Consider the following 127,251-nt stretch of genomic DNA (forward strand, 5'->3'; position numbering starts at 1 on the left):
GGTTGGAAGCTTGATGTAACAATGAATTGAAGTTTAGAATCAAATAAATTAATGCATTAAACAATGGGTTTTGTTGTCACACCTTAACTGGATTTGGTTATGACATTTGTTAGTGTTTTATCTAGACCTGGCAAAACGGGTGGGTGGGTGGGCTGGGTACGGGTCGGGTCAAATGGGTACGGGTCTTTATACGGGTCCAAAATATTGGACCCGTGCCCTACCCTTTACGGGTACGGGTGGACCCGTTTTTTCTCTCTCCAAATTTTAGTTTTTGCAGGTTCACCCCAAATAGTTTTCAATTATGACAGTTACACCCCCAAAATTCCTGCAATTTTAATTTTTTACATTTACACCCCCTAAATCAACTACTCTAAATTCAATTCAATTTAGAATATAAACAAATAGGAACATGTTGGCATAGAAATATTTCACGCTAAGTCTTTTTCAATGTTTCAAGTATTGTGTAGATATATGATACTATATTATATATATATATATATATAATGAATAAGAACACTAAGATCAGACATATATATATTCACTTAAAGAATGTATGGTGGATGACCATTCGCATCCGTTTGTTTGTTATAAAAGTGAGCATTTATTTATCAAACTCATTAAAGTATTAAATATATGCTTCAGTTATGAGCCAAGTGTATATTTTAGATAAATATTATGGCCTCCTTCAACAGAGATAATATAGATAAATAAATTAATCCAATATCTTGTACATATTATTTGTTTCTTACTTTGTTACTTTAGTTTATTATACATTATCAACACGAAACTCTAACAAGGGAAACATTTTATATTTCATTTCTCTAATTCTCATGGTTTATATATATATATTATTATTTTCATCAGAGCTGTTAAAACAAAAAAAAAAAAAAAAAAAAAACAAATGAAACAAGAGACGAAAATGTACCCAACAAGCCAAAATCTATGGCATGAAATAAAAGCCAATATCCCAGCATATGTATATACAACATTACCAAAATTCACAAACAACACTCGGATTAAGAAAGAATGAACAAAATCCAGAAATAACATGATTAGACAATAACAACAATTAAAAACTCTAAATCTTCTCTCTTATTTCAAGCATTATTGAAAAAAAGTGTCATATCCATTCACCATATTTCAGAACATATCAACATGGAATCACACACAAGTTCACAAGTATTAAACAGAATCTAATCCACCCATAACCTTACACTAAATAAACACTTAGAAAAAAATACGGAGAAAATCAAGAAATACACAAATAAGAAAACTTGAAGATAACACAACCCATTTGTATATTAATCCTTAACAATCCAAGAACTTTAAAATCCCAAATATTTCAAAAAATAAAAAGGAAAAAGACAAAACCCATATGGCTAAAGCGATAATACATTGCGAAGAGAGAAATGCATAAAAAATTAAAAAGTAAAGTTGTTAATTCCTTGTAGCACTCGAATTGTTTACCAGCGTCAGAGAGAGGAGATGAGCTGACAAGGATGAGCTGACTGATGAAGTGATGAGACTTGAGAGATTGAGAGGCGAAGACTTGAGTTGCTGAGAGTTGAGAGATTAATTGTTTATATACCAGTGTCGGACAGAGGAGATGAGCCGACAAGGAAGTTGACTAATGAAGTGATGAGAGATTGAGAGGCTGAGACTTGAGTTGCTGAGATGCGGCCGCGATTTAGTAACTGAGAGTGAGAGATGAGAGGCGTGCGTGATAAAAATTAAAATTAGGGATTTATTTCAGATTTGGAAAAATGGGTACCCGCGGGTTCACCCGTATAACCCGTCAGTTATACGGGCTAGACCTGGTACAGGTCTAAAAAAATTGGGAATAATATTTTGAACCCATACTCTATATTTTTTACCCGGATACGAGTCGACCTGCAGGTTTAAACCCGTTTTGCCAGGTCTAGTTTTATCTGATTACAACCAAAACAAAATGTTAGACAAAACGTTGTTCTCAAAAGTCCAGACAACCATTACAAACAAAAAGTGGTTTCCTTTTAATTGTAACTTAGGAACACAGACCGATTATTGTTTTAGTGTTTTTAATATTGTTAGAATTTAGGGAAGGTCACGCTGAGTGAAGGGCAGGGGAAACGAAATTGCCATTGGTTATCTCTATTTAATTCATCATGCTTACTCTATAAATAGTTAAAACTAGGTTGTTTAAGGATGAAGAAACCAGTGAAGCACAAGATACAGAGCAGGATTCATGTAAAATCAACTGCTAGGGTTCCAAAAATGAAGGAGAAGAAGCCAGAGGTCAAATCAATTGAGATCAGTGGTCAAGCGGCATACGTCGCAATGCAATGTAATTCATCAGTTTTCTTGTTTGTCAAAGGGTGGTATATATTATACAGAGCAGTGTAATTGAAGAAATTAAGTTGCCGTTTTAAAGTAGAGTGACATGTATAGCATTATATTCATCAGAAAATGATAGCATTCAAGTAAGCACAGTTTCTGGAGCAGATTGTTCTTACATCACACAAAAAACTTGAATAGTTAGCTAAAAATCAAATGGTAATTAACATTACATACCTGTGAGCTAAGAGCTCATTGATTTGATATCCTGAATCAGCTTTTCCAAGTTGATACAAGAGGACCCGCCTTCCTTAATACTATCACAAGCCAACCTTGAAAGTTTATCAGATGATGCCATGAACTGGTCTCTCCTATTATCCATCAGTTCTCTAACTAATTTCTCAACCATCGATCTATCACAAATGTCCTTCATATCAAATCCAATTTTCCAAACATCACTTACACACCTACTGTTAACCTGTTGGTCAGCTATTTTTGGCCAACAAATCATAGGCACTCCAGCAACAATACTCTCTAACGTCGAGTTCCATCCACTGTGGGTTAAAAACCCACCAATAGCTGGGTGCAACAAGACGTGCTCTTGGGGAGCCCAACTAACTATTAACCCTCTTTCCTTGGTCTCCCTTTCCAGCTTCATCAGCAAATGACCAAAACTGGCATCTCCAACAATCAGGTCGGATGTTAAGACCCATAAGAAAGATTTTCCACAGTTAATTAAGCCATGCCAGAACTCCAAGATTTGTTCCCGAGTGAGTTCTATCACACTCCCAAAACTAACATATAATACAGATTTTGACGGTTGAGAATCAAGCCACTTCAAACATTTTTTGTCCTCTTTCCACAAATTACCGTTGGATGAAGTTGAAGATGAGGAGTTGTCATTGATACGTGACTTCAAAGCATGTAGGGGACCAATGGGATAAATTTTGTTGAAAAAAGAACCCAGTCTAGTTATCATAGGAGCTTCAATTTCATTGAAGGTGTTAAGTATAAGACCGGAAGCTCGAGTAAACGCAGAAGTTTCTTTAACAAAGAACTGCAAAACAGGGTCATCGGCCTTTTCGAATCTACAAATCCCTGGAAGATCTCTTCGGCGAAGAACATTTTCTAGCCCAGGAATGCATGAAATGGGCTTCTCAAGGTTTTCATCTGCAATTAATTGAAGAAAATTAAGATTTTCAGTTAACTTATATAGTAGGATTCCCAAATGGTATCAGGGTAGACTAGTCGAGCTTTAATTTTGGCAAAAAAATTAGCCCTCACCTGGAAATGGAACTTCCCCTTCTTCAATAAGCTTGGAAAGATGAAGGTAAGTCCACACGCAATGAGCACTGAAAGTTCGAAAAGTAATAGTAGGAATTTCAAACTCTTCTGCAACATCAATGGCAAAACACATAATACCATCTGCGATTATGCAGGTGGGGAGTTGGAACGGCCCCTTCTCCTCTTTAAATGAAATTAACAACTCACGGAAGGCCGGCTTGGACACAGCCCTAGTGGAGCAAAACAAATCTATAAAGTATAGACCGAAACGTGGGTGATCGGGCGTTAGACCATCAGGGATAGACCTGAACTGAAATTTAGGGAAGCGATTATAGAAGGAGGATATGTCAATGTTGTGTAGTAGACGATCATGATTGTGATCTGAGTTTACGAAGGTGACTTGAAAACCCTCATGGCTAAGAAGCTCGGCTAGATTCAGCATGGGCTTGATGTGGCCCTGGGCTGGGAACGGCAAGAAGAGCACGTGAGGAACGTGTGTTTGCTCCATTGTTGCGACGGTTGTGAGGAGCTTTTCGGGGAGTGGAAACTGTGTTTCAGGGACAAGAAAATGGTTGAATGGCAACGAGAGATTTTTAAATTTTCTGTTAAAGAAAAACAGTACGGAATAAAAAATAAGGCACGTTGGAAGCTCGATGCAATCATGATGGAACTTCACGTGAAGTAAAGATCTGCAATTTGCGATTAAATTAACACTATCAATTAGTTTTTTATTTTCCCTTCCAGAACTTTTGACCAACGAGAAAATAACGTAAGTTCATCAATTTCCAATTCTATAATTAATTTATGATCACTAAATTCAAAAAGGAGTATTATTGTTCAAAAGACACTTAATATGATAGTATGGTGATTAAGAATGTTTCTTTTTATTGGCTTTATGGATACAAACTACCTTAAAGATTATTTACCATATTTATGATTTACTTAAAATATTAGGTTTGTAGAATGTTTAATTCAGTATGCGTAAACTGGTCTAAACTCATAATTTAAAAAAAAAAAAAAATTAGAAAGATTATAAGTCATTTGGCATTTGGGACCGGGTCTAAAAACCTGACCCAAAAACCCAGTCCTAGCAAGCTTGGTCCCAAAATCAGACCAAGCCTAAGGAGGAGGGCTCGCTCCCTCCACTGGGCCCTCCTCCAAGGCCCGGACCCAAACCCTTTTGGTTTTTTTTTAGCCCCCTAGATAATTATTAAAACCCCCTATAAATTTTGAAATAAACAAAAATTGTAAAGGTTTAAAAAAATTTTACAAAATTAAAAGGGTAAAGTTTAAGAGGGTTGAAAGATGAAATGAAAAAGAAGAGGAAGAGTTTAGTTGACTCGATTTCAGAAGAGAGGTGTGACGTAGAACTTCTAGCAAATGCATTCTTCGATAGGGCTAAGCATTAGAAGCCCAAACTCACGGCCCAAAAGTCCTAAATGGGCATGTCAACTTTAAACAACCATAACTTTTGATCTAGGAGGAATTACAAGGCTTGTAAGATATCAACGGAAAGCTCGTTTTAAGCTAGACCTATTGGGTTATTTTCGAGGCCGAAATCCATTGTTTCGGCGTGTTTCGAGGCCGTTTAAGTTTTCTATGCGTATTTCCCATTTTATTTAGAGTCCTTTCTTATTTTATAATTAGTCAACAGTTAAGATTTTTTTTTTTAATTAATTTGGATTTTATTTCCTTGTTTAATTGGGAGTCATGGTTGGTTGTCACCATCATATATAAACATATTATTTGTTTCTTTTGAGGATATATAATGATTTTTAATATTTCCTTCAAATTTTACGAATTAAGTTTTTGTGATTGAGACTTGTTTATCAACCTCCTAAAGGTATAGTCCAGTGCTAGTCTTGTTTCTACGCTAACTCACTATGTCAAAGGGAGGAGAAAATGGAGAAGAAAACAGAGATAAAGAGAAAAAATAAGAAAAAAATAAGGGTTTTATTGAAAAGTATGATAAAAAGTCAAAATTATCCTTTAAAACTGAGGGGCTCGAGCTCGAGCTTGAGTTGCACAAGTAATGGAGCTTGAACTGAAACAGAGTAGGATTATTAGTGGATTAGTCAGGATGTTATAATTAAAAATTTTGAAAAGAAAAGATAAATAATTCTTTCATTATGCTTTCAATTACAAGTAATCCAGCTAACATTACTCTCTTTCTTGAATCATCAATCATGTATGTTATGCCTAGAAAAGTAGGGCTGACGCAAAGCCCAGTCAGCATAAATGATCAGAGTCTAGGCAGATCCTACAGCCGTTCAGGCGCGGCCATGTAGCATGCTGGCGTGAGCAGCATGTTCCTGCCAGTGCAGTGAGTGCACGCTAGACTAACGAGAGGCTGGAGGCCATCCACTTGTCCAATCCCTGCATAAACCGAGGAAATCATGCCAGTAGGTAAAAAACGGGACGCAAAGAAGGATTTGCACGGTACCTGACCCCTTTTTATGGATTCAGTAATCATTACCTCAATGTATCCCACTATAAATAAAGAGTTTCTCTCCCGTTTGTGGGATTCGCTCATTTTTACTCTTGATTAGCTATCTTCTCTCTGTAATAGCTTACTCTCTCTCTCTCTCATCTGTATTCTAAATACTCTATAAGTCAGCTCACTAAGTCATGACCTGATCCTTCAAATAGAAATACAATATCAGTAGACGTAGGATTCGCTTGTTTAAGCATCCGAACCACTTTAAACATTGTTTTTCCACCATTTATATTCTCAATCCCTCATTCACGTGTCTTCTGGGCCAGCTTAGCATTTCACACGTGCATTTAGTTGGTGTCAAAATCACGCATCAACAGTTTGGCACTAGAAGGAGGGCTTGATTTAGTATTCGTCCTTCATCAGGAGAATCTTTGACTAACAAGTCCTACAACAGCTAATGGCTCGTCGATTCAAATCTGAGCGAACCAATCATGGTGTTGAGGAGATCCCTTAGGTACAAGAGGACACTTCTCCTGAGGTGCCCTCAGTTCCACAAAATGTCGCGGAGGATATCCCTTCAAGCTCACAACTTGACCCTGTCGTCATGAGCTACTTGGAGAGTTTTAACAATACTCTCCAAACGATTAACCAAAGGTTAGACCGTTTGGACCAAGGCAAGCCACCCGAATCAAATAGGGCGATGCAACCACCAAAAATGCCTACAAGTCGCGCGAAAGCATGAAAAAGGGCGATAGCCCGTACCGCGCGCACTACAATGCTTCAAAAGAAGGGTAAGCAAGCAATGAACAGCGGGCCTAAGGCCTCCAAAGGGCTGGTAAACACCGACCACATCCCAAGTAGAATACCCATGGCGTTAAGGCTCAGTGACAGGTCTCATCCCAAGCCATCCCATGCCACGTCGCATGAGCACTCCCATAAAAGTGCTAGACGGGGCGATTCTCATCACCGCCAAAATAACAATCCCGATCATCATCATGCGAGAGGTTCTCACACTTCGCGGGGTGGTTTGTACCACCGCAGAGGTCGTGAAAATTCCCACACCATTCATCACCATCACACCACTCTAGCCAGCATGTGTTAAGGGCAGTTGGAACTGTCGGCCGAGGCAAAAAGGAATTCGACCTCCGGACTTTCCTCAACCGCAATCATGAGGGTCGAACTCACATGGGGGAAAGCAGTCCCCAGATAACTTCGCTGCCTCATATTGAGGAGCTACAACGAGCTCTAGATAAGCTAAAAGCTCAGCAAAATGAGCAAAGGTAGGTCGCAGCAGCGTCTCCCTTTTCTCCGACGGTATTAGCCGCCCCTATCTCATCAAGATTTAGAATGCCCGATATGCAGGCGTTCAATAGAAATTCTTATCCGCAAGATCACTTATATGAATTCAACGACCTGATAGAGCTTCACCAGGTTTCAGACTTAGCGAAGTACCGTTGTTTGGTAGTAACCCTAACCCCTCATGCCAAACGGTGGTTCAGGTCGCTCCTAGCGGGATTCATCAACTCATGACCTCAGATGACCACGACGTTCCTGAGACACTTCCAAGCAAATCGAAAGTTCTCAATGCCTTTAAGCTACCTTAGCAACATAAGGCAAGAGAGGGATGAATCCCTCCAGTCTTACATCGACAGATTCCACAGAAAGCTTAATAAGGTAGCTCACACTCCCGAAGAGTCTGTTCGGACTCTCATCATAGTGGGAGTTCGCCCACAGACCGACCTCTGGAAAGAGCTACAGGCTGAGGATGATGTTTCCCTCACCTACTTCTACAACCTTGCGAAAAAGTACCTCCGTATTAAAAACTCTATGGCGGCGCTCCAGCGCCACGACCCCGGCACTTCAGGTAGTGCGCCTGGTCGAGGGGAAAGTATGAGAGTTGATCGCAGATGGGCTAATGACGATCAACGAAAAGGAAAGAAACCAAGGTTCGAGCCCAAAAAGTCTTATGCTTCAGTTCCTCGTCGCGATCGCAACAGGAATCAGTATACACCTTTGAATGCATCTGAATAGGCTATTCTTGACAAGTCAAAAGAAGCCGGCCTGCTCGGAGAACCTGAGCCCGTGAAAAATCCCCCATCAGCCAGAAATAATAAAAATACTATCACTTTCATCAGGATAATAGGCATCACACCGATGAGTGCTAAGCTCTCAAATAGGCAATCGAAGACCTCATCAAACAGGGGCATTTCAAAGAGCATATTGATGACTCCACTCCCATGCGGGAGAAAAATCAAAGGGAACCAGGAAAGAAGCGTCGTGATAGCAAGGGTATCTGCAACGTCAAAGTAATCTTTGGAAGACTACACCTCGTGGGGAACTCGCGAGGTGCCCAAGAAAGATATGCTCGCGCAACCCATCACGACCCCATCAGTGTGATGAACACGACGCGGCGACCACCAAAGATTCGCAAAGAGGAGGAAATTACCTTCTCCGAAAAGGACGCAGTTTGATTACATCATCCCCATGATGACGCTCTTGTGATCACACCCCTAATAGGGCGCTTCGACGTCCACAGAATATTGGTAGGCAACAGAAGTGTTGTGAACATTCTATTCCAGACAGCTTTCGAAAGAATGAATTTGGACGAGGCCGACCTAAAGCCTGCCTCGATCCCCCTATACGGTTTTACAGGGGATCACTTGATCCCCAAAGGAACGATCTCGCTTCCAGTCACGCTGGGTGACTTTGACGAGGTGACCAAAGTAATTGAATTCTTAGTAGTGGATTGCCCATCCGCTTTCAACGGCATCCTGAGGCGACCTCTACTGAGAAACTTCAAGGCAGTCACTTCGATATACCATCTCAAGATGAAGTTCCCCACCCCAACGGGGACAGGGAAGTAAACGGATCTCAGTGCATATCTCACAACTGTTATGTAAGGGCAGTACAGATGGCATGCAAAAGGAAAGGCATCTCGCGCGGCATTCCCAGACAGGCAATGGCGATCAGCCGGGTCGAACCACAGCCTAGCCTAGTCGAGAATAATATGGATCCTCGTATTCAGGAATGTCCTTCTAGTGGACCAGTTGAGGATCTATCTGAGGTGTTGGTCGACCAGAGCGAGCCGAGTAGAGTGTTGAGGATTGGGAACAATCTCAACCCTCAGCTCGCCACCAAATTGACCAGCTTCCTCAGAGAGAATATTGATGTGTTCGCATGGTCGTATGCAGATATGGTCGGGATCAGCCCGAATATTGTTTGCCATGCCCTGAACATCGACAGTGAAGCCAAGCCAGTCCGCCAGAAAAGAAGAGCGATGGATCCGGAGGGATATGCTGCCTTGAAACTTGAGGTAGATAATCTCTTTCAGAATGGATCCATCCGAGAAGCGTTCTATCTGAACTGGGTTACTAACCCGGTTCTAGTGAAGAAACCCAACGGCAAGTGGCGGACCTGTGTCGACTTCATCGACCTCAACAAGACATGCCTGAAAGATAGTTTTCCCCTACCCAGGATCGACCAACTCGTGGATGCTACCTCTGAGCACAAGTTGTTGAGTTTTATGGACACGTACTCGGGATACAATCAAATTCTGATGTACGCACCGGACGAAGAGCATACCTCCTTTGTTACAGATCGAGGGCTATATTGCTACAAGGTTATGCCCTTCGGCCTCAAGAATGCTGGCGCGACTTACCAGCGGCTGGTTAACTAGATATTCTCTGAGTAGATTAGGAAGTCGATGGAGGTCTATGTAGATAATATGCTGGTCAATTCGCATGTCGCTTCAGATCATATAGCGCATCTCGCTGAGATCTGAGATGTTCGACATCCTCCAGAAATACAGAATGAAACTAAACCCTCTCAAGTGCTCATTCAGATTGTCCTCAAGAAAATTTCTGGGATACATGGTTAACCAGAGGGGAATAGAGATCAACCCCGAGAAAATCCAAGCTCTTCTCGATCTGAAAAGCCTGACCAACAAGAAGCAAGTTATGAGCCTCAATGGGCAAATAGCGGCACTCAGTCACTTCATATCGAGAGCAGCAGATCGTTGTTTGCCATTCTTTAATGTACTAAGGTCCAATAAGAAGTTTGAATGGACTCTCGAGTGCGAACAGGCTTTCCAGAGTATTAAAGAACACCTTGGAAAGCCACATCTTCTGTCCAAACCTCTCCTGCAAGGGATTCTCCTCCTGTATATGTCCGTCTCTCAGTTCGCGGTCAGTGCAGTCTTGGTTTGGGAAGAGAACAGGGTCCAATGGCCAGTGTATTATGCGAGCAAGCGTCTGTTGGATGTCGAGATGCGGTATCCAGAAATGGAATGATTAGCCTATGCCCTATTGATCGCTTCCAGAAAGTTACGACCTTACTTCCATGCCTATATGATCCATGTGATGACCAATTACCTACTCAGGCAGGTCTTCCAGAAACCAGAGGCATTGTGTAAATTGCATAAATAGGCCATGGAATTAAGTCAGTTTGATCTAAAGTACAGACCGAAAGCAACCATCAAAGGGCAGGCCATTGCCGACTTCATATCAGAATTCTTATATCATCCGACGAATGAGTCGGAGCAACAGTCCAGCGAAGTCATTCAGAAAATTACCCAAAACCTATCGACCTGGAGCCTCTACGTTGATGGATCATCGAACAGAAAGAGAGTCGGGGCAAGTCTTCTCCTTTTAAGTCCTGGAGGGACTCGCATTCATGGCATTCTCCGGTTCAGTTTTAAGGCGACCAATAATGAGGCCGAGTATGAAGCTTTGCTCGCTGGACTGCGGTTGGATAGAGAAATGGGTTCAATTGCGATCCGCATCCACAACGACTCCATGCTGGTCGTTAACCAGATTTTAGGGGAGTACCGAGCCAAAGAAGAAAACATGATCAGTTTAGCGTCCCTCTCCTCCGATGTGTAACCAGCGAAGAGGCAGATTACATCATGAGGGAGATACATGAACGGATCTGTCGTAATCACACCGTCGCGCGATCTCTCTCGAACAAAGTTATTCGTCAAGGGTACTACTGGCCCCTAATCTAAGAAGATACCTACAACTTTGTTAAAAGGTGTGACAAATGCTAGCGGTTCACGAGCATAACGCGAGCTCCTTTTCACCAGCTGATAACCATGACCAGCCCCTGGCCATTCTCCATATGAGGAATCGACCTCATTGGTCCCATGCCAATTGGTAAAAAGGGAGTCAAGTATGCCATGGTTGCGATTGATTACTTCACCAAGTGGGTCGAAGCAGAACCGTTAACCGCAATCATGACCAAAAAGCTCAAGGACTTTGTCTTCAAGAACATTGTGTGCCGCCATGGGATTCCTCATACTCTTATCTCAGACAATGGTAAATAGTTCGACAACGAAGAGTTCAAGCAATTTTGTGACGAGTTGGGTATTCATAAAAAATTTGCCTCAGTCGCAAGACCGTAAGCAAATGGCCAAGTTGAAGCTGTTAACAAAACCATTAAGCACACTCTTAAGGCCAAACTTGACGCTGCCAAGGGGAATTGGGCCGACGACCTCCTCGAAGTCCTATGGGCATACAAGACAACTCCGAAAACCTCTACCTTAGAAACCCTTTTTTCGCTAGCATATGGCCGCGAAGCGATGATCCCTGTAGAGGTAAGAACCTGTTCAGTTCAGAGGGACCTGTACAACAAAACCAATAATGAAGCGCTTATACGTGCAAGTCTGGATCTAGTTGAAGAACATCGCAACAAGGCTCAGCTAAGAATAGAAACCTATCAGCAACGCGCGAAAAGGTTTTTCGACTCTAAAGTCAGAAGAAGAGACTTCCAGGTCGATGACCTTGTTTTGAAAGAAGTTCTTCTCGGCACTAGAGAATCAAGTGCGGGAGTTTTAGGACCGAACTGGGAAGGCCCATACCGTATCGCCAAAGTAATAAGACCTCGGACTTACCATCTCAAAAGGCTAAATGGTTCTGAAGTACCCCGAGCTTAGAATGTTGAGCATCTCCGATCATATTATCAGTAATTCCAAACTAAATTATTTCTTTGTAAAGGTCGGTCTTAATTTTTTCAATCTTTGTAATAGCAAGTGTATAATTCTGTTCATTTGTAACCATTCTCCCATGTATACAATTCTGTTCGTATAAACTTGTACCAATATTATTATAAACAGTTAGAATGCGATCTCATATGTAAAGAATGCGAAAATTGTAAATACTCATGAAAGATTATGAAAAGCAATATCTTTATTTATGAAAAGGGAAAGTGCATAAGCATAAAGGGAGAAAACAAGAGAAGCAGATCACTGATCCTCATCCCTAGGTTGGTCGCCGGCCACCTGATCGGACGCGGCCTCCTCTGGAATGAACTAAGGTTGTTCCTCTTCCAGGTCAGGTCCCCGAGCCGCTTTCTCAGCTTCGGCCTACACCATGAAAGCAAGCTCGTTCCGGTACTCGTCAGGGAGGTCGGATAGATCCATCTCAAAATTCCTCGAAAGAAGGGCAAAGATAGACTGAATCATCCCTGCAGCCTTATTCTCGATCTCCGCCTCTTGCTGCTGCATCTCCGCAGTTAGCGAAGTGAAGCGGCCTCGAGCGTTGACCGCTGCTTCTCAATATTCTCCCACAGCTCGCCTCTTTCCCTCTCTGCTCGCATGGTCGCTCAGAGGTAGTTTGCAGCGCTTGGTCTTTCTCGCCAGCCTCCCTGGTAAGTCTGGCCACAGTCCTCTGGAGGTCCTTTACCTCCTCGCTGCACTTCTCCAGCTCGGACTTCTGAAAGTCCATCGCACGAAGTGTAGCATCCCTTTCGGACAAATGCTGCTCCACCTGAACATGGATGAGTCCCAATCTGCTCGCGCGGCCTCTAGCTCCCGCTTAAGCCGCGCATTCTCTTCCCTCATCTCCATCAATCCCTCAACAGCCCCCAGCTGGACCTTCTACAAGGACAGGTGCATGGAGAGTAGGGCCTACATAGCGAACAGAATAAAGTTATTTATATCGCATAAGTAAATGTCCTCGCCAAGGGCAGCTCGTTTACCTAGCTCAGGTAGTGGAAAGACGTGGTCATCAGGTCCATGGTACCAAACGCCACGAACTGCTCAAAAGCCTTCGCAAGCCTGCATTCGAGCAATGCAAAGACCACTAGCTGGGCCTCCCGAGTGGCTTTTTTCCTGACCTTTTCCTAGGGATTGCGGTCGCCTATTGTCTTACCTGCTGACCCCTGGGAGCGATGGAGATGTCGGTCGCGCCCCTAGCTGGGCCTCCCGAGCGGAATGCTTGGTAAGGCTGTGACTTCTCGGGCTAGACGCCTAAACCCTCCGGTTCGAACTCTCACTCTTCGGTCCGAATCTGCCTCCTCTTTTTAGGCCTCTAGGCCATGGTTTTCTACTTAGGGCGAGCAGCGCCCTTAGGTCAGGCCGGATTGGCTGCTGATGTGCCTCCGCTGGAAAGACCGTTGGGAGACACTCCAGCTAGTTTGATGGTACCCTTTCGGGGGAAGAAAAATTGCCTTGGTCATGGTGACTTGGACACTCTGGGAGGTATGGTCGCTGCATGTGAACATCGTTAGTAAAATAGTTCATTGCACGCGAAGTCAAAAAAGATAGGGTCAAGAAACTTACTTGGTATGGTCTCTAGGGTCGCTTTTGAATTGAAGAAACCGTATTTCTACAAATTCGCGATTGTCACGAGCAGCCTCGCGTCGCAAGTTACTTCGGGCAAAAAACTGAAGGTTGTGATTCTGTCCGGGTCCGCGAATAGCTCTAAACTGATCATTTTGTTAACTACCAGAAAAATAAACAGCTCGTTAGCAAAGGACACAAATCAAGTCAATAAATTCGAAAGGAAAAAGAACCTACTCGGCTCCTGGAAGCGGTAAATGCAGTCGTGACGAAAGAAAAAGAACTTAGTCTCATACGGTCCTACATTACTCGGGTAACTGTGTATCCCCGCTTCTATGGTAGTTCACTTGGACAAGTAGTAGGAATCCTTGTCTTTGCTCTTTTTCAAAATATATGAGCAACCGAGCTCTACCGCGATTAGCTTGCCCAGTCCGTTCTCATGGCACGCGATGTACATGGCAATGGCAATCATGTATGCGTTCTGTGTGAGCTACATTGACGCGATCGCGAAATGATCGAGGATCGACTTGACAAACGGGTGGAAAGGGATCAACCCCCCACCCTTGAAAATGTCCTCGAAGATCGCAGCCAACCCTCGTGATGGATATCAAGCTGTGTGTGTCCTATCGCGGAAGACCTCCACTCTGATAGCATACTGGTCTACCACCCTTTCAAGCTCTTCCTCAGTAAGTACTGAGAAGATCTCTTAAGTGGGACCCGTAGGAGCATCCTGCATGGGAAAATTGGTCCCTTCCTTGGCTCTGGTCGTTGGGGGGTTCATTCTTCTGCGGTCTATAAAAGCGACAAGTAGGGAACCATTCAGTCCTCGTACATTGTCTCGTATGATGACATGGAAGAGAAAATAAATATTTCCTCCCTAAACCCTAGAAAAACACTAACAGAATGCTTAAAGGGCCACCATCAATGGACATGACCCAACGGAGGATATTTCATCTCCGATGAGCTACCGGCGACGACTGTTGAAAGAAAAATCAAACCAAAAATAGGAGAAGGGAATCGTTTTTACCTCTTGAAATGAGAAAGATTGACTCTTCTTCTCCGAATATCATACAAACACCCCTCTAGAAGACAAAGAACCAAAATTCGCGAAAATTTCTTTCTCTCTCTGAGAACGAATGTATTGTGACTTTGCATGAAGAGAGCTAGGGTTCATATAGTTGAGGAAGTGGCGCTTTGGTTTCCTGAAGCCAAACGACGTTTGGGCGGAAAACACATCTGATCGTTGATCACGACCACGTGTCACGAATCAGTGAGAAAGAGTGACTGTCATGCCTTGAGAAATCAGATCGTCATCCCCTTTTGTTGAAACACTCAAGCGATGGCACGTTTTCCCTCCTCCATATTTAATGCGCCCACGTCCGCATTTAATTCTCTGATAGGGAATGTCGTTTCAGCATGGCTCGCATTTAATACACATGGCTCGCACTTATTACGCTCAAGACACGTCTGTCAGAGCAAAAGATGTTTCATTTAATGTATCCGCTGCAAAAGTGCAACGAATAACATCAGAAGAGGTCATTATGAAAAACACTCTTCGTTTTGTAAGTCGTGAGGCGACGTAACTCTTTAACCTCGTCTCACGTCGGTTACGAAGCGATGTGATTCTTCAACCTCGACGGACATCAATTGTGAAGTAGCGACCATTTATCCTCTTGAAAGCTACTAACTGTAAACAGGTCGAGGATTCCATCCAAGTCAGAATCGTCATTATAGCACTGGGTACCCAAATCCAGGTCGCTGACTGTAAGGGCAAAAATCACCCTAGGTCGCATGAGAGGAAATGTCTTCTCGACCTCCTTCGCAATTAGGTCGCTTCGACCAACATCTCTTCAAACATCAAATCAAGGCATTTATAATTTCTAGGGTTCGATTCTCAAACCTTAAGAATTAGGGGACTTCTATTATGTCTGGAAAAGTAGGGCTGACGCAAAGCCCAGTCAGCATAAATGTTCAGAGTCTAGACAGATCCTACAGCCGTTCAAGCGCGGCCACGTCGGATGCTGGTGTGAGCAGCATGTTCCTGCCAGTGCAGTGAGTGCGCGCCTGACTGACGAGAGGCTGAAGGCCATCCATGTGTCCAATCCCTGCAAGAACCGAGAAAATCACGCGAGTAGGTGAACAATAAGACCAAAGAAGGATTTGCACGATACCTGACCCTTTTTTACGGATTCAGTAATCATTACCTCAATGTATCCCACTATAAATAGAGAGCATCTCTCCCGTTTGTGGGATTCGCTCATTTTTACTCTTGATTAGCTATCTTTTCTCTCTCTTTCTCTCTCTCTCTCTCTCTCTCTCTCTCTCTCTCACACACACACACACACACACACACACACACACATCTGTATTCTCAATACTCTATAAGTCAGCTCGCTAAGTCACGACTTGATCCTTCAAATATAAATACAATATCAATGGACGTAAATTCACTTGTTTAAGCATCCGAACCACTTTAAACATTGTCTTTCCATCATTTACATTCTCAATCCCCCGTTCACGTGTGTCTTTTAGGCCAGTTTAGTATTTCACACGTGCATTTAGTTGGTGTCAAAATCACACATCAACAATGTCCTCAAAAGTCAAACCGATAAAGGAAGATTTTAAGAATGAGCCGTATGTAACTTTTCTTTTTATTTTTGTACTCCTTTTTAGATATCTCTACCTACAAAGATGTCAAAATTAGCTTACCTAACTCAGGAGCTACGTCTCAAATTAACATTAGTATCTTTCATGAATTATAGCAACCAAAGAAACGTAAGCTACTCATAGTTTTTCAAAATGATGCTATTTTTGCAAATCCATAAACTCTCTGCCTTCAAATAATTAATTTCCTTAACACTTAACATAGACGGTGTATAACTGATTCACTACCAATCTCCAAAAATTATAAGAAATGTTAAAAAAAATCTCAATGAGCTTGACAATAATACACTAGGTTAAACCCTAAATATGGCTAATTGTCCTAGAGGGGGGTGAATAGGAATAAAATAAATTAAGCAGAATGAAACTATCAATACAAGTAATAGCAAATGATGAGTTTAACAAATCTATTCAATAAATAAACTCAACAACCATAATGCACACTTAATGTTATGTAAATGAGCAATAAAGATACAACCACTTATGAGCAATAATTACGTGTAATGAATGTATAACAAAGTAATAAATAAGTTAGAGAGAGAAATGCTCATGATTTATATGGTTCGGAGCTATATCACAAGCTTCCTACACCACTTCTCAAGGCAGCCTCCTTGAAGTTCCACAAGAATTGGTTGCTTCAATACAATTTTTACAAGATTTCGCCACATAACTAGATTTACGGATTGCACTTAGTTTTACAGAATTTCACCACTCAGGTTGTAATCAAGTGTTTTGTGAAGTATTGCCTCTTCTTTATAGGCTTATACACACATAAGAATGGAGATACTCTCAAATATTACAAAATGAGTACAAGTGAGAATAAGTGATTTGGATTTTGACTTAAGGGATTTATGGATGTTATCTGATTTGATATGACTCTTCTCACCCTTTAGCATAAGAATCTTGAGTTTAATGTTTAAACCTAAAAACATTAACCAAACTCTAAAGCCTAAAAAAACTAGAAACCCTAAACTCTAAAGCCTAAAAAACCCTAAACACTAAACCCTAAATAAGCCAAAACCGTAAAAATGCTACCACCCTTAAATCTTAAAAACCCAAAACCCTAAAAAACTTTAAGCTGTAAACCCTAAAAACTAAAAACCAACCCAAAAAAATCGTAAACAGAAAAAAAAACTTGAACCCTAAACTCCAAAGCCCTAACCACTAACCCAAAAAAAAAAAAACAAAACCCTAAATCCCTAAACCCGTAACCCTAAACCCTAATCATAAACCCAAAACCTGAAACCATAAACGTAAACCCTAAAAACTTGTAAACACAAAAACCCTAAACCAAGAAACCCTAAACCTTAAACTGTAAAAAACCATAAAACCTAAACTCTAGTCCATAAAAAGCCTAAAGACAATCCTGAAAACCCAAAACCCTTTCTTAAACCCTAAACCATAAACGCTAAACCCAAAACCCAAAACCAATAACATTAAAACCCTAAAAATCATATAAAAAAAACGCTAAACCATAAATCGTAAACCCAAATCCTAAAAAACCCAAAATCCTAAATCCAAAAAAACCTAAACCCCAACGCTGAATCCTTAAAACCCTAAACACTAAAAAACCCAAAACCCTAAAGAACGCTAACACCTAAACCCTAAAAATATAAACCTTAAACCCTAAAAAACCATACAACCTAACCCTAAAACCCCTAAAACCCTAAACCTTAAACACTAAAAACCCAACCCTATAAAACACTAAACCCTAAACCTCAATCCTATAAAACTTTAAACCCTAAATTCTAAACCTGAAAAACCTAAGACCTAAACCGCTAACCCTAAACCCTAAAGCTTAAAAAATCTTATCTCAAAACCCAAAACCTAAACCCAAACCAAAAAACATTAATCCTAAAACCCTAAACCCAACCTAAACCCTCTGACGACGCTAAACCCTAAACCGTAAAAAATCTTAACCCTAAAGACCCTAAACCATAAAAAACCGTAAACCTTAAAAAATCATACACCCTAAACATTATATAGAATATTTAAGGTTGGGTAGGAATAGGATATTCCCACAACTTTTCCGTAACCACTCCAAATCCTCTAATTATTACGTGTAATTACGTATCTAACAATAATTAAAGATTTACATTATTAAAAGACTTTACATATCAAGACTTAATAGAGAATGTCAACGCTGTCACACTCCTCATTAATTACAAATGAGTAGTGACCTCTTACTGAAACGACCGAACACGGAATTGACTTTTAAGTTTACAGCATCAAAAACTTTATTTTTTATATTTCTCTTCAATATTTCCTTCCTAATATTATTTCTCTCTCTAATTTTGGACCTTAGCACAGCCCCGATAATTGTTCTACCATCAACGTCGAGAGTTGACTATAGATTTCAATTGTCATGAAAATATTTTTTTATTGTAACATTCAGTAGATAAACATAAAAAGACAGAATCCAAAGCCTAATCAAACCAAAACGTTGGACCGCATGTTATAGGCTTTAGCTACCACTTACCAACGACCCAACCCACGAAGATTTTTTTAAAAAAACACCATTCAACTATTCACCTAAGTTAAAAACTTTGAAGTTTAGTGAACCAGCATAGTCCTCATATTTTAAATGTAATGTTTTGATCCAAACTTATGGGATGTAAGTTAAAGCCTTTGAAGTTTGCTGAAAATCAAGTCAGTCCTCAGATTTTAATGTGTGATTCTTTTGATCCTAAACTTATGGGATAGTACTAGTAGTGCTGTACGAGTGTACGTATAAATATGTACTTCCGAGCCCCCCCTAAAATTTAAAACTTAATTATCACCCTTTGTATTTAGTCTTATTAAGTTGTGCCTCTATTAAAAACTTAATTTCGTTGCCTTTTTTTTTTTTCTTTTTTAATTTTCTTTTATAGCATTTCAATTTTATTATCATCTCTATATGTATTTAAAATTTTAACTTTTTCTTGGACATAAAATTACTATCAATCTTAAAATTAAATTTTCTACTTCTAATGTGCCCTCTATAACGAACAAATTTTGGGTTCTACCAATTTATATGTTTTCTTTTAAGATATGAGATTATTGTTGAAAGGTTATGTATTTTCCTTGAATCAAACAATTTGTTATTTAAATCTTTGACATAATTTGGACAAGTATAATAGATTACGATAGAAGGAACAATATCACTATCCTTTTATGGATTAAAATTTCACTTTTTGAAACTTGAAACCGGTTTTATTTTGACCAAACTTGAAGGACTATATGTTAACTCACTCTTCCCTATAGACGTAAAAAAAAAAAAAACTATTTCGATCGTTGTCTTGAAGAAGGTCTTGTTATGGTGCTGAACTATTTCCTTCAACGGCAAGACATCGCTTGGTTTATTTTTCAGAGAATTATCTGGAACTCTATTTCCTTAATAATGGGCCAGGCAAATTTTGCTATGATAATAAATTTAATAAACAAATAAGCCTAGGACGAAATGAAACAGACCTGAAATTCCGATGTCAAAGCCGAATAGAGGCCACTTGATGCAGCGACCATGCAGGCGAGCAGGGCGGACCCAGGCCCCTTGAGGGTAGGCCCCGTCCTCAACTTTTAAAAAAAATTTGAAAGTTTTGTTTAAAGGTAAAAAAAAAGTAAAAAGTTAGGTTTTGCCTATTTTATATTTAAGTTTTTCTTTCCCAATTCCCAACTTCCTTCCCTTTTACATGCATATCTGATTTGGAGTGTGTGATCATATTTTTTAAAACCTTGTGTATTTTACTTTTGTTAGAGTTGTGATTGATCTAAATTTATTAATTTTTTGATGGATTTTGTGGTTATTGTATGATAATCTATTTTTCCCTATGATTTTGCATTGAATTTCGATAGGATTTACGATACTTCTCATACAATTTAGGTCAAATTGCTACCTAATTCTATTATTTGTTTTTTGAGGCCTAAACGATGATTTAAGTATAAATGACAGTTTTAAATGTAAATTGCGTAACTTGAGCTTGGAAACTCAGATGACCTGATTTAGAAGCTTTGTAAAGCTAAGAAGCAGCGCTACAACTTTCATATTTGGGGTTTTTCCTAATTCTGACTGGACAAGGGTGAAAACTTGCTTTAAGTCGTAAACAGTATGTTGGAAACCGAAGGAAATGTCTTTGGATGTGCTTCAGTATTTCTACCATAACTTAGCTGTAGACCTCGGATTGTTCTGATTCTTGAACGAGTAGAAATATAATTTAAAGGGATCTTCATATGTTTAACACTTTTCCATATTCAGTCCTTCTGCTCAAATTTGGCCCAAAGATTCTTGCCACGGCAAGGAAAAAGCTCCTGCGGCGAAACTGCGTCAGATGTGAAAAAATAAAACAGCGTTTTGGCTTGCTAGGGCTTGGTCCTTAAGTGAAAGAGGTATAAATTAGAACAAATGAAAGAAAAGGATCTTGGTTTCGTCATTTGGAAGGCAACTTTTGGAAGAGAAGATATTGAAGATTTGAGCTTCAAATTAGAGAAGATTTCTCCATCTTTTGCTTGTTTTTCAATGATGATCTTGATTCAGTTTGTTTTTGTTATTTTGTTTGTTTTTGAGTATGACTGGTTGTTTAGCTGAGGTTTGATGTAACCTTAATACATGATTCAAATTTATATGAATTGATTTACTTTGAGTTTTAATTCATGATTGAGTGTTTATCTCTTTGCTTAATGACTTTTGGGTGTTTGATCACCATCAAATGTGTTGTTCACAATGGGACTAGAAATGATTTGCGATTGTGCCTCTTGGGATAATACCGTAGATTAAGCAAACCCTAGAATAGGTTTAGCGATTTATGAAATCTAGATAGAATTCCATAAAGCTTAAAAGACTTTGAGCTATTAATCTTCATTAAGCTTAAAAGACTTTGAACTATTAATCTTCATTTTGTTGGTGCGGAAGCTTAATAGGGATAAGTAGGAAAATATAGTCTAAGAATGTATGTTTTACAACTTAGGAAATTCGATTTTCAATCAAGGAATTAGAACTTGGGTAATAGATTCTATGATTTGGGTTAGCGTATCTACGTGAAATCAACACCCTAGCATTTTTTTTAGCATTTTGTTTAATTAGTTAAGTTGTTGGGTTTTGCTTTAATTTCATTATCATTCATTTATATTTTCTTAAATTGTATTTAGTTAGTTAATTTTCCATCAATCCAATTTATTGTTGCTTCAATTAGGACTTAAACTAGAGAAATTGGTACTTAGTAACACTATCCTCGTGAAAACGATACTCTACTTATCACTTTATTACTTTTTGCTATTAGTGCACTTGCTACATTTGCATGTTTGTCAAAAATACGCATCAGTAAACGTTTTTGATTATATTAGATTTAAGTGGATCGTTAGATTCCCGTGGTTTTTTTTATCTCTTCACATTGAAGAGGTTTTTCCACATAACAATTTTCTTGTGTTTCCTTGTGAATTGGATGTTATTTTCTTATGTTTTCACTAGTTGATTGGCAAACAGTGGTGGAGCGAGGGCCTCCCCCGGGGAAAAATCCTGGGTCCGCCACTGCAGGTGAGAACAACTGAGACATTTTTTGGGGCCGTTTAAGTTTTCTGCGTGTATTTCTTATTTTATTTAGAGTCTTTTCTTATTTTATAATTAGTCAACAGTTAGGATTTCTTCTTTTTAATTAATTTAGATTTTATTTCCTTGTTTAATTAGGAGTCTTGTTAGGGTGGGCTGTCACCACCATATATAAACATATTATTCGTTTCTTTTCAGGATATATAATGATTTTTAATATTTCCTTCAAATTTTACGAATGAAGTTTTTGTGATTTAGACTTGTTTATCAACCTCTAAAGGTATAGTCGAGTGCTAACCTTATTTTTACCCTAACTCACCTTGTCAAAGGGAGGAGAAAATGGAGAAGAAAACAGAGATAAAGAGAAAAATGAGGAGAAAGAATAAGAAAAAAATAAGGGTTTTATTAAAAGTATGTTAAAAAGTCAAAATTATCCTTTAAAACTGAGCGGCTCAAGCTCGAGCCGGAGCTGCATAAGTAATGGAGCCTGAACTGAAACAGAGTAGGATTATTGGTGGATTAGTCACGATGTTATAATTAAAAATTTTGAAAAGAAAAGATAAATAATTCTTTCATTATGCTTTCAATGACAAGTAATCCAGCTAATATTACTCTCTTTCTTGAATCATCAATCATGTCCTCAAACCGATAAAGGAAGATTTCAAGAATGAGCCGTATGTAAATTTTCTTTTTATTTTTGTCCTCCTTTTTAGATTTGCCTACCTACAAAGATGTCGAAATTAGCTTACCTGGCTCAGGAGTTACGTCTCAAATTAACATTAGTATCTTTCATGAATTATAGCAACCAAAGAAATGTAAGCTGCTTATAGTTTTTCAAAATGATGCTATTTTTGCAAATCCATAAACTCTCTGCCTTCAAATAATTAATTTCCTTAGCACTTAACATAGACCGTGTATAACTGATTAACCACCAATCTCCAAAAATTATAAGAAATGTTAAAAAAATCTCTATGAGCTTGACAATAATACACTATGTTAAACCCTAAATATGACTAATAGTCCTAGAGGGGGGTGAATAGGAATAAAATAAATTATAGCAGGCGAGCAGGGGCGGACCCAGGCCCCTTGAGGGTGAGGCCCAGGCTGTCCTCAACTTTAAAAAAAATTTGAAAAGTTTTTTAAAAGGTAAAAAAAAAAGTAAAAAGTTAGGTTTTGCTATTTTATATTTAAGTTTTTCTTTCCCAATTCCCAATTTCCTTCCCTTTTACATGCATATCTGATTTGGAGTGATTGTAATATATTTTATAAACCTTTGTGTATTTTACTTTTGTTAGAGTTGTGATTGAATTCTAAATTTATGTAGAAATTTTTGATGGATTTGTGGTTATTGTAAATGATAATCTTATTTTCCATGATTTTGCATTGAATTTCGATAGGATTTACGATACTTCTCATACAATTTAGGTCATAATTGCTACCTAATTCTATTATTATTTGTTTTGTAGGCCTAACGATGATTTTAAGTATAATGACAGTTTAAATGTAAATTGCGGAACTTGAGCTGGAAACTCAGATGACCTGATTTTAGAAGCTTTGAAAGCTAAGAAGCAGCGCTACAACTTTCATATTTGGGTTTTTCCTAATTCTGACTGGACAGGGTGAAACTTGCTTTAAGTCGTAAACAGTTGTTGGAAACCGAAGGAAAATGTCTTTGGATGTGCTTCAGTATTTCTACCATAACTTGAGCTGTAGACCTCGGATTGTTCTGATTCTTGAACGAGTAGAAATATAATTTAAAGGGATACAATTCATATGTTTAACACTTTTCCATATTCAGACCTTCATGCTCAAATTTGGCCCAAAAAAATCTTGCCACGGCAAGGAAAAGCTTCGCTGCGGCGAAATGCGTCAGATGTGAAAAATAAAACAACGCGTTTTGGCTTGCTAGGGCTTGGTCCTTAAGTGAAGAGGTATAAATTAGAACAAAAATGAAAGAAAAGGATCTTGGTTCGTCATTGGAGGCAACTTTTGGAAGGAGAAGATTATTGAAGATTTGAGCTTCAAATTGAGAAGATTCTCCATCTTTTGCTTGTTTTTCAATGATGAATCTTGATTCAGTTTGTTTTTGTTATTTGTTTTGTTTTTGAGTATGAACTGGGTTGTTTAGCTGAGGTTGATGTAACCTTGATACAATGATTCAAATTTATATGAATTGATTTACTTTGAGTTTTAATTTCATGATTGAGTGTTTATCTCTTTGCTTAATGACTTTTGGGTGTTGATCACCATTCAAATGTGTGTTGTTCACATGGGACTAAGAAATGATTTGCGATTGTGCCTCTGGGATAAATACCGTAGACTTACCCTAAACAATAAAAAACCCAAAACCCTAAAGAACGCTAAACTCTAAACCCTAAAAAATATTAAACCCTAAACCCTGAAAAACCATAAAACCTAAACCCTAAAAACCTTTAAACCCTGAACCTTAAACACTAAAAAACCCTAAACCCTAAAAAATACTAAACCCTAAACTCTAAATCCTATAAAACTTTAAACCCTAAATTCTAAAACCTGAAAAACCCTAAGACCTAAACCGCTAACCCTAAACCCTAAGGCTTAAAAAACCTTAAATCTCAAACTCTACACAACCCTAAATCCAAAACCCTAAAAAACATTAAACCCTAAATAACCCTAAACCCAAAACCCTGAAACCCCCTAAACGACGCTAAACCCTAAACTGTAAAAAATCTTAAACCCTAAAGAACCCTAAACCCTAAAAACGATAAACTCTTAACCTTAAACCATAAAAAACCATAAACCTTAAAAAAATCATACACCCTAAACCATATATAAGATTATTTTAAGGTTGGGTAGGAATAGGATATTCCCACAACTTTTCCATAACCACTCCAAATCCTCTAATTATTACGTGTAATTACGTATCTAACAATAATTAAAGATTTATCATTTATTCAAAGACTTTAAATAAGAGAATGACAACTATGTCAACGCTGTCACTACTACTCGTTCAATTACAAAATGAGTAGTGACCTCTTACTGAAAACGACCGAATACCGGAATTGACTTTTAAGTTTGACAGCATCAAAAAATTTTATTTATATATTTCTCCTTCAATATTCCTTCCTAATCCAACTACCAATAATGATTATTTAACTCTCTCTAATTTTTGGACCTTAGCACAGCACCGAAAATTGTTCTACCAGTCAACGTCGAGAGTTGACTATAGATTTCAATTATGTCATGAAAATAATTTTTTATTGTAATATTCAGTAGATAAAGTGATAAACAATAAAACGGCAGAGTCCAAAGCCTAATCAAACCAAAACGCTGGCCGCATGTTATAGGCTTATAGCTACCACTTACCAGACGATCCAACCCACGAAGATTATTTTAAAAAAAACACCAGTTCAACTATTCTACCTAAGTTAAAAACTTGGAAGTTTAGTGAAAATCAGCTGAGTCCTCATATTTTTAAATGTGATATTTGATCCAAAACTTATGGGATAGTAAGTTATAGCCTTTGAAGTTTGCTGAAAGTCCACTCAGTCCTCAGATTTTAATATCTGATTCTTTTGATCCTAAACTTATGGGATAGTACTAGTAGTGCTGTACGAGTTTACGTATAAATATGTGCTTCCGAGCCCCCCCTAAAATTTGAAACGTACTTATCACCCTTTGTATTTCGTCTTATTAAGTTGTGCCTCTATTAAAAAACTTAATTTAGTTGCCTTTTTTTTTTTTTTCTTTTTTAATTTTCTTTTATAGCATTTCAATTTTATTATCATCTCTATATGTATTTAAATATTGTTTAACTTTTTCTTGGACATCAAATTACTATCAATCTTTAAAATTTAAAATTTTCGTACTTCTAATGTGCACTCTATAACGAACAAATTTTGGGTTCTACCAATTTATATGTTTTCTTTTAAGATATGAGATTATTTGTTTGAAAGGTTATGTATTTTCCATGTACTCAAACAATTTGTTATTTAAATCTTTTGACATAATTTGGACAAAGTATAATAATAGATTACGATGAGAAGGAAGCAAATATCACTATCCTTTTATGGATTAAAATTTCACTTTTTGAAACTTGAAGACCGAGTTTTACTGTGACAAACTGAAGGAATGATTAGTTAACGCATCTCCCTATAGCACGTAAAAAAAAAAAAAAAAAAAAAAAAAAAAAAAAAAAAACTATTTCGATCGTTCTCTTGAAGAAGGTCTGTTATGGGTGCTGAACTATTTTCTTCAACGGCAAGACAATCGCTTGGTTTATTTTTTCAGAGAAAATTATCTGGAACTTCTATTTCCTTAATAAATGGTGCCAGGCAAATTTTGCTATGATAAATAAAATTTAATAAACAAATAAGCCTAGGACGAAATGAAACAGACCTGAAATTGCGATGTCAAAGCCGAATATGAGGCCACTTCATGCAGCGACGATGCAGGTGAGGACAACTGAGGCATGTTCCTGGGCCGTTTAAGTTTTCTACGGGTATTTCTTATTTTATTTAGCGTCTTTTCTCATTTTAAAATTAGTCAATAGTTAAGATTTTTTCTTTTTAATTAATTTAGATTTTATTTCCTTGTTTAATTAGGAGTCTTGTTAAAGTTGGTTATCACCACTATATATAAACATATTATTCATTTCTTTTGAGGATATATAATAATTTTTAATATTTTCTTCAAATTTTACGAATTAAGTTTTTGTGATTGAGACTTATTTATCAACCTGTTAAAGGTATAGTCGAGTGCTAGCCTTGTTTTTATGCTAATTCACTGTGTCAAAGGGAGGAGAAAATGAAGAAGAAAACAGAGATAAAGAGAAAAAAGAGGAGAAAGAAAAAGAAAAACATAAGGGTTTTATGAAAAGTATGTTAAAAAGTTAAAATTATCCTTTAAAACTGAGTGGCTCAAGCTCGAGCTGGAGCTGCACAGGTAATGGAGCCTGAACTGAAACAGAGTAGGGTTATTAGTGGATTAGTCAGGATGTTAAAATTAAAAATTTGAAAAGAAAAGATAAATAATTCTTTCATTATGCTTTCAATGACAAGTAATCCAGCTAACATTACTCTCTTTCTTGAATCATCAATCATGTCCTCAAAAGTCAAACCATAAACTCTTTGCCTTCACACAATTAATTTCCTTGACACTTAACATAGACGGTGTATAACTGATTCACCACCAATCTCCAAAAATTATAAGAAATGTTAAAAAAATCTTAATGAGCTTGACAATAATACACTATGTTAAACCCTAAATATGGTCAATAGTCCTAGAGGGGGGTGAATAGGAATAAAATAAATTATAGCAGAATAAAAACTATCAATACAAATAATAGCAAATGATGAGTTTAATAAATCTATAGTCAATAAATAAACTCAACAGCCAATAAATGACAAACTTAATGTTAATGTAAATGAGAAATAAAGATACCCAAATCAAAATAATAAATGCAATCAACTTATGAGCAATAATTAAGTGTAATGAATGTATGAATGAGAGTAATAAATAAGTTGATAGAGATAAATGCTCATAGATTTATAGTGGTTCAGAGCTATATCCACAAGTCTCCTACATCCACTTCTTCAAGGCAACCTCCCTTAAGTTCCACAAGAATTGGGTTGCGCCAAATACAATAGTTTTACAAGATTTTGCCACACACACTTAGATTTACAGGATTTCACCACTCAGGTTGTAATCAAAGTGTTTTGTGAAGTATTGCCTCTTCTTTATAGGCTTATACACACAATAAGAATATAGATGCTCTCAAAGATTTACAAAATGAGTACAAGTGAGAATAAGTTATTTGGATTTTGAGCTTAAGGGATTATATGATAATGTTATCTGATTTGATATGACTCTTCTCTACCCTTTAGCAAAAAAAAATTGAGTTTTTATATCCCTTAAAAGAGTTAGTCGTTGATTCATTTAATGCAACTATGATAAAGCTTGCGGAACCCAGAGGACATACTACAAATGGTTGTTCCTGACAAAACGGATAAATTTTCTCAAATCTAGGGTTTTTGGAATGGATGTTCCACCACGCAGAACGGTCGTTCCTCTTTTGATACATGAGTTTTGACTTGATTGACTTCAAAAATAGTCAAGAGTGCCAAGGATTCTCATTTTGAATATCTTGACTTTTGACTTGAATGGAACGATCGTGCAGGTGCCACACATTTTGGTAGGGTGATAAAGAACCATGGGGAACGATGTCATGCAATGTGACACGTTCATCTGGGGAGTTTTCTTCTATTGAATAATTGTGCCTTGATCTTGCATAGTCGTACCTCTTGAAAAATCTGCTTATGCACGGTCATACCACCTGACAAATCTATTATGGTTTGGTTATGACTTGTGTCATACCTTAGCATATTTTGGTTAGTAATCAATCAACTTTTTAGATAGTTTTGGCACATCAAAATTTATGAGAGATCAACACACTACAACAACTTCATCATCATTGTATATATTTCAATTGCCATTGATTTAGGCTGATTGTGATTTGTGAAGATGGGAACGGTTCTGTGATTCTCTGCAATTTATCATTGGCGGAAAAAAGAGATGAACGTACCATTGCCCAGAAAATTTTGGGTCGTGCCACTGTTCAAGACCCTAGATTACTCTTAGATATTATACAGATTCTTCTGATATTGTACAAAAACTTGAATTCTTAGATAAACATAAAAAAGTAATTAACTTTTTAGTTGCAGATAAAAGAACTTGTTATTTCACATATATATGTAAAAGGGTAAGCTAAGAGCTAATTGATTTGATATCCTGAATCAACTTATCTATGTTGATACAAGAAGACCCACCTTCCTTAATACTATCACCAGCCAGCCTTGTAAATTTATTAGCTGATTCCATGATTTCTTCTCTTTTGTTAATGATCAGTTCTCATACTACCTATTGATCTATCACACGTGTTCATAATAAATCCAATTTTCCAAACCTCACTCACACACCTACTATTAACCGTTGGTCAGCAATTTTTGGCCAACAAATCATAGGCACTCCATCGACAATACTCTCTAACGTTGAGTTCCATCCACCGCGTGTCAAAAACCCACCAATGGCTGGGTGCGAGAGGAGCTCCTCTTGCGGCGCCCAACTAACGATGAACCCTCTTTCCTTGGTTCCCTTTTCCAGCTCCATTAGAATATGATATCACCAATCAAATCAGGTCGTATGACCCATAAGAATGATTTTTCACTCTTAAATAAGCCATGCCAGAATTCCAAGATTTGGTCCCGAGTGAGCCTTATCATACTCCCAAAACCAACATATAATACTGAGCTTGTCGGTTGAGAATCAAGCCGCGTCAAACATTTTTTGTTCTCTTCCCATAAAATACCGTTGGATGAAGTTGAAGGTGAAGAGTTATTGATGCGTGACTTGAAACTTGAAAGCATGTTGAGGACCAATGGCGTAAATTTTGTTGAAGAAAGAACCCAGTCTAGTTATCATAGGGGCTTCAATTTCATTTAAAGTATAAGACCAGAAGCTCGAGAAGGCAGAGGTTTCTCTAATGAAGAACTGCAATATAGGGTCATCGGCTTTTTCAAATCTACAAATGCCTGGAAGATCTCTCCGACGAAGAATATTTTCTAGCCTAGGAATGCAAGAAATAGGCTTTTCAAGGTTTTCATCTGCAATTACAATGGACCCTAGCATCACTATCTTTTTTATCAAATATTTTTCTCAATGAAAGCTTTTTATTTGATAAGGAAACATATATACCATTAATAAAAAAGATCTTGGTTGGGTAACTTATTAGGCTATTATCATCCATTATCCTGGTGCTTTCCACCATGTCAATCCTTATAACAATATAACTGGAAAGGTTTGTAATTATCCTATATATATACATAGCATATTCCTCATTGAAAAGATTAGGGTAAGATATATAACTACAAAGTTACCGGACCACTCACATCCCCGTTTATATAACCCCTTAAATATAGATGTTTTGTTGCATTTTGAATCTTGTCCTTCATGTATGTAGAGTTTATGAATATCTAATATAATTGTATCAATTTAAATATTGTGTATTTTAAGTTTATATTCTAATTATATGTCCTAGTTGGTGTATCATAAATGTTAAAGAGACATATAAATGATAATAATGAAAATAATAACAATACTCGCCTCCAAATGGAACTTCCCCTTCTTCAACAAGCTTGGAAAGATGGAAGTAAATCCACAAGCAATGAGCACTGTAAGTTCGAAAAGTAATAGTAGGAATTTCAAACTCTTCAGCAACATCAATGGCAAAACATATATTACCATCTGCTATTACGCACGTTGGGAGCTGGAACGGTCCCTTTTCCTCTTTAAGTGAATTCAACAGCTCACGCAAGGCCGGCTTGAACACAACCCTATTGAAGAAAAGCAATTTTTTAGCGTATAGACCGGAACGTGGGTGATCGGGCGGAAGACCATCAGATATATAGACCTGAACTGAAACTTGGGGAAAGCGATTACAGAAGGCGGATATGTCAGTGTTGTGCAGGAGAGGATCGTGATTGTGATCTGAGTTTACGAAGGTGACTTGAAAACCCGCACGGCTAAGAAGCAGCTAGACTCAGCATGGGCTTGATGTAGCCCTGTGCTGGGTAGGGCAACAAGAGCACGTGAGGAGCAACATGCATTTTCTCCAATTTTTCGATGGGTCTGTGAGGATCTTTTGGGGAGTGGAGTAGAGTTTTCAATGCCAAAGAGAGATTTTAAAACTTTTGGAATAGAAAAAACAAGTCACGTTAGAAGCAAGAAGTGAGGATGAATTGAACTTTAGAATTAAACAATGCAGCTTCAAATGAAAACTTTGCCATAATTAATTAGAGCATAAGACTCCAATAAACAGCAGGTTATGTAATTTGTTTTATATATCTTTCATGAATTATCGGTGTTGTCACTATAGCAATCAAAGAAACATAAGGTAGTCAAAAGTTTTCCAAAATGGGTGTCAAACTTGTGCGCACCTCACCTCAACTAATTTCTTAGAACTATGGACTGGATAAGAGTTTTAGTGGTCATCTCTATTAGTGTCTGGGGGACTGAAACTCAAGAATTCATAGAACCTTATTTTACTCTTTTATCATCAAACCACCCCATGGTGGTTAATGATGTTGTTTTTGCCAATACTAAAACTCTCACCTTCAAACAATTAATTTAGTGAACTTACTTGACAGAGACTACATATTACCAGTACAGCACTAATCTCCCATTCTTATAATCGCTCATGTTCTATACACATTTACTCTTTGGCAACTCATGCCCCATTACAATGTCATCTTCAAGAATCCTCCTTTCTCTTGAGTTGAGTTGGACTCTTTCTGGATTCTGGGCTTTCTTGTCTTAAACTAGTTTTTGTTTGGGCTGACCCATTTTAATCAGCCCAAATTTTCTGAATAAAATTCAGCTCATCATATAAACTTAAAATAAATGGATCCTAATAAACACTTCACGCAAACTTCTTTCACTTGTGTTAACGTGACAGTTTATAATTGATCAGTTCATATTTAATCAAGTGAGATCTACTATTGGATAAATGATTAACGTAACAGTTTATAATTGATCAGTTCATATTTAATCAGGTGAGACCCACTATTGGATAAATGAGACTCATTATGGACTCACTAATGTTAACGTGACATTTTACAATTGATCCGTTCATATTTAATCAGGTGAGACCCATTATTGGATAAATGGGATTTATTATAGGCTAACCAATTATGAATTAATACATCTCATCAGTAAAAGAAAATTAGAGAAAAAGATTTATGAGTATAGTATTATTATTACTATTTATACCTTGAGGTTGAGGACACCTCTTGATCATTAGACTAGTACACAATGATAAATTGACGTAACGTAAAGGATATATAATACAATGAATCCGTTAAAAGCTTACGAAAAAATCACATGACTACTTTATGAATCATCAATATGACATTATTATCCCTCCCAACCTCCAAATTAGTAAGAGCCTGATACTGCAACCCCACTGCACTGCACGGCACTCTGCAGTCACGCACCACTGTCAACAGAAAGGTGGAATGCGCACCTGAGCGTTCTCACTCCCACTGAAAGTAATCCACTGTCATCAACCTCCGTTTGATTGATTCCTTTATGCAAGTTGCAATTAGAAGTGACAAAATTACTATTTGAAAATCAGAATAAAACAGGACAAAATTTCCACTGGATAAGCTCAGCCGTTCTCTCTTTTTCTTCTTGTACTATTCTGATATTGGGTCATGTGTATGTGGCTCAAGCTTCAGAATTAATACACTGATTTTCGTCTTGCAAACTGGAGGACAAAGTATCTTAAAAAGAATCACATTTTATTAATTATGTCTCAATTAGGAAACAATATAGAAAAGATAACCAAAGAAAAAGGCAGGCATCTAGACATCCATGATTAAAGGCCACGTAGAACAAGCTAGAAAAAAAGACATTTTATATACTTTTAATTCATATTTTGGCTTCCTACTTTAGTTGGATTTGTTCTTTCCTCTTTAACAAAGCATAGTGATCGCCCACAACGCCTCATAAATTAAAGTGCAGAGGATAACCGCATGTGAAGAATGGAATACGACACCCCCTCCTAAAAACACCCCCCACTCCGGAAATTAATTAATTAATTAATCGAAAGTAAAGATTCCCGCCAAAATAAATAAATAAACCAAAAATTTTCCCACATTTTTTATGTGTCATGACATGACCCAATACATTTCACACTTAACCACCACTAGATTTTATAAAATCTTTAGTATAAAGTTGTTGAAATGGATTTTAATTATTAATAATACTATTCAAGCCTTGTTTTTTAGGTGAGAGAACAGTCAAGGACTAGTAAATGGCTACCAAAAGAGAATTTAATATAATCTCTCAAATTTAAGTCTCTATAATATAAGAGTAAGAGTAGTATCTAATATGATCTCTCAAATATGAGAATCGAAGATAGTCTCTCAAATTCAAGTTTCTTTGATGATAAAAAAATAAAAAAATGATCTAATATAGTCTCCTAAATAAGAAGATTTTTTTCCTAAATTTAAATCTTCTTAACTAGAGTTTTTATTTAATTGATAATTTTAGAGTCTCAAAAAATTAATTAAGATTGATGTCAATTAACCTAATGAGTCCCGATCAATCAAAAGTACAGTAAATGATGCAGTTAGTCAAAAGATTATTCGGATAACATTTCAACATTTCATAGTAATGAGTCCCCACTGTCACCATCTTATTAAACGAAAGTCGTAATCCAATTCCATATTACAATATTTTTTTCTTTGATTTTAATTATCAAATGTTAAAAACGGACCCTTTCAAGCAATAAAGACAATAATTAAAGTCAATTAACCTTAATAATCCAAATCCCAAATCGACGACAACTGAATCACCAAGTCCACAGCTACAGTGCCCAAACCAATTAGAATCATTGTAACGTCAGAAAATCATGACCTATACGGGCCCACTCTACGGCATCGGGATTCGATATGAAGAAATCAGACTCCAAGTGGGGCCCGACCTAGTCACCACCCCCGGCCTCAACTCTACGACTCACTTTTAACCGTCTGATTGAAAAGCGAAACGTCCCTATTGTTGCCACTACTCTCTCAGTGTAATAATTGATACCCTGTTTTGGCTCTGCTTCTTTATTGCTTCTCCGGCTTTGAACAAAAGAAAAGAAAACAAACGCACGTATACGATTACCAAGAAGAATGATAACCTGCATTTCCGTTTCTTGATTTCTGTAGCGGTAAGCTTAATTCTTTTCTTTGCTTTTAATCCACGTTGTTTCGTTTTACTGAGTCACCGCCTCTGTGTTGGATCTTTATCGATATTGCCGAGGATTTCTCTTTTTTCTGTTGATGTCAGTTTCATGAACCTGCATTTTCTTGATCTTGTGCACTGGAATATCGTAGAAGCTTTTGCAATCGTTTTGATTTTGGTTCGTGGAGAGATTTTTCTGTTTGTATGTAATTTCGTTAACCAAAACGATGAGTTTTAGCTCGCATTGTGTTTTTGGTTTTTCTTAATTTCTTAGGTACTTTACTTCATATATGAGCATGAGTTTATTTTCGTAATTTTTCTTTGATCTGCATTAGTTTTCGTAGCAGCCAAACGCGGTAAAATTTTCTTGTTTTGTTTCAATTTTTTTGTTTGGATCCTTTAGTTTATTGATTTGATAAGACATACCGTGAACTTGCGGTTAGGCTTGGTGAGGGATCGATATTTCAGGCAATGAAATATCCATCATTGAGTTAATAGAGAAAGAGCTGAAATTTAATTTTTTTAAGACCTGATCTTTAGCTGGCAAGATAATATTGCAAGGTATCCAAAGTCAGTTCAACTAAAAGAATTGACTTTTGTCAGTTTGTGTAATTTAGAAAAATTACGTTTCTCATCTCAAACAAAATAGAAGAGATTACTGTAGAGCTTTCTGAAGCGATAAACTAAACTTCGTTCTTGAGAGTTGAGAGCACATGTTTAATAACTCAGTAGAGCAATGCTCGATTATTTAAATTTGTGGAACTGGTTTAGAGATTAGAGTTGATTTGAGATGATTGAGGCAAGTTTTTGATGAATTGAGCTTGAGAAAACGAGGAGCTCATCTCTCTGTCCTCTTATTATTTTTAGAACAGTAGCAATCATCGTCATTTTTGTATCGATTACTGTGGTTGACAATATATTGTTGGTTGCTAAAATATCAAACTATCTTAATCAACTTCATTTTCTTGCTGCACCTGATTAATTGTATGCTGGCTTCAAGACTTCAGAAGTTTAGTTGATCTGAATGCTTATAGTGACTTAGTTTCTTGACCATCTTTTTTATTTAAATAATTTTTTATAGCCATTTGATGTGATATTATCATTGGCACCCAGGGAACTACACCTGTGGCAGTGTATTTGAGTAACAGAGAACCGCCCAAGCATATGCTCCTGCGGTTAAGATGTCTCGTGAAGTGTGAGCATATTTGACATGATGGCATCTAATGTGCGACCAAGTAGGAAGGACTTAAAATCTGCTACGAATATGAGATTTAGTTCAGAGTACAAAGGGAACTCAAAACAGCTGCGAAACTCAAAGGCTGGAAAGGAGAGGGTTCTTTCACACGATGAACATCAGGTTTTGAAGTCCCAAGGCAAGTTAAAGGTAAAACGTTCTGTCAGTCCACCAAATACTGATGTGCATCATGATCAAAGACGGGTAGCAGAAGGCAAAATCTTGGTCCAACCAAATTCTTTGGGGAATCAGCTAAGGCAGTATGTGAAAGGAAAGGCAACAGAAGATGATGAACTTGTCAAACACATGTCCAATTTGCCAGTTTATCTCCAGCGCATGGAGGGAGGAGAGAACCTTCAAGATAAAGCATTCAATGTCGGGGTTTTGGATTGGGCACGTTTAGAGAATTGGAAGTATACCCAAAAGAGTAGCCAGACAAGTGGACACAATAATGTATCATCTACAAGCAGTATATCATTGAGAACAACTATCAAGTCATCTACCTTTTCTAGTGCAGCGCAACAGGGAACACATGCTCATCAAAGTGAGCAAAATCAAAGTTTCAACCCATCTCAAAAGGATGGCTTTCCTCGAGGTGCGAAACCATCTAGCCAGAAGGTTTTACGCTTTCAAGATTTAGAGACTTCTCCAAAGGGCAACTTGGGTGGCAATAGAAAGATAACACGGGCTAGTAAGTCTTCTGCCAGCAATAATGCAGATGTAACTCTCAGAAAGGGAAAGACAAGATATTCAGACCAGAAGATCAGATCAGAAATGGAAAATTCGTCAACAAACTTGACCAATTATGTGAAGATTGCAGTCGGTCAGAAGGAAAAAGAGAGTACTCGGGATGATAATGTCAAGAAGAGGGTAGAGGAGACAAAGGAATTCAATCCAAATAGAAAAGTTTTGGATAGAACTTATGTGGTCTCACCCGGTTCAAAGGAAAAGTTAGGTGATGGCTCTGATGAAACTAAGAAGAGAACACGGAAGTCAAAAAGCTCCCTGAAGGAATCCAGAGAACTGTTGGATGAGAATTTGCTTGAAGCAAGTCACAATAGCCTTTCAGGCGGCTTTCCCCTGGAGGATGTTTGCTCTGATGAACTGGGTTCCGATATTCCACACTCCTGCCCGCTGCCTAAAGTTGAGACTAAAGTCGAGCCAATCTTGACGGCACATAGCCTTGCGAATAGTCCACGCGTGGAGTTCTCATCTGATGCATTTCAGACACCGTATTCTAACAAGACTTCCAATATACTTTCTCAAGGGAAAGAAGCAGAACAGAACACCCTTGAGGATATGAATGCAAACGTAGTCGAAAATCTGAAGCTATTGGACCAAGAAATGGCAGCTACAAAAAGCCGAAATCCATCACCAAATCGCCGGTTTAGCTTCAGCTTGAGTCGGAGTCGGATTGGCAGAAGTTTCAGTTTAAAAGAGGGTTCAACTGTCCCACAATTGAGCTCCCCATATGTTTCTGTCAAGTCTGGTCCAGTGAAGTCTGAGGAGGTTTCGTGTTTGGCTGATTCAAACAGAGAGAGGATAAATGGTCCGAACAGAGCTAGATCTAGCCCTTTAAGAAGGATCCTAGACCCACTGCTGAGGTCCAAGGGCTCAAACCCAGTTCATGCAGCTGAAACTGTTCAGCCGAAAGAAAGCTTAAGTTACATCAGCCTTAGGCCAATCATTGGCTGTGAATCTCTTCCAAATGAGAAGCGTGAACCATCAACAACTCAAGCTCTTCTTCAGCTTATCATAAAGAATGGACTCCCTTTGTTTAGATTTGTGGTCGACAATAACATCAATTTTCTAGCTGCCTCCACGAAGAATTTGGCATGTGGGAAGGATGATTGTGATGAAAATTATACATTTTACTCTGTGACTGAAATTAAGAGAAAGAGTAGTGGTTGGATAAGTCAAGGAAGTAAAACGAAAAGTTGTGGGTATGCCTATAATGTTGTTGGTCAGATGAAGGTTTCCAACTCTCGTTTTATAGATTTGACAGGACAGAAATTAAAAAGCGAATCCATAGTTAGAGAGTCTGTTTTGTCTGGTGTCGAACTAACACATGAAAATCAGGCATCTCCGCAGTTCATGCTTAGTAGAGAGCTTGCAGCTGTTGTTCTGAAAATGCCGAGTGAACAGCAGAAAGATACAGATGTGATTGAGAAAGGCCTTACAGAATGTATGTCAAGAGATGGATGTTCTGTAAACTTCGCAGACAATGGCAACGGTAATAGTACTACAGTCATACTTCCAGCGGATGTTCATGGCCTACCCAAAGAAGGAGCGCCTTCACCATTGATTGAGAGATGGAAATCTGGTGGATTATGCGATTGTGGGGGTTGGGATGTTGGCTGCAAACTACGAATACTCACTAAACACAATCAAAACTGCAAATTTCGCTGTTCATCTAATTGTTGCACAAATTCTGATCGTTTTGAACTTCATCTTCAGGTACCATTTTTATATTACCAGTCAGTAACAGTCTTGACACACCATTTGTTATTGTTGTTTAGCGATTCACTTCTTGTATTGCATTTTCACGCAGGGAGGAACTCAACAGAGCAAACCCATGTTGAGTTTGGTGCCATTAAACAAAGAAATCTACTCGGTTGAATTTAATTCATCAGTCTCTCTGTTGCAAGCATTCTTTGTTTGCATCACAGTTTTGGGCTGTCAGAAATCATCCGATATCTCAGAAATGAATAGCCTGTGTGAAGCGAAAAGTTTCCCAGCGGAGTCAGTGGTGAATGGAAATGGGATAAGGAGCAACCCCCAAAATATTTTCTCAGAAAAAATTCCTGCCAAATATGCTCCAAATCCACCCACCTCCCCTGTTGGAAGGGTATAGATATATACTCAAATGCAAGTCAGTTCTTTTGCTTTCTATTTCATGTATAGATATCAAAAATGTTCAAATAGCCATAGACTTCCAACTTAATTTCTATAAAGAATATCTTGTATTCATGATCAACCGTTGTGCATAATGCCAAATACGGCGAAGATTGTAATACAATGAGCATTTTCGTACTCGTACATACATTTACTTTTTACTTGGACCAGAAAATAGATAATCTTCTCTCAATATAAGAAGATTGTAACTTGTGACGCAATGAGCATTTTCAGAAAGCCGAGAACCAAAATAATGCTTATGCACTGCACTGTTCATCTGTTTCTTGCCAATAATTAGATTTTTTGGGGGAAAAAAATTGTACACAAACAACAAAGCTTTGGTATCAATGAACATAACTAATGACCAATATTGTTTCTGGTTGAGATTGAAGAATAATTTAAAAAATCAATCAATCACAGAGATATTTTTGTACGCCAGCATCAACTAGAACAAATACTCATTTCAAGTGAATTTTTTTTTACAGCTCGTAATTATCCTAACAAAGCAAATTTTCTGGTCTGCGACCATATTTCTAATCACATACCAGAAATTATAATTATAATTATCCATAATAATCTAACGGCAGATTATTGTTTCAATCTTCAATTTATGAAGCCAAATAAGAAAAAATACTAAAATTCATAATACTAAATAAGACAATTGATCCTATTTAGCGTGAATTTATGTGTTCACAAATCAATAGGTGATGCATGATGAATACAGATAAACCACTGACCATTGATCTTCTCAAACAAATTTGTTACGAACTGTCCTCCCCAACTGCTACCTTTTGTCCTAACAAATTCTATGCAAGTAACATAACCTACATTCCCTCTAACATGAATTCGAACATCTTTCACCTCAATTGCTAGCGGAAAATCATAATTCATCCATACAACCTCCCAACTTTCCATAACAGAATCGTAACCAGATATCCCACTTGCCCCCGGGTGCACACAACATACATTATCCCCTTTTGCCCACAGGCCTTGCATGGCAGCAAGATCACCATGCTTGAATGCATCATAAAACCGAGCATTTGCTCCCAGCACTGAGGTCCGGGTATCTTCTTCAAACATTCGAAGACTATCTCTGATTTTTGCTGCTTGGACATAGTCTTCCTCCTCAATGGCAATCTGTAGTTCCCGCTTTAGGATTTCCTCATCCAACATAATGCTTTCACCACTTAAGTTTCCCTCAGTATCATCACTTTTTTTCACTTTACAGGATCTTACGGATAACAATTCAGAAGCTTGTCCAAAAAGTGCTGCACTAAACTAATACACAATTATACCTGCTTGATGTATAAGTAATATTGGGATAAAGCTACTCTCTAAAATGAGAAACTTATTACATATTCCAATTCTGAGGAATTCCCTGACAGATAAGTTGGTGTCTAACAGAAAACGGCTCGACTAACATCACTTCATCCCAATAAATACACAAGGGGATACAAAATGTAATTCCTTTGGATACCAAAACATATTATTTAAGTTAAGGACAGGGACATCAACAAACCATAGCAAACAAAAAAAAAAAAAAAAAAAAAGAAGAAGAAGAACTTACGGGCTTCGCAATTTAAGCCAAGATTGACTACAAATCGAATAGTTTTCCCACTTGCACAGCTTCGAGCTAAACCTATCTTGCATTGGCTTGAAGATGGTAAAAAGAGGCAATGATGCCTCCCCAAACTGTTAACGCATGACCAGGGCATACACTTGAACTCTTTCATATCCATAACATTCACCTAAAAACCATTTAAACTAAACTAAATTACATAACTTCTTCAAGACAAAAGAACTATCAAACGTGTTGAAAACAAAAAAAAATAGGATCTTTCAATCTTCAAACGGGTTAATATATAAATTGACATAAATATTTGATGATGCATCCAATTAGAGTTACCAAATCTTCAATAAAAACGAATACAGAAATTTCACAACTAAAAAAAAAATGATGAGAAGAACAAATTACGTTGTGGCGGAAGCTAGCTCCTTGAAATGACATCGGCGAAGAGACAAATAACATCAGCTGTAACGAGTCGGTAGCCTGAGGATTAGGGTTTTTGAGTAGAGCCACAAGAAGACAGAGAGTCCCGAAAAAAAAGAAAGAAGATGGATTAGTTCGCGAATTGCGATCATACAGACCTTTTTTTTTAAAAAAAAAAAATTAAACGTGGGCTGGGTGGGCTCTCCTGGGCTTAACTAACCCAAATTATTGTGGGCTGAATGGGCTCCCATGGGCTTAAGTTAACCCAACTTAATTAAGTGGCTGCCCATTATGGGCTACTTTAGAAGTGTCTTCTCTGAGAAGTCGCAATTCGTAAAAGAAGCTTCCTAGAAAATGACAACTTAATCTGATTAATTATTTGTAGAAACCAAAACTTAGAAAACATTCTAGAATTTTGAAAGCGGTACTAGTCACAAGAAACTTTCGGCATTTGATATGACGTCCCCGATTGCTTTGTTATTTTAATGGTAGATATATCCTCTAAGCTTTGAAACATAGTGTGGCTTCAACGAGAATTTTCTTTTAAAAAGCCATCAATAATTCATATAGAAGATAAACGTTATCTATTTACTAGCTTAACCTTTTTTTTCTTTTAAGGTATTATATTATGATTACTTCTCTCACAATTTTTGATGTGATAACTTATCAGTAAATATTAATTATTATTTTTATTAAAATATATTTTATTTAAATAATATTATTTATCTTACTCGAACATATATTATTTTAATATGATAAATCCAATAAAATCTTACTATAAGAGTGTTACAATTTTATTTTTTATTAGAATGTTTAAGTCAGTTTACGTATACTTCAATTAACCTTTAGGGTCTATTAAACACCCTATATACTCAATGTTTGAACTTGAAACAATTATGAAGGGTTAAAATTTGGAACACTAACAAAATCAAAAATTTATAAAATTTGAAAATTATTGAATGTAACTTATGAAGTTGGTAATTTGGTATTGCATATAGAGGGCGTTTGATTGAGGGTTATATGAGATTATTGGGGTTATGTCGTCTTATATTATTTGATTACCACGTTTGGTTGTCAAGTAATATAAGATTCCGATATTCTTTCAATATCAATAGTAGTTATTGCTGGTAATTTGATAACCTCAATTTTCTTAGGTATTGTAAGATTACCAAGGTAATTTTATTTTTGTTATAATTTTATCATTTATTAATAAAATTTAAGGACAATAATACCCTTATTTTTAAATTAATTTACGTAAATATAACATTTACTATTTCACCATAATTAATTAACTTTTTGGATAAAATTACTCTTGAATTCAAAACAAATTACAGCCCACTCAAGCCAATAACCACATGCCACTGCCAGTCGCCAACCAAACCACCGCCAACCATCGTCGGAAGTCGCCTGGAGTCGTCGTGAGTATCCCACCGTCACTAGGAGACTCCAATATGGCCGTCTCTGGCCATATTGATGGCCGAAAACACCTTTATCCGAGTAGATCTGGCTGACAATGGCCATATCTATTCTAGCCATTTTCGACCAGATCTACTCCAATAGGGGTGTTTTCGACCATCAATATGGCTAGAAACGACCATATTGGAGCCTCCTGGTGACAGTGGGCTACTCACTGCGACTCCAGGTGAATTTCAGCGTCTTCTAGCGGCGGATGGCGATGGCGAACAGTGGCTTTGGGTGATGGGGGTGATTTTGTTATAAATTAAAGTTTTATATAAGGGGGGTGTTTTAGCTAAATCTGAAATGTTGGGGGTTAAAAATTATTTAAAAATTAATAATAAAAATAATATTATATTAATATTTAAAAATATGATAATTTAATAATTTAAATAATATATCTTCTAATTTATTCTTTCCAACCAAACATATTAATATAATACAAATTTATTTTAACTAACCAAACATATTTTTTTAAGGATTCTCAATAATCTTCAAAGTAATCTAATATGTCCCATAATCCAACATTTTCGGACTAAATGTGCCCATGGAGGAATCTTTGATCTTACTCAGCAGAAGTGTAGGATAGGCAATAGCCTCATAACCGGACCAGCTTTAAAGACAAGTTATATGTTGCCGCGTTATGGGTAATAGGTTTGGTACCGAATTGGTCAGAATATAACATGGGTTTCGTTACTTTTTACAAAATTAATTCACAAATAAATAAAAATTTATTATTCGAAAAAATAAATGATTCTAAGATATAACTGAAAAAATATATATATTTCTTTAAATTTAAGATGATATAAATGGTAAATGAAGACTTATTACTTTATTAGTTATTACAGATTTAAAAATAAATAAATAAAACGGTAGATACTTACGGAAGTATGCATGTGGAATCAAGATATTTGTTGTGCTTGTATATTGACAATTCGGGTTGCAGTACCAAAATTTGTTTGAGCAAAAGTTGAAGGCATTCAGTGACTCTAAATTCTGATATATATTTTTTGATTAAAACTTTTGAGTTCATAACATAATGTACACGCAAAATGTGGTGGTGGTTTAAGAAAATGAAAGCATCCATCAGTCTTCAGTGGGCTGAGCTGGGGGCTTTCTGTGCCTTAAAATGCCCACAACTTTACAGTTTTACAACGTTTTTGTACTAATCTAGGCCCGGACCGGACACCCTAACCCATCAACTTTAATTTACACCTTTCAGATTAACAAATATATCTGTTTTAGTACATTGTATTGTACCATACTGTAATGGAAGAAATTCTTTTCCTTTTATTTATAAACAAATCAAGTATATTCATTTGGATTTACATTTGTAAAGGAAAAAACCCATTAGAATATGAAAGTTTTTAGTCTTTTATACAGGGTATTAATAAAGATAAGTTATTAAAATTTTTATTTGACCAATAATTTTAGAGTCTGAAAAATTAATTAAAATGCGCTAAAATATCTCTTAAAAATCCAATAAAAATCCTACCTCACGTGGAAATGAGGGAGTGAATAGGAAGTAACGCGGAGGAGAAGAATCAATCAAATAGAAGAATTAATTTTATTGAGAGAAGAATCAATCAAATAGAAGAATATTTTTTATTTGTTGATAAGTTAGGAGGAAGAGGCTCGTCAAAATCGCGTTGAAGTAGCCGCCTTGGCCGTTTTCTGTCTGCTTAATCTCTACCAGTAACTTCCTCTATTCCTTCAAATCTTAGCCCCCAAAATATTATAAAAATAAAAATCTCATTTCGCAAACCACTGTACAAGGACGGGTCGGCCCCGTCGGCAATCGCGACTCTTGACCGTTGACTCCCTACCCTCCACGTAATTCGATATGTGCGCACCCCACCCATGTTCATGTACTTTTCCCATTTTCCATGCCCCGAGGCCAGGAGGCCAAGAATAACTGTTAACCCTGGAGTTTCATCTCAATTAAATTTACAACTTTACCCCTTCAACATCATGTGCTCAAATCATAGTCGAGAAATCTTATGAATAGAATAACATATATTACTCTCGTGCCTAATTTAACTGAATTCAAATTTCCTATTACTCTTTTATGGTCAATTTACATTTTCTGACTTTGCTTTAAAATATTTTATATTATTGAATTTGAGATTTTAACTGACAGTAAAATAAAATTGATTTGATTTATTTTTAAGCCGTTAGATTAAAAACATTTGAAAGATTGAGATTATATCTTAATTATAATATTTTTAAAGTGCATTACTGAATCTCAACCATCTATAATCCTTTGATCCAATGAATGTTTTTAAAATTGAAAAGCAAACACAAGAGATAGACTGCGATTGGATGCATGCGTTACAGATCATAAATTTGGCAGATTTTTAAATTTTATGGATCCGTTTGATTCAAATAAAGGTAGTACAGGGTGGCATGCATATTATAAAAGCAGCTCAAAGTGGACCAATATTTTTCAAATTCTCATTCAGCAACAAATAAAAAGATAGTTTTTTTACATGTTTTAAAGCGTGCCCCTTTAATAATGCTCCAGTCAAACATTCTTCATGTTCAGACGAAGGCAGTTACATAAGCTCCACAATGTATCATCATCAACCTTTTCGCATAATTCCAATTTCCATATTTCTTTATTTATAAGTTTACTAATCAGATTATGACCATTGGTAACAGATATCAAACATAATTTCTAATTATATATAACGTCAATAAATATAAAGCGAAATAATATTATTCTTTCTATCTCTTAGTACTTATCTGGAGAAATCTGGAAATATCATCTTGTCTTCTTCTTTATCTTATTAGATTTCTTTTTTTTCTTAAATGTAACTTAACATAATTTAAATCTAAATCAATCTCAAGAATATCAAAGATAAATTCAAATATTTTAATGAAAATATATGTTCTTTAATTAATATCATAAGTTTAATTAACCCATAAACGAGATTAATGTAGGTAATTTAACAAATTACTCCCACGTGGCGCGTCCCCAAAATACTGAAATATAACATAATCTTTCATCTTCTAGATCTATAAGATCGATTCGCTCTCTCAAATTTTCAAACTTTCAAATTAAATTTTTTTGAAAATCTTACGAGGGATTATAATAATTTTAGTCTCGTCCCTCGAGCCAAGACGCCCCGTGACTAGTCCAACCACCGCAAGGTTATTTTCGTCATTCCACTCAAATATTTTAACTGTTTTAACCTCCAATGGCCCATCAACGCTAACCTCGATCTAATTAATTATTTAAAAATAAAAAATTTAACAGCAGGCCAAGGCCGGAGGGTTCCAAAAAATGTTTTACTCTCTCTCCCTCTCCTCTCTTTCTCTGTCAGATTAATAAATAAAAAAGTTACCATAAAGTTAAAAACAAATAAATACTTTCGAGAAAGAGAATATCTGTTTTTTTCCACGTTTACTTTTATTTTTTAATTATAATTTTTAAATCTAATTTATCGGACTCTCTCTCTCACTATCGCAGAATTTAGAGAGGGATAGCGTAGCATTAAGGAGAGCAGTAAATAGGAACCTTTTTTTAATTTATTTTTATTTTTTGAAAATTGAGAGTTAAAAGTTTTTTTTTTTTTTTTTTCTCAACTGTCTCTACGTGTTGAACTCGCGTTCTTTATAGCAGACAAAACTGAAAAGCGAGAGAACGAACAGAGAGAGAGAGAGAGAGAGAGAGAGAAATTGAGAGAATCTGAGCGCGATTCTTTTCCGACGATTTAAACCTAATTAACGCGTCATTCAATCCAAGTCTTCGCCCTTTCAAAAAAGCCTTTGTGTGTTTTTAACTTAGCTTTTATTACTACTCTATCTCTCTCTCTTTTTTTTTTTTTTTTTTTTAATTTCTTGATCTCGGTTCTAGATCGCGTTTCGATCGGTTAATAACCGTTGAAAATCGTTTGTTGATTCGGTCGATAGATTTTCGAATAAAAATTTAGGTTATTTTAACGAAGCTGAAGAGTTTGATTAAGGAAAGGAATTTATGTGTGTTTAATGATGTTGACCTTAACTATTGGGTTATGAAGTACTATGGAAGTTGTTGTTTCACGAAAAGAAGAAGATGACGCTTTACATTGGTCGCGAAGCTTCAAAGGTTTTATTCTCTTTGTATATTTCTTATTCTGATCATTCAGAACATTTTAGGTATTGTTTTGTGCCTTTTGTGGATTTAATTGAAATAGTTTTGGCTTTTTTTGGCCTGTTGTGAAGTTATGGAAGAGAATTTGTGCAGAAACAACCACAGAAATCAACCTTCTTATCGAGAACTGGAAGTACTTGCTCGCCGGACTAGTTTTTCAGGTTTGATATTGTATATTGTATTTTATTATATGAATTATTATTTATTTATTTCATTAGTTTTAACTATTCGTGTTTTGATGAGACAAGTGTAGGATCTGGTAGAGGGTTATAATCACTGTTTGTTACACTCTCTCTTTAACTTTAGGGAGGAGACTTATGCTTTTAGCATAAGATTAAATATATTTCAGTTGTTGTTTTAAAATTTTGTCTTAAGTGACTGTCATTTTTCACTCTACAAAAATTTGGGGCTTTGTTCTAATAATTTTTTTCCTGGTTTAGTTATAATTATACTTCTTCGGGCTGATCATATTCTTTATGAAAGTGTTTTCATATTTTATATTTATTTTAAATGTGTGATTAATGTGTCATCTTTTTTCTTTTCTACAGTACATACATGGTCTTGCTGCACGAGGAGTTCATTATCTTCATCGTCCAGGCCCAACTTTACAGGATCTTGGATTCATTCTTCTCCCTGTGAGTACTAATATTTTGTTGTTTTGATGTTTGCTTGTCTTTATATATACATCTAGTTGGAAAGGCCTTCTTATATTTATTCCTGGTGTAAATTTAGGAGCTTGGGCAAGATAAAGCCTACATCAGCGAGACTCTGTTCTCATTCATCTTTTTATCATTCGTCTTGGTAAGGTTCTTTCCGTATTGTTTAGTTCACTGTTTTGCTTTTATCTCTATCATTGATATTGTGATTTCCTTCGTTGGAATGGATTGTAGCAAGTATTCATTGGAATTCCTGCTATCTATGCAAATGAAATTTGAATGCGCCTTGTATTAGTAATCCATTAATATGATGTTTTCAATATGCTGCTGAAAATGAAGTGAACTGCAATGATGGTGTTGGCGTTCAATTATTCATCAATTAGCTAGTTCAGTCTGCTAATGGTTTTCCTCTGTATATATCTGGACTTAATGTTAAATGTGTTACTTCTTTTCCATGGTTTTGAGTTTTTCTTTCATGTAGGTTTTGTGTTAAGAGTGCTTCTCAAGGAAGTTCTCATTTCTCATTTACTTCTATCTAACATGTGGTTTTTTTTTTTTGCAGTGGAGCTTCCATCCATTCATCTTAAAGAGCAAAAAGATCTACACAGTCCTATTATGGTGCAGGGTTCTAGCATTTTTAGTAGTAAGTGATTATTACTTTATCTGTTTGTCACTGCTGATTATAGAAACATCCAAATTGGGGATTATTTGGATATGGTTGATTTTTCTCCCTCCCTTATCGATCTCTTAACTTCACTGGAATTATGGATTCCCTCTGTTTTGTAGAGAACGGTTCAATAGGTTTTAGAATGGTTCATTGAGTTCAAAATGAAGTCATCATGTTCTACATATTCAAACAGAAATTCTTTTATTTTATTCTTATATTTTATCAGCGAAGGAGATTTCACCATAATTTTCAAAGTCAAAACTACTAACGGGTGGTAGTATGTAGAATTTTGAATATGCTTCTGGTTGATTAGTTTGAATTTAAATTTATTTTATTTAACTAACTCCACACAAACAAATTGTTGGGTAGTGTCCAACCTTATTTTGGGGAATCAGTGTTAAAACCTATCTGTCTAACCCATTCTCAGTGCCAAATTATTTCCACTATTTATTGTGAATTTGATTGATTTGTTAGGTTAAATTGTTTATGGTTTCCGTTATAAAATAAAAAAGAAGATATTTGTAAATTTGTTTATGGTTTCTACTTTGGTCTCTGGGCATATTTTTTTGTGGAAGCAGCTCCTGTATGTTTTTCTGACAGTTGATATCTTCTTTTCTTGTTGATTGCAGGTTTCTCAAATTCTCCGGATTATAACATTCTATTCTACCCAGCTTCCAGGTCCAAACTATCATTGCCGTGAGGTAAAGTCTTTATTGATACATGTCTATCATGTTGTTATGCACTTTATATGGTAGTATGCCTTTGGTATTAGACTTCTTTAGTTTTGAAACAGTATTAAATGTTTTTTTTTTAAGTGAAGGGTTGGCAGTTATCTTTGAAAAGTTAATCAATTTGATCTGTTGAATAATGCATTTATGAACCCTTGCTGCATTTGCAGGGCTCTAAACTTGCCAGGTTGCCACGTCCTCAGAGTGTACTTGAAGTCCTCTTAATTAATTGTATGTACTCGTGTTTGATTCAAATCCTTTTGTTCATTGGTTTAAATGATTTTTGCCCATTTGCTTTGTCAAATATGCAGTTCCGCGGGGCGTAGTATATGGTTGTGGTGATTTGATTTTTTCATCACACATGATCTTTACTTTAGTCTTTGTGCTCACATATCAGAAATATGGCACTAGAAGGTACTGGCTTGTACTCATTTCATCAAATTTAGTTTCTCCCACTTCCCTCCCTCAAAATCTCTAAGAGTATTTTTTAATGTGACTCTTTCCCATGGAACTCGAGGCTTTTTTGGTAGAACTACCGAATAGCTTATCCATTGTCGTAATAATTGGTGGCAATTATGAATGCATTCAACATGTATCTAACTGTAAAAAGAATCGCTTGGATCAGCTTACTTTAACTCTGTGGATTTTGTCTGGGAAGTACTTTCCACTATGATAAATGGGCTGGATCTGGGTTGATTTTAGATTCAAGTTGAATTTTACTCTATTATGGCTAAACTTTTTTGCATCTTACTGCATATGTGTAATGGGGCTTTTTTTTTTTTTTTTTTTTAATTGCAAAATTGCAGGTTTATAAAGCAGTTTGCTTGGTTGCTTGCTATTGTTCAGAGCTTCTTGATTGTAGCATCTCGCAAACATTACACGGTTGATGTTGTTGTTGCCTGGTATGAATGTTACAATTATTTCATATTGGTTTTACATTATTTCTGTGCAGTTTTTCACTTTAGTTGAACCATATGATTGTTTTGCAGGTATACTGTTAACTTAGTGGTGTTCTTTATAGACAAGAAATTGCCTGGTAAGCATGTTCTTACTTGGAAATACTCTACATTGTTCATCTTTCCTTCTTGTTTGGAATGAATGGGGGTGGGGTTGCGTCATTGAACTAAAGCAATGATTTCTTTTGTTGCTGCAGAACTGCCTGATCGTAACAGTGGAAGTTCACCTCTGTTACTGCCTGTGAGCACCAAAGACAAGGATGGTAGGACTAAAGAGGAAAATCACAAGCTCTTGAATGGAAATTCAGATCCCTCAGATTGGGTATAAGAATTATTTTAATTCTCTGTAGTGCTTCAATACTATTAAAACTTGCACACTTACAATGCTTATTATCTTCATCAGAGGCCGAGAACACAAGTCAATGGCAAGATTATGGAAGATGGCAATGGAGTCCATGTTGATAGTGCAATGAATGGTGCTTAGATGATGGAAGTTGCCAAAGCTACTGCAGTGGGGGCTGCCGCAAAGGCCACTAATTGAATTCTTGTAATCATGAATTAAAGGTTTAGTTGCTTGAGTCATCAGTTCCTTTGCCTGAGACTGGTAAAGAAAATTGATTTGTATTTTAGAGAAAATGGAGTTTGGGTAATAGGTTTGTATATTTTGCAGTCAACTCTCCTCTTAAGTTTTGGTCCAACATCAGCATCAGCATGTATCTTATCATGGAATGGTAAGATTTCTAGTGTTGCCATTGTTCTCCATGGGGATAGTTTCCTCTTGTATTGTTGCTGTTGCTGTTGAAACTCCCCTTGCTATTAAATTTATAAGGTCAATATAATCATCTTGCAAAAGCCAAAGGCTGTTGGGAATGAGACTGATGCCTACAAGCATTTCAACCTTTTGATTCTTTAGTTTAGGGCCCTTAGTTTGGTCGTTGTAGTCAAAAGTGGTTAGAAAGGGAATTAAAAATATATGTAGATGCAGTGGCATGAGAAGGCACGTGATTATCTTTTCCGCAACTGATGCATGTACTCTTCATGTAGGCTTCTCTTGTCCATACCCGCACCTCGTCTACGTTTTGTTCTTATATGCGAAATTTCACCATTTTGAACAGGAAATGTCTGAATATAAAACTGACACTGCAGCTCATGTCACATGGCTTTCCCCTCTTATTTTAAGTACAGATCACAAACACTTGCATCTTTTGTCACATTAAAAATCCTCCATCCTAAAGGCAAACATTCACCATTTAAGCAAATGATAATTTCTTAGCAATTCTTTTTAGTGCGTGTGTGTCAGCCCACATGCCATGGTTGTAGAAATTATTGGAAAACTGGCTGGTTCAATTCGATTGTTAAAACTGTATTTGGTCCCAACAATTTCAGCTGCAGTCTTGTAAAAGTCCATGTTACTACAATAAATATCACTTTTGATGTGATTTTTTTTTTCACTAACGAGAAGTACACAAATCTTGTGAGGAGATTTACGCAAGGGTTTGTAGTAAACTGGAGATTTAGACATTTAGTGTTGGACTAATACTAAAAAGACAATAAATACAAGAAACAGGAAAATTTTTAAGTGGTTTAGATGTAAGGTGTAATTTAGTCCATTATTATTTTACTGCTCTTTTTGTGTTTTTTTTTGCAAATACAAGTGACCTCAGTTCTAAGTACAAATGAGGCGGTTTCTTACAGTAAGAAAATAGCGTTTCAAAGATTGAAAAAATATCCCTTCTCTAGGGTGTGTGGCTCTTTTATATATTGTTGCGATGAAATAATCCTTTCAGAGAACAACATGCAACCTGGGGCGATTTTGCACATGAAGTAACCCTCTCAAGAGGTGATACACAGTCTGACTAACTGCAAAAGTTGATGCTTACTAATGAAATAATGTTTTGATAAATTTACAAGTGAAATAGCCCTCTAATTAATCGAGTGACATAGAACCTGTTGACAGCGCATCCTGGGGCATGTGGCGTGAATCTAGAATCTAGGCAAGGTGGATTTAACGCACAACGACCAACAAAGCAAAACAGACAGATATCAATTCTTCTTTCTTTATCTGAATGATGTGTTCATTTTTCATAGGATTTGGAAAAAGAAATACTGGTGCTGCATCATCAATTCATAATATGGGTAAGTTTTGCCTATGTTGTATTATATCTTATTCTTTGATGTTTATCCGTAAGGAATGTGAAGGTAATGGGCTGTCTGTTTGAGGAACCAGGTTGGTTTCGGTTGCCCATGTGGGCTCTTCTCTTTAATTAATAGCAAAGAGGCCCCATCCTTAGGCAATCGTTGGGCGGTTTGATTCAAGTGTGGCATACCCCACATGTATGTATGACCCAGAAAACGGTGGTGGCGCAATTTATGCTACTAAAGTTAGTCAAAATAAAAGAATGGTGATGGAAAAAAAAACAATAGCATGTTATGTCTGCTAAGTGATGAGAGGGCTGCAATATTGTCATCATTGATGCTGCAATTCTTGTCTCTATAACGAACACCACTCTCCCTTTTCCTTTTTCTGTAAAGGGGTCCTCTTGACTCCTAATTGGGTGTTTATAATAATTATACCAACTGTCAGATATGGACTTTGTTTCATTATCTCATCAGGCATGCTTAAGCTCAAATATTATGTGGGTTCATTCCATTTTTAATACTGCGAGTGTTTTGGCTTTGTTTTCTCTTTCGGTTTATACATGTTTAAGGACCCACATCAGCTCTTGTTTCAAGTTTCATTTCCTGCTAACAATGTCTTATTTCTCACCCAAATTTTGCCTTGCGCATCATCGGGATGTTTTATGGGGTTATTTATGCATGATTTTGTCGCGCACTATCACAACAATTTTTGCACTGATTTTGTACCAAAACCCCAAAACAGAAAGAAAGAAAAAAGAAATTTGTTCCATTACCTAAAATCTTAGATGCCCAGTGAAGAAACAGTACACTTAATGACCTTCAAAATCTTGTTTGCATTCTTTTGGTAAATGCATTTTGGTTCTAAGAGATATTTACTAGGGATTGATGGCTCACTTGACTTCTGCATCATCAATGCATTGATGATTGATTTGATTTGGTAACATTCTCTGAACGGCGAAAATTTCCGAAATATGTGATGCTGGAGACGTGAAAATATAAAAAAGTAAAATGAAGTTTCTGCATGTGATATTCTGGGCTCTCGCCCATATCAAAGCCAGTGATCACATGTATTTTCTGACTTTTATGTCATCTGATTCTGCTGTTAAGATATATAGCATGACAGCCTTCACGCTAATGTTGAGTTCTTTGCTTCAATGCATGGACCATCTCCAACCACAAATACTAAACTGGTGTAAGTTTTATACCAAATGATGTGATTTTTAGTGTATTTCACTATTGCATCTCCATCATTACACCAAATACTACACCGAAAAGAATATTTTTTTTCTTTTTCTTTCTATTAATAATCAACAATTAATTTATTTTATTAATTATTTTTGTATATATTAATTAAATATTAGGAATGATATTTTTATTATCACAAAAATCATAGACTCCCACTTCAAAATCTTCCCAATTGGTATCTTGTGACATGTCGTCATATTCTCTAAACATAAATGATGAAGATATTGGAGGTAGTTCAGCTCAACGACCTATTGGGGTGAAGAAAGCAAAATTAAAAAGGGAAAATGATGAAGAAGTTTCAAACCAAATTGAAACTATTCAAGAAGAAAACCGACCGCTCACTGCTATTTTCAATCAGGACAACTCAGTTAGGGCACAAAATTATGAAATCCAAATGAAAAAATTGGCTTTAGCAAAATATCGAGAAGATAATAAAATTTTATTCAAAGATTTAAATTTCATAACCGATCCAAGTTTGTGTGAGTTTTTTCAAAATGAACAATCAAAATTTATGCAAAAAAGAGCTCAACAACAAGGTTAATGATCTTAAAATAACTCTAATTCTTTCCAGTATTTTGATGATCTTAGAGGATTCGGAACTAATCTACTGTAATGCTAAATTGTTTTAATTTTAGTATTAATTTTTATTTTGAAGTATTGTAGTTTAATATTTATTATTATAAATATTAGTATATAATTAAACTAACATAACTACAAATAACAAAAATGGGAAAATAAAATATATTTTATAGTAGATGAATAATGCCACACCAAATTGGTGTGGATGAATAGTATTACACTAAATTTGGCATGATACTGTTTGCTTACACTAATTCAGTATAGTTTTTAGTATTAGGTTGGAGCACATTTTCCATACCTTACACCAAATGACGTTGGGTTGGAGATGGCCGGAGTCACTCAGAAATTGAAACTGACCAAAATAAACCACTAGTCAAGTTGAAATCTACAATACATAAGACAGACACTGTCAGCTTCAACTAAACCAAACCCCATTGTATTATGAGTTTGAATTCTTCAAAAAATCAATCAAATAGTCTAGCAACTGGGCCTAATTCGCTGTGTATACTGTATACTTATTAATATTATACCATATGCTTTCCAGTTGTTATAATAATCATACAAGCTAAGAAGAATACGACTTTATAATATGATAATAAATACCATGACACAAAAAATAAAGGTAATATTACGTTAAGAAACCATTTTCATTAATTTTATCTTTTTAATGTAATTTGACAGTTTGTAATTAATCAATTTATAATGAGTCTTACCTATTCAATAATGAGTTTTATCTAATCAATTATAAGTTATAATGTTGTATTTGTAGGAAAAAATTAATAAAAATAGTTTAGGAGAAAATAAATCCCAGTAAACGGTGTTACTATAATCGGATGAAAAGGACTTAACACACAGACAAAGACTAGACTAATTAATTCTCAAAGTTTCATCATTTCATTAATCCATCAATTACCCAATCTAATTACGCTATCTGATTTGATTTTATTCGATTTATTTATTTTACTTTGACTTTACACAATACGACCGTTGATTCCACCCTCACGCGCCGCCTGATTTATCCGCCAAAATTTATTAAATAATTAAAATAAAATAGAAACAGAGAATGATTGATATTGCAGAAAGAAGAAAAAAGGTGAAGCCAAAAAGACACACATGAAGCGTGGGAAAGACACATGGATAATGAGATAAATTAATTAAATTAAAAAATATTCACATTGTAATTCTGATTCATACACACTTATTATAGTATTAGTAAGTTGAGAAACAGTAGTAGTTAAAAAATTAAATAAAACCTTGGATTCACAATTCTTCTCTTCTCATTCTCTCTGCCAAAAATTGCAACTTCGTTTTATTTACGCGAAAACGCACAGTTGTTTTCAGTTTCACTGCAGTTGCAATGTACACCGTCTGATCATTTTTTACTCCCTGCTCCTACACACCGTCTGATCGGTATCCAATGGGAGCTCGCTGCTCTAAGTTCTCTCTCTGTTGGTTCCACTCTCACCTCAAGCACGGAGTGCTTGAATCTTCCGATCTCGGTACTTTTTACTCTCTATGTGTGGCATTTTTTGTAAACTTTGATGTAGGAACTAGGACGTAAGTGTTTATGTAATTTTATTGCAGATAATAACGGCAACTCATGGCCGAGTTTCACTGACTTCAGTTTGGAGCAACTGAAAGCCGCCACGGGTGGTTTCTCTCCCGAGAACATAATATCGGAACACGGTGAAAAGGCTCCTAACGTTGTGTACAAAGGAAAGCTGGACAATGACCGTTGGATCGCCGTTAAGCGGTTCAACAAGCTGGCCTGGCCCGATTCTCGCCAATTCCTCGTGCGTAAATTAAATCCGATTATTAATTATGTTTTAGTTACGGAGTTTATATATATATTGTTTTTTCTTCTGCTGTTTAAAGTTAATGAAGTCTTTAAATGTGGTGTAGGAGGAGGCGAGGTCGGTGGGGAATTTAAGGAGCGAAAGATTGGCGAATCTGATTGGTTGTTGCTATGAAGGCGATGAGAGATTGCTGGTTGCGGAGTTTATGCCGAATGATACTCTTGCAAAACATCTCTTTCACTGTGAGTTGCTTTTTGTTTTTTCATAATTTAATTTATTTGAATCTTGTGCAAAATAAATACATTTGAAATGCATCTATATTTTTGTTTTAAGGTAGGAGTTCTAGGGACTTGATCAACTAGATTATTTACGCAATTTTTTTTTTTTTTTTTTTTTGTAGAAGATATAGGACGTAAATATTGGCATTGATTTCATATACCGATTTAGTAGGGCGTTTGGGGGATCAAAATCACCTGTACATCTAGATTATATTGTTTGGCTGAAATAAATTAAAGGACTTTTGGGAACTGGCTTGGTAGATGCTTTTTGGGAAAGCACTTTTTGAGTAATAAAAAGCACTTTTGTGAAACACATATCAAAATGCACTTTAAATGCTTTCACAGAAAGTGGTTTTACTTGGAAGACCTTAAAACCTTTCTACAAAAATACCGTCTAATCACCCTAACAATGCTAATTAAGAGTTATGATTTAGTGCAATTTTTAGTTTAAAAAGAAAACTATGGTGAAATTATAATCTGAATAACTAATTTATGAGTGAGACAATCTCATATAATGATGAGCATGTATCCTGGTCCATCTCTATTAGAATTTGTTCCTTTATGATTGTTAATGGTCAAACTGATACAGGGGAGACCGAGCCCATGAAATGGGCTATGAGGTTGAGGGTGGCACTGTATTTGGCCCAAGCTCTGGAATATTGCGGCAGCAAAGGAAGGGCACTGTACCATGATCTCAATGCCTACAGGATTTTGTTTGATAAGGTAAGTTGTTTTTGTGCAGTTTCTGTTTATTCATCAGACCATTAAAATGTCTTTCTGATAATATTGAAACTGGTGGTTGGCAGGATGGTAATCCCCGGCTTTCTTGCTTTGGCCTCATGAAAAATAGCAGAGATGGCAGAAGTTACAGCACAAACTTGGCTTTCACCCCTCCAGAGTACTTGAGAACAGGTATGCACAGTTTCCTGGAATAATTGGATTTATGTTACTTGATATGATATTTACTCAAAGATAGGAAGCAGTCACTTAGCAACCTAGACATATTGTTCTTGGTAATAACATATTGGGATATGGAATAGGCGGGAAATAACAGGTCATTGTAGATAGGATTTTAGATCTTTGTGAATGATAACATGGTATTAGCAACATTATGTCCCACTGTAATGAAAATTCATTAGCTTTTATCCCTCTTTACTTATCCATTATGAAGGTTTAGAATGTCAAATCAGTTTATAATTTATATAAATGAAACCCTTTTTTTTCTGGGAAACCTACACAGGACTAGGATAATTTCTAAAAATAAAAATAAACTTTATTAATAAAATCTCAAATAGTTGCTGATATTGTACAGACTTCTGGCCAACTTTCAAATAATGAAGGATGTTGGTTTGGTATAGGTTTACGCAATGATAATGATATGCTGGAGAAAGATGTAAAGTTAAAACTTATTGTCACACAAACTTTTAACATAGAAGTCTATCATAGGACCTTGAGAAAAGATTAGATTTGTATATGGTTGCTTACTTCATTATCTAAATATCATTGGTCTCAGTTTAAGCTAAAGCTGATTTTCTATATGTGCATCTTTTGGCAGGCAGAGTGACACCAGAAAGTGTAGTGTACAGCTTTGGCACCTTGTTACTAGATCTTCTAAGTGGCAAACATATTCCCCCTAGCCATGTAACTTTTTCCTCTTCTATAATTATTCCTTTTAGAATTAGAGAGTATGCATTTTTTTAGCCAAAAGAAAAGGTGTGATTGTAAAACTAAAAGTACTATTAAGTATTTATTACATGTTTAGTCACTTAATATTTGTTTGTTGTTTGCAGGCACTTGACTTGATTCGTGGGAAGAATTTCCTAATGTTAATGGACTCAGCTTTGGAGGGCCATTGTTCAAATGATGATGGAACTGAATTAATGCGGTTAGCTTCTCGTTGTCTGCAGTATGAAGCTCGAGAGAGGCCAAATGTAAAGTCTCTTGTCACCGCTCTCATGTCACTCCAGAAAGAAGCAGAGGTATATACAATAGTTGATTACTTGATTAAACTTCCTTCCCTAAGTGCCTGAAGTTGTCTTGATTTAAAAATTCCTTCAAACCTGGTAGCTTTGTGTTTATGGAAATCCATTCCTTGATCCAAAATACCCATTTATTTCAGTTATATCTTTTCTGTGTGCATTAATTTATTTTGCAATTATCATTGTAATCCATGCGTGCATTGCTCCCAATGTCCTGTAAATAATGTTTAACTATTTGTTCATAAAGGTAACAGTGAAATTACTTTGCCACAGTGGTGTTACTCTTAGTCCTTACATATAAAAAGGGTTTGAAAACCAAATAAAGACACTTTGCATGTTATATCTGATTGCATGTTTTTGGCAGGTTCTGTCACATGTTCTGATGGGTATTCCACATGAAACTGAATCTTCTGCAAAGCCATTGTCATTGACACCTTTTGGTGAAGCTTGCTTGAGAATGGATCTCACTGCCATCCATGAAATATTAGACAAGACTGGATACAAGGATGATGAAGGCGTTGCCAATGAGGTTTGATGGTTCTTCTACTAGACTTGACATCTATTTGTTTAGTGTGAAAAATGTATCTATATAATGCATTTTTTGACAAAATGGTGATGTTTGGTCAACAATGTGAGATTTCGTCTGAATCACTGTTATTTAAACATAAGAAATTTATCTTGGACATAGTTCTTCTGAACAATCTCAAAAAGGTTTTTGTTTTTGTGTATAGCTCTAAATTACTGTTTCTGGTACTGCAGCTTTCTTTCCAAATGTGGACAAATCAAATGCAGGAGACCTTGAATTCTAAGAAACAAGGAGATACTGCATTTCGAGCTAAGGATTTTGCAACTGCCATTGATTGCTACACACAAGTGAGTCTCGGTATTTGAAATTATTCTGGTCCAACAATTTGTCGTAAACCACTAAACCAGACATGTTTAAGCACAATATTACATGACACATAAGAGGAAAATAGATAAATATAGATAAATTCACAACATTGCCCATTTGAACTGAATCTTGTAATGTTTGCTACATGCTTACTATCTAGTCAAGCATCTTCTAGATTTGATTTATGCTGGATATGAAAGTTTGAGTATTCGTTTTTGTTTGCATGAGAAGCTTAAGTTATATTTGTCTCTTGTGTAGTTCATTGACGGGGGAACCATGGTTTCGCCAACAGTGTATGCAAGGCGCTGCTTGTGTTACTTGATGAACGACATGCCACAAGATGCTCTTGGAGATGCTATGCAAGCCCAGGTGGTGTCTCCTGAATGGCCCACTTCTTTATATCTTCAAGCAGCATGCCTTTTCAGCCTTGGCATGGAGAATGATGCACAAGAAACACTCAAAGATGGCACAACTTTGGAAGCTAAAAGGAACAGAAATTGAAAGTGTATAGGGTTTCTCTTTTGTTTTGTTTTAATTTCTCCCATAGTTATGTTCAGGCTCTTGTATTTATTTGGCCATGCCTCATGTCTCATCTCTTTCCATTTTGAGCTTTTGTGATGTCACAGAATTCTTTGATAATTATTTCTGTTGTGGTAATATCTATATTTATGCAGCCCCTTTACCTGGTGAAGGGTCTATCTGTAACATCTGAGTTTACAGAACATATAATATTTTCTATGTTCATTCCTGCAACTTAATTTAATACATGGAAGAATATTTAAACGCTTCTGAAATTTGAGTGGAGTTTAATATAAAACTGTTTTAGAATAGTGACTTTTTCAGATTGTTATATGTGCAATACAATTACATCCCACGCTTAATACCATTCTCAGGTTCTTGTCTAATAGTGACAAGAATATGCTTCTCAAGCTTAAAATTGGAGGGAATAAATCCTTCACAGCCCAGGAATCGACGTGCTTAAGCTCACCTCCCACTACCAAAATCTGAATAGTGCCATCAATATATTATTCCATTGGACAATATTACACTTACAACCCCTAGGTCCGGCTCTCAGATTTTTGTAGATGAATTTCTCATAATTCAAAATTCATCAACAAAATATTAGAGATTGTGAGAAAGAGTTTGTGAGATTGGATTCTGAGCCAATCTTTATTGAATTCTATTATGTCACCAACCTTAATTATATTTATATATCTTGTCAATTTTTGGAGAAAAATTGTGTTTAAGTTTCTTGTAAAACGAACTTTCAACATATTGTGTTACAACGTTTATTTTATCTGAACACATCACAACCAGAAAGAGGAATCTCTAAAATGCAGAAGGAACCACAATACACTCAGCGTGGCAACAGAAAGTGTATAATCAGATTAACTTTTCAAGTACAAATTGGAATTTTAAAAAAAAACAATATGCTGACTTTATATCCTCCATTGAAAAAGCTCAACAAGCTTGATATGAGGAATGTGCGTTTATAGATATAACAAACTTCTACTGTATGAGCAGAAGATGAAATTAAAGAAGTATAGATAAACTATTTAGAGCCTGCATTACTCATTGCCTTAAAACAAATTCTGCAGTCTCAGTTATGGGAATTTTTTTTTCCCTTCTTATATTCCGTTCTCTTTTTTCTTTCTTTTTTTTTTTTTTTTTTTTTTTTTTTTTTTTTGGTTTCGTTCAAACATTCTTTCATAAAATCCTATGACGATGGCACATTAAAGTGAAAGAGCCAAGATATGACAAATGCAAATACCATGCAAGCGAGCAGGAAATTCAGAAAGCGGTGGCCATGCCAGAAGTTTCGAGTCTCGCCATGGTGTGCTGATGCTGAGACCGAAGACATTGCAGTGGCACTGTTGGTCTCATTTGACTGCTCTATAGCTTCCATCTCAGTTGCTCCAGCAACATTGCGCGCAATAGAATTACATATCTCACAGGTCCTAAAAATATCAATTAGACCAAATAAATATAAATACTAGCACTGAAAACATCAAAAAAAGGTTGCACATAAAAAATGCACTAAAGGTCCAAGTACAAGAACAGGGAATAAATACTATGACAGAGTTATTGAAGATAACAGGAAATAAATACTACAAAGCCAGAGCTGTCTGGTCTAGGCATGTTTTTATTATGATTTGCATAATGAGCCATCTGATATGCATTGATGCAGCCCTTAAAAGCTATAACAACCGGCATTGTGATAATAAAGGAAAAATAATGCATGCGCATGCGCATGCGCATTCACATTCGCATAAGTATACATCAATGGAGTCTCAGAATAATAGAGTTAACCTAATGCATCAGAGATATCAGCTTTTTCCAGCATGGAAACATAAGGTACAAAACACTACCCTCCTAAACTAAATCTCTTTAAACAAATAGCCTGCATCTAATAGCATCAATAGAAAACTTCACCTCCAAGTTCCTCTTTAATTTGAATGTGACAGAGGTGGTTCAACAAAATTCTCTCATGAAAAAGGAAATAAGATAAATGTAGTTGTTTGCCAGCTGCAATTAAAACTGCAGCTGAAGGCAAATACAGTAAAAAACTGCAAATGGGTTTGATTTGGATCAAAAATAGAATTCAGATCAAGTGATTGGCATAACTTCAGCCATATTTTATATAATAATATCCAAAAAGACAACTAATTGCAGAGGTCTAACCAATGGTATAGCATAGTGGGTGACTTGCCGCCAGAGGATTGCATAACACAGAAAAATTAGTGCACAATATGCCAAATTTTTTGACAATCACAGATAGTATAAAAAATTATATTAACTTTGAGTTGGTCATCTATAAAAAGGTCAATTATCACCAAACATGTTGGGCAAATTGCAAAATCAAGAGTCCACATTCAGCAAATCAATTAAAAAAGAAAAAGCATAAGGCGGCACCGGCAAGCAATAATCAGCCACCGAGATCACATCCAATCAGGGGGCAAATCTCTACTTTCACAAAAAGAAAGTGAACCAGGAAGAGTAACATAGAGATTCCTAAACCAAGAAAAAAAGACACAACATCAAACAACTGTCACTGTGTTTAAGCATAATATGACGCTGGACCTCCTAATGCTTTACTCTTTTGCTTTACTTTTTTCCAATCAACTTCTTCTTTTTCTGTTGACAAAATTAATTTTGTAACGCATTATACTTAACATATCAGAAACTAACTAAGCTCTAATTCAAACCCAAAAAAATCCAAAACAAGTAATAAAAATCTTGATTCGACCAGTAATAAATGAACATTAAAAACTCACTTGTTTCCTCTAATCTTGAACCAGGCCTCAGCACACTGTTTATGAGCAACAGCTAAATCATCTTTGCAAGAACAACCCAATTGAATAGCAATCCCAGATTCATGGCTATTACTCTCAAGACCCAGATGGCAAATCCTACAATCTTTCTCTCCCTCCACTTTACTACTATCCATGTGCACTTTTATTTCAACTTCACCCCCTTGACTTTCAATCTCCACTGAACAATCAGATGATGAAGAAACTGAAGATACCCTCCTCGAAACGGCGGCATCGGAAACGCAGGCAAAACTGTACTCATCGTAGGACCCAGCTGTCGTTGAGTAGAACTGAGAGTAGCATGAGCCACCGTCCTCGGCGTCTGAAAAGCACACGCTGACGTCACTTCCGGCGATTGAGTGGCGGTGGTGGCCATCATTTTCAGTACCGCCTTGCTCTATATCAACATGGGACATTTCTTGAACTGACATTATATTGTTTCAAAGACTTGGAAGCATTAAAAAAGCTTAGAGCTCAAAACTTTCAGAAAATGTTAACAAAAATGGAAGGATTTAAAGAACTGGGTATTGGATTTGGTGATCTCACAACTCCATCAAATGTTTCTGTTAACAAAAAGGTTTTAAAACAATAAAATAAGTTAGAAGGTTTGGAGTTTTATGAAGAACGTAAAGGAAAAGAGAGAGTTAAACAAAATAAACAATGGTAGTCTATGAGACAAAGACTGAAGCTTTTGCTAAGAAACTTGGACTGAGACCCACTGCGAGGAAGAACAGAAATCGAGCTGTGGATACATGGAAATCGAGGAGAGATTTCATTTAATAAAGTGAAAGACTAAAGACAGACTTGTTGACAGACTTGATGTTTCACTTGGGATCTTTTTCTTCTTAGCAGATTCTGTACGTTTGATTCCAAAAACTGTGAATCTAATTGATGATCAAAGGGTTAATATTGAAGAGAGAATTACAGCTCGAAAGAGCAAGCCAGTTGCAAAGAAATTTCTAAGATTATATTATTACATGTCGGATGATCCATTTTGTTTTGTCGTTTTGCTTTTTCTATTTGTTTTTTTATGCGTATAATATACGATCTTAATAAACTATTTATCGTACAAGACTTCAGGTCTTATTATTTAAAATATATACTTTGTATTTATTTACATGTTGGGCTGTAATACGTTAATTAATAAGAATATTATAATTCATATATCTGTTTATAAAATTCAGGAGTTTAGAATCGGATGCCTTCAAATTGTAGTATTTTTGTAATATGTTAAAATAAATAAAACAAAACTTTTAATATAAATTTTGATGAATTCATAGCTTGCTAGTAAGTATAAAGTAGTAACTAATGTTAAACACACTTATCCATAATTTTTATTTATTTAAATGTATATTTAATTGATACTTTGAATGTATTATAGTTCTAAGTTTTATTTATTTAAATGTATATTTAATTGATACTTTTGAATGTATTATAATTCTAAGTTTGAGTTAATAGGGTAATTACTAGATCTCAGCCTAGTTAGTAAATACGGGTATGATAAAAAAAAGGTATAGAAATTTTACGGATATGATACAGTAAATAGTGAAAAATACGTTTGTAAAAATTTTGTCATAAAATTCGAATATGAAAAAAATACAATACGGGTTTAATATGGTACATTATCAATAATACATTTTGAAAAATACGACAATATCAATCTTAGTTTTAGCACTTTTCATGAGTCATTTGATTAAAATCTATCTAGCATTTCAAATATATGGTTACAATAAAAAAAGGGTATGGGAATTTTACGAGTATGATACGATAAATAGTAAAAAATATGTTTATAAAAATTCGGTAAAAATTCGGATACGGAAAAAATATGAGAATAATTCACGAATAATACGATTGAAACATATAATTTGTGAATAATAAGACTGGGTTAATAAAATAGTTCATGAATAATATATAAATTATATGATCGGCAATATAATTCGTGAATAATACACAAATTTACTAATAAGGAATCTCAGTATAAGGGTTTCGAAAAATTATTTAAGGTTCAGGTAAATTTTCTATTATTAAAAAAAAAAAAAAAAAAAAAAAAAAACAGGGGTGGCGTGTGATAATTGTTTAAGCGGAATTGCGGAAACATCGTTATTGAACAGGTTGACTATGGGTGGACCAGAAGCGGACCACGCGTAATTTATATCTGCTACCTGTGCTTGGTGGAACCGCACAAAGCCTTATTATTAATTATCAATTTAGCGGAGAAAAACAGGGAAAATTCCAACAATACTAAAAGCCAACCCTCATATGCTGACAATTACATCAATTTGATAATTGATTTGGTGACACTTCACAGAATCACTTCCCTCTTCCTTGCGTGTTAGATTTTCATTTCTAAATTCTAATATGCACATCCAAGACAACCCCACATGTTAATTTACCATTAAGGTTAACAAACAAAGTTTAATTCATATCTTTTAACCACAAATCGAGTCTAGATGAATGGGAGATGAATTGAATCATTAGAAAGTGTTAATTAAATCATAATTATGTATTTATGATTTTTATTTACCCTTTTGTTGGGATTTTACTGTCATTCGAATTCCACTTAAAAGGTTGTAATTAAAAACAAAAAGTAAATAAGATAGGATTGAAATGAAGACTATTTGCATTGTACCCATCAAAGTGGAACTGTTGCATTTGATCATTAAATGAAAGTGGAGCAAGTAATTTCAGCATTATGGTGGTGGGTAAGTTAATTTAGTTATGCAAATCGAAGAGTTAGTACAAGAAACAGTTTAATTATAATCGGATTCCTTCAGTTGTGTTTATGATGTTTCCATTTCTTGTTCCTTAGCTTTCAGTAGAGCAGATTGGTAGGCCCTTAACAAATCAGTTCATTCGGTTCCGTTTTGAGTCATCTGGGGACCATTTCAGTTTGTTTACCAAATTTAACCGAAAAAATAGGCACCCAACAAACCCTAATCGGAAATGGTTGGTATGCTTAAAACCCAAAACCCTAATCTAAGAACTTGAAAGTTGAACATGTTGATGTTTGATTTTGACACCAACGACTCGCAGGTGCAAAATGCTAAGAGATCTTAGAAATTACACGTGATAATTCATAAGATTTGAATCTGGAGCTGAAATTATATATGTTTACAAAACATATAAATGATTGACAAGAGGTTTTTATAGTGGTTCGGATACTTAAAGCAAATCTTAATCCACTGTTATTTATTATTCTCTTGATTATTTCTATGATATTGCATGTAAAGCATACAAGATGAAGAAAATTTTTGCTTACAGAGAGAAATAATGAAACTCAAATGTTTGTCTAGCTCTCTCTCTGCCCAGCCCTCCTTTTCGTGAAGAGAGGTGTCAATTTATACACCTTTGAGGTCAATGTAATGAGTGATTTTGCAAGTTGTCTTATACACGAAAACTCTCATCCACCTTATCTTAAAATGAGATAGGATTGGTATAAAATATCTCTGAGACGGTATGGGTCTGAAACATATAACTTGTCTTTTAACACTTAATTTTTAGGCATAACAAAACCCATCCAGGCTTCTTCACATGGGGGCCTTTCAGATTTGTCACTGTCACACTTTACTAAGAAGGGCTTAATGAAAATCTCTTTTCTCTAGCATCACTTGTCTTGTAGAGTCTCTACTCAGGAAAGAAGAATCTAATCTAAACACCCTTTTCTTTTTTACATGTAAAGACTAAGAGTGAGTGAGCTGTTTGTCATTGAAAAAGGTTTAATGTCACTAACCATAGCACTTAGGATTTCTGACCCCTAGATGCCTTCCACTTAAATCAAACTCTATTCCTTGCCTTTGAAATTGGGTAGAGCAAGAGGAATGTAAAGGTATTCTATATTTTGAAATTAGTTTTGACTAGTAACAACAATTTTTACTAAGCATTCTTGAAAATTCCAACTTCAGCTCTACAAATTCGGTTAACTGTCGATACATTATAGAATAGATTCTCTATTCCTTTTATCTGTCTGTAAGCAACTTTTCAGAGAATCACAGGTACAACCTTGCTATTATATTTGTCCTTCTACCTATGTAATATAATCTGTAAACTTTCAAGCTGTAACTGTAGACACACTCAGTAGAAGAGGGAAAGAGAGATACTATATCAGAAATTTTCTTTTTCTTTTTCAAATTCCTACATGCAATATAATCTGAACATCTCTAAAACATACCCTTAAAAATTGGGCAGCAAAGACGTGAGTCGAGCACTAACCTAGCTGAAAAGGCAGTAGCTTCTTATTTGGCTATTCACCACCCCACACGGCATCCCTAATTTCTTTTTTACAGTAATCCTGGTTAGGGACTTAGTTCCTAAATACTAGAAATTATTCAGAATTTCTATGGTAACCTGCAGACCTATGCATGTATTCATATGTGGAAGCTACTTTTATGTGATAAAGAACGCTACTATAGAAGCACTAATAAGAAATTCCAGGTATCTCGGCCATTATTCCTATGAATAATTCTGTACTTAGAGCCCACGTCATTTAATGGCTCGCAGGAAGGTAGCGAGGAAATTATCATTAAAAGGCGACAGCCAACAAGTGTTATTTTAGATGGGAGATAAATTGTAGGATCTCACTACTTTCAGATATGACTTTGCACAAATGTGATAAAAAGCTCATTTTGAGGAAGTAAGACAGAATTTCCATGTAAATCTTACATATACAAGATGAATAAATAATGAATCTTGTAAATCATCATTACTGGAGCTACTAACATGCAATGCAAATGTTAAATATGTTATCTGGCGTGACCAAGCCTGGCTGAAATGAACAGAATACATTCAATAAATCAGAACATATACCAAATACCTCTGAGTCTATCCCACTTTACGAAATTTAACAATCAATCTGTATCTAAATACCATCACCATATCCACTGAAGAAACCAAGAAACCATAGAACTCTTGTTGTATTCTGTACCATATCGGATCCTTAGTACAATGAGAAAACAGGCCATCATTCCCAGATTAATTCTAAAGATTAAGGCACCCAAGCCAACTAAAAGCTATTCCAAGCCTCTACTTCAAACCTTCATCATCGTTCTAGTATCAGTGACTTCTAAATAGCAGTAACAGGTCTTTGATAGGCATGTTTAGGTCATTCTTAATCAACAATGGCTATCACACAGTGTCAGTGACTCTAAAACTTGCAAATCTTTTTCTCAACTATACTCATCGTCTAGTAATTTCAGTTAAAGACTGAATACATTCATCGTCCTCAACTATGGCCCCAAATTAAGGTCGAAATTTAAGGGTTGCCTAATGCCTACCAATTATTTTTATGGAACATTAGTGCCTTTTAACTTGTTTTTTCTGTCTTCAAAATGCCCCATTTGCACCTGAATCCATTGGATACTATCCTACCACGTGTTACCCTTTGGCATTTGAAACCCATTAGCTACTGTCCTAACATCTTGGTCACCCCTTTGCAATTGAGATCCATTATTTCTTATCCTACCGGCTGGATCATCCATCATTCTCATATTGCTATCTCCAATCCACTTTTCAGCCAAGCAAGGTTGCTTATGTCTGTGCTAGGAAGCCAATTCGTAACTTGGAAAGCTTGGAGGCTCTGAGAATTCCAAAAATTCAGGTCCCAACAGAGTTTTGACAAATTCCACCACATTGTATCCCACAACAGCCATAGCCACACAAGTGAGGCACCATCCGCTCACTGTACACTCCTTCAATCAATTTGCAGATCCCAGCATCTGGTAGTGATCTTGAACAAGAGGTCCTTGCATTGGTGTTTGCCTTGGATGTGTGGAAACAATCTCAGGGCCATCCACAGTATTATAACATTGAAAGCACTTACACGTGCCTGTGGCGGAAAAGAGTAGGTTGTTCTTTTAGTTCATGATCAAGATTAGATGAAACCTCTGTTATGTGTTTGTCTGCACAATGATTATTCAAAATTTCCAAAGACATACATCTTTTCCCTCCAAGGATTTAAATGAATTTAATCACCGTAAGATGAGTTTCTTCAGATGATGCTTTGGTCCTATCGATGCTTGTATCCTCCAGGATATTTCCAGATTCGAACTTCTTTACCCTGTCAAGTTCCATAGCCCGACGCCTTAGAGTGGAATCCATGATAATAGCTTAATTATCTGTCCTCCCTGGTAAAGCCAGCAATGACTGCCCATTTGTTCCCATGGATACATGAGCTGCATATATTTGATCTTCCTCATCTGAAATGATTTTGCTTCTGTCACCCAGCAAGTCAGTAAGCTCTAACATAAAATTAATTCAATAAACGCAAGCTGAGAAAGTTCATGCCAACACTTCTAATATAGTTTTCACACTTTTAAAATGTGTGCCATAAACTTAAAAGCATGATTGTCTAAACAGGATAGTAGATAGGGGCCTTAACTAACCACTAATAGTCCTCTATTACCATCAGACTCAATAACAGGATATTTTCACCTATGCAAGGAAGATAAAAAGCTAGATGGAGCATGCATGCACACAAATCATAGAACTGTAGGGCACTGCACCAAATTATGAACTAACTTTGTACGTCAGTAATACAGTGTAGCCAAAATTAGAGACCAGAAAAATTAATATAGCATAGATCTTAACAGGGATCTAATACATATATATAAGAGAAGAATTCTCTCACATCTCAATAGATAACTATCTAAGTGTGCAATGCAGAGGCGATGCTGCGTCAACCAAACCCACTTCGTTTCTTTAAAATCGGAAAAATACCAGGTTGATTATGCCTCATTGCAAAACCTTTATTGCGTTATTAGTTTCTATATTCTATGTTCCTCCTTATGTTTCAACATCTTTGATTCTTTTCACCATTTTCGACCATATACACTGCACCAGTCGACATAGAAAATTCACAAACTTGTGTAGCTACGGCACATTTCAGGGTTACATGCTTCTTTTATTATTATTTTATTATAAACAATAAAAATAAAAACATGGCACCAAATCTTCAAAGACTGCAACCAGAACAAAGTTAAAAGATATAACACTGATAATATCAAAGTAACTTGTAGCAAGATCAGAGTTGAACAATAAAACATACAAACTCAAGTCATAAAAATACCTCAATATAAAAACTAAATTGAAAGATTTTCAGCACATTGAGAACATAACAAATTCAAGTATAAAAATAACCTCAAATATAAAAACTAAATTGAAAAGAATTTTCAATCCACATTGAGAACATATATGCTGTCAATATTATATAATTTACCAGTAAATGGCTTGCGTTTAACAGCTGGGTCAAGCTGATTACACCACCTGAGCCGACAAGACTTGCCGGAGCGACCGGAAATTCCTCGGGCGATCAAGCTCCAATTCCTCGCTCCGAACTTGCTCACAAGGTTGCTCAATATTGTGTCCTCTTCGGGCGACCAAGGCCCCTTCACTCGGTCTTTGTTGCCTCTTCTGCTTCCCTCTCCGACAACTACTACAGAATCGTCGCCGCTTCCGCCGTCGTCACATACGCCCTCGGCTGCAGCTTCTCCACCGTCTGCAGTGTCATCGCCATCGACTTGGATTGCTGTTTCCATTTCTGCTTCCATTTTGTTTTTTGAATTTTTGTTGGTAAGACACCGGACTCACTTGACTTGAAGTGTGATGTAAAGACTGCTCTGCATTTATAGGGCAACTGTTTCCAGAATTCATTTCTTTGTAATTACCATGGTACCCATACTGTAAATTATATTCACTAGTTCCTTTTTCTTTTTTATTTGTTTGCTTTTAATTTTAACTTTTGTTGTGAGGTAAATCTTTGAAACATAGATCACGGATTCCCGTCATGTGTTATTCATTTTAAGTTAATTTTATTTATAAGTTTTTTATTATAATAATATATAAACATATTTTTTTAGTTAAATTAGGAATGAGATTTCATTCATATTTTGTAAACTACACTTGTGCACAACAAAAGACACAAAAAACAATATAAGAACGATAGATGTAAGATTTGCACTAAACATTTGAACCATTTTAAAATTATTCTATTTGTATTATTATTTGATTTCTAATTTATCTATCGATCCAACATCGAGATTGCAGGTTTTACACAAATTCCTGTATAGATTCTTTTACAGAACTTACATGCTTATCGTTTGTGCAAAAAACTGCATCAACAACTTTGAATGTGATTGAATTTCTAATTAAGCGTTCTATTAGAAATAAGCTTTGAAACGCTGACGTTTTGCATTGAATAAATCAATAAACTTGCATTTTAAGATATTTTATATTTTTCTTTTATGATTGAGAGAATGAAAATCCAATTTTAAAAACAAAAACAGCAAGGTTAGCGGTGTAATTTCATGTTCATAGGTGAGCAAGGTGTTTGTTAGAAAAGATGGGAATCATATGTTTATGTAATTAAGGAACGAACTTTCTACAGAGGCTAGTTGACCCATCTAAGGTGGCGGGAAAACTCTCAAGCTCACTGCGCGCCCGCTCAGCAATTGTTTGTCGATTAATAAGGCGAGTAAACGACAATTACCTACCCAAGCTTTCGCGAATCTCCAAGTTTCCATCTGGTTTCATAAATTACAGATTTTTATCTTTAAATTATTATTTAATCTAACGATTAAAAAGGTAAAATAGTTATTTCAAAGATAAAAATTTCAAAATAACCCTCATATCTCAAATTCACCCCACCGAAGGATCGACGATTTCAGGCCAATTCAACTTGTTCCCAGAGCATTTGCCCTCCCCCCCCCCCCCCCCCCCCCCCCCCCCCCCCCCCCCCCCCCCCCCCCCCCCCCCCCCCCCCCCCCCCCCCCCCCGGGCGACGACATCACCATTACAATCCCCTCAACCCCCACATCAAAACTCCTACCCTCCTCGCCTGATTGAACCCCTTAATCAACTATCGCCACTCTTAGTTTTAGTCGAGTGTTTAATCCAAATTTTGGCTAATCCAGGCATCGCAAACCACCCTCGACACCACCAATAGTATCACCAGCTTCTCCCAACCAAAACCCCCAACATCGCTAATCACAATTACTTGTCGATTGCCATCGCCTCTGCCTTAGGGTTTCGCTTGGTGGTCACACCTTTCCAGCCAAATTCCGACTGATATTTGTGCCGAAAATCACTATTGACACCACCCATAGCACCACAGGCATCCCCCCTCCAAAACCCCCCAGCAACCCCAATCTCGGTTGCCCATTGATCGCCGTCCGCCTCCCCCCTTAGGATTTTGTGAAATTGTTGTTTTTGGATTGATTGCAGGAGTTTGTTATGGAAGGAGAATGATTGATTTTGAAGTGTTTTTGATTTTTTGATTGATTGTAGCTTTTTTTACAGCCATTTCATCTCGCTGCCGACCTTACCATTAAGATATGAGGATTATTTGAGAGAAATTTGAGATATAGGAGTTATTTTGAGAGAAAACTAACAGTGTTAATTTAAGAGTGAGAATCTGAAATTTATGAAACTAGGGGTGGAAACTTACAAATTCGTAGATTCGCCAAACCTTGGGTGGGTAAAATTTACTTTTAATAAGGCTAGCCCAGGTTTTAATGTGCTGACCCAAGTTCAACAGCGTTGCCCTATTAAGTTCTTTTAGGCCGATCACTGATGAGTTTAGGATGGTTGGGCCGAATGACGGCCCATCCCTAGCCATCCCTTCACAGGAATTTTGTGGTTCTGGACTAGGCTTGAAATAGGGTCTTAATCACAACAATGGCTATCACACAGTGTCAGTGACTCTAAAACTTGCAAATCTTTTTCTCAACTATACTTCATCGTCTAGTAATTTCAGTTAAAGACTGAGATACATTATCGTCCTCAACTATGGCCCCAAATTAGGTCAAATTTAAAGGGTTGCCTAATGCCTACCAATTATTTTTATGGAACATTAGTGCCTTTTAACTTGTTTTTTCTGTCTTCAAAATGCCCCATTTGCACCTGAATCCATTGGATACTATCCTACCACGTGTTACCCTTTGGCATTTGAAACCCATTAGCTACTGTCCTAACTCTTGGTCACCCCTTTGCAATTGAGATCCATTATTTCTTATCCTACCGGCTGGATCATCCATCATTCTCATATTGCTTCTCCAATCCACTTTTCAGCCAAGCAAGGTTGCTTATGTCTGTGCTAGGAAGCCAATTCGTAACTGGAAAGCTTGGAGGCTCTGAGAATTCCAAAAATTCAGGTCCCAACAGAGTTTTGACAAATTCCACCACATTGTATCCCACAACAGCCATAGCCACACAAGTGAGGCACCATCCGCTCACTGTACACTCCTTCAATCAATTTGCAGATCCCAGCACTGGTAGTGATCTTGAACAAGAGGTCCTTGCATTGGTGTTTGCCTTGGATGTGTGGAAACAATCTCAGGGCCATCCACAGTATTATAACATTGAAAGCACTTACACGTGCCTGTGGCGGAAAAGAGTAGGTTGTTCTTTTAGTTCATGATCAAGATTAGATGAAACCTCTGTTATGTGTTTGTCTGCACAATGATTATTCAAAATTTCCAAAGACATACATCTTTTCCCTCCAAGGATTTAAATGAATTTCAATCACCGTAAGATGAGTTTCTTCAGATGATGCTTTGGTCCTATCGATGCTTGTATCCTCCAGATATTTCCAGATTCGAACTTCTTTACCCTGTCAAGTTCCATAGCCCGACGCCTTAGAGTGGAATCCAGTGATAATAGCTTAATTATCGTCCTCCCTGGTAAAGCCAGCAATGACTGCCCATTTGTTCCCATGGATAGCATGAGCTGCATATATTTGATCTTCCTCATCTGAAATGATTTTGCTTCTGTCACCCAGCAGTCAGTAAGCTCTAACATAAAATTAATTCAATAAACGCAAGCTGAGAAAGTTCATGCCAACACTTCTAATATAGTTTTCACACTTTTAAAATGTGTGCCATAAACTTAAAAGCATGATTGTCTAAACAGGATAGTAGATAGGGGCCTTAACTAACCACTAATAGTCTCTCTATTACCATCAGACTCAATACAGGATATTTTCACCTATGCAAGGAAGATAAAAATGCTAGATGGAGCATGCATGCACACAAATCATAGAACTGTAGGTGCAGCTGCACCCAAATTATGAACTAACTTTGTACGTCAGTAATAACAGTGTAGCCAAAATTAGAGACCAGAAAAATTAATATAGCATAGATCTTAACAGGGATCTAATACATATATATAAGAGAAGAATTCTCTCACATCTCAATAGATAACTATCTAAGTGTGCAATGCAGAGGCATGCTGCGTCAACCAAACCCACTTCGTTTCTTTAAAATCGGAAAAATACCAGGTTGATTATGCCTCATTGCAAAACCTGTATTGCGTTATTAGTTTCTATATTCTATGTTCCTCCTTATGTTTCAACATCTTTGTTCTTTTCACCATTTCGACCATATACACTGCCCGTCGACATAGAAAATTCACAAACTTGTGTAGCTACGCACATTTCAGGGTACATGCTTCTTTTATTATTATTTTATTATAAACAATAAAAATAAAACATGGCACCAATCTTCAAAGACTGCACCAGAACAAAGTTAAAAGATATAACACTGATAATTCAAAAGTAACTTGTAGCAAGATCAGCTTGACAATAAAACATCAAATCACATTATAAAAATAACCTCAATATAAAAACTAATTGAAAAGATTTTCACACATTGAGAACATAACAAATTCAAGTATAAAATAACCTCAAATATAAAAACTAAATTGAAAGAATTTTCAATCCACATTGAGAACATATACTGTCAATATTAGATGGTGGTGGGGTAAGTTAATTTAGTTGATGCAAATCGAAGAGTTAGTACAAGAAACAGTTTAATTTATAATTGGATTCCTTCAGTTGTGTTTATGATGTTCCATTTCTTGTTCCTTAGCTTTCAGTAGAGCAGATTGGTAGGCCCTTAACAAATCAGTTCATTCGGTTCCGTTTTGAGTCATCTGGGGACCATTTCAGTTTGTTTACCAAATATTAACCGAAAAAATAGGCACCCAACAAACCCTAATCGGAAATGGTTGGTATGCTTAAAACCCAAAACCCTAAATCTAAGAACTTGAAAGTTGAAACATGTTGATGTTTGATTTTGACACCAACGACTCGCAGGTGCAAAATGCTAAGAGAATCTTAGAAATTACACGTGATAAATTCATAAGATTTGAATCTGGAGCTGAAATTATATATGTTTACAGAAACATAAATAAATGATTGACAAGAGAGGTTTTTATAGTGGTTCGGATACTTAAAGCAAATCTTAAATCCACTGTTATTTTATTATTCTCTGATTATTTCTATGATATTGCATGTAAAGCATACAAAGATGAAGAAATATTTTGCTTACAGAGAGAAATAATGAAACTCAAATGTTTGTCTAGCTCTCATCTGCCCAGCCTCTCCTTTTCGTGAAGAGAGGTGTCAATTTATACACCTTTGAGGTCAATGTAATGAGTGATTTTGCAAGTTGTCTTGATACACGGAAAACTCTCATCCTACCTTATCTTAAAATGAGATAGGATTGGTATAAAATATCTCTGAGACGGTATGGGTCTGACAACTAGTATACTTTGTCTTTTAGACACTTAATTTTTAGGCATAACAAAACACTCCAGGCTTCTTCACATGGGGGCTCTTTCAGATTTGTCACTGTCACACTTTAACTAAGAAGGGCTTAATGAAAATCTCTTTTCTCTAGCATCACTTGTCTTGTAGAGTCTCTATTCAGGAAAGAAGAATCTAATCTAAACACCCTTTTCTTTTTTACATGTAAAGACTAAAGAGTGAGTGAGCTGTTTGTGTCATTGAAAAAGGTTTAATGTCACTAACCATAGCACTTAGGATTTGTGACCCCAGATGCCTTCCACTTTAAATCAAACTCTATTCCTTGCCCTTGAAATTGGGTAGAGCAACAGGGAATTGTAAAGGTAATTCTATATTTTGAAATTAGTTTTGACTAGTAACGAACAAATTAATTTACTAAGCATTCTTGAAAATTTCCAACTTCAGCTCTACAAATTCGGTTAACTGTCGATACATTATAGAATAGATTCCTCTATTCCTTTTATCTGTCTGTAAGCAACTTTTCAGAGAATCACAGGTACAAACCTTAGCTATTAATATTTGTCCCTTCTACCCTATGTAATATAATCTGTAAACTTTCAAAGCTGTAAACTGTAGACACACTCAGTAGGAGGGAAAGAGAGATGCATATAATCAGAAATTTTCTTTTTTCTTTTTCAAATTCCTACATGCAATATAATCTGAACATGCTCTAAAACATACCCTTAAAAATTGGGCAGCAAAGACGTGAGTCGAGCACTAACCTAGCTGAAAAGAGCAGTAGCTTCTTATTTTGGCTATTCACCACCCCACACGGCATCCCTAATTTCTTTTTTACAGTAATCCTGGTTCAGGGACTTAGTTCCTAAATACTAGAAATTATTCAGAATTTCCATGGTAACCTGCAGATCCTATGCATGTATTCAATATGTGGAAGTTACTTTTATGTGATAAAGATACACTTACTATAGGAGCACTGATAAGAAATTCCAGGTATCTCGGCCACTTATTCAGCTATTGAATAATTCTGTACTTAGAGGCCACGTCATTTAATGGCTCGCAGGAAGGTAGCGAGGAAATTATCATTAAAAGGCGACAGCCAACAAGTGTTATTTTAGATGGGAGATAAATTGTAGGATCTCAGCTACTTATTCAGATATGAACTTTGCACAAATGTGATAAAAAGCTCATTTTGAGGAAGTAAGACAGAATTTCCATGTAAATCTTAACATTATACAAGATGAATAAATAATGATTCTTGTAAAATCATCATTACTGGAGCTACTAACATGCAATGCAAATGTTAAATATGTTGATCTGGCATGACCAAGCCTGGCTGAAATGAAACAGAATACATTCAATTATAATCAGAACATATACCAAATATCTCTGAAGTCTGATCCCACTTTACGAAATTTAACAATCAATCTGTGATGTAAATATCCATCACCATATCCACTGAAGAAACCATAAAACTCTTGTTGTATTCTGTACCATATCTGATCCTTAGTACAATGAAGAAAACAGGCCATCATTCCCAGATTAATTAGTCTAAATAAGGCACCCAAGCAAACTAAAAGCTATTCCAAAGCCTCTACTTCAAACCTTCATCATCGTTCTAGTATCAGTGACTTCTAAATAGCAGTAACAGGTCTTTGATAGGCATGTTTAGGTCATTCTTAATCACACAATGGCTATCACACAGTGTCAGTGACTCTAAAACTTGCAAATCTTTTTCTCAACAATACTTCAGCTTCTAGTAATTTCAGTTAAAGACTGAAATACATTCATCGTCCTCAACTAATGGCCCCAAATTAGGGTCAAAATTTAAAGGGTTGCCTAATGCCTACCAATATATTTTTATGGAACATTAGTGTCTTTTAACTTGTTTTTTCTGTCTTCAAAATGCCCCATTTGCACCTGAGATCCATTGGATACTATCCTACCACTTGTTATACCCTTTGGCATTTGAAACCCATTAGCTACTGTCCTAACATCTTGGTCACCCCTTTGCAATTGAGATCCATTAGTTCTTATCCTACCGGCTGGATCATCCATCATTCTCATATTGCTATTCTCCAATCCACTTTTCAGCCAAGCAAGGTTGCTTATGTCTGTGGCTATGGAAGCCAATTCGTAACTTGGAAAGCTTGGAGGCTCTGAGAATTCCAAAAATTCAGGTCCCAACAAAGAGTTTTGACAAATTCCACCACATTGTATCCCACAACAGCCATAGCCACACAAGTGAGGCACCATCCGCTCACTGTACACTCCTTCAATCAATTTGCAGATCCCAGCATCTGGTAGTGATGCTTGAACAAGAGGTCCTTGCATTGGTGTTTGCCTTGGATGTGGTGAAACAATCTCAGGGCCATCCACAGTATTATAAACATTGAAAGCACTTACACGTGCCTGTGGACGGAAAAGAGTAGGTTGTTCTTTTAGTTCATGATCAAGATTAGATGAAACCTCTGTTATGGTGTTGTCTGCATAATGATTATTCAAAATTTCCAAAGAACATACATCTTTTCCCTCCAAGGATTTAAATGAATTTACATCACCGTAAGATAGAGTTTCTTCAGATGATGCTTTGGTCCTATCGATGCTTGTATCCTCCATGATATTTCCAGATTCGAACTTCTTTACCCTGTCAAGTTCCATAGCCCGACGCCTTAGAGTGGAATTCCAGTGATTCTTAATAGCATTATCTGTCCTCCCTGGTAGAAGCCTAGCAATGACTGCCCATTTGTTCCCATGGATAGCATGAGCTGCAATTATAATTTGATCTTCCTCATCTGAAATGATTTTGCTTCTGTCAGCCCAGCAAGTCAGTAAGCTCTAACATAAAATTAATTCAATAAACGGCAAGCTGAGAAAAGTTGCATGCCAACACTTCTAATATAGTTTTCACACTTTTAAAATGTGTGCCATAAACTTAAAGAGCATGATTGTCTAAACAGGATAGTAGATAGGGGCCTTAACTAACCACTAAATAGTCTCTATTACCATCAGACATCAATAACAGGGATATTTTCACCTATGCAAGGAAGCATAAAATGCTCAGATGTAGGCATGCATGCACACAAAATCATAGAACTGTAGGCATGCATGCACACAAAATTATAGAACTAACTTTGTACGTCAGTAATAACAGTTGAGCCAAAATTAGAGAACCAGAAATAATTAATATAGCATAGATCTTAACAGGGATCTAAATACATATATATAAAGAGAAGAATTCTCTCACATCTCAATAGATAACTATCTACGTGTGTAATGCTAGAGGCCTGCGTCAACCAATACCCAACTTCAGTTTCTTTAAAATCGGAAAAATAGCAGGTTGATTATGCCTCATTGCAAAACCTGTATTGCAGTTATTAGTTTCTATATTCTATATTCCTCCTTATGTTTCAACATCTTATGATTCTTATCCATAGTTTCTACCATATAACATGCACACAGTCGACATAGAAAATTCACAAACTTGTGTAGCTACAGCAACATTTCAGGGGTTAGACATGCTTCTTTTATTATTATTATTATTATTAACAATAAAAATAAAAACATGGCTCCAAATCTTCAAAGACTGCAACCAGAAAACAAAGTTAAGAAGATATAACACTAATAATATCAAAAGTAACTTGTAGCAAGATCAGAGCTTGAACAATAAAACAACATTAACAAATTCAAGTATAAAAATAAACTCAAATATAAAGACTAAATTGAAAAGAGTTTTCAATCCACATTGAGAACATAACAAATTCAAGTATAAAAATAACCTCAAATATAAAAACTAAATTGAAAAGAATTTTCAATCCACATTGAGAACATATATCCTGTCAATATTATAAAATTTACCAGTAAATGGCTTGCGTTTAACAGCTGGGTCAAGCTGATTACACCACCTGAGCCGACAAGACTTGCCGGAGCGACCGGAAATTCCTCGGGCGATCAAGCTCCAATTCCTCGCTCCGAACTTGCTCACAAGGTTGCTCAATATTGTGTCCTCTTCGGGCAACCAAGGCCCCTTCACTCGGTCTTTGTTGCCTCTTCTGCTTCCCTCTCCGACAACTACTACAGAATCGTCGCCGCTTCCGCCGTCGTCACATACGCCCTCGGCTGCAGCTTCTCCACCGTCTGCGGTGTCATCGCATCCGACTTGATTGCTGTTTCCATTTCGCTTCCTTTTGTTTTTGAATTTTTGTTGGTAAGACACCGGACTCACTTGACTTGAAGTGTGATGTAAAGACTGCTCTGCATTTATAGGGCAACTGTTTCCAATTCATTTCTTGTAATTACCATGGTACCATACTGTAAATTATATTCACTAGTTCCTTTTCTTTTTTATTTGTTTGCTTTAATTTTAACTTTGTTGTGTGTAAATCCCTGGAATATATCACGTCACGTATTATTCATTTTAAGTATTTTTATTATAAGATTTTACTATTTTTTTAGTCAAATTAAGGATCAATTTCATCATATTTTGTAAACCATTTGTCCACGAAAACAGACACAAAAATATACAAAAACAGTAGGATTTGTACTAAATTATGAACCATTTTAAATCTTTTCTTTTTGTATTATTTAATTTCCAATTCATTTATCAATCTAACATTTAGATCGCAGGTTTTACACAAATTCCTATGATTTCTCCATGAGTTTTACTTCTCGCCTGTGCAAAAAACTGCATCAATACTTGACGTGGCTGAATTCTAATTAAGCGTACTATTAGAAATAAGCTTTAAATGCTGACGTTGTGCATTGAATAAATCAATAAACTTCATTTTAAGATATTTATATTTTTCTTTTATGAATTTTAAAATAAAAACAGCAAGGTTAGCGGTGTAATTTCATGTTTATAAGTGCGCAAGGTTTTGGAAAAGACGGGAGTCTGATGTTTCTGTTAATTAAGAACGAACTTTCTACAGAGGCTAGTTGACCCATCTAAGGTGGCGGGAAAACTCTAAAGCTCACTGCGCGCCCGATCACAATTGTTTGTCGATTAATAAGGCGGCAAACGACACCCCACCCAAGGTTTCGCGAATCTCTAATCCCCCCTGGTCATAAATTTAATTTTAACTTTAAATTATTGTTAATCTAATGAATAAAATGATCATTTCAAAGATAAATTTTTTAAAATAACCCTCATCTCTCAAATTCACCCCATCGAAGGATCGACGATTTCAGCCAATCTAGCCTGTTCCCGACATATTCGACCCCCCCGCCCAACATCACCATTACAATCCCTTACCCCCATATCAAAACCCTTAACCTCCTCCCTGATTGAACCCCCAATCAATGACCATCACTCTTAGTTTCAACATTTAATCCAAATATGGCTGATCCTAGCACCGTAAACCACCCTGACACCACCAAATCATCACATTCTCCCAACCAAAACCCCAACATCTTAATCACAATTACTCACCATCACCATTGCCTTTACCTTAGGGTTTCGCTCGATGGTCACACCTTTCCAACCAAATTTCGACCGATATTTGTGCCGAAAATTACTCCTGACTATGGGTGTTCGGTTTCGAGTACTTTGCATTTTTTGAAGGAATCGGAATCGGTACGACGGTTTCTTGAAATTTGGAACCGAAACTGACAGTTCCTTGAAATTTGGAACCGGAACCTATAACAACGTTCCGATTCTGGATACCCTATAAAATTTATGACCCCCAAAAATTTTTAAAATGGCAAAAAAACCTTAAAAACATACAAATACCCCCCCCCCCCCCCCCCCCCCCTAACTTGTTAACAAAAATAAAATTACAAATTATAAATTCAAAATTACAAACTTCATTACTTTGTAAAGATGGATTCTCAAAAGCCAAACCAACTTGCTTTAAATGTTATGAAATATAAATATAAATGTATTCACATTACTTTTTCTAGGGGTGTTCAAAAAAACCGGTTGGAACCGGAACCGGCGGGTATCCAGGGTTTGGTTCCGGTTCTTACCCAGAACCAATCGTCAATGGGTAGGTTCTGGTTCCAAATTTTTTGAACCGTTACTGTGCGGTTCCAGTTCCGATTCCGGTTCCTATAGTTATGAACCGGAACCAGGAATCGAGACTAATATAAAATAAAATTAAAGATTAGGGGGGTTAATAAAAACTTTTGTAGAGAAAGTAATGTGAATACATTTATATTTATATTTCATAACATTTAAACTAAGTTAGTTTGACTTTTGAGAACCTACCTTTACAAAGTAATGGAGTTTGTAATTTTGAATTTATAATTTGTAATTTTATTTTTGTTAACAAGTGCCAGGTGGGGGGGTATTTGTAAGTTTTTAAGGGTTTTTTTACCATTTAAAAAACTTTTGGGGGGTCATTGTAATTTTACAGGGTACCCAGAACCAGAACCGGAACCGTTGTTACAGGTTCTGGTTCTTGGTACCTAGGAACCGAAACCGTCGGTTTCGGTTCCGGTTCCAAATTTCAAGGAACTGTCGGTTCCAGTTCCTTAAAAAAGTGTAGGGTACCCGGAACCGAACACCCCTAACTTTTTCTACAAAAGTTTTTATTAACCCCCAACTCTTTAATTTTATTTTATATTAGTCTCGGTTCCCAGTTCTGGTTCCTAACTATAAGAACCAGAACCAGAACCGCATAGTAACGGTTCCAAAAATTTGGAACCGGAACCTACCCATTGATGACCGATTCTGGGTAGGAACCGGAACCAAACCCACATGTTCCGGTTCCAATCAGTTCTTGTGAACACCCCTACTCTTGACACCACCCATAGCACCACAGGCATCCCCCCTCTAAAACCCCCCAACAACCCCAATCTTGGTTGCCCGCTGATCGTTGACTGCCTCCCCCTGTGGGATTTTGTGAAATTGTTGTTTTTGGGTTGATTTGGAGTTTGTTTTGGAAGGAGAATGATTGGTTTTGAAGTGTTTTTTATTTTTTGATTGATTGTAGCTTTTTTTACAACCATTTCACCTCATCGTCGGCCTTACCATAATACCATTAAGATATAGGCGTTATTTGAGAGAGATTTGAGATGTGAGGATTATTTTAAGAGAAAACTAATGGTGTTAATTTAAAAATGAGAATCTGGAATTTAGGAAACCAGGGGTGGAAACCCGCAGATTCGTAGATTCGTAGGTGGGTAAAATTAGCCCAGGTTTTAATGTGCTGACCCAAGTTCAACAGCGTTGCCCTATTAAGTGCTTTTAGGCCGAACACTGATGAGTTTAGGATGGTTGGGCCGAATGACGGCCCATCCCTAGCCATCCCTTCACAGGAATTTTGTGGTTCTGGACTAGGCTTGAAATAGGGCCCGATTTTTAAAGTGTACTTATTGAGTAGTGTTACTTTAAGGAAAAAAAAAAATAATAAAGTAAACTACGGTGTGAGAATGAGATATATTAAGTTAGTCAAATAAGGTTGCTGGTTCATAGCTTTTTTACCGTGCTACCTTGGCTAACTTAATGCATTTTCGCTAATGAACACTTTCATTTGTGCATAAGATTTTTAAGTTTGTGCAAGAAATTGTTAAAAAAAAACATTTATTTTGAAAATGATAAGTGATTTTCAGATGATTCTCAAAGTGTTGTTTTAAGGAGAAACAAAACTTCCATGTTAAACAGGTTTTTGGAAGAAGCATATACACATAATAATATTCTTTCATTTGTAACTATTGATTAATTTTTTTTTCTTTTTTTATTACATGAATTTTGGAATGGGTCATTGTGAGACCATTTTGCAAACATTCAAAACTTGCGTGAAGACATCGAGAATTCCAAATATAATTTAGACGCCAACAAATATTATATGATAGATATTTGTAGGCCTAGCATATCTATTAGTTGGTGTGTACAAGAAATGTCTTCAAAGGAAGTAATATAATAAAATGTGCCTTGAACCAAATTCATTTATTTTTTTATTAATTGGTGATAGCAAAATAAAGCCACGTGCTCTAAAAATCTTCGATGCTTACCCTATATTTTTTTAATTATTTATAAATTTCTTAAAAATAATTATTTGATTCTCTAAATCTTTGATAACTTTACTTCTTTTGTAAAGCCGTGATTAATAGAACTATATTAATATATTTTATTTAAACATTGCATTGATTTAGAGTGTAAATGTGATGTCGTGAAACCTTAGAGGCTGTGAAATAATATTTAGGGGTGTAAAAGTAGTTTTCAGGAAACCTTAGAGTAGGTGAATTAGATTTTGGCCTTAGTAATAGTTATGTCTAATAAAAACACCACGACATATTGTTAGTTGTGATATTTCTGGAAGTTTTGGTAATTTATTGTAGTATGTCGAATAAATTGACCATTTTAATCGGTTGAAAAATTAAGAGTTTCCCTAACTGGGAAAATTGCAATAAATGCATTTGGTGGGTTCCGTTAGAAGATTAAAGACTGAAAGAGGCCGGAAAGCTGAAAGATAAGAAGGAGTAATCATAGTTAGCGTGTCAGGAATTAATTCACTCAAAGAACACAATACTTTTACGTCTTCTGTAATTATCCAGACCATAAAAACCTTCATGCACAAAAAGTTAGTCACATAAAGAACAAAGTGACAAAAGTAGAAAAACTGCTAACCTGATTCTATCTTTTTTTTTTTTTTCAATTTCTTTGCTGTGGTTGACTCTTATAATCTTATTCCATCAAAGACATTGGTGGAAATTCAACATTAATCTAAATTGATTGATAATAATTCAATTCAACATTAATCTAAATTGATTGATAATAATTCAATTTGTTCAATCATCAAACTATTCGATTCCTGGTGATCCGATTTCTTTAAATTAGGCATCGAAATCCAATTCAAATTACATATATACTTATACTAGTTGGGATAAATTTGTTTCAGACTACTAGTTTATGAAACACAATAAATAAGATTTTCCTTAATCACTTAAAAAAAATTTTGGGAAAAAAATTGATTTGGTCTATTTAAAGTGTTTAGGCCTCAACTAATTTCTTAAGACCGTAAAACTGCCAGTCAGTATTGATACATTTTTAAAGACTCCTGATAACAATAATCTTCGTTTTTAGAAAGACTCTTTTTAATTATATTAGTACCACGTTTTCATGTGTTATTATTGGCCAACAAACACTTAAGAATCAACTAATTCAAACACAAATTAGACCAACGTCCTTTCATTACAACCAGAACTCAACCAACAAGTGTGAATTAAAGAAGATCAGTCTGACTGAATTAAAGAATTTCAGTATCGATCTATTAAGAAAAAAGAAATTACATCATCAGATTATAATTAAATTCATGACGTTGGTATTATTATAAAAAGCCTATCGCTGTTTTCTCCCAAATGACGAAACGGGAACTGGTTTTTCCATTAATCAATCTTCTCGATCTGTTAACGGCATAATTATAATATAATGTTAGTTCTTGACCGATAAAGACATTAATCAACATCTTGATGTGATTAGATGATTAATTTGTTAATATATATCCCACTGCCGTTTCAGTTTGTTTACCAATTATGCATGCATATCATCGTTTAATAAAATAAAGTCTAAATCTGCCCACAGTATTTATAATGAGCCGACCACCAAAGTTTTACCTAATTTTTATTCACGTTTTTCATGATATAATAATTTCGAACGTTCGATAGCTCAATTATCTCGTGCACCCGATTAGGGTTAGTAGTAAACCAGAATATTAATGTACTGGAAAGTATTACCATGTTCAGAAAATTAGATTATGATTATAAAATACATTTATGGAACCATCAAGAAAGTGAAGAAAAGTACTAAGTCTGACTGGGTATTTTCCTGTGAGTGATAGTAACTACCCTTGGAAGGGAAGGCAAGTGACCAACTCTCAGCTATCTGGGAAAATAAAGTCTAGTCAGCGACTACCTAACATTTAGCCAACAATATATTAAGACAAGTCTTAAACGTTTTCTCCTTTAACCTATAAAATAATTATTTCTCAAAATATTAATAAATTCGTGATAGGTTTAGCATGCAGATGCCTGGACAAAAGTAACGAACTTGATGAAGACCTTCAGCTTCAATAATTCATTTAAATATTATCTGATCTCCATATGCCACAGTTGTGTCTTGTACACTTAGCTTTGTTTATTGATTGTGTTCTCATACTCAATGTCAAAATAAGCCAAAACTCATCGTACTATTGGTTTATTTTCCTCGGCAAAGCCATGGATTAATCATGAAGGGGTTTGAATTAATTATTTATCTTTGCCACCTGCCTATCCAAAGTCTTCGTTAATTTCTTCATTTTCTCTCTGTTGCTTTCCAGCACTGAAATAGAAGTATGCCAATTCTGTAAAGTTGAATATTCTTTCACATTGTGGAAGAATTCTTTTTTCTAGCTACTTCAGAAACTTCCTAAACCGCGTAAGGCTCAAAAAGTTATAATTAAATTAGGTTTTTTGACAAATATTTACCTAAACAACTTGAAAATGTAACTTCTGAACTTGGAATTTTGAAAAATTCAACATTGATAATAATTAGGGTGCATGCACTAAGTAATCTGTAAAACAATTTTCAATTCTTATTTTCTTCAAGACTTCAGGTAGTTAGCTGGATTATATGCAATTAGCTGGATTACACTAAGTTTGAAGCAACTTTCATGAACTGCTTTTAATTTGTTTCAGGATAGACTTGACTGATCAAATCATTAAGCTGAAATCTTACCATTATGGCTCATTACATTGTGGATCATTTTCTACAACTATTGGTAGTCTTAACCCTAAAATACTTTAATTGAAACTCAAAATTACATTGTGGATCATTTTCTACAACTATTGGTAGTCTTAACCCTAAAATACTTTAATTGAAACTCAAAGTCTTGGAAAACTATCAAAATTTCTCGACAAAAACTTTTGGTGGGTGACCTGATGGTAAAAAAATAAAAGAAGGTTCTATGAGTTTCTAAGTTTAAGTCCAGCATGCACTAATAGAGATAGCTATTAGGGTTTTTACTCGGCTAATAATTCAAAGGTTCTGAGAGATTAGTTGAAATTTACACAAACTAACCCGAACACCTTCGATGATAAAAATTAAAAAAACAATTCAATTTGAGACAATACCATATCATTTTCAAAAACGTTTATGATCTACAATATAGATCACAAGAAAGTAAGTTATTTTTAGAGTTAAATAAATAAATACATGAAATCATCCAAGGATACGTAGTTTATATGCGAGGTTTTAAAAATATACAGTGTTTCATTGAATAGAAATTAAGTAAGGATTAGAAGTTCAGTTATTATAGGAAAGTTTAAACAAATGGCGATGTTTAGTTTCATGCCACATGTTAGCCTCTGAACAGAAGTCTCGCGCAGGCACCGAGGAGTTAAAAATTGTGGAATAAAATTAGGGTCTTCTTCTACGAGAAGGACGCAATTGATACGCAAATCTTCGATGTGCTTTCTACGTCAAGCTGCCAAGTGCCAAATGATCCTCGCCCGGCAATCAGCCAATCACTCACTGCTTCTGTCAGATACACGTGAACCTAGAGACTGTTTATTACTTTTGACAACAATTTGATTAATATGACTGAAGACCTATTTTAATTAATTAATTAATAAATTAATCATTAAAAAACCAATCACACAGCACAAGTTGGAGGCATTTTTTAGTAAAAGCTTAAAGCAAATTTATTTTATTTTCTATAAGTGTGAAGGAAAGAATGGTGCTATACATTAAAAAGAAAAAAGAGAAAACAGGATAATTTTAGAATTTTGAGAGATTAATTAAGATACATATAATATGTTTTCGAACATTTTCAAAGAAAAAAGAAAAAAAAAAGTATACTTAAGTTTTCCATAATTTATTCTTATCATTTGTTATTTAACGACCTACAGCAATCAGCAAACATGTAAAATACAACATGCTACAACTTGTGATCATTGACAATTAGGTCATCGACAATTTGGTCATCAGATTGTTTTTTATTGGATTAAACAATTCCTTTGATGGATTGACTGTTATTGGTGGCGATGATTTGAATGTTAATTTCCAATTAGCTAAAAAAAATTTCTTCAATTTAATTCAAACTGTAAATTGAATAATTCGGGTGTTGGCAGGCACATGGCCGACTGCTTGAAATGCGGTCATTACGATCTAATTAATGATTGGGACCAAAATATTGTCAGTCCTAGTTAGTGCTTGTTCCTTGGATTTCTTACAAAAACAGCTAGACGATATTAACATAAGAAAAATAAATATGAATTTAAGTCATTTATTAATGGAAAAATGTACGTACAAGATAATTAGCTGACAAAGAAGGGAATAATTAAAGGATAGCATATAAATATATAATGTCATTGTCAGAGTTACGAATTCAAAAGGGCTAGATTAGCTAGTTTGCTTGAAGAACTCAAATCTGACTAAGTAGTTGTAGTCTAAGCATACTTTGATTACCAAACCAAAGCTGTTAGATAACGAAATTCCTACTAACTCCTGAATTGCTTGTTCAATTTTAATCCTTATCGGAATCGGCCCAAATTCGCCTTTGGACTAGTTCATTACGCAACTGAATCGAAATGTACATGCAAAGGCTTTGCTTTTTTATATTAATATTAATTTCCGTGTAGATATAGCAGTTGGGATTTTGGAGGAAATTTTTTGTCTGACAAAGTAAGCGTTGGACGTACGTTGTGGAAGTTGACCCTCAAATTTTGTTCTTATAAATAGAGCTTGCCATTCTCTTTGTGTCTTCATTCCAACTCAGGCATTTCCTATTTTCTCTTCATTGTTTCTTAAACCCTCTTTTCTTAAGTGTCTTCGTTCTTCTTAATTTTCAGCATGGCACGTTCTATGCTATTGCTAGTATGTGCAGCTTTTGTGCTCTTGGTTTGTTCTTCAATGGCTTCTGCCGCAATCGTGGAGCACACATTTCATGTAGACTTCATTTTCTCTCCTTAGTTTTCTTTAGAATATAACTAATTTGACAACGAGCATTTAGATAATAACAGTGTTTACTGGTTTGATATATCAGGTGCAAAACTTGACTATCGGAAGGTTATGCAACCAGCAAGTAATAACAGCAGTGAACGGAAGTCTCCCTGGCCCAACGATACGCGTTCATGAGGGTGACACTGTTATTGTTCATGTCTTCAACAAGTCACCCTATAACCTTACCATTCACTGGTAATTAACCCTTATACGCGAAGCAAAAATCAATTTCATTATACTATTTTTTAAATCGTTTTGACTTTGGCAATATAACAACTTCATGACTTTTTCCCCCCAAATCTTCCAACTAGTTTTTTATCCTCATTCTGAAATTCTTGCTTTGCTTTTTCTTGATTAATTCTTATTTTCTTCGACGAATATCTAAATTGTCTAGAGAAGAAACTTCATTAATGCATACACATTTTAATACTATAGGTGTAATCACTATATTGTAAACAAAAACAATGATGTTACGTTACATTGACAGCAGAAAAATCTTCATCATCTTCATGTTTGAATTCTTCCAATTCAATAATAATAAATCTGATATATCATGAAATTTATGTTTATGTAGGCATGGAATATTTCAAATACTGAGTGGCTGGGCAGATGGACCTAGTATGGTAACTCAATGTCCAATAACACCTGGAGGTAAATACACCTACAAATTTAAAATCATCAACCAGGAGGGAACACTATGGTGGCATGCTCACGTCTCATGGCTCCGTGCTACTGTCTATGGCGCCCTTATCATTCGCCCAAGATCTGGTCAAGCCTATCCATTCCCTAAACCTCACAAGGAAGTTCCCATCTTACTGGGTATATACCTTTAACTCTCCAAATTAATTTTTAATTAAATCTACTAACAATTGGAGTTGATACTGTAATTTACAAGCCATTCCCTAATTATTTGATTAATTAACGTGATTGCAGGTGAGTGGTGGAATGCTAATGTTGTCGATGTTGAGAACCAGGCCCTCGCCACTGGTGGAGGTCCTAATAATTCCGATGCTTTCACAATTAACGGAAGGCCCGGAGACCTCTATCCATGCTCTAAAAATCGTAAGTGTATAATATATTAAGCTTTATAATGGTACATTTTCTTTAATTTACTGTCTGATATGGTTCACTCTTTGGTCTTATTAATCATCAGGAACATACAAGCTCGAAGTCCAACAAGGAAAGACCTATCTATTGCGTATAATCAACGCTGCACTCAATAACCAGCTCTTCTTCAAGATAGCTAATCACAATCTGACAGTGGTGGCCGTCGACGCTGGCTACACAACACCAAAGGTCACTGATGTTGTGGTCATTGCCCCCGGCCAGACCACCGATGTCCTCCTCAAGGCCAACCAACCAGTGGGCTCTTATTACATGGCGGCTCATGCTTATGCCAGTGCGCCACTCTCCTTTGACAACACCACCACCACAGGCATCATCGAATATGAAGGCTCAAACACAGCAACTCCGATCATGCCTGTCCTTCCAGCTTTCAATGACACGCCGACTGCTCACAGATTCTACAGTAACTTAACCAGTTTAGAAGGATGCCCCCACTGGGTGCCCGTGCCACGTCATGTGGACGAGCATATGTTTGTTACCGTCGGATTGTCGCTTGAACCTTGTGGAACAAACGCCACTTGTCAAGGTCAAAACGGTCAACGATTCTCTGCCAGTATGAACAATCAATCGTTCCAGCTCCCAACAAGTTTGTCAATGTTGCAAGCCTTCTTTTACAATGTGAACGGAGTGTACACCACTGATTTCCCCAACAAGCCACCTGTTACGTTTGACTTCACAAACAGCAGCTTCAACAATGCCACGTCACTACTGTTTGCACCCAAGGTAACAAAGGTCAAGAAAATCAAGTTCAATTCGACGGTGGAGATGGTCTTCCAAAACACGGCTTTAATCACAACCGAGAATCATCCCATGCACCTTCATGGTTTCGACTTTTACGTATTGGCCCAAGGGTTTGGAAACTATAACAAAACGAGAGATAGTAAAAAATACAATCTCGTCAACCCACAAAGGCGTAACACCATAGCCGTGCCAGTTGGAGGCTGGGCTGTCATCAGATTCACCGCAAATAATCCAGGTTAATTAATTTTCTTAAGTTACGTTCTGTGCATGGTAATTTCTCTAAATTGGTTGGTGGGTATTTATTTTAGATTAAATATAATGCGTGCATGATACTCTGATCTGAAAGCGATAGTCCAACAGGCATAAGATTTTTTAAACATTAAGCAAATTAGGAAGCAGAAGATGTCTTCAGACTGACTTTTTACTTAATATTTTTCTTGTTTTGTCACTGAACTTTATACAGGTGTTTGGTTCATGCACTGCCATTTGGACGTTCACTTGCCGTGGGGTTTGGCCACAGCTTTTGTAGTTGAAAATGGACCGACTCCGTCGACTAGGTTGCCTCCACCGCCGGCGGATCTACCCCAGTGTTAGTTGTATTATTGTTTCACATACAAAACAATATGAGGCTCCGATTGTTTTCTCAAATCATTACTTTTGTTGATTGTTTATTTTGTATTTGTCTAGTTTTCAATTCATAATTTGTTTCAGTTCGGAAGATTTTCGATGTAATAATTTAGTCCGCCATTCTTGTCAACTGTGATGTATCAAGTCCATTTTTTTATATATATTTCAATGTAATAATATTGTTTTCTTAATATATATATGTTCTTTATTTATAAGTTTTCCTGTCTATTATTGTACACCCCAATCCTGCTGCTCTTACNAACATGATCAAGAATAAAACCCTTTGAATAAATTCAGAGCACAAACAAAATGAATATTTAGGTTAGTTCAAAACAAACACAAGAAAGAAGATGATAAAGGGAATTTCTTGCTTAACAATTCTTGCAAAGTCAACAAACAAAAGCTGACATGTGTTGGCCCAAAAGGGGAAAGATCTCCACCAAACTTTTTGGACCATTTCCTAAAAGGGAAAAACAAATTCCTTGGACCACTTGTGGGTTTTAGGACAATTGTAAGTGGTTTTCACAACATCATATCATACAAGGGAAAATATCTCAATCAGATAATGAAAGTATGCCACTTGGCAAAATAAATTAGACATGTTGATGCTTGTACATAAGTAAAATGTGTGTACATAGTTGAATAAAAAAGCAACACGCATAAGTCTAACTTCAGTGTGAAAACACAAAACATTTGTGCACATACTCAAACACAACATGCATAAGTTTGACTTTAGTGCGTAAACATACCATAGCTGTGCACACACCATAAGTTTGACAAAAATATTAGCAGTCTTAAAAACTACCTGGTAGTACTTACTGATCTCTTGTGTAATAACGTTGCATACCTAGAAAAATTACCATGACTTTATCATTGCCTAGCATTATTTTGTTTTGAATTGTATTGGTGGTGGTCTGTTTTAGTGGTATGGTGCTAGTATGGTGGTGATGGTGGTTGTATGATGGTGTTAAGGTTGTGGTGGTGGTGGTGGTGGTGGCAGTAGTGGTGCTGGTAGGATGGTGGTAAGGTTTTTTGGGTATATTGGTTGGAAACCAGTGTCTTTAAAACTGTTTGGCAGTAGTTGATGACCTTTGGTGTAACAACGTCGTGTACCTAGAAAAACTGCCATGACTTTCTCACTACATAGCATTATTTTGTCCTTAATTGTGTTGGTTGTGGTATGTGTTTGGTGGTAGGGTGATGATGGTGGTTGTATGATGGTGTTAGGATTGTGGTGGTGGTGTTAGGGTAGTGGTAGGTTTTTTGGGTATATCGGCTGGAAACCAATGCTTGACTTAAAATCTGCTTGGTAGAACTTGATGACCTCTGGTGTAACAATGCCGTGTACTTAGAAAATTTGCCACGAACTTCTCACTGCCTACCATATTTTTTTTTTTTTTTTTTTTTNGGTTATAAATAAAACGACATGTCGGTTAGGAATAAAAACGACAAGTCGGTAAGAAAGGAAAACGACGTGTCGGTGAGAAAGAAGACGACATGTCATCTCGGTAGGACGACATGTCGGTTGGACAAAGATATGACATGTCGGTTACGAGGAAACGACGTGTCGTAACTTTTTTTGGCGAATATCAATTATGCCCCATGAGGGTATGAAATTTCATGAAAATTAATTTGGGAAATCTTTGTGGACCTAAGTGATATTTACCATGAGTCAGCTGAATATTAATTAGTTTGCCTTGACAGTGACGTGTAGTTAATATGTCAGTTACACGAGTATCAGTTATTCAGTTACACCCCCATTGGTTTTCTTATTATTATTATTATTTTTTTATCATTCTTTTAAATCTTTTAATTAAATATTTTTTTCTCAATAATTCTTCTTCTAAAGTTATTCCAATTTCAATTCTAATATATAATTTATTTACCTTCTTCCACTTTATCACAACAATAAAATATTTTGTTATTAACTCATATTTTTAACAGTTATTACATTAAATGTAAATAAACTATTTCAATTATTTTTATATATCATAATAAATTTCAAATATTTGATTGAAATGGCATAATGCTGTATTTATTTATAATAATTTTTTATTTAATTTTCTCAATTTCATAATTGATATTTTATAATTATTTTAAACATGGAAAATATATGCAGTATTTATTCTTTAATAATTTTTTATTTAATTTTATCAATTTGATGATGATATTTTAAAATTATTTTTAACACGTAAAACATATAAATATATGATCAGCGATAAAGTCATAAAGATATATGCAAAAAGCCTAAACACCCTACAATCAAACTAAAGCGTTAATGCACACGGGCTTTCGCGCAAGTTGCTTAATCTGTTGCTTCTTGCTTGCAAGCCCAAGCCTACATTTGCTTAGTAAGTAAGCTTGAGCTACGCGAAAGGTTGCTTTTCTAATTAGATAATATAAGGCGCGTTAGCCTATCTATAGTAAGGGGCCTTTTCTTGCTGGGCTTGAATGCTTACCTTATCTTATTATTAAAGGGGGAAATGGGCAACCAACATAAGGGCTAGCTTGCTTCCCACTAGCGGCGAGCGGGCGAAGAGTTGTCATAGGTGAGTCACAAAATCCAACAGTTCCATTTTCCTTCTTGTTCATTAATCGGAAGTCAAGACAAACTAGGCACTACGGTGAGACGTGAAAACACCCGATCCCATTCCGACCTCAATCTGTGGAATCGTCTTGCGCATATGTACTAAGATTGTTTGGGAGACATGGTCCAAGCCCGGTTAGAAGTAGAAGTAATTTATTAAATTATGATTCGTCATGGTAAAGAAGAAAAACGGCGCACAAACTAGGGTTGCAAACGAACCGAACAGTTCGCGAACGTTCGTTGTTCGTTCGATTACTGTTCGATAAAGTTCGCGAACATTTGTTCGCGAACAGTTCGATAGTTGTTCGATAACATGTTCGATCGAGTTCGAACATGGGTTGTTCGTTCGATTATGTTCGCGAACACTATACGTTCGACTAATCCATCTGTTCGATTGTTCGTTCGTTTATGTTCGAAAAATATGTTATACATTATTATAATTAAAATTTTTTTTTTTCATTTTTATATTATGTTTGATTTAGTTTAGATGAATTTTTTTTAATGGTAATCAATAATAAAATATTATGATGCTTTTGTTTTTCTTATATATATAATATGTTTGAATTTTTTTTTCCAAATGTCATCAATAATTAAATATATAAGTATATAGAATTTTAATTAAAAAGTAATAAATTATTATGATACATAGCATGACAAATTTAATAACATAATAAATTGTATAATCAAGTGATATATAATATAGTAAATCCAATAACATAATAGCTTCATATTTTTCTAAATGTAATCAATAATTAAATATTATAAGATAGCATTTCAATTAATAAATAATAAATATAGTATGGTAAATTGATAAACATAACATATTGTATAATCAAGTGATGTATAGCATACCAAATTTAATAATATAATAGTTTAATTAAACCTAAATTAATCACACATTTGTATTGATCATTTATTACAATAAACTCTCATATCACTATGAATTTATAGGTGTTGGTACAGAATAAATATGTAGACAGTAATGATAATATATATATATATATATAATTAATTAATCACACATATGTATTGATCATATATTACAATAGATTTTCATTCCACTATAAATTTATGGGTGTTGATATAAAATATATATGTAAACATTTAAAATATTTATGATAATTCATGTAATGATAATAAATATATGATAACCTATAATTTTGGTAATTTCATAACATATTTAACCTATGATTAATATATGTATGATAATAATTTTGTATATACACAATTACACATTATATATAACAAATTAATCACACATATGTATTGATCATATATTATAATAGGCCATCATTTCACTATGAATTTATGGGTGTTGATACAAAATATATATATAGAACAAATTAATCACACATATGTATTGATCATATATTACAATAGACTTTCATTCCACTATAAATTTATGGGTGTTGATACAAAATATATATGTAAACATTTAAAATATTTAGGTATTTACAAATTATCGAACGAGTTAGTCGAACAGGTATTTACAAATTATCGAACGAATTATCGAACGAGTTAGTCGAACAAGTATTTACAAATTATCGAACGAGTTAGTCGAACGAACAAGTTAGTCGAACGAGTTAGTCGAACAGGTTAGTCGAACGAGTTAGTCGAACAGGTTAGTCGAACGAACACGAACGAGTTGTTAACGAACACGAACGAGCTTTTTGTTAATCGAACAAACACGAACACAGATCCTGTGTTCGTTCGAACACGAACATGAACACGAACAATCGAACATGCTTATCGAACGATTTTCGAACGGGCCCGTTCGTTCATGTTCGGTTCGATTGCAGGCCTAGTAGAAGATGGGTAAGGAAGTTATGGGGTAAAGGGGAAAAAAAGTGGGGGGCTGGAGGATGGCCATGAAATGGTGGGGAATTGTCTGAATACCATGAGGACAATGCATATGAAAGGTCTAGTGATAATGATGATGCAGTCTCTAGGTTTAGCAAGAATATGAAGGGTTAACAGTTTGCATATAGGGCAGATGAGAAAATCTACTTCAAAGTTGGTCAAGTGTTTCTAGGAGTTGATCACTTTAGAAAGGTGTTTCAAGATTATGTAATTCAGAGAGGGTTTGCTGTAAAGAAGTTGTACAATGAGAAAAGAAGATTTAAGGCAAAATGTAAGCAAGAAGATTGTCCATTTCATCTATATGTTGCTATGATAGCTGATCAAGTATCTTATCAGACTAGGAAGTATGAGCACACATATATCTGCATGAGGGTTTACAATAATCTTGATGCAACAAGTGCTTGGGTGTTTGAAAAAATGAGAGAATTTATCAGATCACAAAAGGGCCCATCAATTAAGCCTTTAGTAGAGGAGTTGAGTAGGAAACACTATCTACATCATGTAATTCATATTTATTGACTCTTGTAATAATGTTTATAATCAATAAAAAGGTTTTCTCTACATCATGTAATTCATATTTATTGTACGTCGTAATGTATGTCCTAGAATGGTAGAACCGTGACGAGAGTATTGAGTGTTTTAAATCTCGATAGTGAGGACCCTATGATCACATATGGTGGTTATTCTAGAAATGTCTGTAGCCCTAGTATTATTTTGACTATGGATACATATACTACAATAAGACTATTATAGTGTTGAACAACCCTATCGAAAGATAATGACTAATCTCACCTGTCAAGGTTGTTTGTCGACAACCTGGTGCAACACATGGGTGTTTGCCATAGGCGAGTTCACTGGATAGACCACTTGAGGATTCCACATAGATGGTAACCCTAGTGTCTGTGGAATAAATCCTCTAACGGATGGTAGTGCATCTGATCCTTAGACTATCATCGGAGCGCCTTGTGCACCAATTGGTGTAGTTTGACACTAGTCCAACGTAGTTCTATGCAGAGCTATCAAAACGGTACTGATTGGCTAGATTGAGAAGTGTATTAAGACTATGGTGGATTGACAAATGATTCAACACTCCCAGGTACAGGAGAAATCATCTCACTAAGCAATTCGGTAAATGGCAACGACACTAAATTTGTGGCCACAGTGGGATGAGTTGTAACTCAATCCAATCTATTTCTGGTCGTTGATCCAATAACTGAATACCGAGATGTCAAGGATATCTGAGGTTGACACTACTTCTATATCTCAGCCTTGATGAGATATTGAATGATGAAAAGATTTGATTGCATAATAACCATATCGTTGATAGGTAAGTTGTTTCGCTGAATCCGAATTTATTGGGTGACCATGATGCCTTGTTAGAGGTCAATCTTGGTCTGTGTTTAGTGAGACAATTGATTGGGTGTCATTCGCGATACTACTCACTGTCGATATGATGAGGAGCCTTCGGGTCGCACACATAGAAGACATATTAAGGATAAATAAGTGAGAAGGGTATTTTCGTCTTTTAAGATGAAAGAGTATTTTGGTAATTTCACAGTACAATTAAATTTGCTGAGGTCGTTGCCTATATTTAATTTCATATGGAAATTAAAATAAGTGATATTATGTATTNGCTTGTTCGTTCATGTTCGGTTCGATTGCAGGCCTAGCACGGACCATACTCGAGCTTCAAAAAAATAGCCTAACAATTCTTTAGATAACTGGATCGCCCCGGCAGGGTTGCTCTGACTCAGAGGGCCTTGAGAAGCACAATACTCCAATACCAGATATTTTTGTACGTGAAGGAGCAAAGCCCAAGGATTGTCGTTGAGTTGCCTATAGGTAAACAAGCGATTGGTTGAGTTAGGATGGAGTCTCGTTTAGTCACTTGCTCGGGTGTATAACGTATCTAGCTGATGGGTCGATTTAAAGGCATAAGGCTCGACTTGTAGCAAACGGGTATGCCCAGGAGCATGGAGTTTACTATGATAAAACGTTTGCCCCTTTTGCCAAAATGACGTCTGTCAGATGCATCCTGTCTATTGCTATTGTGAAAGGATGGGGTCTTCATCAACTCGATATGAAGAATGCATTTCAACTGACTATAAGGGGGGGATTTGAAAGAAGAAGTGTACATGCGTCGACCGGAGGGAGTTGATGGAAATCGCAACCTGGTGTGTCGTCTTAAAAAGGCTATTTATGGTTTGAAACAAGCTTCGTGTGCATGTTCACGAAATTTAGTGAGGTTGTCGAAGGAGCTGGTTTCAAGTGTGCTGTGTCGGGCTATTCCCTCTTTACTAAGAAGAAGAACTCAAGTGCTAATTTTAGAATATTTAGGCTACATATATACAAAGAACAATTTTCCAAATAATCTAAGAGCAATTTTTTATTTATGTACTTATACTACATAAAACAAGTTAGTGATGGCAATGGGTCGGGCTGGGACCGGGTACCCCTTGGCCCAGGCTTAAGCCCGACCTCATGACAAAGGCCCAAGCCCGTGACGGGTATGATAGGTAAAGCCCAAGTCCAATCCGATGGGCTTTTTGTAACCTCAGGCCCGGCCCGGCCCAAGCCCACTCATTTTTATAATGTGAATTTTTAAATATTAATAAATTTCAATTTTTTTATATTTTTTATTCTAGAAGCAATTTTTGAATATTAATTTATTTTTTAATACTCGCCAAATATATAAATAACTTTTCACAAAGTGCATCATTTCATCTATGTAGGGTTTGGGAAAAATGAGTATATATATGTAGAATAATCTTATAATTAAATATATAGTATAAGGGTAATTTAGTATAATTAATACTAAAATTGCCGGGCCGGGCTAGGCTGGGCCTGAAGACATACCCAGGCCCGGCCCGTACCCAAGGTCAGGCTTTAAAATCAGAGTCAGGCTCAAGCCCATGAACATCGGGTAAAGCCCAACCTTTTCGGGCCGGGTACCCAAAAATATCAGGCCTTGAACTTCATCTTGATATATCTAAATTCTTAATGTTGGAGTGTGCTTTAAGAGAAATAAAATAAGTTACATAACAAATTTAAGAATATTTGCAGGATTAATATATTAAATAAAAGCACACTATCAACAGTATTTATTATGATACAGAATATACCGATAAATGAAACTTGTATTGTAAATAAGAGTAACAAAATCTCTCATTTAATATATGAAAATAATCCTCAACAAATGAACACCTCCTGTATCTAATACTTATTCTTGTATCATCTTTTAACAGGGAATGATTTGTAAAGAAAATAACTAAAAGGGAGCTGGGGAAATAGCAGGAGCAGAAGCAGGGCTGAGCATGGCTTTGGATGAATGAGATGAAATGGTGCCAGGGGTGACTTCGCCGGAGCTTGAAAGTTGAACCATCATACGGTGAGGGTTCCTGCGGTGCTGCTGGCAAACATCCGGCAAGAAAGCTCCTGCATCATCAACCAATAAATAACCCACGTTATTAAATTACTTTTAATTATCTTATGCTATAAAATAAAATTATTACAATTAGCTACACACCAAGTGTCAAGTTTGGTATTGAGAGGACGATACTTTGATTGAAGAAGAAGTAAAAATGTGTAAAGCAAGAAAATATATTGTATGGCTTTTACGAGAAAAAGAGAAAGTGAAAGCAGAGACCTACATGACCATTGACCAAACTATTAATTTCTCTCTTTTTTTTCTTCCTTTAAAACTATTTTAATTCATTTTCTTTCTGGTTGAATCTCAGTTTCTCACCACCCAAGCAACCAACACTATTCCAAAGAGACGTACCAGCTACCATCAAAATAGATTTCACAACCATAATTTTTAACACGTTTTTAATAACACAATAAATTTTCCCTTTTAAGATATTAATTAATGATAAAAGATTATTATTGATACCTTCGCCGGCAGCCAAATTGAAGTAAAGATCAACAATGTTGGGGCACTTCTGGTAACAATCGGGGGAGCAAAGCTTGGAGGTGAATTGTGGCTCAAGGAGAGCATCTGAAGAAATCCCAACAGAGTTTCTATCAACGCCACAAGCGCGGACACACTCATCAGTCTCGATATAATCAGCCATATTCGCTACANAAATATTCTAAGCGACTAATTATACTTAAAACATACATGTGGAGGTAATTTTCTTGTGCATTTTTCTCATGTATTTTATTTTATTTTGGTAACTATAGCATTCACATACTTCTTATCTAGTAGAATCTCAACCACCTGTCCTATGTTCTAACTGCAAAGAACAAGTTTTGACAACCACATAATTTTAGAATATCATTATGAACATTTTACATGTGATAGATTCCAAATACAAACAAACTGCATATCCATGGGAATATATAATCATCACTCACACATGGAAAGCTACCTAATGTTTGTTTGCAGTTAAGCTCACGGTCACGGGTCGCCCCTGTGCATGGGCAAAGGGCATCTTATTCAACCCTACAATATAATTGTGTATAAACTTGTTTGAGTAAATCTTTCATTAAGCTCAGGGGTCGCCCCTTTACATGGGCAAAGGGCATCTTATCCAACCGTATATAAATGTGTTTGAGTAAATCTTTTATACCCAACCAGCCAATCACAGGCTACCACATCAACGTGCATGAGATGCACTGGTCCCATGGTTGGCCGGTTGCACATACCACAAGGTATGAAAGAGTTACTCTTGCTTTTAATATATGAAAGTAACATTTCTTAGGGCTGAGGTGGAATTCATATGATCTGATGTGGCAAAACATTGGATTATTCATAGATAGATCAAACCCAAGAGAAAAATTTATATGGGACAGTCTCACTATCTCACTTTACTAACATGGTGAGATGACTAATGACGTAATGACATGTGTTATTACATATTTTCAAAATCTTCTCTTTCATCCATTCATCGACATGATTAAAAAATAACTATCCATTATCATTAATTCATAGGTAACCATCACTATTAGAAGTGGTTTTGAAAATTAACAATATGTGTCTTTGTTTAATTGGAGGGTCTCACCATATCAATAAAGTGAGATGGTGAGACTGTCTAATGTAAGTATTTCTCCAAATGTATCAATGATTTTAATCTCATTATCTCTTCTAAGCTATGATAATCAAGCCTGTGATTAAAGACGTTTTGTTCAGAGGAAATTCAATGACAACGTATTGTCTGACTTATGAAGCAGAAAATTATTTTAAAAAAAAAAAAAAAAACTCGTAAAGTTGAAGATCACAAAGTGGGAGCCTAATCTAAGATAATAAGCAGCAGGGGAGGTTTTATAAAACAAGAAATGAGTTGCTATAAGATAATAGTGGATTATCCTTGATATTGAACATGTCCAATTTGGATGATTATCTCAGTTATTTTTAAAAATAATGTGAGATAATCTCTTGGATTATCATTGATAAATATGAATCATAATATATACCTGAAGGATATATGTATATAGGCTTCTAGGAAGGAAGACTCTGAAGCTAATTATCCCATTGTAGCAGGAAAACAATAAGGTAATCAGGAAAGGCAATATGTTAGAAAGGCTAACAGATGACAGAGCAGAGAGAGCTTCCAACAGCCTATGATTGCAAAGGCAAAGCCTTATTAAAGGCATCAATGCACTAAGTGACAATCCCAGAGTGGTTCAGTAATCAGATGCTCTTTCCATGCTTCCTTTTATGCATAATAGTCATATGCCGCAAATCCTATGTTTAAAGCTAGGATGGATGGGCACCTTCAAGCTTGAAAGATTTCTTATAAGGGTAAGTATAAATTCTAGGTTATTAGAGGAGTACTGAGAATAAGTTTACGTTATAAAATAAATAACAAAGGGTTACTTGAAGTATATTTTTTAGTTATGAGGAGTGATTTAAATATCAGGGTGAATAAAGGTTGTTTCTAACTAGGCTCCCATACTTGATTTTGTTACATTATTAATAGTTTTAAATAATAGGGTTAACATTATTATTTGAGGATTAATTTGTATTAACAATATTGTTGGACTCATGCATATTCATTGTCGAATTGCTTCGCATATAGTTCCTCTAACCACATTTTCTAACCGAACCAGTGCCAATCTGAATTGATCTTGTAAGAGATCCACTACAGACCGAATCCATTTATTTTTCAAATGGTTCATATCATCAAGTGTATCCATTCAAAATTTCAGTCCAATCAAATGATCTGCAATTGCTAATACATCTCGTTTAACATTAATTACTAATAAACTTATCCGTATTAAAGTGAATATAAATGGATTATATCAAACTAATATGTGATTTATTTTTATATTATTAGTCAGGCTTTTTATTATTATACTTATGTGTGTTGAGATTGTGGAGCCAAATTCAATCCAAATTAGAATTAGATTAGGACATGAGTTTTCCTAATTTGTGTTTGCGGATTAAAAGTGTCAGAATTCAGAAGTTAAGGGCTTAGCAAATATTTAACTAAGCAAACACAAAAACGCTGTCGTTTTGTGTTTTTCTCTTAAAGAGAACGAATGTCTGTATTTCACTTTCCCTTTTCTCTTCACACTCTCTTAGCTACTGACTCACTTAAGTAGCAAATCCTTACTGTATTACATTCATTCAATCAAATACACAAATTGAAGCTTTGATTTTCTTTTAATTTTTCTCTCAATTTACGAGCTTCACTGTGTTTAAGTAGAATTGTTTTCTTTTAGAAATACAATTGGAAATAGGATTATAATTGTATTAGGAATTAAAATATAATTCCCATTAATCTTATTAGGAATAGTGTCCCATGTACTATCTATAAAAAAGGGTTAAGTTCTAGAGTTAGACATCACAAATTAAATAGAAGGCAAAACAACAATTAGAGAGTGAGAGCCACCAAATATGGTTTAATGAATGAGCCAATTTGTGAGGCTTATGAGAGATTCTTGTAATTTCTTTTCTTCTTCATCATAGTGAAATTCTGTAGTGGCAAAGTGGACTTAGCTCTCATACAGAGAGTGAACCACTATAAATCTTGTGTTTGTGTATGTGGTTATTTTGTGTCATTTGTTCGCACTATTTTTCGCTTTCAGAGTTTTAGGATTTGCTATTATTCAATTAAATCCCCCAACAACTAGTATCAAAGCAAGGTTCAAGGAAGAAAGCAATGGTTGGAGAAGGAGGATCTGGACCTGGGATCAACAAGTTTGATGGAACAGATTACGCATTTTGGAAGATAAAGATTGAAGATCATCTGTATGGCAGAAAATTACATCTACCTCTCCTAGGAGCAAAACCTGAAAAGATGTCAAATGAAGATTAGGCACTCCTTGATAGACAAGTATTAGGAATCATTCAATTGACATTGACCAAGAACGTGGCAAGTAACGTGGTGAAGGAGACAACCACAACAGGGTTGATGAAGATCTTGTTCGATATGTATGAGAAGCCTTCTGCGAATAATAAGGTACATTTTATGAAAAAATGATTTAATCTTAAGATGAGAGAAGGTGCTTCCGTGACAGAGCATATGAATTATTTTAATACAATTATTAATCAACTGTCGTATCTAAAAATTGATTTTTATGAAGAAGTTCATGCCCTAATTCTTATGGCCTCCCTACCAAATAGTTAGGAGCCTATGAGAGCAGCAATTAGTAATTCAACAGGTAATGCGAAATGCTCACAGATGTTAGAGACAAAATTCTTACTGAGGAGGTTTGCAAGAATGATTCAGGTGAAATAACATCAAATGCTTTGAATGTTGAAACAAGAGGCAGGGGCTATGATAGAAATTCAAACTGAGGCAGAGGAAGATGAAAATCAAGGAACGGAAGAAGCAAGTCCAGGTTTGAAAAAAAAAAGTTGAGTGTTAGAATTGTGGCAACAAAGGCCACATACAGAGGAATTGCAAAGCACCAAAGAAAGGGGACAACAACGATAATGACCCCGCCAATGCCGTAACTGAAGACATACAAGATGCTTTACTTTTATATGGTGTTAAGTTTATCAATGATTTTCTGTGGCTTGGTGTTAAAAATGCAATTATTTTGACTTTAAGGTCCTTAGTTCGAGTGCATTAATATCATATTTATATTTTTTTTCATTTTTATATTACGTTTGGTTTAGTTTGGATGATTTTTTTTTTTAAATGGTAATCAATAATAAAATATTATGATGCTTTTGTTTACATATATATATAATATGTTTGGATGATTTTTTTTTCAAATGTCATCAATAACTAAATATATAAGTATGTAGAATTTCAATTAATAAATAATAAATTATTATGGTATATAGCATGACAAATTTAATAACATGATAGATTGTATAATCAAGTGATATATAACATAGTAAATCTAATAACATAATAGCTTCATATTTTTCCAAATGTATTCAATAATTAAATATTATAATATAACATTTCAAGTAATAAATAATAAATATAGTATGATAAATTGATGAATATAACATATTGTATAATCAAATGATATATAGCTCGATAAATTTAATAACATAATAGCTTAATTAAATATAGTATGACTCCCAGCCATATCATCTACATTGCCTTTTTGTGATGCGTTCATCTAGGTAAAATGCATAGGAATAATTTTCCCCTCTCTCACTCAAGAGCTACTTCTTTAGAACTTGTGCACAGTGAGTTTGGGGACCAGCCCCTATAATGTCTTTTGAAGGATTCGATATTATGTTGCATTTATAGATGACTTTAGTAGGTTTACCCGGCTCTTCCCTTAAGGACTAAAGGTGAAGTAAGATCTACCTTTATTAGATTTCATCACTTAGTTGAGAGACAATATACCAAACTTACGTGTCTACACTCGATCAAGGAGGAGAATAAAAGGACTTCTTATTCTATCTAACCAGTTGTGGATCATGTTTAGAACTTTGTGCCTATGCGCACAACAAAATGGTAAGAGTGAGAGAAAGCATAGACATGTAGTGGAAACTGGACTAACTTTGCTTGCCCATGCTTCAATGCCTTTGCAATTTTGGTGGAATGCATTTGATACAACAGTATTTTTAATTAATAGAATGTCTTCTTGTTCTGAATTTATTTCTCCTTATCAAATTTTATTTCATAATTCTCCTCTTTATTCCATTTTGAAAGTTTTTGGTTGCACTTGCTATCCTTATTTAAGAGATTATCATCAGCATAAGTTCAATTTCATTCAGAAAAATGTGTTTTCTTAGGATATAGCTTGGTCATAAAGGGTACAAATGTTTAGTCCTAGTGGTAAAGTTATATCACACCAAATGTTAAGTTCAATGTGCTGGAATTTCCTTTTGGTGATAAGTTAATCTATCAACTCCACTCCAAACACTTCAGTAGAGTCTCATACTGCCACACCTATAATTAACTTTCCTTTTGAGTCTGTTAAAACCTCAAGTTCTTGATACAACCTCTTTTGATGGATCTCTACTTGCCACAATATCTTGTGGTCCTTCGAATTCCTACTCAACAAATGATCAGCATGATTCAACCTTAGCAGTTAAATCCTCTTCTCCCATCTCTGATGCATCTCTTGCCTCAAATCACCTTCTTATAGCCCTTCCTTGAAACAGTTTTTTCATGTTCAAACTCCCAATCTAAGTCATCAAACTCACTTCAAAATTGTCCTTTAGTTGTGGATTTTACTTCCTACTCTACCTTACCTCCTCACAACTCCACAATTAATCATTTTTCTTCCACTGCCAACCTAAAACATCCTGATCGCTCACAGTCTATGCTGCCCTTCCATTAGTTAGTACAATATCCATCTAATGCAACAAGAACCAAATCCCAGAGTCTTCCTCCACCAAAAATTGGCTTAATATCTTCCTCTAACTTTGTTGTTGTTCCTGAACCATGCTTTGTTAAAGAGGCAGTACAAAGTATTGAATGGCAAGAGGCATGAATAATGAATTTACAGCCTTACTTAAGAACACACGGTCTTTAGTGCTCCTATGGTGATTAGAATATTGTAGGCAATTAATGGGTATTTAGGTTAAGTATAATCAAGATGGATCTACAAAAGTACAAGGCTAGGTTGGTTGCTAAAAGGTTTCAGCAGACTCCAGGGCTTGATATTTTGAAACATTCAGCCCCGTTGTTAAACCTTCACCATTAGGATATTTGTTACATGTCTGTCACAAATGGGTGGGATATTCAGCAAATAGACATCATAATGCTTTTCTGAATGGAACTCTAAATGAAACTGTATTCATGCGACAACCTGAAGGTTTTGAGCATCCTCAGTATCCTGGTTTTGTCTGTAAGTTAGAAAAAGCCTTGTATGATCTTAAACAAGCACCTAGGGCTTGGTTTGACAAGTTAAAGGAAGCTTTACTGAGTAAAGGTTTTCAAAATTCAGTGGCAGATTCCAGCTTGTTATTTTCAAGAAGGTGATCAAACGACATATCTTTTTATCTATGTTGATGATATCTTGATAATTGGAGGGACCACAACTTTTATCACACACTTTGATCAATATCTTAATGCTCAATTCTCACTAAAACACTGGATCAGTTCACTATTTCTTGGTATAGAGGTTGTTAAAACTTATCAGGGTATGCATCTTAAACAAACTAAATATACTCTTGACTTGCTAGTGAAAACAGAAGAGCAGATGCACACCCTGTTTCTACACCACTAGCAGTAGGTACCAAGCTGTTGCAAGGGATAGTGAATGCTTTAAGGATCCAACTTTGTATAGAAGTACAGTGGGAGCATTGCAATATCCACACTCACCAGACCTGATATCAGCTTATAGTTAACAAATTAAGTCAATACTTGCAAGCTCCTACTGAATACAATGGCAAGCATGCAAAAGGGTCTTCGATATCTCAAAGGAACTCAGAATCATGGCCTTCAGTTTAGACTAGCAGCTTTTGACGTTGAGTGTTATACAGATGTAGATTGGGGCAACAATCTTGATGATATAAGGTCTACTAGTGGATATTGTATTTCTTAGGTCCCAATCTAATTCAATGGAGCTTTAGGAAACAAAAGGTAGTTGTTTTGTCCTCTACCAAGGCTGAATATAGGGCACTAGCTCACACAGCAACTGAAGTTGCATGGTTGAAGAAATTTTTTTCAGAATTAGGCCTAATTTTTCCTCAGGCACCTGTCATATGGTGTGACAACTAGTGCAGGGGCCTTGGCTGCCAATCCTGTATTTCATGCCAAAACTAAGCATTTGAGATTGATGCGCACTATATAAGAGATCAAGTCTTGGCTAAGCATTTGTTGGTTCAATACGTTTACAAAGTTATAAATTCTGATATATTAACAAAGGCACTCTCTACAGTTCAGTTTCAAGAATTGAAGGAAAAACTTACTGTGATTCAGTTACCTGTTTAGCTAAATGCCCTACTGTATTATTCTAGCAATGTCTGATTGAAACAGTGGTCTGCTGGAATGTTTCTAAATGCAATCTGGAATTTCTAGAATTTCTATTGTCTGATTGAATAAATCTGATATGCTGCAATGATGCTGAGTTTGTGGGAATTTTGTCTGTGGTTTGAGAAACTGATCTGCTGCAATGATTCCTGCAATTTGTGTGTTTTTGTTATGAAATCTACAGATGTGCTACAATGATGATGAAGTTGAAGTTGCAGTTTGTATGGATGGTTTATGGAATCTGATCTGCTTGAATGATTCTTGTAGTTTGTGTGAATTTTGTGAAATCTACAGATGTGCCACAATGGTTGATGAATTCTGCAGTTTGGTGTGTTTGTTTGTGAAATCTGTGATGTGCCACAATGGTTGATGAAATCTGCAGATGTGCTTCAATGGATGATGAAGTTTACAATGAATTCTGAAGTTTATGTGTTTTTTCTGCTGATTGCTGAAGATTGTGGTTTAATGGAGTTTGCAATGAATTCTGAAGTTTGTGTGTGTTGTTCTGCTGATTGGTAAAGATTGTGGGTTTACTGGTGTTCTCAGTTGCACTGACCATTGGATGTTAAATTCTGGTGCAGTGACTGCTGGATGATGAATTTTGTTGCAGTGACTGCTGGATGATGAATTGTTGGTGACTGCTGGATGATGGATTATGGTGCAATTGTTCATGTGATTTTACTGGTATTCTGCTGAAATGTTCTGATGCAGTTTATGTCATTCAGTGTAGTGAAATTGGATGATGAATCTACTGTAATGTTCGATGCAATTTTTTCGTCTTATACACTGGACATTGGATGATTTTCATTGATATTTGCTGAATGTAGTTTGGTGAAGAATGAAGCTTTGGGTTCGGTTGCATTGGACATTGGATGTTGATCTTCATTGATACTGCTGAATGTAGTGTGGTGAAGACTTGCTAAAGTTTTTGCTGCTAAATGTAGTTTGGTGAAGAATGAAGCATTGGACATTGGATGTTGGTCTTCATTGATTACTGTGAATGTAGTTTGGTGAAGACTTGCTAAAAGTTTTGCTGTAAATGTGTTTGGTCAAGAATGAAGTTCTTGGGTTAGTTGCACTAGACAATGGATGTTGATCTTTATGATTACTGCTGAATGTAGTTTGGTGAAGACTTGCTAAAGTTTTGTTGCTGATGTAGTTGGTGAAGACTTGCTAAAAGTTTGTTTTTGGAGGCAATTTGTTTTGAGTGGGCATGTGATTACATGCTAGGTTCTGGAAACCTGGACCAGGGAGTTAGATAGAGTGGGCATGTTCACGATCTTGAAGATCACCTTACAGGTCTTGTCCCTTGCCCTCAACCTTTAATTACTGCAGATCTTGAACATTTGAATGAGTTAGGAGAAACTAGATCAAAGGAGAAAGTTAACCCTAGCTATATTTCTTGGAAAAGAACCGACAAATTTCTAGTGACTTGGCTATTAGTGTCGATCTCAGAATGTATGTTTGCTTCTGTGTCAAAATGTCAGTCATCTACATCAATTTGGCTAACCCTAGAAAGTGAGTTCTTAAGTGACTCTAAATCCAGAGCACTTCACCTAAAAACCTTACTCCAAACCACTCACAAAGGAAACCTAAGCATTAGTGATTATGTTAAAAAGATGAAGGAATAGCCGAAAGTTTATCAGCTAGTGGCCAAGTGATATCTGATGAAGATTTACTGTAGTTTATTTTAGATGGACTGGGCCCTGAATTTGATGCAGTAATTGTTAATCTTACTTCAAGAATTGAGTCCAAATTCAACTCAGTAACCTTACAAGAAGCACAATATTTGCTTCAGAAGTATGAAATGAGAATAGAGAGGTTCAATTCTGCAGATTTTCTCAATAGTTCTGTCAATAGTTTTATCAATATGGCTGCTGTAAGTACTATAGGTTCTCTCACATCCACAACTATACCAATGATATCTACTGGTAGTTTTCCTGTGGCACATAATTTTCCCTCTATCCAAACTACTGCTGGTTCACAACTGTATAACCAATATCTTGCTCATGTCAGCTATTCAGTTCCTCATGTAAATGCTTTAAGTGATCAGTTTAATGCATCAACCAATATTGGGCAGTATGGAGCTCCTATGCAAAACTATAGACCACCTAGCATTCCTTTTTTTTGGTAGAGGCAGGGGAAGGGGAAATCCTAAAGGAAAACCCATTTGTCAAGTTTGTAACAAAATGGGCCACATTGCTATGCAATGTTATCATCGGTATAATTCCACCTACAATGGAACCCCTCCACATTTTGGGAGTACAAACTATGGGAGTAATCAAGTTGGTATTGGTTCTTCACCATCAAACCAACAAATTCATTCTCTTGCCTGTGGTCCTAACCTGCCTTATCATGGAAATCAAAACCATGAAAACAATGGTGGTTATCAACAACAGCAGTCTGTCTCACACTTTACCCAACAACAACAGCCTATACCAACCATTAATCGCACACCTTCAACCTTTAACTTACCTAGCCGACAAACACATAGCTCATACAACTTACCTGACCAACACACATCCAGTCAGCAAACACATTCCTCAATTCCTAATCAGCAAAAACATTCTTCAGTTCCCAGTCAAGCTTATTTTTCTGTTCCCCATTCCCTACCAAATAACCTGTCTCCTACTTTTCCCACTCATATCACATCAACTACCATCCAAGATCTAGCCTGGTATATGGATTCTGGAGCAACAAATCATGTTACTTCAGATCTGAACAAATTAAGTGCAAGTAGGAGCTATGATGGAATAGAACAACTTCAGGTTGGCAGTGGTGAGTTCTTTAACATCTCACACGTTGGTTTTTCCCTCTTACCTAGTACATTGCAATCTAAATCCTTATATTTGAAAAATGTGTTGTGTGTTCCTCGTATTACAAAAAAATTACTTGGCATTTCCAAAGTTACCAAGGATAATAATGTTGTGGTTGAATTTTCTGTTAAATGTTGTGTGGTTAAGGACAAGGTTACCAATCAAGTGCTGCTGCAGGGAGATCTTAAAGCTGGGTTGTATCAATTGAATTTTCCATCTTCCCTGTCCTCACTGTCTCCACCAGTTAATACCTTCTTAGTCTGCTCCAAGTCTCCTACTCAAGTCACATCTAATAAGTCCACTAATGCAAAGAGTACATTAGATAGTTTAGGTTCTGTTGAAGTTTCTTCCAAAAACAGCACAGACAGTTTAGATTCTGTTGAAGTTTCCAACTATGTACCGTCAAAACTTAGTTCTAGTTAGTCTCCTTCTATTACATGTGTTGAGAATAACAACGAATCTCATGTAGCTGATTTTACTTCTAATAATTGTACTTCTTTGCTGAATAATAAAAATACAGTTCAATGCCATTTTGTTTCTTTACATTTTTCTACTTTGTGTATTAATTCTGATTCTTTGCATTCTTTACATGTTGCTCAACTACATGCTAATAATTTGAATGATACAATCTCTAATAATTCTACAACAGATGCACTGCATTCTCATTCACTTGCTAATACTTTACATTCTCTTGACAAAACTGATATTTCATCTGCTGGTCTGTTACATGTTACTCCTTTATTTCATTCTGATTTGATACATGATACATCACACTCTCAATTGCATGACTTTAGTACACCATGTCCAACAACCCTAGTATCTGCATCTAGTAAAACTAGTAACACTGCTTTACTTTGGCACAAAAGAGTTGGTCACCCTCATGTTGAGGTGTTTCACAAAATCATGGAACAACTTCCCAAATCAACCTCAACCTTTAAGAACTCCAGCATATCATCTACATTGCCTTTTTGTGATGCTTGTCATCTAGGTAAAATGCATAGGAATAATTTTCCCCTCTCTCACTCAAGAGCTACTTCTCTTTTAGAACTTGTGCACAGTGATGTTTGGGGACCAGCCCCTATAATGTCTTTTGAAGGATTCCGATATTATGTTGCATTTATAGATGACTTTAGTAGGTTTACCCGGCTCTTCCCTTTAAGGACTAAAGGTGAAGTAAGATCTACCTTTATTAGATTTCATCACTTAGTTGAGAGACAATTCAATACCAAACTTACGTGTCTACACTCCGATCAAGGAGGAGAATATAAAGGACTTATTTCTTATCTAACCAGTTGTGGAATTCAGTTTAGACACTCTTGTGCCTATGCGCATCAACAAAATGGTAAGAGTGAGAGAAAGCATAGACATGTAGTGGAAACTGGACTAACTTTGCTTGCCCATGCTTCAATGCCTTTGCAATTTTGGTGGAATGCATTTGATACAACAGTATTTTTAATTAATAGAATGTCTTCTTTTGTTCTGAATTTTATTTCTCCTTATCAAATTTTATTTCATAATTCTCCTCTTTATTCCATTTTGAAAGTTTTTGGTTGCACTTGCTATCCTTATTTAAGAGATTATCATCAGCATAAGTTCAATTTTCATTCAGAAAAATGTGTTTTCTTAGGATATAGTTTGGTTCATAAAGGGTACAAATGTTTAAGTCCTAGTGGTAAAGTTTATATCACACCAAATGTTAAGTTCAATGTGCTGGAATTTCCTTTTGGTGATAAGTTTAATCTATCAACCTCCACTTCCAACACTTCAGTAGAGTCTCATACTGCCACACCTATAATTAACTTTCCTTTTGAGTCTGTTAAAACCTCAAGTTCTGCTGATACAACCTCTTTTGATGGATCTCTACTTGCCACAATATCTTGTGGTCCTTCGAATTCCTACTCAACAAATGATCAGCATGATTCAACCTTAGCAGTTAAATCCTCTTCTCCCATCTCTGATGCATCTCTTGCCTCAAAATCACCTTCTTTATAGCCCTTCCTTGAAACAGATTATTTTTCATGTTCAAACTCCCAATCTAAGTCATCAAACTCACTTCAAAATTGTCCTTTAGTTGTGGATTTTACTTCCTACTCTACCTTACCTCCTCACAACTCCACAATTAATCATTTTTCTTCCCACTGCCAACCTAAAACAGTTCCTGATCCGTCACAGTCTACTGCTGCCCTTCCATTAGTTAGTCACAATATCCATCTAATGACAACAAGAACCAAATCCCAGAGTCTTCCTCCACCAAAAATTGGCTTAATATCTTCCTCTACCTTTGTTGTTGTTCCTGAACCATGCTTTGTTAAAGAGGCAGTACAAAGTATTGAATGGCAAGAGGCAATGAATAATGAATTTACAGCCTTACTTAAGAACAACACCTGGTCTTTAGTGCCTCCTACTGGTGATATGAATATTGTAGGCAATAAATGGGTATTTAGAGTTAAGTATAATCAAGATGGATCTCTACAAAAGTACAAGGCTAGGTTGGTTGCTAAATGGTTTCAGCAGACTCCAGGGCTTGATTATTTTGAAACATTCAGCCCCGTTGTTAAACCTTCCACCATTAGGATATTTGTTACATTGTCTGTCACAAATGGGTGGGATATTCAGCAAATAGACATCAATAATGCTTTTCTGAATGGAACTCTAAATGAAACTGTATTCATGCGACAACCTGAAGGTTTTGAGCATCCTCAGTATCCTGGTTTTGTCTGTAAGTTAGAAAAAGCCTTGTATGTTCTTAAACAAGCACCTAGGGCTTGGTTTGACAAGTTAAAGGAAGCTTTACTGAGTAAAGGTTTTCAAAATTCAGTGGCAGATTCCAGCTTGTTTATTTTTCAAGAAGGTGATCAAACGACATATCTTTTTATCTATGTTGATGATATCTTGATAATTGGAGGGACCACAACTTTTATCCACACTTTGATCAAATATCTTAATGCTCAATTCTCACTTAAAACACTTGGATCAGTTCACTATTTTCTTGGTATAGAGGTTGTTAAAACTTATCAGGGTATGCATCTTAAACAAACTAAATATACTCTTGACTTGCTAGTGAAAACAAGAATGGCAGATGCACACCCTTGTTCTACACCACTAGCAGTAGGTACCAAGCTGTTTGCAAGGGATAGTGAATGCTTTAAGGATCCAACTTTGTATAGAAGTACAGTGGGAGCATTGCAATATCTCACACTCACCAGACCTGATATCAGCTTCATAGTTAACAAATTAAGTCAATACTTGCAAGCTCCTACTGAAATACAATGGCAAGTATGCAAAAGGGTTCTTCGATATCTCAAAGGAACTCAGAATCATGGCCTTCAGTTTAGACTAGCAGCTTTTCTGAACGTTGAGTGTTATACAGATGTAGATTGGGGCAACAATCTTGATGATATAAGGTCTACTAGTGGATATTGTATCTTCTTAGGTCCCAATCTAATTCAATGGAGCTTTAGGAAACAAAAGGTAGTTGTTTTGTCCTCTACCAAGGCTGAATATAGGGCACTAGCTCACACAGCAACTGAAGTTGCATGGTTGAAGAATATTTTTTCAGAATTAGGCCTAATTTTTCCTCAGGCACCTGTCATATGGTGTGACAATCTTAGTGCAGGGGCCTTGGCTGCCAATCCTGTATTTCATGCCAAAACTAAGCATATTGAGATTGATGCGCACTATATAAGAGATCAAGTCTTGGCTAAGCATTTGTTGGTTCAATACGTTCCTACAAAGTTATAAATTACTGATATATTAACAAAGGCACTCTCTACAGTTCAGTTTCAAGAATTGAAGGAAAAACTTACTGTGATTCAGTTACCTTGTTCTAGCTAAATGCCCTACTGTATTATCTTCTACTGCAATGTCTGATTGAAATCAGTGGTCTGCTGGAATGTTTCTAAATGCAATCTGGAATTTCTAGAATTTCTAATTGTCTGATTGAATAAATCTGATATGCTGCAATGATTGCTGTAGTTTGTGTGAATTTTGTCTGCTGGTTTGTAGAAACTGATCTGCTGCAATGATTCCTGCAATTTGTGTGTTTTTGTTTATGAAATCTACAGATGTGCTACAATGGATGATGAAGTTTGAAGTTTGCAGTTTGTATGGATGGTTTTATGGAATCTGATCTGCTTGAATGATTCTTGTAGTTTGTGTGAATTTTGTGAAATCTACAGATGTGCCACAATGGTTGATGAATTCTGCAGTTTGTGTGTTTTTGTTTGTGAAATCTGTAGATGTGCCACAATGGTTGATGAAATCTGCAGATGTGCTTCAATGGATGATGAAGTTTACAATGAATTCTGAAGTTTATGTGTGTTTTTCTGCTGATTGCTGAAGATTGTGGTTTTACTGGAGTTTGCAATGAATTCTGAAGTTTGTGTGTGTTGTTCTGCTGATTGGTAAAGATTGTGGTTTTACTGGTGTTCTTCAGTTGCACTGACCATTGGATGTTAAATTCTGGTGCAGTGACTGCTGGATGATGAATTTTGTTGCAGTGACTGCTGGATGATGAATTTTGTTGCTGTGACTGCTGGATGATGGATTATGGTGCAATTGTTCATGTGACTTTTACTGGTATTCTGCTGAAATGTTCTGATGCAGTTTATGTCATTCAGTTGTAGTGAATATTGGATGATGAATCTACTGTAATGTTCTGATGCAATTTTTTCGTTCAGTTACACTGGACATTGGATGATTTTCATTGATTATTGCTGAATGTAGTTTGGTGAAGAATGAAGCTTTTGGGTTCGGTTGCATTGGACATTGGATGTTGATCTTCATTGATTACTGCTGAATGTAGTGTGGTGAAGACTTGCTAAAGTTTTTGCTGCTAAATGTAGTTTGGTGAAGAATGAAGCATTGGACATTGGATGTTGGTCTTCATTGATTACTGTTGAATGTAGTTTGGTGAAGACTTGCTAAAAGTTTTGCTGCTAAATGTAGTTTGGTCAAGAATGAAGTTCTTGGGTTCAGTTGCACTAGACATTGGATGTTGATCTTTATTGATTACTGCTGAATGTAGTTTGGTGAAGACTTGCTAAAGTTTTGTTGCTGAATGTAGTTTGGTGAAGACTTGCTAAAAGTTTGTTTTTGGAGGCAATTTGTTTTGAGTGGGCATGTGGATTAACATGCTAGGTTCTGGAAACCTGGACCAGGGAGTTAGATATGAGTGGGCATGTGGATTAAAGTGTCAGAATTCAGAAATTAAGGGCTTAGCAAATATTTAACTAAGCAAACACGAAAACGTTGTCGTTTTGTGTTTCTCTCTTAAAGAGAATGAATGTCTGTATTTCACTTTCCCTTTTCTCTTCACACTCTCTTAACTACTGATGCACTTAAGTGAGCAAATGTTTGTATTTCACTTTCCCTTTTCTCTTCACACTCTCTTAGCTACTGACTCACTTAAGTAGCAAATCCTTACTGTATTACATTCATTCAATCAAATACACAAATTGAAGCTTTGATTTTCTTTTAATTTTTCTCTCAATTTACGAGCTTCACTGTGTTTAAGTAGAATTGTTTTCTTTTAGAAATACAATTGGAAATAGGATTATAATTGTATTAGGAATTAAAATATAATTCCCATTAATCTTATTAGGAATAGTGTCCCATGTACTATCTATAAAAAAGGGTTAAGTTCTAGAGTTAGACATCACAAATTAAATAGAAGGCAAAACAACAATTAGAGAGTGAGAGCCACCAAATATGGTTTAATGAATGAGCCAATTTGTGAGGCTTATGAGAGATTCTTGTAATTTCTTTTCTTCTTCATCATAGTGAAATTCTGTAGTGGCAAAGTGGACTTAGCTCTCATACAGAGAGTGAACCACTATAAATCTTGTGTTTGTGTATGTGGTTATTTTGTGTCATTTGTTCGCACTATTTTTCGCTTTCAGAGTTTTAGGATTTGCTATTATTCAATTAAATCCCCCAACAACTAGTATCAAAGCAAGGTTCAAGGAAGAAAGCAATGGTTGGAGAAGGAGGATCTGGACCTGGGATCAACAAGTTTGATGGAACAGATTACGCATTTTGGAAGATAAAGATTGAAGATCATCTGTATGGCAGAAAATTACATCTACCTCTCCTAGGAGCAAAACCTGAAAAGATGTCAAATGAAGATTAGGCACTCCTTGATAGACAAGTATTAGGAATCATTCAATTGACATTGACCAAGAACGTGGCAAGTAACGTGGTGAAGGAGACAACCACAACAGGGTTGATGAAGATCTTGTTCGATATGTATGAGAAGCCTTCTGCGAATAATAAGGTACATTTTATGAAAAAATGATTTAATCTTAAGATGAGAGAAGGTGCTTCCGTGACAGAGCATATGAATTATTTTAATACAATTATTAATCAACTGTCGTATCTAAAAATTGATTTTTATGAAGAAGTTCATGCCCTAATTCTTATGGCCTCCCTACCAAATAGTTAGGAGCCTATGAGAGCAGCAATTAGTAATTCAACAGGTAATGCGAAATGCTCACAGATGTTAGAGACAAAATTCTTACTGAGGAGGTTTGCAAGAATGATTCAGGTGAAATAACATCAAATGCTTTGAATGTTGAAACAAGAGGCAGGGGCTATGATAGAAATTCAAACTGAGGCAGAGGAAGATGAAAATCAAGGAACGGAAGAAGCAAGTCCAGGTTTGAAAAAAAAAAGTTGAGTGTTAGAATTGTGGCAACAAAGGCCACATACAGAGGAATTGCAAAGCACCAAAGAAAGGGGACAACAACGATAATGACCCCGCCAATGCCGTAACTGAAGACATACAAGATGCTTTACTTTTATATGGTGTTAAGTTTATCAATGATTTTCTGTGGCTTGGTGTTAAAAATGCAATTATTTTGACTTTAAGGTCCTTAGTTCGAGTGCATTAATATCATATTTATATTTTTTTTCATTTTTATATTACGTTTGGTTTAGTTTGGATGATTTTTTTTTTTAAATGGTAATCAATAATAAAATATTATGATGCTTTTGTTTACATATATATATAATATGTTTGGATGATTTTTTTTTCAAATGTCATCAATAACTAAATATATAAGTATGTAGAATTTCAATTAATAAATAATAAATTATTATGGTATATAGCATGACAAATTTAATAACATGATAGATTGTATAATCAAGTGATATATAACATAGTAAATCTAATAACATAATAGCTTCATATTTTTCCAAATGTAGTCAATAATTAAATATTATAATATAACATTTCAAGTAATAAATAATAAATATAGTATGATAAATTGATGAATATAACATATTGTATAATCAAATGATATATAGCTCGATAAATTTAATAACATAATAGCTTAATTAAATATAGTATGACAAATTTATGAATATAACATATTATATAATCAAGTGATATATAGCACGACAAATTTAACAACATAATAGCTTAGTTAACCTAAGTTATAATATAAGATATATATATATATATATATATATATATAAAACACATTAATTACACATTGTATTGATCATTATTACAATAGACTCTCATTCCACAATGAATTTATGGATGCTGATACAAAAATATATGTAGACAATTTAAAATATTTATGATAATTTATGTAATGATAATATAATTTTAATAATTTAATAACATATTAAACACATTTAACTATGATTAAATATGTAAGATAATAATTTTTGTGTATATATAAAATAAAAACCCAATAACTAACCAATTAACCAACCCAACCCAAATTTTAAAACAAAAATCCAAAACAAGTTATTCGAATGATTTCAAACATATTTTGAACAACTCGTTTTGTTAATCGAATGATTTTGAATGGTGATTCTAGTGTTTGTTCGAGTTCGAACATGATTTCGAAAACTATTATGCTTATTGAATGATTTTATAACGGGGGTGTTCGTTTGTATTCGGTTCGTTTGCAACCCTAATGGGAACTTTTGCATGGTCTTACCTTGGACAAGTCAAGAAGAAGCTAATCAAAAAAGGCCAAAGACCAAAAGGATGTACAATCTCCACATAAAGGCCCGATAAAAACATGCCTTACCAAAAAAAAAAAAAAAAAAAAAAAACGAAATATCTTACAAGGCCACATAGCCCAAAAAAGGAACTTTGTATAGCCCAAAGGAGGGCCCATGCATCTGCACATCTTGCCATACAACCAACCCACCTCCCATTCTACATTCCTCAACAAACACAAACTTGCTCACCCTAAAATTATGAAATCATCCAGTAACCCACACAGCATTTTCAAAAACATCATCAACATAAACAAGAATATGATCATTCCATCCACCTAAGGGGGCTAGAGAAAGAGGGTATTAGGGAATACGTAAAGCTACGTATCGCGATATGGGTGTTACAGTGGCCTAAAGTGACCCTTAGAATTTTAACATTTAACATTACTGTCTAATGACGAGGTCATGACAATTTCCTCCTCAAGGTTTGAGGAAAGTAAAAACACATCGACAAGCTTTAGATAGTAACAAATGCACCCAAAATATTAATTATTTACCATAGCATCTTTTGTCTAATCATAAATCCAAAATTTAATTAAATTCCATACTGAAAAATGTATAAAATAAAATGTCAGAGTAAAGTATAATACTAAAGTGTTTCTGAAATAATGTTTTAGATTCTTTTCAATTTTTATTTTAATTATATAAAAACTGAAAAGGGTATTATAGTCTTTATATGGTAAAGTAATCAACTTTTTAGGTGTATTGTAGCTTTCTCAAACTTTGAGGAGGAAATTGTTATAAACCCGTCTAAACAACATCCATTTCTACCTTGCCCAACTAGTCCAATCCAATCTGGTGGGGCAGTTTATTAAAAAGACATTTGGAGTTAAAATTTAATTCAAAGGCTATGTAGTTTGTAAATGTTAACTAAATAGCCTTATTTTTTATTAAGCTCAATTAAATATGATTAGGGGTTAATTAAGATTAATGAATAATTGTGTAATCTTTTAAAAATTATATATGTCCCCAAAGAGTTGAAATTCTTGCAAATAAACCCAAACACCTTATTCTTCTTCCTCCCGCCACGTTAACACATTCCTCCGCCATTAACATCTTTTTCAACACAGATCCTCCTCCTCCTCCTCCTCCTGACATTTCATCCAGGTATGTGTATCCCCCTTTCGATTTCATATTTCGATTTACAAAGATCTCGGTTATGATTTTGATTTAGCATGGATTGGGTTTGGGTTATGATTTTGATTTAGTTGTTTAGGTTGTTGGGCTATGTTTGATGTAATTGATTTAGTTGTTTAGGTTGTTGGGCTATGTTTGATGTAATGGAAGTTGAAAGGAGTGAAATATGTTGAAAATTTGTTCTTGGTATGTGTTTTGGGTATGATGGATCAATTGTAGGTGGAGATGACTGAAAATATGTTCTAGGTATGATGGATCACTTAAGCGATCTGGTACATCTGGTAATGTAGCAGATTGCTAAAAGTCTAGTGTATAGGAATAGATCGCTTAAGCGATCAGTAAATGGCATAAGATCGCTTAAGCGATCATGGTTATTTATACTGGATCACTTAAGCGATCAAGTGTATTGCTTAAGCGATCCAGTATAAATAACCATGATCGTTTAAGCGATACACCAGACCATATAAGCGACTGTGCAGACTCTTTTTAAAATATTTGAACCCTTAGTACAGCATTTAAGAATATTTTTTTTCTTGCATTACAGGTAGTTGGCTATTATTACACATGAGACACGTTGTTTTAGGTGTTGAATATTTTGGTGAGTGGGTGGAGGAAGAAAGTAGCTGGAAGTGGATCGGGAAGAGCAAAGAAGTTATACCAATTGCTATGAGCATAGAGGTTAGTTTTGATGAGTTGATTGATGAAATAATTAGAAGAGGTAATTTGAGTTGCTCGCGTAGTGATATAGTTGTGAAGTATGTTTTAAGCAGAGTTCCTGAACATTATAAGGTACCTCCTACTATATTAAAGTCGGATGAAAGTGTGAAGTTATATATGATTGATGTGGCCGATAATGGTTCGAGGCCAATTTTAAGGGTTTCTTTTATAGAAAAACCGTTGGAAGTTGGTTCAAAGGAAGGGGATAACAAGGAAGTAGGTGGAGATTTGTCTGGTTTTAATTTGAACTACGAGGCCATTGATTTGTTAGTTGAAAAATCAAGAGTAGACGGTGAATTGGGTGGTGAGGAGGACACCGTAGAAGAGGTTGATGATAGGGGGTAGAATGAAAATGTTTAGGAGGAGGACCTTATAGATGTTCCCACAGATGTAGAGATTCCTTTAAATACAGATTATGCAGAAGGTGTAGATTGTGAGGAAGAGAACACTATGGTCATTTATGCAAGTTCAGAGGGAGCAATTGGAGGTAGCAGTGAATCAGCTCATGTTTTTACGAATGGATTGGAGTTACGCATAGGGAATTATTTGACAACAAAGAGGAAGTGGTGAGGAAGCTAAAACTTGTTGTCGTGAGAGGTAATTTTGAGTTCATCACCAAAAAGTCAAATTCATTGGCTGTGACGGTTGCATGTCGTGACCAAAAGTGCAAGTGGCGGGTTTATTGTAGAAGGTTGGTAGAGTCGAAAAAATTTATTCTTAGCACATATACCCGTGAGCACACATATGGTTTGTGACATATTTCAAGTGAGCATGGACAAGCATCTGCTGATGTTATTGGACAATTTGTCAAAAGTCGGTTCATTAAAGGGAAATGTCCATCTCCTAAAGACATTTAGAGACTTGTGCACATAGAGTTGGGATGTGATGTTAGTTACTAGAAATGCTGGAAAAGGAGACAACATGCACAAGATTTTGTGAGGGGCACGCCCAAGCACGGGTACGTAGTATTAGAAGCGTACCATTATATGCTTGAGTTGACAAACCAAGGTAGCAAGACAACTTTGAAGTGGGACAGGAATATAATATTTAAATATTCTGTTGTTGTTTATGGTTCTGCTATAAGGGGTTTTGTAAACATGAGAAAGGTATTGGCTGTTGATGGTTGCTTTCTGATCGGAAAGTATTGAGGTACATTGTTGGTGGCCACTACACAGGATAACGAGAATCACACATATCCTGTTACATGGTGTGTGGTTGACTCTGAGAATGACGAGTCGTGGACTTGGTTTTTTCAGCAATTACGTACGATAATACCTGATAGTGATGAGTTGTGCATAATATCCGATAGGCACAACTCTATAAAGAAGGGGATTGCCACTATTTACCGTCAAACACATCACGGATTCTGTATGAGGCACTTTGGTGAGAACATAAAACAAAAGTTTAAGTGTGCTGGCCTCTTTCAGACATACTACATGGCAGCAAAAGCTTATCGGGTTGATGAGTTCAAGGAGCACTTCCAGCAAATCCGAATCAAGGATGATAGAGTTGCTAAGTATCTTGAACATGATGTTGGTTTCGAGTGATGGAGTAGAGCTTACTTTCCTGGAAGAAGGTTTGATGTCATGACCATGAATATAGTGGAGTCCATAAATTCGAAGTTGTTAATAGAAAGAGAGTTTCAAATAGTTGCACTTTTTGATGCAATCTAGAGGACATTGTCATGATGGATCCATGAGCGTCGTACGGAGTCAGATAATTTTACTACAACCTTTGTTCCGTCAACTGAAAAATTATTGTGATAACGTATGGAACTGTCAAATGCACTGTTTGCCTATCCTCTTAATGCTCAAGAGTTCACTATGCGTGACTATGGTCTGGATGCCCTAGTTAACCTTTTTAGTAAAACTTGCAGCTGTAAAGTGCTTGACATTCAACGTTTACCTTGTCCTCATGCAGTAGTAGCACTGAAACACCAACGAAAGCCGGATTTTGGTTCAAGAATTTACATGGAACTTTGCTCCCCTCTCTATATGGCAGATCACTACATGCTAGCTTATTCAAAAATAATATATCCAGTGCCTCCAGGAGAGCAGTGGGTAGTACCGCCAGAGTTGGCTGACATTATCATCCATCTGCCATTCAAGAAGACAGTAAAGGGCAGAAAAAGAGTTAAGCGTATTCTATCAGCCTCTGAGGTTCCTCGGAAGATGAATAAGTGCTCAATTTGCAAGCAACCTGGCCACAAGAGAAGCAATTGCCAGAAGTAATCACATGCACATCCAGAAAATTAGGTTCGAAGAAGGATGAAATTCAGAGAGTTGCGAAGGCCAACCGTTGATGAGTTATTGTTTTCAATTATTGATGTTATAAATTTTATTATTACCTTTAATAAATCATTCTTTATATTTCTTGTTACATGGCCTAAATATTTGTTGGTGATTTTAGTTTGGAATTAGATTGTCAAATTAAGGAGAAAGTATGGAATTAATACGTGTTGGTAATTTTAATTTGTCAAAATTCACGAGAAAAGCTGGAAAAGTATATATTACCCATGATCGCTTAAGTGACTAAGTATATCGCTTAAGCGACAAAGCGTTTTTCAAATAGGATCGCTTAAGCGATCCGTGATATCGCTTAATCGACCAAGACAAAAAGACAAGAATTGCTTAAGCGATCATGCACCAGGGCAGATTTTATTTTGCCAATCACACAATCGCTTAAACGATCCACGATCATTTAATCGACCAAGTGAAAAAGAAATGAATCGCTTAAGCGATATCTATGATCGCTTAAGCAACCCTGTGTAAACGAAGTTCCTTTTAGTACGATCGCTTAATCGACCAATGAAAAATTTTAAAATTTAATAAATACACCCCCACCTACCCAACTTCCCAGATTTCAGCCACCACCACCGGAATCCTACCAGGAAAGGGCGTTACGACGTATAGCGGTCGGATCAAGCTGATAGGGCATCGATATGGCCTTTTCCGGCTAGATCGACCATGAATGTGGCTGGAGAAGGCCAAATCATGGCCAGATCTGGCCGTCTGCGATAGCCAAATATATGGCCATCGTTTTTGGTCAACGATGCCCAAGATTTGGCTGTCATTGACCGTCAACGTCGACCATTTATTTGAAAGTCGATGACAGCCAGATGTGGCCTTTTCTGGCCAGATCCACAGTGGATCTAGCTGGAAAATGTCACATCTATGAATTATCGGCCATTTTCGATCGTTTGTAGCCGTCGGTGGTAGTCAGAATTTGGGAAGTTGGGTGGGTAGGGGTGTTTTTGTTAATTTTTAAACTTTTTCAGGCGGTATTAATGAAATTAATTCATTTAATGGGTCTAAAATTAATTAAAAAAATACTAATATTTCCTAAATAATTAAACAAAGAAATATTTTGGGAATAAGATTTGTAATATTTATAGGAATATTCAACCAAATGCACCCTTTATGTTCTTAACAAAGAAGAAGAACATATGTTCACTAAGATTCCATGGTTACACTTTATATGTTTCATACAGACATAAAAGAACTATATGTTTAATATAAATATAATAATGGTCATAGTCCACTGAACGAATTGTAAACCCTATATGTTTAGCATAGACGTAAACATTCTACACTTTATATTTTTCATATTTATGTAAAAGATCTATATTTTTAATATAAATATAATAACTGTCATTGTCTACTGAATTAATTGTAAACCCTATATGTTTAGCATAGACGTAAACATTCTACACCTTATATGTTTCATACTGACGTAAAAGAACTATATGTTTAATATAAATATAATAATGGTCATAGTCCATTGAACGAATCGTAAACCCTATATGTTTAGCATAGACGTAAACAGTCTACACCTTACATGTTTCATACTAACATAAAAGAACTATATGCTTAATATAAATATAATAATGGTCATAGTCCACTGAACGAATCGTAAACCCTATATGGTTAGCATAGATGTAAACAGTCTACACCTTACATGTTTCATATTGACGTAAAAGAACTATATGTTTAATATAAATATAGTAACGATCATAGTCCACTGAACGAATTGTAAACCCTATATGTTTAGCATAGACGTAAACATTCTACACCTTATATGTTTCATACTGACGTAAAAGAACTATATGTTTAATATAAATATAATAACGGTCGTAGTCTGCTGAACGAATCATAAATCCTATATGTTTAGCATAGACGTAAACAGTCTACACCTTACATGTTTCATACTGACGTAAAAGAACTATATATTTAATATAAATATAATAATGGTCGTAGTCCACTGAATGAATCGTAAACCCTATATGTTTAGCATAGATGTAAACAGTCTACACCTTTCATGTTTCGTACTGATGTAAAAGAACTATATGTTTAATATAAATATAATAACGGTCATAGTCCAATGAACGAATCGTAAACCCTATATGTTTAGCATAGACGTAAACATTCTACACCTTATATGTTTCATACTGACATAAAAGAACTATATGTTTACTATAAATATAATAACGGTCATAGTTCACTGAACAAATCGTAAACCCTATATGTTTAGCATAGACGTAAACAGTCTACACCTTACATGTTTCATACTAACGTAAAAGAACTATATGTTTAATATAAATATAATAACGGTCATAGTCCACTGAACGAATCGTAAACCCTATATGTTTAGATAGCATTAATCGGTTAACCGATACTTTGAAATACAATAAATAATATCTGAATACATAGGATCACTTAAGCGATCCTCTGTATTTACACAGTCGGTTAAGAGATTCGTCTGTATCGCTTAAGCGATTCTTTGCTTTTCCTCTAGTCGATTAAGTGATTTGTCTGTATCGCTTAAGCGATTCTTTGCTTTTACTCCTGATCGCTTAAGCGATCGGTAATCGCTTAAGTGATCTAGCCTGCGGCAGATGCCCAGATCGAAAATCGCTTAAGCTATCCATTTGTACCGCTTAAGCAATTTTCGTAAAAGACTCTTGATCGCTTAAACGATCTTGGCCAAGACAGAATGAATCTGCACAGATTTATGATCGCTTAAGCGGTCCATTTGTATCGCTTAAGCGATTTTTTAAAATACTCTTGGTCACTTAAGCGATCTTGTCCAAGGCAGAATGAATCTGCCCAGATCGATGATCGCTTAAGCGAGCTTATGTATCGCTTAAGCGATTCTTGCTAAACGAGTCTCTGTCACTTAAGCGATTTGGGATCACTTAAGTGATCTTGGCCAAGGTAGAATGAACATCTACCCAGATGGGTAATCGCTTAAGCGATGCTTAATAATAGACTCTTGGTCGCTTAAGCGATTTGAGATCGCTTAAGTGATCATATCTAGAAAAATCTTGGTCGTTTAAGAGATATATGTGATCAGTCATACACGTAATTGTTTGGTACAATGCCATTCTTTAAGTTAATTAATTTCAAAATGACTGTGATTGGGAAACATTTGTACATCACTCATTTATATCAATCTAATTCATCACAAATCAAAATATAAGAGACATCAATGTAACCTGTTTATCGAAATGAAACAAAACGCTAAAAAACCATTATCCAACTTAGGTGAAGCAAATGATCACACCATACATAGTAAATTCAAACTGCTAATGAGATATCTTATATGGACAAAAAAAAAATATCTCCCAAATGTTAGATCCAATTCTTTACAATGATTCTGCAGGCATAAGGCTTTTGGCTGCCGCAAGAAGAGCCACAACACAAGAATTTCTATACACTGCCTTTAATTTACTTTTTGATGCCAAAGAGTTTAATGTCACTAACACCTTTGCACAATCCTTTTATTACAGATGCCTCCTGCCAACTAGCCTTTGAGAAGTTTTCGAATTCTATTTGCCAGCAACCTCTCTGAGATCATTGTTTGGTACCATGCCTTCCTAATAGTCTTTATTACAGATGCCTCCTCTTGCCAACCAGCCTTTGAGAAGTTTCCTCTCATTGTTTGCCAAGAACCTGCAAAATTATCCGGCACACACCTGCAGACACGTCAAATTTTGTAAAAAAAAAAAAAAACACGTAAAAAAGTTACAGAGTGGGTAGGTGAGAAGTTCACTCAGTCCGTGTCTTTCGGTAAAGCTCCATATAAGCATGACACCTGCAGCATCAGCACCACAACCCAAGTATCAACATCAACATCAACATCAAATAAACTACAAAATTCAAAGTCCAACTTTCATACCTTTTTATTGGGTTCTGCTCACTGAAAACGGATCCATCTACCCATGGAAGCAGTAGACAGCCCAGCCCTCCCAACAGTCTCTCATTGTTTCGTCATTCAACCCGTCCATCGGGGTGTTAGTCATGTCGAACTCAATAAATTTCAGGGCATATGCCCCACATTCAGAAGTACAATAGGAAGAAGACATTAGCATTAGAATAAACTTATAGAAAAATTGTATTATGTAAGTTAGTTTTATACAAAATTTACCTTAACTCATTTATTGGGCCGGTAGAGTGCTTAATTGGCCACTTTCTGGTTAGTACTTGATCACCCAAGTGCCCAAACATCTCGCTATCGTGCAACAGCAGTGGGAACAACCTGGACAGTGGCTCTAACTCGACCTCCAACTGCTTGTCTTGACAAATAGTGGAGTTGCAGTCAAGGATCTTCAGCAACCCCTCCTCTAGATGCGTAACGATTGCTATTCAGTGCATCTGTTTGATGAGGATGAAGCAGTACACTCTTTTAACAAAGGCCCAACTGTGGCCATATTTGGGCCGATCCCTCCGTATATACTGCATAATTCTATCATCAAAATGAAAATCATCAGGGATGCAGTCCAACTGTACTGGGTCCAATGTTTTTTGCTTCGATCCTTTTGCTATACCACTAGCAATGACATTTTTAATTAAAGTGTGATATGCCGAAACAAGCGTTTGGCCAAACACCACATCGGTGATGGCACAGTTGGGATACAACATATCACCATTAGTAGTCTGTCGTAGCCTTATCAGTGCAAATATCTCATCGATGTGCTGCATCAAATAAAAACAACAAGATAAGTATGGAAAACATAGGCAAAAATAAAAAAAATTAAGCGAAAATAACTCACCGAGTCCTAAAGCCACGTGCCCATCGTCAACAACTTCTCAAACCATTCCCGAGGATAATCTCCTATCTTACACTTTATATGGTCATTACTTCTTGATCCATTATAATAGGCATCGAAGAGTTTTTTCTTTTCCTCTATTGGCCTATACAAATCGACATTTGAGTCCAATTTCGCTTGCCCACTTCCTCCATTTTTACATCTCCGCTTCCTTCGCCGCCCACCTCACCTTCCTCCATTATCACCGCCCCACTTCCTCCACCAACCTCCTCAACCTCCTCCATTTCTGGTTCTTCCTCCATTTGTTTCTTAATTTTCTTCTTCTTTACTTATGTCACTACCATGTAAGGCGATTTCACAAACTTGCTCTTTCAGCTCTCTCTTTTCAAGCTAGTTTGCACTTCAACCGCCTTTAATTCTCCACCAACTTCCTCCTCCATTGTACCAACTTCCTCCTCCATTGTACCAACTTTCTCTCCCAGCGTATCCACTTTCTCCTCCATCCTTTTCATGCGCCCTTCCATCTTGTCAAACCTTGCATAAACGGCTATTGTAAAACTCTCAAACAGGCCGTTTATGAGGTCAACAACCTCATTCTCCCGACGCTGATGTCTCGGCAAAGTAGTACTTGTTGTACCGGTTTGTTGAGGCATACGAACCTCTTCCTCCCTCTTCTCCTCCTCATCCTCAGGCCTCCCACCCATTGGAGCTTCATAATCCTTGGCATCAATGACGTTGTCAAGCAATGACCCTACAACTGCCATCACATGCATGACCCCTCTTAAGTCCCGTATCAGGCGGTCTATCCGTTCATCCCTTTCATCCTCCACTGCTTTGAAAGATGTGACATAGTCCTCTTCCGCTTCATCCCCAGTAGCAGTGAGAAAGGGACGGACGACTCCCTATAATAAGAAACAAAATCAATCAGATTGAAGCGACATTTTAAAGCAACAGCATATTCAAAAGCTTAATCCTTTAATCTTACCTCAGCCACTTGAATCTCTATCTCTATTTGGTTGTAATCTGAATGGTTGCACATCCAAACTGTTGCTCCTCCCCTCCGCCTTAGCAAAGACAGGGATGGCCTCGTACATCCAAGCCTACATTGTAAAAAAATAGTCCATATCATAATTCAAACACATATATTATAAAAAATATAACAGAGAGCTATTAATATTTACCTGCATTGCCCATGGGAAGCCAAACAAATTAAATGTGCTTGGTTTATCATTCCCGCCCCATTGGGCATGCTTTAACGCCATGTCTGGTTTTTTTAGGCTCTTGATGGTTCGGTCAAATGATATCCGTCCCCACGGATAAGAATTAAAGAACTCCAAGTCGCTTGCAAACAACAACCAGTCTTTCTCAATGGCTTTTGTTGAGTCATCAGCCAATAAGATAGAATGTAAAAACAATATCAAGCACACTTTTATCTTCTCTCTATCATTAAAACGAACTGTTTCTAGCCTCTCCTCTAAAACCTGTCCTGTAATAGACTTTGCCCCCTGCAAAACCTTCTTACGAAACCTTATGGCTCCCGGACTCATCCTTATTGCATCTGCCTCCGCCTTATTTGGCACTTCCCCGCATCCTAAGCCCATCACCAAGGCATACTCCATCATCCCAAACTGTAGTGGCTTTCCGTCCACCACGAACCACATTTTTTTTTTTTTTTTTTTTTTTTTTTTGCATTTTTCTAAGTGCAGCAACATGTAATTCACTCCCTGCCCCTAGAATGCCTTTTTCCAATTTGTTCCGATTCTTAAAAACTGACCGAAACAAGTGCGACGGAAATCTCTTTCACCATGCCTCATTCCAGCTAAAATGTCCCTTATTATGTCAAAAACATCCCAACTCGACCTCACCGTCACCCTTGCAGGGAAGTAGGGTACCTTCTCACTTATAGGCTCCAACTCGTAGTCTCTACAGTTTACAGTCCGTACAATCTGCACAATCGATATAAACAAAATGTCAGCAACAAAAATAAACCAAAACAACTAATAAACAAAATATCAGCAACAAAAAATTACTACTGTTGTTGCTTAAGCGATTTCGGATCGCTTTAGAGATCTTGACTCTGCCTCGTGCAAGATTACTTAAGTGATCTAAAATCGCTTAAGCGACCAAGAGTAAACTGAAGAATCTCTTAAGCGATACAAAAGATCGCTTATTATATATGTGATTCTGCCTCGACAAGATCGCTTAAGCGATACAACGGATCGCTTAAGCGATCCTTTGTATAACTTAAGCGATCATGAGTGCGATCATGAGTAAAACAGATTAATAGCTTAAGCGATACAAATGATCGCTTATTTGTATCGCTTAAGCGACAATACAAGCAATATTCCCAAACAACGTACCTTTTCTTCGTCGGCCTCCTCCTCGTCGCCTGAATCCTCAGACAACTCCTCCTGGCCTGAATTCTCGTCGGACTCCTCCTCCTGGCCTAAATTCTCACCTGAATCCTAGTCTTTAGAACCGTTTGCCGATTCTTCCCTCTGTTCTTGTGCCGCCGACGTCTCCTCTGCTTGTGGACCACCATCACTAATCGGATGATCCACCGGAGTAGCCATTGAACTGTTTACGCCACCGGAATCTAGGATTCGAAGTGACGTTGAGTTTTCCTCCTCATTGTGAGTGCCAGCCATGGTTTTGGATTGAATTTGGAGTCAAAGTTTGCAGTTTCGATTGAAAATGTGGACTGTATCGCCGGAAATTGCACAGATTCCGTTTAGGGTTAAGGAAATCGATTTTAGGGTTCAACAAATCGATTAGAAATCACGACTGTATTTGGTTTAGGGTTCAAGAAATTGATTTTAGGGTGCAAATTTGCAGGTTCGATCGGAAAAAATTGCGTCTCCCTTTGGTTCAAGCAATCGCTTTTTGCCCTAATGAATTTCGATTAAGCGAGGTGAATAGGTGGGACTTGTTTTGAGAAATTTTTAATTTTAGATTTTAAAAACTTTCATTATTTTTGATTCGACCTACATATGTTTTAATTTTTTTATTTTAACCTATTTTACTTGTTTAATTAATCCTATCTATGCCACGTCATCTTCTCTAAATTAAAAAAAAAAAAAAAAAAAAACAGTTTCAAGGTCATTTTCTTAAATCGAAACTTAGGATGGATCGGGCAGCTAAATTTACTCCCAATTTGGCGGGGGAGTTTATTAAAAAGACATTTGAAGTTTACATTTAATTAAAAGGCTATCATGTTTTTAATTGTTAACTAAATAGCCATATTATTGATTAAGGGTAATTAGTGCTTAATTAGGATTAATGAAGTATTATGTAATCTTTTCAAAATTATACTATATT

The 127,251-nt window shown here is 35.9% G+C and overlaps 9 protein-coding genes and 1 pseudogene across 11 annotated transcripts; 4 read left to right on the forward strand and 6 right to left on the reverse strand.

The window, feature by feature from the left end:
- Nucleotides 1-2,401: 2,401 nt before the first annotated feature.
- Nucleotides 2,402-4,172, reverse strand: LOC116137451 (7-deoxyloganetic acid glucosyltransferase-like). Its single transcript, XM_031423141.1, has 2 exons — nucleotides 3,598-4,172; nucleotides 2,402-3,483 (listed from the first exon to the last, which is right to left on the reverse strand). The coding sequence occupies exons 1-2, from the start codon at nucleotides 4,103-4,105 to the stop codon at nucleotides 2,558-2,560; spliced, it is 1,434 nt and encodes a 477-aa protein (XP_031279001.1). The 5' UTR covers nucleotides 4,106-4,172; the 3' UTR covers nucleotides 2,402-2,557.
- Nucleotides 4,173-33,373: 29,201 nt separating this feature from the next.
- On the forward strand, nucleotides 33,374-37,824 carry LOC116137453. Of its 2 annotated transcripts, none has more exons than XM_031423143.1 (3): nucleotides 33,374-33,520; nucleotides 34,648-37,225; nucleotides 37,320-37,824. In XM_031423143.1, exons 2-3 carry the CDS (start codon nucleotides 34,745-34,747, stop codon nucleotides 37,620-37,622), a joined length of 2,784 nt encoding a protein of 927 aa, XP_031279003.1. In that variant the 5' UTR covers nucleotides 33,374-33,520; nucleotides 34,648-34,744; the 3' UTR covers nucleotides 37,623-37,824. The 2 variants fall into 2 exon arrangements, with proteins under 2 accessions (XP_031279003.1, XP_031279004.1); XM_031423144.1 differs by lacking the exon at nucleotides 33,374-33,520 and adding an exon at nucleotides 33,613-33,712.
- Nucleotides 37,825-38,205: 381 nt separating this feature from the next.
- Nucleotides 38,206-39,783, reverse strand: LOC116137445 (F-box protein SKIP8). 2 transcript variants are annotated; one of them, XM_031423132.1, is made up of 3 exons: nucleotides 39,639-39,783; nucleotides 39,231-39,411; nucleotides 38,206-38,936 (listed from the first exon to the last, which is right to left on the reverse strand). In XM_031423132.1, the coding sequence occupies exons 2-3, from the start codon at nucleotides 39,311-39,313 to the stop codon at nucleotides 38,354-38,356; spliced, it is 666 nt and encodes a 221-aa protein (XP_031278992.1). In that variant the 5' UTR covers nucleotides 39,314-39,411; nucleotides 39,639-39,783; the 3' UTR covers nucleotides 38,206-38,353. The 2 variants fall into 2 exon arrangements, with proteins under 2 accessions (XP_031278992.1, XP_031278991.1); XM_031423131.1 differs by lacking the exon at nucleotides 39,639-39,783 and having other exon boundaries at nucleotides 38,206-38,931; nucleotides 39,231-39,408.
- A 4,951-nt stretch (nucleotides 39,784-44,734) lies between these two features.
- Nucleotides 44,735-49,123, forward strand: LOC116137438 (phosphatidylinositol:ceramide inositolphosphotransferase 1-like). Its single transcript, XM_031423122.1, has 12 exons — nucleotides 44,735-45,198; nucleotides 45,315-45,404; nucleotides 45,792-45,878; nucleotides 45,976-46,044; nucleotides 46,462-46,542; nucleotides 47,196-47,267; nucleotides 47,465-47,525; nucleotides 47,606-47,708; nucleotides 48,101-48,196; nucleotides 48,284-48,330; nucleotides 48,448-48,572; nucleotides 48,654-49,123. Exons 1-12 carry the CDS (start codon nucleotides 45,166-45,168, stop codon nucleotides 48,732-48,734), a joined length of 945 nt encoding a protein of 314 aa, XP_031278982.1. The 5' UTR covers nucleotides 44,735-45,165; the 3' UTR covers nucleotides 48,735-49,123.
- A 4,396-nt stretch (nucleotides 49,124-53,519) lies between these two features.
- LOC116137434 (serine/threonine-protein kinase BSK6-like) lies at nucleotides 53,520-57,943 on the forward strand. The gene is made up of 10 exons (XM_031423119.1): nucleotides 53,520-53,712; nucleotides 53,798-54,006; nucleotides 54,116-54,251; nucleotides 54,877-55,010; nucleotides 55,094-55,199; nucleotides 55,843-55,928; nucleotides 56,078-56,266; nucleotides 56,631-56,795; nucleotides 57,026-57,139; nucleotides 57,417-57,943. The coding sequence occupies exons 1-10, from the start codon at nucleotides 53,631-53,633 to the stop codon at nucleotides 57,657-57,659; spliced, it is 1,464 nt and encodes a 487-aa protein (XP_031278979.1). The 5' UTR covers nucleotides 53,520-53,630; the 3' UTR covers nucleotides 57,660-57,943.
- A 646-nt stretch (nucleotides 57,944-58,589) lies between these two features.
- Nucleotides 58,590-61,371, reverse strand: LOC116137436. The gene is made up of 2 exons (XM_031423121.1): nucleotides 60,434-61,371; nucleotides 58,590-59,116 (listed from the first exon to the last, which is right to left on the reverse strand). The coding sequence occupies exons 1-2, from the start codon at nucleotides 60,898-60,900 to the stop codon at nucleotides 58,876-58,878; spliced, it is 708 nt and encodes a 235-aa protein (XP_031278981.1). The 5' UTR covers nucleotides 60,901-61,371; the 3' UTR covers nucleotides 58,590-58,875.
- A 4,458-nt stretch (nucleotides 61,372-65,829) lies between these two features.
- On the reverse strand, nucleotides 65,830-68,010 carry LOC116137430 (annotated as a pseudogene).
- Nucleotides 68,011-74,563: 6,553 nt separating this feature from the next.
- LOC116137431 (transcription factor MYB1) lies at nucleotides 74,564-78,258 on the reverse strand. Its single transcript, XM_031423114.1, has 3 exons — nucleotides 78,164-78,258; nucleotides 76,860-77,272; nucleotides 74,564-75,796 (listed from the first exon to the last, which is right to left on the reverse strand). Exons 1-3 carry the CDS (start codon nucleotides 78,256-78,258, stop codon nucleotides 74,862-74,864), a joined length of 1,443 nt encoding a protein of 480 aa, XP_031278974.1. The 3' UTR covers nucleotides 74,564-74,861.
- Nucleotides 78,259-85,675: 7,417 nt separating this feature from the next.
- Nucleotides 85,676-88,527, forward strand: LOC116137455 (laccase-7). The gene is made up of 6 exons (XM_031423145.1): nucleotides 85,676-85,866; nucleotides 85,964-86,115; nucleotides 86,495-86,739; nucleotides 86,854-86,982; nucleotides 87,074-88,021; nucleotides 88,250-88,527. The coding sequence occupies exons 1-6, from the start codon at nucleotides 85,771-85,773 to the stop codon at nucleotides 88,378-88,380; spliced, it is 1,701 nt and encodes a 566-aa protein (XP_031279005.1). The 5' UTR covers nucleotides 85,676-85,770; the 3' UTR covers nucleotides 88,381-88,527.
- A 7,473-nt stretch (nucleotides 88,528-96,000) lies between these two features.
- Nucleotides 96,001-96,937, reverse strand: LOC116137450. Its single transcript, XM_031423140.1, has 2 exons — nucleotides 96,753-96,937; nucleotides 96,001-96,295 (listed from the first exon to the last, which is right to left on the reverse strand). The coding sequence occupies exons 1-2, from the start codon at nucleotides 96,931-96,933 to the stop codon at nucleotides 96,129-96,131; spliced, it is 348 nt and encodes a 115-aa protein (XP_031279000.1). The 5' UTR covers nucleotides 96,934-96,937; the 3' UTR covers nucleotides 96,001-96,128.
- Nucleotides 96,938-127,251: the final 30,314 nt, after the last annotated feature.

This window comes from Pistacia vera, unplaced genomic scaffold (genome assembly GCF_008641045.1).
Source record: "Pistacia vera cultivar Batoury unplaced genomic scaffold, PisVer_v2 Contig325, whole genome shotgun sequence".
In the NCBI taxonomy this organism is placed as follows: Eukaryota; Viridiplantae; Streptophyta; class Magnoliopsida; order Sapindales; family Anacardiaceae; genus Pistacia; species Pistacia vera.

Coding starts and splice junctions, on each gene's coding strand:
- LOC116137438 (XM_031423122.1), top strand. CDS start 45,166: ATGACGCTTTACATTGGTCGCGAAGCTTCAAAG. Junction 45,405..45,791: donor TCGCCGGACTAGTTTTTCAG/GTTTGATATTGT, acceptor TCTTTTCTACAG/TACATACATGGTCTTGCTGC. Junction 47,709..48,100: donor CAGAAATATGGCACTAGAAG/GTACTGGCTTGT, acceptor GCAAAATTGCAG/GTTTATAAAGCAGTTTGCTT.
- LOC116137434 (XM_031423119.1), top strand. CDS start 53,631: ATGGGAGCTCGCTGCTCTAAGTTCTCTCTCTGTTGGTTCCACTCTCAC. Junction 54,252..54,876: donor TGCAAAACATCTCTTTCACT/GTGAGTTGCTTT, acceptor AAACTGATACAG/GGGAGACCGAGCCCATGAAA. Junction 57,140..57,416: donor CCATTGATTGCTACACACAA/GTGAGTCTCGGT, acceptor TCTCTTGTGTAG/TTCATTGACGGGGGAACCAT.
- LOC116137436 (XM_031423121.1), bottom strand. CDS start 60,900: ATGTCAGTTCAAGAAATGTCCCATGTTGATATAGAGCAAGGCGGTACT. Junction 59,117..60,433: donor TTCAAGATTAGAGGAAACAA/GTGAGTTTTTAA, acceptor TGATATTTTTAG/GACCTGTGAGATATGTAATT.
- LOC116137455 (XM_031423145.1), top strand. CDS start 85,771: ATGGCACGTTCTATGCTATTGCTAGTATGTGCAGCTTTTGTGCTCTTG. Junction 86,740..86,853: donor GGAAGTTCCCATCTTACTGG/GTATATACCTTT, acceptor ACGTGATTGCAG/GTGAGTGGTGGAATGCTAAT. Junction 88,022..88,249: donor ATTCACCGCAAATAATCCAG/GTTAATTAATTT, acceptor AACTTTATACAG/GTGTTTGGTTCATGCACTGC.
- LOC116137451 (XM_031423141.1), bottom strand. CDS start 4,105: ATGGAGCAAACACACGTTCCTCACGTGCTCTTCTTGCCGTTCCCAGCC. Junction 3,484..3,597: donor AGGGGAAGTTCCATTTCCAG/GTGAGGGCTAAT, acceptor AATTAATTGCAG/ATGAAAACCTTGAGAAGCCC.
- LOC116137450 (XM_031423140.1), bottom strand. CDS start 96,933: ATGGCTGATTATATCGAGACTGATGAGTGTGTCCGCGCTTGTGGCGTT. Junction 96,296..96,752: donor CAATTTGGCTGCCGGCGAAG/GTATCAATAATA, acceptor TTGATGATGCAG/GAGCTTTCTTGCCGGATGTT.
- LOC116137431 (XM_031423114.1), bottom strand. CDS start 78,258: ATGGGGGTAAGGGATTGTAATGGTGATGTTGGGCGGGGGGGTCGAATA. Junction 77,273..78,163: donor ATCGTCGATCCTTCGATGGG/GTGAATTTGAGA, acceptor AATTGGAAACAG/TTGCCCTATAAATGCAGAGC. Junction 75,797..76,859: donor TAAACGCAAGCCATTTACTG/GTAAATTTTATA, acceptor AAATCATTTCAG/ATGAGGAAGATCAAATTATA.
- LOC116137445 (XM_031423131.1), bottom strand. CDS start 39,402: ATGGATATGAAAGAGTTCAAGTGTATGCCCTGGTCATGCGTTAACAGT. Junction 38,932..39,230: donor TGGCTTAAATTGCGAAGCCC/GTAAGTTCTTCT, acceptor AGTTTAGTGCAG/CACTTTTTGGACAAGCTTCT.
- LOC116137453 (XM_031423143.1), top strand. CDS start 34,745: ATGATGGCATCTAATGTGCGACCAAGTAGGAAGGACTTAAAATCTGCT. Junction 37,226..37,319: donor GTTTTGAACTTCATCTTCAG/GTACCATTTTTA, acceptor ATTTTCACGCAG/GGAGGAACTCAACAGAGCAA.